This window comes from Abrus precatorius, unplaced genomic scaffold (assembly GCF_003935025.1).
Source record: "Abrus precatorius isolate BTA unplaced genomic scaffold, Abrus_2018 Scaffold6, whole genome shotgun sequence".
NCBI classification, from domain to species: Eukaryota; Viridiplantae; Streptophyta; class Magnoliopsida; order Fabales; family Fabaceae; genus Abrus; species Abrus precatorius.
Window position 1 is genome coordinate 24,817,564 of NW_020874406.1, and position 144,179 is coordinate 24,961,742.

General features: G+C 30.2%; 13 protein-coding genes and 1 pseudogene across 17 annotated transcripts; 7 read left to right on the forward strand and 7 right to left on the reverse strand.

Annotated features, from left to right (window-relative positions):
* The first annotated feature begins 5,051 nt into the window (after positions 1–5,051).
* Positions 5,052–7,424, forward strand: LOC113869086 (uncharacterized protein At3g50808). 2 transcript variants are annotated; one of them, XM_027505227.1, is made up of 4 exons: positions 5,052–5,323; positions 5,505–5,702; positions 6,104–6,319; positions 6,726–7,424. In XM_027505227.1, exons 1-4 carry the CDS (start codon positions 5,261–5,263, stop codon positions 6,957–6,959), a joined length of 711 nt encoding a protein of 236 aa, XP_027361028.1. In that variant the 5' UTR covers positions 5,052–5,260; the 3' UTR covers positions 6,960–7,424. The 2 variants fall into 2 exon arrangements, with proteins under 2 accessions (XP_027361028.1, XP_027361029.1); XM_027505228.1 differs by having other exon boundaries at positions 5,087–5,323; positions 5,423–5,702.
* Positions 7,425–21,322: 13,898 nt separating this feature from the next.
* LOC113869084 (protein TORNADO 2-like) lies at positions 21,323–22,670 on the reverse strand. The gene is made up of 2 exons (XM_027505226.1): positions 22,173–22,670; positions 21,323–21,634 (listed from the first exon to the last, which is right to left on the reverse strand). Exons 1-2 carry the CDS (start codon positions 22,668–22,670, stop codon positions 21,323–21,325), a joined length of 810 nt encoding a protein of 269 aa, XP_027361027.1.
* Positions 22,671–24,576: 1,906 nt separating this feature from the next.
* LOC113870458 lies at positions 24,577–25,726 on the reverse strand (annotated as a pseudogene).
* Positions 25,727–29,920: 4,194 nt separating this feature from the next.
* LOC113869083 (29 kDa ribonucleoprotein A, chloroplastic) lies at positions 29,921–33,939 on the forward strand. Its single transcript, XM_027505225.1, has 4 exons — positions 29,921–30,318; positions 30,657–30,755; positions 31,867–32,160; positions 33,365–33,939. The coding sequence occupies exons 1-4, from the start codon at positions 29,992–29,994 to the stop codon at positions 33,521–33,523; spliced, it is 879 nt and encodes a 292-aa protein (XP_027361026.1). The 5' UTR covers positions 29,921–29,991; the 3' UTR covers positions 33,524–33,939.
* A 3,679-nt stretch (positions 33,940–37,618) lies between these two features.
* Positions 37,619–38,707, forward strand: LOC113869082 (E3 ubiquitin-protein ligase Os04g0590900-like). Its single transcript, XM_027505224.1, has one exon. The coding sequence runs from the start codon at positions 37,619–37,621 to the stop codon at positions 38,705–38,707; it is 1,089 nt and encodes a 362-aa protein (XP_027361025.1).
* Positions 38,708–42,301: 3,594 nt separating this feature from the next.
* On the reverse strand, positions 42,302–43,834 carry LOC113870459 (RING-H2 finger protein ATL29-like). The gene has a single exon (XM_027507050.1). It carries the CDS (start codon positions 43,301–43,303, stop codon positions 42,302–42,304), a length of 1,002 nt encoding a protein of 333 aa, XP_027362851.1. The 5' UTR covers positions 43,304–43,834.
* An 8,156-nt stretch (positions 43,835–51,990) lies between these two features.
* LOC113869422 (cinnamoyl-CoA reductase-like SNL6) lies at positions 51,991–54,929 on the reverse strand. Its single transcript, XM_027505740.1, has 5 exons — positions 54,563–54,929; positions 54,315–54,472; positions 52,863–53,054; positions 52,343–52,680; positions 51,991–52,253 (listed from the first exon to the last, which is right to left on the reverse strand). Exons 1-5 carry the CDS (start codon positions 54,690–54,692, stop codon positions 52,172–52,174), a joined length of 900 nt encoding a protein of 299 aa, XP_027361541.1. The 5' UTR covers positions 54,693–54,929; the 3' UTR covers positions 51,991–52,171.
* Positions 54,930–64,871: 9,942 nt separating this feature from the next.
* LOC113869688 lies at positions 64,872–66,322 on the forward strand. Its single transcript, XM_027506138.1, has 3 exons — positions 64,872–65,492; positions 65,587–65,759; positions 65,859–66,322. Exons 1-3 carry the CDS (start codon positions 64,935–64,937, stop codon positions 65,986–65,988), a joined length of 861 nt encoding a protein of 286 aa, XP_027361939.1. The 5' UTR covers positions 64,872–64,934; the 3' UTR covers positions 65,989–66,322.
* Positions 66,323–69,267: 2,945 nt separating this feature from the next.
* Positions 69,268–73,303, forward strand: LOC113868666 (RNA-binding protein 34). 3 transcript variants are annotated; one of them, XR_003505408.1, is made up of 7 exons: positions 69,268–70,122; positions 70,218–70,276; positions 70,621–70,690; positions 70,806–70,931; positions 71,021–71,149; positions 72,023–72,777; positions 72,873–73,227. XR_003505408.1 is itself a non-coding variant. In XM_027504466.1 (7 exons), exons 1-7 carry the CDS (start codon positions 69,400–69,402, stop codon positions 72,527–72,529), a joined length of 1,536 nt encoding a protein of 511 aa, XP_027360267.1. In that variant the 5' UTR covers positions 69,268–69,399; the 3' UTR covers positions 72,530–72,981. The 3 variants fall into 3 exon arrangements, 2 of the variants coding, with proteins under 2 accessions (XP_027360267.1, XP_027360266.1); XM_027504466.1 differs by having other exon boundaries at positions 72,023–72,120; positions 72,199–72,981; XM_027504465.1 differs by having other exon boundaries at positions 72,023–73,303.
* Positions 73,304–74,896: 1,593 nt separating this feature from the next.
* Positions 74,897–77,392, reverse strand: LOC113868667 (uncharacterized membrane protein At4g09580-like). Its single transcript, XM_027504467.1, has 4 exons — positions 77,002–77,392; positions 75,601–75,871; positions 75,357–75,527; positions 74,897–75,123 (listed from the first exon to the last, which is right to left on the reverse strand). Exons 1-4 carry the CDS (start codon positions 77,205–77,207, stop codon positions 74,998–75,000), a joined length of 774 nt encoding a protein of 257 aa, XP_027360268.1. The 5' UTR covers positions 77,208–77,392; the 3' UTR covers positions 74,897–74,997.
* Positions 77,393–85,091: 7,699 nt separating this feature from the next.
* On the forward strand, positions 85,092–86,615 carry LOC113869558 (inositol-tetrakisphosphate 1-kinase 1-like). The gene is given in 2 exon segments (XM_027505938.1): positions 85,092–86,222; positions 86,225–86,615. Coding segments are annotated over 2 exon segments (1,113 nt in total). The 5' UTR covers positions 85,092–85,244; the 3' UTR covers positions 86,360–86,615.
* Positions 86,616–93,785: 7,170 nt separating this feature from the next.
* LOC113869061 (transcription factor MYB41-like) lies at positions 93,786–95,750 on the reverse strand. The gene is made up of 3 exons (XM_027505188.1): positions 95,438–95,750; positions 94,352–95,086; positions 93,786–93,880 (listed from the first exon to the last, which is right to left on the reverse strand). The coding sequence occupies exons 1-3, from the start codon at positions 95,698–95,700 to the stop codon at positions 93,844–93,846; spliced, it is 1,035 nt and encodes a 344-aa protein (XP_027360989.1). The 5' UTR covers positions 95,701–95,750; the 3' UTR covers positions 93,786–93,843.
* Positions 95,751–103,949: 8,199 nt separating this feature from the next.
* Positions 103,950–112,472, reverse strand: LOC113868562 (ABC transporter B family member 2-like). 2 transcript variants are annotated; one of them, XM_027504246.1, is made up of 13 exons: positions 112,385–112,472; positions 111,788–112,057; positions 111,551–111,605; positions 111,272–111,447; positions 109,644–109,844; positions 109,012–109,271; positions 107,914–108,454; positions 107,106–107,485; positions 106,364–106,782; positions 105,735–105,976; positions 105,402–105,649; positions 104,886–105,298; positions 103,950–104,647 (listed from the first exon to the last, which is right to left on the reverse strand). In XM_027504246.1, the coding sequence occupies exons 2-13, from the start codon at positions 112,049–112,051 to the stop codon at positions 104,103–104,105; spliced, it is 3,744 nt and encodes a 1,247-aa protein (XP_027360047.1). In that variant the 5' UTR covers positions 112,052–112,057; positions 112,385–112,472; the 3' UTR covers positions 103,950–104,102. The 2 variants fall into 2 exon arrangements, with proteins under 2 accessions (XP_027360047.1, XP_027360046.1); XM_027504245.1 differs by having other exon boundaries at positions 111,788–112,080; positions 112,385–112,460.
* A 21,320-nt stretch (positions 112,473–133,792) lies between these two features.
* Positions 133,793–134,827, forward strand: LOC113870460. The gene has a single exon (XM_027507051.1). The coding sequence runs from the start codon at positions 133,793–133,795 to the stop codon at positions 134,825–134,827; it is 1,035 nt and encodes a 344-aa protein (XP_027362852.1).
* Positions 134,828–144,179: the final 9,352 nt, after the last annotated feature.

Here is a 144,179-nt window from a genome sequence, read left to right on the forward strand (position 1 = left end):
GATTAATAGTATCAAAGATACGGTTCACAAAACAAAATATTAAAGAAAAGAAAAGATATGGTCAGAGTTTCATCAGATGTACCAAATTGATTAGCTCTAAATGGTTGGAGGAATGATCTATCTGCTAGATGAGAAGGGGGAAGGGAATAACATCCCTTGTTGGGATTTATTTTCCAATTGTTTGAGGTTTCTTAGAGAGAAATATAAATTGGTTCATTTTGTTGACGATATTGAAAGTTTCCCTGCAATTATTGTTGAAGTTTGATATCTGATTGGCGAAATCAGGAGCTTTGTTAGACTTGCCATCAGTTTTTTTAGCAATTTGAGATGGGTCCCCTTCCTGATGAATTCTCTTGCGACCGATGCTAAAAGTTAGGGAAATTATTTGTAACTTGTTACTTGTGACATCCAAGCATTTATTATTTTTAATTCTTTTATTAAGTTTTATTGTATCTAAATGTATTTTTTTATACGCAAAACCTCTCTTACAATGGATAATAATAATACTTTAATTGAGGATTCATTACATTTTTTTCTTCGTGTCCCTTTCTAACTTTCCTATCTTTCACTTTTATGTAAATGTTATTATTTATGGAGTAGAAGACTAACATATCCATCGCGAATGAATAAAAAAAGGGTTCGTTGTCAACACCTTAATGGCTAGTGTTTAATATATATAACCGAAATTGACTTTAACAGAAGAAAATTTATAACCAATGCATCAGCACAAATAATTTCATCTAGATTGCGTTGAATTTATCTCATTATTTTATTTAGATTAAATGAAGCTACCCTAAATCCTATGCTAATTATAAATATTATCGTATTATTCTATAAAAAAAATTATTACAATCTTCATGTAACAATTTAAACTTTAAAAATAGTTAATGATTAAAAACTTGACTGAAAACCAAAATTCGATCGAGGCTAGTTCCTTAGATAGAATTTGATCTTTATATGCAAAACACACTTGAATTGCTTTTCATCAATTGCTTATGAATATTGTGGAACATGGGAACACTTTAGGTAGGTATCTTTAACTAATCACCCAGTACACCAAAAATTAAAACTATGGACATATACTAGTTATTTAAAAAGAATGCCTAAAATTACACGAGTTACAATATTTTCTAAAATCAAATTATAGTCCCTAAAAATGTGAATTTGTTATTATATACATCAAAAAGTTTTCCCTCACACATTAGCTAACACAAATGAGAGCCACTACTGAGTGTGACCAAGGTGCCACTCTACCATTGTGTATCATGGCCTCCTGGACCAACTAATGGTAAGTTCTATTATGTCTTAAAGCCTCTCTCACCAAGTTGCCATTCATTGCCACGTGTAACAAAACTAGCTCATCCCATTTTAACCAAACTTGCCTCATTATTATGCCAACTAGACTGATTTGCAAAGCGGGAAAATAGATAAGCCTCTTAGCTCATTGAAGGGGATGTAATTGAAGATGGTGACTCGCTGAAGTGCACTTGATTGATCTAAACAAAAGTTTGGAGAAATCTTGCATGGTTGGAGCTTCCATGTCCTAATTGGTGTTCCTAATGTGAAGGTTCTTCACCCCTTTTGGATCTTACCTTCGTTGGTGTTGGTGATATGATGCAAAATCTAATAGAGGAGATTTCGTGCTAGTCATGGCTAGGTATGAGGGCCCGGAGACACACATCTTAGTCGTTTTTTATACTTCGTTGTTTCGGTTCGCGACTCTGTGTCTTTGTTATTGTTTAAATAATAACTCAATTAAGTAATTGTTTAATAATTTTTTATTATATAAAAGATTTATTTCATAAATTAAATTATTAATTTTATTGATACTAATTAAAAATAATTTTAATAAATCATATGAAAGAATGTACTAAAGTAAATTTAAAACTTATACTTTATAAGTTTTGTGTAAATTCTTTCAAGCATGTTAAAAAGGATCAGAAGAAGGATGGTGAGGTTTTTTGGTTTGGGATTGCTGAGGAATTAGAATAAAGATCTCACGGCCACAAATACTCAAAGCAGGCCAGCGCTGTATTGACTGAATTTTGTTTACATTTGGACTTCTTAGCAATTGTTAATTCGTGATGGACAAAATAGCAAAGAAAAATAAAAGAACATTTAAACATAAATATTTCTTGTCCTCTGGTAAAAAATAAAATCTCATACCCACCGTGCACAGCATAAATGTTTGTAAAAAATTTCAGTCTTTTTTTTTTTCCTTTTATGTTTATTTTTTTATATTCTGTATTATTATTACTATTATATGTTGTTGTATGATACAAATTGATTAAGGGGTTAAAAATAATATACAAAGACTAAAAATAAGAGGAGTAAAAAAGTAAGTAATAAGGAAATAGAATGAGGCTAAAAAAAAAGAAATAGAGAAAGATTAAAAATAACAAAAATAGAGAGTAAGAATTGAATAAATGAAGTATTATATTTATTAAAAGCTAAAAAAGAATGAACTTTGAGAGGTTGACAATTCCCAAAGTGTAAATTAAAGGGGAAAAAGTTAGTTATAATTTAAAATTAAGAAATGAAAGTACGTGAATTGAATTTTATATTGTATTCCATTCTCTTCAATCTTCTTCTGAGGCCTCTTATAAAAGACAATGACAACGTTTTTTTTTTCTTGAACTTTGTCTTTGATCATAGTAGGAGAATTCAAATTTTGCAACATATTTCATTCTTTTGTGGTGTGTGGTCTTTTGTGAGTTTCCTTATAGTTCATTCAGTTGAATGATGAGCCTTTTCTTGTGTTTAAAAAGAACTTTATTTATTTATTTTATCCTTAATCATTATATATTTTCAAACATATAACAACTAAGAAAACTTTTCAAATAATTATCCTTTTTCGAATTTGAACTTTAATATTTTTCTGGAAGTATAAATTGCTTATAACCACTAAAAATTTAACGATGACCGCCTTTGCCCTTAAGTTTTGATTAGAATTGAAAAGATACGTATTTTTTAAGCTGAAAATGAAATTATAAGATTTAGTAAGAATGAACAAATAAATATATGTGAGTTTTACTAAAAACCAATTTTACAGTAAGTACATTTTATTAAAGTTAAATATAACAAACAAAATGCTTACAACTCAATATATATTTAGTGGATATTTGATTCACTTTATTATTTTTTAAAAGTTTTATAAAAACTCAATTATTATTTGTAAAATGAAAAAATATGTCCTAAACATGCACTTATTGGACATTGATCTGCATCTTTAAATTTATATGTGACACTGATATTCTTTCTTTTTATAAAATCCCTGTTTAATTTTTTCAAATGATATGAGGATAAATTATAAAAATAAAATAATTTTATATTATATATATATATATATATATTCACATCATTTATCGTACTTTTACATCTTTATTTTCACACCAAAAAAATGTTAAATAATTTTTTATAACAAAAAAACAGGTCGTCACTTTTTCAGAAATGGAGTTGAAATATATAATACAACATCAAAATTTTTATATTTTATTTTTTAAAATTGAATTTATGTATTTGAAATTAATAATTTTTATTTAAAATATCAATCATATTAAAAATATAATACATATTTTTAATGAAAATATTATTTATATTAATTATTTAAATTTAATAAAGCCGAACTTTTCTAACATTTTCCTCTAAATATATATATATATATTTTGATGGTACTGCAATGGCGGTAGTACCCATGAGTAAATGACATATGGTCTTCCATTCAGTCATTGATTGTTGATGGGAATTCTTTATGCCTCAGTGGAATTTTATCTAATCTACGGAAAAGAATATTTATTACGATGCGACTTTTTTGTTCTCCAAATATTTCTGAGATTTCTCCAACAAATGCTCTACAAATCTATGCCATCCCCAAATTCCAACACCCCTCTTCCGTATAAAAATTAAACATAAATCATCGTTGGATAGGGTATTGGATACGTGACTCTCATCCCCATTTTAGTTTAAAACCATGTAAACTAAGCTCGAACAGATATTGAACATTCATAGGTTCGCTTGGTGTAACTTATTTCTCTCAAAAATTAATTTTATTCATTTCAAATTAATAAGATTGCGAAACACGTCAAGACATTATAAGATTTTGTTTTTTTTTTTCAGCACAAAGATACCTATACATTTGTGCAAAGAAGATATATATATATATATATATATATATACTTACCTCGTTAATCATATACAAGAATAACTAAAAACATTAATTGAAAGAAAATCTCTCTTTAACCAAAACACAAAGGGACAACCCATTTCCATTTAATTTGTTGAAACAAGAATTGTTTCTAGAAATCGTAATGCCCGTCATATAATGGAATGGTTAGACTCTAATTAAGGATGGCCAACCAAGACCTAACCCACATGATTAGGGCCAACCTGATGCTTACACTTCCTAGTATTTATTAGGTTTTACATATTGATTTACAGAGTTACTTCAAACACCAGAAAACTTCTTATCTTAGTTATCTCTACAAAGTGCCTTTTAATGAAAGATCCTATTTCCGAGTTTATTAATTTACTGACATTTTTCATAGACAAAAGAAGAATTTTGACGGGAATAGCCAAGGCTCTAGCTTTGTATGCTTATAATAGGGACAAGACCCAATATAGCTAGTACATTTGGGTCAACATTTCAAAGATATTTTTCATATTAATAACCAATACAAGTTGGATTAGGACAGGTGCTGAGCAGCCCTTAAAAAACATAAGATGTTTTACCATATATATTGAAAAGCGTGCTAATCTAGTTTATTACTAATACAAAAGGACGAATTAAGCGTGCCCAAAAGAACACTGGGTGGGAAAAATGCTTTAATCGCGACCTATGAAATAAAAATAAAAAGAAGCTGAGAGATTAAATAAAGTGATAAGATCAGAGAGACAATGTGAAAATGAAATGTTAAATATTTAATGAAGATTAAAAAGGAAAGAAGGAGGTGGGTTCCTTACGCCCAACGCATCTGGTTGGTTCGGCTTCGGAGCTAGGTTCGGTTGAAGACTTTGTGCGGATAAGAACGACTCCAACCCTCTCACTCATCTTTCTCTCTCTAAAACGCCATCTACCGCTTCCAAGTTCTACAAGAACCCATTCCCTCCCTCATAGCCCCCACTCTTCTCTACTTCCCAAACTTCAAAACATACTCTTCTCTGTTTCTCCTCACTCTCTCTCTTAAAAAAATAAATTCTCCCTACCCTCTTTCTCACATTAATTCCAAACTCACAAACTCTATCTCCAATCACTTTGTTCAGGATGGCAATTGAAAATCAAGACACCACTGTCCGAGAAATCAAGCCTAAGAACAGGAGAATCATGGTATATGATATGCATATACTAGATTGTTTCATTCAACTTCCTCTCATTATGTTTTAATGGTCCAGCTAATGTATATGGTCTTTGTTTTCTTTTCTCAAGGTGGAGAGGCATTGGGGTTTTATTGTATTGTGTTCTTTTTCTCTTTCTGATTCAAGTTTTGGCTTTGATTGTGTTTGAATAGGGTGCTGGAGGGCCTGATGATGAAGACAACAGGTGGCCACCATGGTTGAAGCCTTTGCTGAAAGAGAGCTTCTTTGTTCAATGCAAGTTACATGCTGATTCTCACAAGAGCGAATGTAACATGTATTGCTTGGACTGTATGAATGGACCTCTATGCTCTCTCTGCCTTGCCCATCACAAGGATCACCGTGCCATCCAGGTTGGTTGCCTCATTTTGATGAATTTGTCAAAGTTTTGCACAGAAGCTTTGAATCTGACACATTTTTGGTTCAGCTCTCACACAGTCATTGTTTATCAAAATGACTACTTTTCCTTTTATGGGGTTGCTTAGATTCCTTCTTTTTCTGGATTTTTTGGTTAAAAGTCCCACCTTTCCTTCCTTGCACAGATTGGAACTGTCACTAATTGGTTTCTATTTTCAATTTTTGTGCCCAATTGTCCCTTGTCCAACTGCTTCCTGCATTTATCATCTCCTAGAATGGTGTGAAAGTAACCACACAATGAGAGAAAAAATGTCAGCTTTGGGGATATTGTGTTGTTTTCAATGCATGTATCGTGTGTCTAATGTTAATTAATGTTTTGTTTTTGTGGTGTTAACAGATTAGGAGATCCTCATACCATGATGTAATCAGGGTCTCCGAGATTCAGAAGGTGTTGGACATCACTGGTGTCCAAACCTACATTATCAACAGCGCAAGGGTGGTGTTTTTGAACGAAAGGCCTCAACCAAGGCCTGGGAAAGGGGTCACAAACACTTGTGAAGTCTGCGAGCGTAGCCTTCTTGACTCTTACCGGTTCTGTTCTCTGGGTTGCAAGGTACTGCTTTACCAATTACCACCAATGTCTTTGGTTCATTTGCTTAAGCTTTTCTGACCAAGGATTTTGAAGAAGAAAAAATTGGAAAAATGGGACTTTCATTTGCTTTGTTTCGAAGCAAGCAGAGAAAAGTTTTTAGTTTAACTGAGTTGACTTTTTCTCACAGCCATGAAAATGGGTATACCCTTTGATTCACGGGACTCTTGAATCCTTCAATTTATTGAATTCTTTTGCCTTAATTTCCTCAGAGCATTAAACAACCACCCATGTTTGAAACTTTGGGATTTGAATATTGACTTTTTAATCTTTAATTTGTCCTCAACAACCTTACGTTTAATTGTAGTACTCCTATTCAATTTTGATTGTCTTTTGGGTTCATTAATCAATGTGATACTATGATATGCAGATTGTTGGAACATCTAACAACTTCCAGAAGAAGAAGCAGCAATCAGCGGCAATGGCATCAGATTCTGAGGATTCATACAGTAGCAACAGCAGCCATGGGCGGCACAAAAACTGCAAAGTTCACAGCTTCACACCATCTACGCCACCCCCAACTTCAGTTAATTACAGAACGGCCAAAAGAAGAAAGGGAATACCACACCGAGCCCCAATGGGGGGACTAATCATAGAATATTAGATACTTGGTATTTTTAGGTTATTTGCTATAATGCGCCTGATATATTATACTAATGCCAGTGTTTCGCGTCGTTTCATCATTTCCAATACACAAGCTCTTCTAAGGCCTGTATCGGAAGTGTCACCGTCCGTTCTTTATGCTATGCGTAGTAGTTTCTAGCGTTTTGTATATATAGAAAGTCCAATAGAAGTGGAAAAGGTTGAGCAAGTAGAAAAATAAGACACCTGTGAAATAGTTGATGGTGCAGTGATAAAAAAGAATGGCGTGTAGCAAAATAAGTAAGGCTCTTTTCAACCTAGTTAAGATGATGATAAGGACTTATAGGTTTGGTTTCTAGAGTAATTATACCTAAGTTTTGGGGTTGAGCATGTAAATAGTGGCCTAGTGAGGTGGGGAAAGAAGACAAACGACAATGTACTTCTTGGACAATAGGTGGTATGTCTATATTATATCAAAATAGCAAAATAAAAGAGATATTATTACATTTTCTTTCTACATGCTACATGCACTTCAATTATTTTATATGTATATATTTTCACTTTCTTTATTTCGAAAGAGAAATTTCCCAATGTAAGTTGTGCTGAGTGGCGGTGAATGCTAGTGGAGGCGAGGCCAATATAAGCTTCCAATACGGTGGGGTCCACTTTAGCCGGTTTATTTGGGGGCGGGGTCGTCAGCGTGTGCACGTGTCGCATTCTGACTGGTGCCCGTGAAAGCGTTCTATTGGTTCTCGAAAATGGAGAATAGGTCAGCCGCCTCAACGAGAAGAAAAGTACGATTATTCTAGGGGCGGTTCCCTCTACGCTGTGGGGTCCCTACTCATTTTGATCAGACGGCTGCAGTTCAGCATCATTAGACGGCTGTGATCTCTTGATCCACCCTCAATTATGGGGGTATCGCAGGGCTCAGAATGCTTGATGTCAACTTTTCATTAGTGGCCGTATAAATATAACGCATTAGCTAAAGCCTACATGGGTTTGTCGTAAACTTAACTGGTTAGTGCCACTTATTGGGAACTTTCTTAGCTTGGCAATTTGTTGATGGGTCTCATCATAATGGTGATAAAGTTAAAGTGATTAATGGGGTCATTATAAACGTGATTTTTTCTCCCAGAATTGGGTTCGAGTCTGATTGAAGTTATGCATTTGTGTTAAACTTCCTCAATTAGAAAGAAATTTGTCACCCCCTTCGAAGAGAAATAACCTAATCACGGTCAAAGTTTTGATTGGTGTAACGTGATATGTTTCCTTATGAAGAATGTCTGAGATTTTAAGGAAAATGTTCCGACTTGTTTAATTAGTTAATGTTTCTTAGGAGTGTAAGATTTTAGATTGTCATCGTTTTTTATTAAAGAAAGAAAAAAGATTCCCGAGTTTTATTCTTAGGCGGGTGCTTTCATAAAATTTAAAGAAACACTCATCGTTAGTTACAATTAGCACACTCACTCACATAGATCTCAATTAGTAAAACTCGAGCATACAATACAACTATTTTGTAAGATCGTTATATTTTATTTACGTAACAATATACTTTTTGTCTTTTTCTTCTTTATAAAAACTTCTAATTTAATGTAGTTCCTGATTTCAATGTTAGTTTATAAAGAAACTAATAAGAGTACATGAAAATTGATTCTATAGCCTTTTTGGAAATGAAAAATATAACTATATAATTATATAAATAATGTTAGGATTTTTTGTATCAGTGCATAAAAATAATTATTATAAGTACGTGATGTATGCTGATAAATATTTTAAATTAATTTAAAATTTTTATGATAAATATAATAAATATTTTTATTACCTTTTATATTTAAATCTAACGTTCTAAAGTCACTGTCAGTATTTTCTTCTTGGTTCATAACATCTTTATTTATGCCATTAATAATTATTAATTACATACACGACGTTTCTATCTTTGACCCCGTTCCATAAAAATAATAATATTAACATTCTAAATTTCCCATTCTATCCCAGCAGGTAAAGGCCGTTATGCGTCTTGTCATCCTGTCATCCATTCGCTTTTCTTTTCTTTACTGTCCTTTCTTTTTTTTTAAATAAAAAAGATTATTATCTATTATTTTGTTAACTGTATTTTAACACAACATGAAGTTAAATTTACATGATAAATATTTAATTTTATAAAATTTAACTGTATCTTAAAATTCAATACACTAAAAATATTTCATTATATAATTTAATAATTTGTTTATTATTACATATCCTTAAATACACGTATAGAAAAACTGTTTTACTAATTTAATTTTAAATAAATATCTATTTTAGTCTTTCACATTATAAATTTCATTTTTTATTTTTGAACTTGATGACAAAAAATTTACTTAATTTTAAAAAACCATTTCATTGTAATTAATTTTCTTACTGTTGTTTTATATAAAAAAATTAAAATTATTTATTAAAAGTAATAATTAAAGTAAGATTTTTGTGCAGTGAAAGAATCAACGACCTGTTTAGAGTAGTTGCAAGTTTTAAGCATTTTAGATTCAAACAAAATTTTTAAAAACAAAATATGTTTGATTAAAATTATTTCTAATTCTATTTTAAAACAAAAACAAGTAATTCTGTTTTAAAATTATTAATTTAAAAGTAAAAGCATTTAACTCTTATTTTATTTTTAAGAAGCAAATATATTTTCATATTATCGTTAATTAATGTTATCACTCAACTATTATTACAATCGTTATTAATTAATCATTATTATTATCATTACTTTTACAATAAGTCAATTTTATTATCATTATTATTTAGTCATTGCCACCGTAGATATTATACTTAACATTTCCTACTGCAATGACAGTTACCATTGTTTCTTTTTACCAGCAGATCTACTGTTATTGCCATCACATCCCCCTCTCTTATCTGCCCTCACGGTAAAAATATCATTTAACAAGCTTAGTATAAAAAATAAAAAATTATTTCGTGATTTAAGTTTAAATTTTTTAATATTTCAAAATTTAAAATTAACAATAATTTCAAATAAGAATTAAAATAATAAATATTTATAATTTATAAAACTAAGATAGATATTTACTTTTTGTCAGCGAATTCTTTATTGCCTAAGACCGACTTTGATATGCTTTACCGCTCACGTGCCACCGTCACACGTTTAACGTGGAGAAATGCCTGTTCAACACGTTACTTTTTACTTCTTTCGTGTTTCCTGTTTCATATTTTCTTTCGAAATTCTCTCAGCGCGAAAATTATCTCCAGGCATTAAAGTACGCCCTGCTTCCTATTCTGGCATCACATAATGATTTTTATTTTGAAACAAATTTTCTGGTGAACAATTTGAACCCATTTTAACTCCAGCTCTATAAAGGTGTATGTTTGATTAAATGATTTGAATAATCGAACGAAAGCACAGCATAATTAAAACGCTTGATTCACACAAAAATATAATTAAAGGGATAATAAAGAGGTGAAGAAAAGAAAGTAAGAAAGAAAGGAGCTTTAATTTTAGGTAATGTGGCATACCCAAGAAGGTGATACATGTGTTGATTCTTCCAGGGTACATTGTCGACACGTGGAATGGTCCTTCTACTTTTGCAGTAACAAGACCAATGTTTTAGTTGTTTGTGGTAAGGTAATGATTTTGAAGTTTGAGAAGGGTGGTGGTGGATGACGCGTGGCTTGACGTGTACGGGGGCAATAGTGTGAAGGTAGACTTGTAGTTGTGGGGTGACAGAGGGTGACACGCGGCAAAGAATCTTCCAGGTAATTTACCGAGAACCGTCCAACGCATCACTGCCTACGTAGTACGCTAGAACATTCCCTTTAGCCTTGTTAAGGAAAGGGTTATATTCTCCTACAGATTTGAATGCCATCCATTCCGTGCACCCCAGCCACATTTGCCTACTCTCTCCTAAAGCTCTACCATGGTATTCAGTGGACACAAGAAAAGCTAAAAGTTTCAATCTTGCACTTAATTTCAACAGGTTGGCTTTTTATTTGACTTGGGGGAAAAAAGGGCAAAAGGAAAACTATAATTTACACACCGAGTCTGACTATATTGCAAGATTATTTACTCCTAAAAACTAAAATCACCCCACATCATTGTTTCTTCATCTGATTTTGGATGAGCATTTGTGAAATAAATTGGTACGTGTGAAGCTGAATTAAAGAAATCAAAGGAGAAAATCAAACGCGATTAGGTGAGACGGAAGGCAACAAAGCCATGTTGACAAGGCAAAAATCCTAACTAAAAAACCGTTTTGGGGGTTACATCACTTGTCAGTTCACACTTGTCACCCCACTAATTAAGTTAATACGAGACAAAGCTTACTAATAGGGTTCCCCACATCAATAATAGAAAAAGGATCACATCTTAGATTAGGTGACCCTATTTACAAAAGTTTCATCCGTGCACATGTGATTTAAGCCTTCATCTTTCATTTTAAGTCGTCACTGACGTTGGCTAAGTGGTAAATTAATTAAATGGCTAGCTTGTAATGGAAATGCTGTTCACATTACTGGCAATTCAACAAGCTTGAGCTTTAAATATATCTCCACATGCCAAACTTTCCTATATTACCCTCTTCGTTATAAGAACTTTTCCGCTACATTTGTGCAAAATTTATCTAATATACCTATATTGGGAAAACATTCAGTTACTTCTGAACTCAACAGTGTTGTCTGTAGATCTTTCTTCCTTAAATAGCTAATTTATTTCGAAGAACTCTGTATCCAGTTGGTTGGTTTCGAGTTTTGCTGTGTGATTTATGCCGTCCATTTTAATATTTTAAAAAGAAAGGGAAAGTAAATGATTATAGAAATTTAAGGTAAAAAAAATCCTCATGCACAAAAAATTGAGACTACTGTATATTAGGCTAATACATCAGCATGCAATCATTCTTGGCACCAATTTCGTTACCTCGTAAGAAAATGACCAATGATATGCAGCTTAATATGGTTACAACCTACAAGAGCAAGATTTTTCAGATCAGAACTCGAGTTCCCTCTGAAAATAGCTATCGTAGAAGAGAAATTCCATACCAATTATTGAGTCAATTACCGACTAAAGAAAATTTCTTAGTACAATATCACAGGAAAAGTTTACTCATTGAAAGAAATACTCATCCATATTGCGCCACAAAACATACAGCCACAAATTATTAAAAGCATTATTTTTTCACATTATCGGTGCGTTTAAAGTAGTTTATACATAGATATAGTCATATAGACTCATACAACTTTTTTTTTCCTATCATGGTGGCTGCCATGTAAGAGCACATTATTAGACAGTGCGAAAGTAGTGGTTATATATATCACTCACCCTTCTACAAATTTCCCTAGGGTAGATTAGCTTCTTTCTTTTGATGACTGGCTTTATAACACCACCCTTTCTCACAAAAGGTTCCCCAACTATACATAACTTATTTTATAATAACTTCCTTTAAAGTGTAAACTCCGCTTTTGTTTTTCTTTCCTTGTTTTCTTTGAAAGAAAAAGACATTACAAATATATTATGGGAACAGGAATTGCATTTCTCCATCATTGAATGACCATCAAATGTGCACCCTTCACTAAAAGAGAGAGTCATAAAAACTTGGTTTTCCGTAGCATCAGGTGATGATGGTCCCACATAAACAAGTTGCTTAAGCCATGATGTCATTGATTTACCAACTCTTAAAAATAGGATGATGATATTGATAGCTAAAGCAAAAGGAAGCCTCTTTCATGCCTACACTCCCATCCACACCAGAGTGTTTATCCAATTTCCCAACAATAGTTTTTTCTCGGTTAGAAAATTAAATCTTATATTTTTAATAAAAAAAGTAATAATTTAAAAAAATTACTCATGTTTTAATTACGTTTAATTTATCAAAATTAATTTACCAAATTAAAAAAAAACACTGACCTTCTTTAAATGAGGATGTACGCTAACCATGATTACTGCTATTCTTATTTAGCTACGTTCCCAACAATACATATAGATACACAGACTGTCCAGATACCCTATTCTTGAGAATCCTGTGTTTAGTTAGTCATTTTCCACAACATTGTCTCGCTCGTAACAAATAATATAAAAGACCAGTGGTTCTGTATCCTTTCATCGAAAATTCATGTAACCTTCACCTCAAATTGATTATGGTGAAAAGAAACGAAAACGAGATGACTTATTGTTCTATATCCACTCATAAAAAAATTTGTGACTTTTTCCACTAATAATTTAGGGTGAAAAGAAAAGAAACTGCACTGGGAAATTTAGGATATGGTTTTTATTTAAGATATTTTTCTATTTACTATTAGTAATTATAAAATTGTTACATTACATTTATTTTAAAATCAATTAGTTTGGAGAAGAGTAAAAGGAAAACCCTTCTTATTATATTTTAATTGAATTGAAGAGTTTAAATTTTTTTTTAAAAACTAACTTACTTTTAGAGGACACAAATTATAATATTTTTTTTCAAGTTCTTGGTTCCAAAATAAGAACTGAAAGCAAAATACTTTTAAATAAGTGCTAAATTGTAGAAAATTTTTCAATATGAAAGTAATATCTTATTTGTGAGTGGTTCAAATAATAAAAAATAATTTTTTTATATAAAAATATTTAAATTAATTTTCTCTCTCATTTTTTCAAATATACATTTCCCATTCATGGGAGGTGAATTTTAGTTATACTTTATTCTTTATCTTTTCCAAGATAAATGAATATCTTAACCATGGTAAATAGATATGAATGTATTCTCCTAATAATATTTTGTCTTTTACTATAACTTTTAATGTCATCAAAAATTAGGTTTAAATATCGTAATAATTATTTTTAAATTTTATTTTAAATTATTTATTTAATTTTCATAATCACAAAATTGATGTGATAAATATGCAAAATTAATTATTAATCTTGTTGAAAATTACTACAAAATATTTTTTTTAAACAAGAAAAAACTCATTTGCATAAAATAAACTTAAATATAACATGCATACACATATGCAAGATAACATATATTTTAAAACAAAAAAGACGTAATATAAGCAAACCTGAAAAAAGAAAAATATGAATTACTCAGTAATAAATTTAAAAGATAAAGATGAACCAGTATTCGACAAAAATTGAAGCTTGAGCTTGCGTAAAATTTTTTTCTCAATTTCTATCATTTACTTTTCGTATTATTTAGCAATTTTCTTACTTCAGTAATTTTGGACTTTGATTTTCGATAATTCCGCTTCATCTGAGGCATGGTTATACCCTAGATATTTATGGGCTTAAATCTGAAAACTTAATTACTGTAACACACACATAAACCGTACATAGTAGACTATATATTCAATAATGAAGATGATGATTAAAAAAACACAAACAAAGACATGTCATATTTGAATGCAAAATTAATTAATTACACAAATTCGTTACTTGTGACTTGTTAAGCTGTAAGACTTAGAAGGCTTCCTTGTCTTTTCTAAATTCTCTACCCCACGCTAACGATATTACTTTGCGGGATAGGGTTGCAATTCAGAAATTTCACTCTGCACAGAACAAAATATCTCTTGGTGAAGACCAAGTGAGAAAGACCTGCTCCATGATAATATCGTTTAAGCTGTATTGATAATTTTTTTCATGTTTTCTCCGAGGGCATACTGATAATTGGTCGGGTTTTTTCTATGTTGCTACTGACAATACCTAACAAACATTAATAATATCGCAATCTGATCCAATTGGTTGATCATTTTATTTGATTTAATGAAAATGGTATGTTCACACCTTTAAAATGGGGCGCGGTTTGGGGGGATAAAGAGAAATAAGAAAAAGACTAAAGAAAAAAGAAAATATATGATAAATGATGTGACAGAAAAGAAAAAGAAAGATAAAAAAAATAAAAGAAAGTGAGTAAAAATATATAATTACTCTTGATTTAATAGGATTAATTAATAAAATTAATAAAAATATATCATGGAGTTATTTTTTCTTGCATGATAACAGGGAGTTATTACTTTAGAGCATTTTTTTTTATTATTATATAAGAGAAGGTTAGGTCAAGAAGAGATTGTTTGTTTTTGAGTTGATTTGTAAGACTTAGTAATACTTATAAATTTGGGTTAAGCACCCCTAATGCTTAATTAATGAAACTCTTGTGCTTATAAAAAAAAATTATTTATCAATAATCTCCAATAAAAATATGGGAACTACCGTATCAGTAACTGTTTTTGGCTGGGTAATGAATACACAGGAGGTAAGCAAAATTACATAATGTAAAACAAAATCCATTCAATATCATATTTTTAGTAGACTTCAATTATCTCGATCTGTAATCTCTCTCTCTGCACACACACACACATAACATACATACATTTAATACATGAAAAATCGAAGAAACCTACATATTGAAATTCGGTCGATCATTATCCTCACTGTCACAACTGCATTGCGTTTGATTGGGAGGGTTAGGGAAAGAAAAGAGGAGACAGATGATGACATCGCCTCCATTATTTGCTTTGGAGACAATTGATAGCAACCACGTTATTTTCCAGTATAGGGACTATTCTATTTCTCTATCTAAAATTGCTCCATTTGTACTAATAAAACGTAACACTTTGGAAAATAATGTGTCATATTTTGGTAGTATCTGGAGCTGAAGCTTTTATCAACAAGGGAAAAACATTGTTGGTAAGTACTGCCTATGCAGGTTACATCTTTTGTTGATGCGGTTCGTAAAGCACATACATAGCCTGAATATTGTGCAATTATGGAAGCAAATATGTCACTCTCTTTCAATATCTACATTGTCAAGGCACTCCTTCAACTTAACCTTAATATATGGATGAAATCGAAAAATATCCTTTATTTCTGCAGAAAATGTTTGTAGCCCAAGATATTAATATCTTGCATAGTGAACGTAGAAACGTTTGCCTGTTCTAGAAATGAGAGGGTGGTTAAGTTTGTCGAGGATGCCTTCTGAGGTTACTACAGAGTCGCTTCTTCATAGTATTATCAATTAACAAGTAGCACAAAGTCAGAGCCACAATTAATTATTCTGAGTTAACGTAACATTCAACAGTTTTTTTTAATATCTACACTTTTACACGCAATAAAAAAATTTATATAATAATTTTTATTAAATTATAAAACATCATAAAATCTAATGTATTAATAATATCTAGCTCGTGTCCTCAGAAATATGCTTATGGGAAAAACGAACGTACAATAGAAGAAGGGAAGTAGGGGTACGCTAGAGTCAACCCCTGATTGAATGAACGATATTTTGCATTGATACTTTACTAGTTTCCATGGTACTCAGATTCCAATCATGACATTTTGCGGGTCACTCACTGAATCACACTTCAAAATCAACCTAGTTGACTTTAAATGAAGTTGATTCCGTGTGGTAATGTGGTTTATAAGATAATAATTGATTGGCCCAACTTGGCGTGCAATTTCACAAGCTCTTTTTAAGCCTAAAACCAGCAAAAGAGGTTTCCCAGGTTTTTCTCTTGTGAGAGTGACGTGCCAAAACTCCCAGTTAATTTTCACTTTTCGGACTGTTTATTTGAAAGTTATAAAAATATGTTTCAATCAAAATTTTACTTAAATTATTTCGAAATATATTTTAATTTTATTTAATAATTTTTAATTATTTTTAATAAAAGTTAACACTATCTTTTTTCTGTCATGAACTCTGTCTAACTTTAAAAATAAAAAAGGGACACTGTGGTTGACGAACGAAGTCTGGGCGTGAAATTCAGGGCTGGGGTAGTAAGAGTCCTGACTAGGTTGTGGGTCTGGAAACCCAGTTTTTGCAGAGCCACAAATGGACACATTTACGTGTAAACCGGGGGTGCTCAAGAGAGGGGTGTCTACTATTTCAATTTTAAATATTTTTATATAAAGTACTTTTATTATTGATTTAATTATAAAAAAACAGTATTTTAAATAAAAATCACTTTAAAAAAGTGATAATAAACATACCTGCCAAAAACTACAAGATTAATATTGCTATTTAAAACCACGAAAGGAAAATTGCTAATTTCATACACATCGGAGTAAATTTTAATCACCGCAATGGATATGTCATGTGTCTGAAATTATTACTTGGATCGATCTCGTAATTTCATCCGGTACAGTGTAATTTACGTTGCATCTTTCCCATTAAACAGTAATATAATGTTCAATAAAAAGTTTCTATTTGTTAATTTTAATTTTTTTGTGGGTCAAATGTTTATTTAAATTTGACCGTTCCGTTTTGACTATTGCACTTATTGAACCGCCCCCAAGCCCAACAACAGGGGTTACTATCTTTGCTGGATAATATTGGGCTAAGCAGTCCGAAATGCAATAACGCTAAGGTGTTGGGTCATTATCCGATATCTGTTCCCTACATAATGATCTCATGGTTCGTTCACTCGAACAGTAAAGCAAACAGAGGAATCATGCAGAAAAGAGTTAGCTTACGGCTCCTGGACTTTTTTAACGAAAAAAAGTCAAATTCTTAAATCAATGAGTTAAGCATTGACTACAATATTTGACTCATCCAAAGGTTCTTATTTTCCTGACTCACAAATCATATATTTACATATTATATAAGATATTTATCATATAATTAATTGTAGGTTAAAATTTATTTTTTAACTCAAAACTCTAGTATTTTATTTGCATTTCTTCACTCAATACGCCATCATAAATGCAATATGTTGGACCACCTAAGCTACGAGCTAGGCTAGTCATTTTGTACAAGGCACTAACGCCCAACCACTTAAGGAGACACACTTGAATTCTGGAAAGGTCCCATGATGGAAGTGTTTTCAAATATGAAAATTGTCTTTGTCTTGCAATTATCGTCATATGCCTAACATCTATAGAATTTTGAAGCTTGTTTACAATCTGTCTAAGAAGCTAAATAGTAGTAATTGAATTTGTAATGGCAAGTGGTATGGCATGGGAATGAAATGGTAGGGGCAGTGTGGTGTTGGAAAGTGATGACGATGATGATATTGTTGGTGTATATGGGAACCAATGGCCAAGCGGTGACTCTGTCTGACACGCGCAAATCTCACGCTTGTTTGTCAGAATCAGTGTGTATCTGGGTCGTACATATTACACATATGCTTCGCTCTCTAATTTTCCCTATTCATTTTGTATGCTTTTGCCCGTCTTCAATTATGGATTTAACACACACACAAGATTTTAGTCCTGTGAAATTGTAACCCACATATAGTGATGCCGGACATAACTACTGCACATTGTTCTCACTTGTACAATGTTTATTATCCTGTTGCAAATCATATACTAGTATCCTAGGGTGGAATAATTTAAACTTTAGTTTTTGCAATATATGTTTAAAGTCATCAAATAAGACTAGAGATAGCATATAATAAATTTTTAATAAAAAATTGAAGAATTAATATATTAAGTATGTTGAATGCTATAATTTTAATATAAGTTTATTTTTATTTTATAGTTCGACATATTTTGAATTTTATGAAATATTAAAACTTCTGGTAGTATGAAAAGTTGTTTTTTTTTTCTAATAAAGCCTTGTGTGTTTCAGAGTTGGGAAAAAAGAAAACAGATTCTCTTTATTGTAAATTGTTTTATATGGTACAGTGTTGAAATTTAACGTCTAATTATTAATAAATTAATTATTGTAATGGAAAATTAAAGTTTTAAATAGATAAAATGATTATTTCAATCGTGAAGATCTTATTCAATAATAATAATGCCTTTGATTCCTGCAAAAGGTAGTGCGGTGTAGGGCTTTCGAAATTGTAGCCCGCCAATAGTGATGGCTGACTCGTACGAAGCTTGAACAGGCCTAAGAGTTTGTAATAGGCATTGTAGCCCACCAATCATGCTGCTCACACAACTACCCATTGCTATGTCTATAATCGTGTTTAAAATGATATATCTCAGGGTAGCAAATTTTCTTACCTTTTAAAACGATCAACGTTGTTAGATGCTACTCATGATCGTGTTCAACTTTTTGGTCTTTTTCATAATCTATTTTTACATTTTTTTAATAGTTTTTATTAATTTTTTGCATGCTCTTAAAAAAATATAATGAAATTATATTCAATGATATTAAATATAGATAAAAACTATTATATTATAATATTTGAATCAGTTTATTTTTATTAATTTATGAAATCTAATTAAAAGTGTGTTAGAAAAAAAATTAGAGAAAGTTTTTTGTTTTTGGAACATGTATTCTTTATAAAATATAATCGACTTTGCAAAAGAGTCAAAAATTAAATATGAATATCTCTCAAATAGGATTTTAATTTTTGGTCAAAAGTATCTCTCAATATGATAGTCCAGTCCTTTTTCTTGGGTCAACAATCCCATTGGGTAGGTTGCCATTTACTGAAGCCTATGATTTTGGAAGTGGAAGCCCAATAGGCCATATTTCAACTGATTTATCATCTAAAAGCCTAAAGGGATCCTCCTGAAGCAGGATCCACATCTGAGTTGAGCCCAATGTTCAATGAGAAAGATTGGAGGTAACTTGCTTTCTTTAAGCACCCCATCTCCCTCCAAAAAGAATAAAAAGATGACCCCCATTCTATCCTTGGGTCAAGTTCTTTGGGCCTCTCTTCAATTGACCATTAGATCAGATAGTAGTGGGCATGCCTACAAATTTATTTACCTACCGCTTGTATAACCTAATAACATACACTCTCAAATACATTCCTCTTCTATACAAGTAGAGAAGCGAGTAGAGTTGTCAAAGTGATCTTGTTAGTTCTCTATATAGTTTTATTTTTTTAAAATTCTATAATTAGTGGATTTACATTGATTTTAAGCTCCAAAATAAATAAAATAGTGGACTAAGATCAGATTAGGAGTGTAGCCCACTTATTTTACAAAATAAGTAATAATTATAGTATTTTTTTATAATATTTATTAAATTATTTTATTTAAATGAATTAAAAATTATATTTAACATATAAAAAATAAATTAAAAAATAAAAAAAATCATTTAATATATTAAAATTTTATCATAAAAAATAATATCAAATATAATTATATTATAAAATTAAATTAAATTTAGCTTTTACATTTGTTATTAAGTTGATTTAACAAATTTTGTTAATGTTATTTTTTGTTGTCAATTTTATATGTTTATTGTGACTTTATTTATTAAATATAAGATGTTTTTATACAAATGAAGTATGATCCTAAAAAAAAAATTAAAATATATAATATTTTTAATAATTTTATAAAAATAAATCAAGAAAAATAAGAATATAAAAATATTTATAGTTAATGCTTAAATAATATTTTAAAATTTATTTATAAAATTAAATAAAAAAATTATTAAAATTATATAGTAATCGTTTATTTTATTAATTTTATTTAATAAAAATAATTATTATAAATATTTAATATTAAATAAATTTTTTCTCTTTTTTTAAACAATTTTATTGGAATACAAGTTTATAATAAAAAAATGTTATATAAATAAATATTTTTACTAGATATTCTAATAATTATTATAATCTATATCAAATTTTTTCAAATCTAAATTTTCTAAAAATATATAAACTTTTTTAGTCCACAAAATCCTAATCTTAAGCTCAGTGCTGTGAATTTTTTGGCCCTGTAAGGTTATGATTTGATGAATGTTTTGGTCCATAAAACTTTTTGATTCTGACCCACATAAAATAAAGTTTGATTTGGCCAAGTGAACTTTTTGGCAGCTCTAGAAGCCAGTGCTTTCCCAACATTTTTTATGTGATCCATCTTTGTAAACAGTTTGCTGTGTCCTGATAAAAAGAAAATATAATTTAATCGAATTAGGAATCCGATTTGGGTTTCTAATGGCGTGTTCCTCACAAAACAAGTTAAAATCATAAATTAATAACGAGTTTAAATTTATGTCAAATTTGCTCGTGTATAAATTTATTTTAATGTTATAACTCATAACTTTTTATGTTAAATTGTAAATTAATATTTTTTATTTTTTTAATTTCTGAGCACGCGCTAAAATTTTGGATGCATCCCTGTCAAATGCTACTTTTCTTGAAGCGCCAAATTATTTTGAAACGAGAGAAAGCACAGACAAATAAGAACCCAAAAACCCTCCATTAAAGCAACACTGTACTTCCAATCCATACAAGTCGCGTTGGTGCCTCGAGAGCCGAGACATTAGCTTTCGGTGGCCTCCGCAAATCACGCTGAACCTTTACACCAAGTTTCAACACTTCCATAAAAAACCAAGCATCTTTTCTTCTAAAAAAAGTGCAAGAGAGACAAGTTCATACATTGTTTTTCTAAACACGGATATATTTTTTGAGGGTCTAAACAAATATTGTAATAATTAAGTTAAACAAAACGACCCAATTTCATGACAACTAATACTGTTCAGTACCAAACTTGGTACAGTAACATCGAAGCCAAATTGAATCTTCTCAAGTATAGCCTTGTTTGTATTTGCGAAAGAGATCCTCAGTTTTGGCATTCCTGAAGGCACAGCACCCTATCAAATAAACTGCTATTAAAACAATGACTGTGATGATTAATATCACATTAGCCCTTCTCCACTCCTTCCTAAGATTTGCCAATAAACCAGCCTTGCATGAGTCACAGTTGTAACAAAGTTGTGTTTGGTCGTTGCTCCACTGCAGGCAATCCATATCCGCAGCCGTGTTGATGGGGCTTATCCAATAGGTTGGGTTCACAAACGTGTATGCACATTGCGTTGGTGGCTTGCAGCACCCTGACTGCAAATGTTAAGGAATCAAACTGAAAGGATTAACACGTGCTTGTGGAGAAAAAATGGTTTAAGAGTCTTGGTTAATTAGCTATTTAAGAATCTTAGAATCATTTGCATATTAAACAAGAATGGTGTCTGTAGGAAAAATTAAATCAAGGCAGGCAAATGCTAAAAAATTAAAAAAATAAAACTTTTTATTAAAAATGATATTTATGTTCTTGTACCATAATTTTCCATGCATACCCTCAATGCAAACTTCCAAACTCTTCAGTCTCGTGTTTTTGTATAGAATGTTTGAAAATGAGTGTAAAATATAAGAAGACAAAGGCGTGTGGGAATTTAAAAAAGCGAGTCAATATGATTCCATTTCTTCAACTTTCACACATATACTCCGCATCTCATAAAAGAAACAAAGAGACTAAAATCATGCAACTCAATTCATCATAGAAGATGTTGAACTAGCTAGAGCAATATTAGAGTAACATAGTTGATATAAAAGGTATCGTTTAGAGAACAACTTCAGAAGAAATGAAGATGAGTTATACCTGCATGGGTGTTAAATGTGCATTAAAAAAGTCCTGAGCCATTCGGTAACTTTGGTTCAAGTCAGCACACATGTTTGTTTGGCTTAGACAACTTCTGATGCGATCCCACTTGAACGAACTTCTTACCCTTCGACGAAGGAAACCAGAAAAATCATCCATACGATATTCTAAGTAAGCCCTGTTGGGTTCAATGTTGCCATGACCTCGAAGAGTGACCATATAAATGCAAACCACCAAACAAACTAAAAGTATTGTCAACACAAGCATGGCAATGAGGTAGAATATAAGGAGCCATGAAATTCTAAAAAAGGCTCCAATGAAGCCTGAAAGAGCCACCACCAAGATCAGAACACCAAGAATGATAACTGGCCATTGCAGAAACTTAACACAGGAATTGGCTGGCTCGTTTAGTAGCCATATTCCAGCACCAATGATTGGGATTGAGAGGAGCACTGCTATGAAGTTAATGGCTCCTATCACATTGTTGCTCATTGCCATCTTAATAGGAGAAAATTAAGATGGCTTGGTTTAGCGAGGTGTTTATGGATTTTGTTGTTTCTTGGAGAGACTAATTGTAATTGATGAAGAACGACAAGGGACGAGGCTTAGACAATCCATAAAAAGGTGTGAAGTTTTGGATACAAAGAAGGAGGGGTCTTTATTATCGTACCCCACATACTAATTTCTTCCTTACCTGGGATGCCTGAAAGTTGTAACAGTAATAAAAGTATTTTTTTTTTAATTTTAATCTTTCGGTTATACTTTTATATCATTCTTGTATTAATATTTTTTTTTTCAGATTTTAAAGTTCTTATTTTAATACAATTTTTCCCTTCTTTAAAATTGAAATTTTGACGTTAAAACAATTAACTATGTCTCTCTTTTTTTTAACAATTAACAATGTGTTTGTATTCATATTTACATAATAATTTTGTATTTACTTTAACATTATTGATTATAGTTTTTACATTAAATCAATGTTATAAATTTTTCAACATACTTTTAAATATAAACTAGGTAATCATTTAAATTAAAGTTGAGATAAAACTAATTTTCAGTTATTAAATGTGATCCAAGTACATATATAAAATAACTTAAACTATATATTTTTTTATTAAAAATATAAGAATTGATTTTATAACTTTAAAGTAAATAAATCCTAAATCCTCAACTTAAATTAATGGAATGTTTATATAATATATGAATATAAATAGTCCCTAATAAAAAGAAATAATTAAATCCCTTCAAACATATGATAACATCACATTACCTTTAAATAATGTTTATTTCTTTATCGTGTGATTAAAATATAACTAGTTGATTGATATAGAGATAAGATTAGAGGTATGAGTATGACAAAATGCTGGGGTAGCATAACTTTTTGAAAAGTAGTACCTTGTACAGTGCACACTGAGAGAAGAAAGGAAAAAGGAGGAAAAGAAGATGCATGCCAGCAATATGTTACAGTACAGGTCATGGAGTCTGGAGTCATAGACATAATAACAAAGCATCCGAACGTCAATGACTCCTGACGCCTTTTCTGCATCAAAGTTGACTTTTTTTCACATATCTAAAAAACTTGCAGATCTGCTTGTTCGCGTTCTTTCACAAAACTCAGATATACAATATTTACAGTGTTGTTAATAATTTATATAATAAAAATTAATATTAAAAATTATAACTGAAAATAGTATTAACAATACTTGTGTTATTGTAACTGCGTTTTATTTTCTTATACGAGTTCTTATAACTTTAACAGTGTTATTCATATATTTTTATGTTTTCACTTATATATTTAAAGTTCATAATTCCATTTATCCACAATTGGAATTAACTAGAATGCAATAGAATGAAAGGAAATAACATTAAGTGATATCTTATTTCATTGTTGAAATATTAAAATGAAGATGAAATTGAATGAGATTTATTATATTTGCATACTTGTTTTTTTCCTTTCAATTTGAGAGAGATGGAACCACAAATACAATTTTTTATACAATTTTAAATTACTATTTTATCTTTATCAAATTTTTATTATTGTATTTCTATGTTATATTTAAATATACACATCATTATTACATTTTTATCCACAGTTATCGTTGACCCTTTTCGCACCCAAAGAATTTTTACTGTCAAATTTTTATATACATGGATATTTTAAGTATAGCCTTGTTTGAATTTGAGAAACCGATCGTCAGTTTTGGCATTCCTAAAGGCACATAACCCTATCGAATAAACTGTCACTAAAACAATTACTGTGATTATTAATATCACATTAGCCCTTCTCCACTCCTTCCTAAGATTTGCCAATAAAGCAGCCTTGCATGAGTCACAGTTGAAGCAAAGTTGTGTTTGGTTGTTGCTCCACTGTTGGCAATCCATATCCGCTGATGTGTTGATCGGGTTAATCCAATAGGTTGGGTTCACATACGTGTATGCACATTGAGTTGGTGGCTTGCAGCACCCTGACTGCAAATCATCAAACCAAGAATAATAGTAAATATTAAGGAAAAAAGGTGAAAGAATTAACACATGCTGGTGGTGGAAAAACAGTTTAAAGAATAATCTTGGTTAGTTAGCTATTGAATTTGTCTCTCTATCTTTCGATAAGAAATGAAATCCTAGTTCTGATATCGTTGCATATATTAAACAAGAATGCGGTGTCTATAGGAAAAGTTAAATCAGTACCCTACAAAATCAGACAAATGTTAAATAATTAACACTCTAAATATACTTATTAAAGATTAAAAAGTGTAAATTTTATATTAATTAAATATATTATTTATAAATTTGCACCACAATTTTCAGTACATTCTAATTAACTAATATCTTTAAGAGACAATCAATAGAACATAATGCAAACTTCCAAGAGCTTCAATCTCATGTTTTCTAAGAAGTTGAAAAATGAGTAAAATATAAGAAAAGGAGGACGTGTGGGAATTTAAGAAAGCAAGTCAACACGATACGATTACTTCAACATGCATATATGTGCTCTTAATAGAAGATGTTGAGCGAGCTAGAGCATTAGAGTAACAAAGTTGATAAAAGGTAGGGTTTAGAAAACAATTTCTCATGAGCATGGGTGTTAACTGTATATTAAAAAAGTCCTGAGCAATTCGGTAACGTTAGTTCAAGTCAGAACACATGATTGTTTGTCTAAGACAATTTCTCATGCGATCCCCCTTGAATGAACTTCGTACCATTCGACGAAGGTAGCCAGAAAAGTCATCTAAATGATATTCTAAGGAACCCCTGTTGGGTTCAATGTTGCCCTGACCTTGAAGAGTAACCATATAAATGAAAACCACCAAAGAAACTAGTAGTATTGTTACCACAAGCATGGCAATGAGGTAGAATATAAGGACCCGTGAAAGTTTAAAAAAGGCTCCAATGCAACCTGAGAAAGCCACAACCAAGCTCAGAGCTCCAAGACTGATAACTTGCCACTGTAGAAACTTGACACAGGAATTGGCTGGCTCGTTTGTTATCCAGATTCCAGCACCAATGATTGGGATTGAGACGATCACTGCAACAAAGTTTACGACTCTGATCATATTTTTTTATCTTTGCCGTCTTGGTAGGAGGAAATTAAGATGTTGATGTGTTAATGGATTTTGTTGTTTCTTGGAAAAACTAATTGATGAATAATGGGATTGAGTGAGGCTTGGACAATCCATAAAAAGGTGTGAACTTTTCCAAGGAGGAATGTGCTTTATATATTATCCTACCCAACTAATGATTATAATATTAATAAATTTCTATATAATTTAATTTATATATGTTGGTTTTTACACTGTAAAGTATCATATCATCTTTTTTTTATTTATATTTTAGTTAGTTTGCCGTATAAATATCGGCAAATTTATTATAATATTGTAAATTAAAAAATAATTTTTTATTTTATAGTAAATCTGAAATAATTTTTTAATTTGAAATTTTTTTGACACGTGGATCAAATTTTCGTTAAACGGCTGGCGAAAGTAATTAATTTTTGAATTTTTACGAAATATGACTTCTTAGAGCGGTTAATTTAAAACCGCTCTCATAAGTCTATTTAAGAGAGCGGTTCAAAAGGAACCGCTCTCGGTAGTCTATTTTAGAGAGCAGTTCATATATGAACCGCTCTGAAATTTCATTATTAGAGAGTGGTTCCATTTGAACCGCTCTCAGAAGTACATATTAGAGAGCGGTCCTGCCGGAACCGCTCTCTTAGATTTAAAATGAACGGCTGGGGAGATTTTGATACACGTGGCAACATCTGAAATGATTCGCGCTGCTACTGGCGAAAGTTTATTTCGCCCTGCAGTTAGCGAAACCGATCTTTGATACATGTTTTGCCTTGTTAAGAAGATAGGTTAAATTAAGATTTATAAAATTTGTTTACAGGAATTATTATAGATATTTATTAAAATACAGAATAATAAAAATTGAGTTAAATAAAATAATTATATAAAACTAAATATAATAATTTATACTTAGTTTGATTGTAATAAATAATTTTTACACTTATATTGAAGTAAAATTTTAAAATTGTAAAATTTTAAATGCAGTAATCATAATTTATATGAAATGTATGTATAAAATTTGTATGTAAATAATAAAAAATTTTACTTTTAAAAACGTAATATAATTTATATGATTATAAACTAAATGTAATATATGTAAATTTAAATTAGAAAAATGAAAAAATAAAAATATAATTTAATTTTATGCTAGTAATTAGAGTTTTGTATTTATATAAAATTTATGTAGATTTAAATTAGAAATATAAAAAAATAAAAATGTAATTTAATTTTATGCAGTAAGTAGAGTTTTGTATTTAAATAAAATTTGTATGTAAATAATAATATTTTTTACTTTAAAAAATGTAATAGTTTTTATATAATTATAAATTAAATGTAATTTATGTAGATTTGAATTGGAAATATGAAAAAATTAAAATGTTTTTTAATTTTATGCTAGTAATTAGAGTTTTATATTTATATAAAATTTGTATGGCTGTATATACCTAAGAGAGCGGTTTCGTTAGAACCGCTCTCTAAAATAGAGTTATGAGAGTGGTTCCTTTTGAACTGTCTCTAAAACGGACTTTTGAGAGCGGTTCACTTCGAACCGCTCTCTAAGATAGACTATTGATAGTGGTTCCTTTTGAATCGCTCTCTAAAATAGGCTTATGAGAGCGGTTTTAAATTAACCGCTCTAAGAAGTCATATTTCGTATTAAAAAATTCAAAAATTAATTACTTTCGCCAGTCGTTTGGCGAAAATTTGATCCACGTAGCAAAAAAACCCCAGATTGAGAAATTGTTTCAAATTTGCTATAAAATAATAAATTATTTTTTAATTTACAATATTATAATAAATTTGCCAGAAACATCTGTACACTGATAATATATTAAAATTAAATTTTTTTCCATAGTTAAGATAAACAACACTTTTACAGTTAATGACAATAAAATCAATATATTTCTTTGACATCTATATAGGGGTGTATAACAAAAATTTATTATAATAAATTCTTATTTTAAATTATAAATTTTAATACATTTATAATATTAATAATATATTTTTAATAAAATTTTATTTATAAATTTCTTAGAATATATCCTTACGTCCATGTTGATAAAATTGAATATTAATTTTTAAATTTTGATCTTCCAATTATGGTCGTTTCAGCTTTTAAAAATATGTTTTAGTATGTGAAATAATAAAAAATTATTAACAAATAAATTATTTACTATATTTTATAATATTAGATATGATAAAATTTAATTTTATGTAAAATTTATTTAAAAATACTTCAACTTAATCCTAATTATTAAAATTAATAAGATCGTTGATCTTTTAGTTATCGTTATATCGTTCTTATATGATTTTTTTTTACATTGTAAAATTATTGTTTTACTACAATTTCCCTATTCTTAAAAATAAAAATTCGATAATAAAACAATTGACAATGTGTTTGCATTTCAAGTTTAAAGGTGTATTTACGTAATAATTTAATTAATTATTGAATTAGTAAAATTTTATTACGTAAAATTTATTATAGCATAAATTGAACTATAAATTTTATTAACACAAACTGAAAATATATAATTTTTCTATAAATATAAATATATATTTATATCTGCTTTAACTTGATGTTTATCAAATTTTTAATGTATTTCTCTCGACTTAAATTAATATATATATATATATATATATATAATTAATGTATAACATTTATAATTATTAATTAAAATTTATTTAAAGAAATTTAATATATAACGTATGGATACTAACGGTACTAACAAAATAATTAAACCTCTTCAAGCATATGATATGGTAGTATCAGATTACTTATAAATAATACTTATTTCTTCTTCTTCTTCTTTTTTTTTGCTAATAATAATACTTATTTCTTTATCATATATATGATTGAAATATGTAATTATGTATAACTAATAAGATTCATTAATCTTAACTTAAAATTTAAACATTTAAAAGTGTAGCTTTTATTAAAAATATATTTATTATATTACTTATTTAAAATAAAATAAATATTTTTATATAATTTTATTATTTATAATTTCTTAAATTCAACTTAATAATAATAGAAAAAAATCAACTTAATAATGGAAGTTAATGTTTTTTTAGAATTAATTAATATGAAGAAAAGATTAAAGGTATGAAAAAAAATGGTCAGTGGCTGAGTTAGATTCACACAAATTTACATGATAAAACTTAGACTTTAAATTTTATTATTTCAATCCAATCAAAATGAATGCAGATTCAGCCCATGAAAAATTATATTTTAACTAAATTTTTATACTATTTTTATGAGCTTGGATTATATGTAGACTTTTTCGACCGGATTTACTAAAACCTATTAGGGTAGCTTAAATGTGATGTCTAACCTGCTTTGCGAGCTCTACCCTGTCCACTCCCCACACACACAAAGAAAATTAATGCTATCAATCTTTTTAGTACCATTAATTGCAATGGTTTTATTATCATAATTTTATATTAAATATTAATTACGTTGCTAAAATTTGATATAAAATAAATTAATTAGACATAACTTTTCAGATAATTATTACAAAAAATAATAATTCTCACTGATATATTAATCAGTTTAATCTGTGATTAAATAAAAAAATTAAAAAATTTATATCATCGATGTATTTTAAATAAATTCATGCTTTATCTGTTAAAGATATATTCTTTAAAAAAATTATCAATAAAATTTATTATTTATAACAATTCATTTTATTAATTATTATAAATAAAATTCATTTTATCAAGAAAATAAAACTAGTATTTTGTCAACCCAAACCAACTAGGTGCTATCACAGAGTTGTGCTATGCGCTAAAATAGTTCATAATGTGACTTATTTTGATTAGCAATGCCATTTAAAGTAGAGTGAAATTTATGTTATTTTTTAAGTTTATTAGCATTATTTATTATTTTAAATTAAATTTTATTTTAATAAAATATTTATGTTTACTCTTATATAATATTATGATAATAAAATTTACATTTTAATTAATAAATAACGTTAAAAGCACATTAAAAAATTATACATAATTTTTTCTTTAGAAGTAAATGAAAATACATTGAAATATAAGCATTTTTGTCATATAGAGAAAATAAAATCAAGATTAGGCTTTTATGCAGATTATTATGAAGGTAATATTGAAGTGAATCCGTATGAAGATTGGTTGAAAGAACAGATATTTTTGATTCCTAAATCATAAATCTTTGCACTAAAAAAAAGAAAATAAAATCCTGCACGCTGCTCCTAATCCCCTTATCCACACTGACACTGGTGTTGTGTCGAATGGCAACTTTAGAATTAGCTCTCACAGTGTTCGCACCTCAACGACTTTCCCATAACTATGGTTTCCATGCAAAGGCACCACAGTCAATTAAGCTCAACACTTCCATTCCTTTCTCTTCCCTTGTCTTCTCCTCCAAAACCCCAACACTCTGCTTCCACTTATGCTCTGCTTTGCAAGAGGTAGCAGCAACAGAGGAAACACAAGACCAAACCCAACTAACAAACAACGTCAAGAAGAAACTCTACGTTGTTAACTTACCTTGGTCTATGTCCGCCTCAGACATCAAAGATCTCTTTGCCCAATGCGGAAATGTAACCGACGTCGAGGTTTTTTCAATCTCTGTCGCCCTTGCTTTTCCCTTTTCTTTTTCTAATATGCTACATTTAATTTAATTTTTTTGCCACTATTTATCATTAAAAAAATTAGAATATAGTTATATGGTTTGTCTGTTTAATTATTTTGAGTTTATTTATACATGTATTATGGGTGTAAATGGTCCAACCATCAACTTTTCACATGATAAAAAGTTGTATACAAGACATAAATTTTCAATAAAAACCTAGTGTATGTAATTTTTTTGTCATGTGTAATGTTATATGGGTTTGAAAAATCGATTTTTATGTATCCTTGTATGATTGGGAGAAATGGGTTTTGATTATAGTAGATAATAAAGAACAAAGATGGGAGGAGCAGAGGCTATGCTTTCGTTACCATGGCTTCCGGTGAAGAAGCTTTGGCTGCTGTTGATAAATTTGACTCTCAGGTAAATCGCTTTGATTTTGTTCAATACATATGATATGGGCCACATCCACATATTCTGTTTGTATAAACTGGGGGTTCGCTGCTTCAGTGTCTTGTTATTTGGTCCTTGTTGTGGTGAGTTACTCACATAATTATCTTCTGAATGCTGGCTCCAAGATTAGTTTTCTTAATGGTAGATAAGCCCTGTGTAGGTGAACTTATGGATAAGTTATCGGAAGAGAAGAAAAATAATATAAAAAATAAATCATTTAAGTTGAAAATACTTTATCTCTTCAAATTGTAGAGAAAAATAAGTTAATTTTAACTTATGAAAGGAGTTTTATTGATTTTTTATATTGTTTTTTTTTATCTTTTACAAACTTATCCATCCATAAGTTTACTCGAACGGGATCATAATATCAAACAATCCTTTAGTGCAGTAAACCAGGGAATCACATCATTTTGGATCAGTGCAAAAATATGCAAATATAAACGAGTGTATTATTATTTATTTATTTATTAGTCTCAATAAAATGCAGATGAAATACATAATTACTCTCTCTACACCAGCAATCCCCAGTTCCCTTTATCCTCAATCTTGTGATGCCACTTCTACCACTTACTCTCAATGTTTGTTTGTTGCATGGTCTAGTACTTACAACTGACTATGAAGGTCAGTTATTTTTGGTCCAATGGAACTTGATAAGCAAAAACTTATCTTAATTTAGTTAGGTCGCTGCAGATGTTTTTACCGAAGGCTTGGTTAGAGTTTGAATTATCATATCTTCTATACCTTTATGCCCTCACAGAAATGTGATGTAATAAAATGTTTCTTATGCCCATGCAGTAGAGTATTAAACTAAAATTAGCATCTTTACCTGGAAAGGAATTTGCAGTGGTTCATACCACATAGTAGGATCTCATAAATATGATACCATTTTAATGATCTTTCCATATGTTTTACCTCTGGCAATGCGCATCCGACAACCTAAGAGGGTAAAATTTAGGGATGATGCTTAGAAATACTTTAACTAGTGTCTCAAGTAAATTAAAAAAAGAAGTTACGAATATTGCTTTGAACATTCAACTTCTGTATTGTGATAATTTTGCTGACTTAAAATTGTGTGATTTAGGAAATATCAGGACGGATAATAAGGGTAGAACTTGCGAAGAGATTCAAGAAACCTCCTTCACCACGTCCACCAGGTCCTCGTCCTGGAGAGGCACGACATGTACTTTATGCATCCAACCTTGCATGGAAAGCAAGATCTATCCATCTCAAACAAGTCTTCACTGAAAATTTCAAAACACCAGTTTCAGCTAGGGTTGTCTTTGACAGCCCATCTGGAAGATCTGCTGGGTATGGATTTGTTTCTTTTCTTACAAGGGAGGAAGCAGAGGCTGCTATTTCTGCTTTGGATGGGAAGGTAATTATCATCTTATTGTTAGTTACTTGCTTTGCTATTGAATCACTGGGAGCTGTTATGCTTGTAGAAAAAATAATCAAATTTTTTTTACATAGCACTTTAGTTGCGCACGTTGAAGTTCAAAGAGAATTATAGCTTTCTTGGTATACAAAACACAAACTACATAAAGGAGACTCAATAGTACTGGTTGGATTTGAATGGTTAAACTATGTTAGTGTCTGGGTTATAATCTTTTTTTTGGTTGTTGAAAGATTTTGAGCGGCTGGATATATGGTTGTAGGAATATAAGCTGAGGATACTAGAAATGGCCTTGTTTCTTATTGCCATTGTCAAGATTGCAAGGCTATATTCGGTTGCTTCTACTGATATATGATACTGCTCTATGATTTTTCACTTGCTTTTTACCGCCCTTGCTTTTCTTGATTTATTTGATTCTTGAATCTTTTCTGTTGGCGGTTGAACTCATTCTTTGCCATAAGCTAATTCTGACAGTATGTTATTGCTCAAATTAGCTTTTTGCCAATAGTTTTGCGTTGCTGAAGTTGCTTCACTTGCATCTACTAACATTTTCTGTGCCAACATGCTTTTACTAAGACCAGAGAGTATTATATCACTTGCCAACAGCCAAGTGTTGGATTCTGGTTGCGATTCCTAACGGTGCTTCTGTTTTAAACTTGGCGATGTTTGAATCATTGTCAGGTTCAAGTATGTAGGTGCCTTCGAAAATGCTACATCACATTTAACCTTTTGGTTGGGTTAATGTATGTAGCGCTGCCAACCAGAACAATTCATCATGTGGAATAACATGACTAACAGAGACAACTAATGACAACTCGTGTATGTCAACCAAAAAAAAAAGAATTCATATATATGCCTAGGCGAATGAACAGTGATTTAGTTATTAAACCCTTGCAGCTGTTTATAAGTTCTATAAAATAAAAGCTGTAGAATTGCCTGAATTTCATGTCATGAATTAGAAGGAGCACTCTGGTTGTTGGTTTTCGGGTGAGACCGCTTATCTTATTTAGCTCTTCCATGTTTGGTTACTTACAACCTAAATTATGTCCATTGTACTATATGGCTGTTTCCTCTTCCTTGTCTGTCTATAGTCACTAACTTCAACTGTATTGTGTAGACAAAGTTAGTGCATAATTTTAGTTCCTGCTGAAGGGTAATTATTTATCTTTTGCCTATCCTTTTGCAGGACTTAATGGGACGACCATTACGTCTAAAATTTAGTGAAAAGAAAGTTGAAGAAGCTGGAAGTGAAAAAGATGAAGACCAAGGTTCTGAAGATCAAATTGAAGAAGCTGAAAGTGATGAAGATGAAGACCAAGGTCATGATGACGCTCAACTGGAATAATCATAAATCCTAATTATTCATTTACTGATCTTTGGTCGTGGTACGTGGATTGAGAGGAAACCTCTAAAGCTGGAATTTTAGTGTGTATACAGAACTATGATGGATGAGTTTTTGCATGCACAATCTTCTTCACTGAAGTCAAGTTTACTATACCTTTAAAATGTAGGTGACAATTTAATAAACTTAACATAATTTTTCCTATAAATTTCATCTCTGGAATTTTTTTTTCCACTCCCATTTTAAACTTTGTACTTATGGTATGATAAAACTATAAGATCTTGTGAATTAATTAAACTGTAAAACCATGTACATCGAGACTAATAAGTGCAATTCATTATCTTGGATCCATATTCCATAGATCTCCATCTTGTATGCTATTATTCCAATGTCTGAATATACCCTTGGAATTTCTTGCCTATATCGAGGTTCTAGCTCCCACGGCCACTTCACTGCGATACAGGGATTGCACATATCAAGCATAAAAAATGCATGAATCACTAGCAAAGGAAACAAAATACTTTGTGTAAGCTTATCGTGACCTGCATCCAAACTATCTACGGTTTAACAAACCAAAGTCAATACTAACATGAATGTAAGTGATATGATATTTCACACTAGTTGGATATATGATTAAAATACTCGATATAATAATTAGACAATCTTCGTATTACGGGTTAGTTTTTTAAAGTAATTAAGTTTTTTTCTTTTTCAAAAAAAGAAAATAGATAATTCGTTTGTGTATGAGTTTTACTCAAAAAAAATTAATTCGCAAATATATGTGGAACTCGTGTGGGAATACTTGAATTTCACGCATACTTAACAGTGTATAGTGTCCATGCAAAGATTTCCACACCTTAAACCCCAGAAAGCGAAATTCAAGGAGGAATATAATTTGACTATGATGATGTTATCTGCTGTGTCTCCCATGTTCAACACTTGAACTCTGTTTTTCAGTTTCCTTTTTACCAAATTTGAAAATTGATAATATTAATTGTATTAGATTCTTTTTTGAAAGTTATATGAAACCAAATTAAAACTTCCGTGAGTAAATTCATATATAAGTTGACAACTAGTTTTTTGTTAAAGTATATCTAAAGACAAGTAATATACTATACATTTATTAAAAAATAAAATATCGTAAAATATAATACATTTCTTGTCACGTGTTAAAAAAAATATTTTACAGTTACTTTAAAAATTCACACTTTACTGGTTCTGTTTATTCTTTATGAATACGAAAATTAAAATTATCCAGAAAAAAATGAAGGAAAAAGAGACTCAGTGACGTCAGAAAAAAAAATCAAAAGCGATTTTGTGTTGAAGGTTAAAAAACGAGGGTCCTCTCCTCTTTAGTCTTGCTGTTGTTAAAAGACTCAAAAGGATATCTTGATTTTTGTGCATATCATTATGTCTCTGCACAAGTTCAAAAAGGACCCGAGCCCTAGTTAGGCATTGTGACGGCACATTATTCAAAGTGAATAATTTCAGCAATTTCACTCAGCAGGAAAAAAACATTAGAAAATGAGTATTTTTATTTTAAGCACTACAAACGGTATGATTCTATTTTAAAATAATTGTTTATATTAAAAAAATAAAATTTTATTTTATATATTTAAAATTATTCCAAAAATTAATATTAACAAAGAAAATTTTTCAATGCGTCATAATAGTCTGTTTAGTTAGAAGAAAAAAATTAAAAAGAAAGAAAATATGGATTAATATTTTTCTTGTTTAGTTGAAAGAAGAATAAAAAGACAAAAAAACACTCCTAAAAGGAAATTCAAAATTTTCTTGCTTTAATCTTTTTCTTCTTCACCTTTCTTAAACGTATCCCACAATGTAGGTTTGGGTCATGTAGAAAGTTGGACGGTGAACTGACTGATAATTTAGCAACCCATGTTTTTCTTGGAGAGTCCACAATTGTTTATTGGGAGAAGCTTAGAGAACAAACTTCATTCATTTTTAAACTAAGGTAGATGGATCAAAAGCATGTCAAACATCTATATTTATATTAATTTTCATTATCTTACGAAATATTCTTCCACTTATCATAATATATATCATTTATCCTAATAAAAGCATAATCTTCATCTGGGTGTTTGGACAAGTCCTACGCGATCTGAACCACTTGATGTTAATGAATCTTGAATATTTTGAAGTCCATTACAAGGGAAGAGAAATAAAATAAGTTCACATCTATTTGCTGACTAGGTATGCAAACCTAGGGCGTTATTTGATTTATTTATTTTTTTTAGTTACAAGGGTGTTATTTGATTCAGAATTTTGTAGCTCAGCACAAATATAACAATAGTTATTTATTTATTTTTTATTTAGATTATACATTTTTTATTAAAAATAATTTTCTTTATCAGATAAATCGACTGACGATAACAAAATTGTCCTTTTGTGTATTTAATATAATTATAGTTAAGTTAATAACATTTATGTTATTTGAATGAGTATAAATTGATAGAGTATATCACTATTTATATTACTTATTTAGTTTTATTTATATATACATATATTTCTAAAACATATTTATAGTAATATATCAAACATTTTCTTATAACAAAATTGAGTGCCTTCTTGAAGAAAGAAGCCCGTACGTCCAGGAAGAGAAGCTGAATAGCCCAAGGGGAGAGCAAATGGTTAGTTAGGTGTTGGGTGAAAAGTGACAACTATATTTGACTGTAACTTGCTTTAAAACACAAACTTCGTTTTTTTCTAAGGCACCTTTATTCCCTCACGAATATATTCTCATAATCAAGTTGACTAGCAAAATAATTTACGTTATCATATGAATTAAGATTATGCTTGTGTGTAACTTGGGATTTAATTTATGATTACCTTATAATTTTAAAGGACTATAGTTCCCATTATTGAGTTAAGTTTAATTATTGGAATATGCTAAGATAAAATATAAACATATGATAGGTTATATTTCTGTACAAAGGACCACACTTGACCTCTTAAGTTGCAGGGAGAAAGATACTTACTGTTGGGATCATGGGGAGAATATATGCAAAGTAGAATAGAATGGTCACATGTTTAAGTCCCACAAAGGGGATATGATGCATAGAGGAAAGAACTGAGTGAGCACAATATTTAAACAACAGAAGTGATAGTGTTCCAACACATCGCTGCTACTCTGATTGTTGGACCCTTTTTTGTCAATACTCAATACTAAAGAATTTTGTTATGTCTCTACATGACACAAGTTATTAGGATAATTTTTTGTTGCCAATAGGCAATAACATCATAGTGATACACACTCACTAACCTGGTATAGGTGACATTGAAAGCAAAAAAGCCTGAAATTTCCAACATATATCCACTTCTGTGTGTCAGATACAGCTAGCTTACGACACACATAGGTAGGCACACATTAATGAAGTTCTTGAGCTAATTTTTATGTCACTTTACAAGGACTAAATCGTCCTGCTACTTGAATAGTGAACAAGTTAAAATAACTAAAAGATAAAAAAAGAAAAAGCATTCCTATTTTATAAATTCTCAACCAACATCACCAGATCACCTCCACCTCCTTAGTCAACAAATCATGGTAACCAAGAAAGATAAACAAGAAGGAAAAGAAAGCCATCCACAAGAAAAAGAAAAAGTTAAAGTACGCTCATCAGCACCCCATTTTCCTTGTCTTTGCCCTGCTTTCCATCTAAGCCATTTGGCCCCTTTTCCATGCTATCTTTACCATTGATAGAAACTTATGTTCTAGCAAGTCTCTCTGTCTTCTTGCCCTTTCTCTTGCACCGATAATCTCTAAGACGGTCACCCTTTCTTGCTTGCTTGTTACTCATCATTGTTATGATATAAAGCTTCTCAAATTCCTGTATGCTTGCATGCAGCAGAAGCTCCAATTCCAACTATGGTTTTGTAAATTTTCTGCTTGTTTCTACGTTTTTCTGAAAGTTCAATTCTTCTGTTATAGATGGTAATTTTTTATTAGTCAGAGCCTATTTCTATTACGTAAAAATTCACTTGCCATAGAATGAGAAAATAGAAACCATATTTGTTTATAAAATTGTTCATGTGTTAGTACTATATATTATTGCGCCTACATCCTAAGTTTCTTGCACCATGGCATCTCTAGGCAACCCAAGAAGTTGGGTTCCATACATGAACAACAAAGATTGTTCTCAAGGATTTTGTAGCCTGTATTGTCCACAGTGGTGTTATGCAATCTATTCTCCTCCTCCTCCTCCCTTTGAATTCCCTTATGATGATTCGAGTCCAAATTTATCCCCTCTAGTCATTGCAGTCATTGGAGTCTTGGCAAGCGCTTTTCTCCTTGTGAGTTACTATACCATAATATCCAAGTACTGTGGGAGCAGGGAGTTTTCACAAAGCGAAAACCTTGAAGTAAATGTTGAATTTGAAGAGGATCACAATCCCTCACTCCATGAACCATGGCAAGCTTCAACCATTGGCTTAGATGAGGCTTTGATTAAGTCCATAACTGTTTGCAAGTACAAGAAAGGTGATGGGCTGGTTGAAGTGACAGATTGCCCTGTTTGTCTCAGTGAGTTTCAAGATGATGAAAGTGTTAGACTCTTGCCAAAGTGCAGCCATGCTTTTCATCTTCCTTGCATTGACACGTGGCTCAAATCTCACTCTAGTTGCCCTCTATGTCGTGCTAGCATATTCACCTTTAATGCTACAAATGCAACACTTCATGTGCCAGCCACACTAATGGAACTCCCTTCAAGGAATGAAACTTCTTCAGAAAACCAACATGCAGATGAAAACATAGCTGATGCAAGAGAATTAGATGCTGTGGAAGAAGAAATTGCACCCGGTAGAGCAGTTCCAAAGACTGCATTTGCATTGCGTGCTTTAAGTGATCTAGGAAATTTGCGTGGGAGAAATAGCATAATTGAGATCAGAGATGACGACTATGATTCTGTTAGAAGGTCAGTTTCTATGGATCATTCGTTTCAAAATGTTCTGTCAGTTTCTGATGTTTTGCATATGAATCATGAACAAGAAGGATCCTCAACTGGGGTTGGTACATCAAAGGGATCAAGAGGTGAAAGTAGTAAGTCTAGCTATAAAAGACGGGTGTTGCATTGTGTTTTGAGTCCAATTGCTATGAAGAGATCATTTTCCAGTGGAAGATTCTCCCTTAGCGGAAATGGTAGAGGAAGGCATGGGATTTTGCCTGTCTAAGAAGTACCTTAAATTTTTATCCTCTTTCTTATGGCAATGAAGAAGGATTTTGCCTGTCTAAGAAGTACCTTAAATTTTTATCCTTTTTCTTATGGCAATGAAGATGAAGAGGTTGACCAAATTTTAGTTGAAGATCTTATATTAAATATGATTGAATTTTTATATGGTTTATTAACCAGTGTGATATCAGTAGTAGCCGAAGAACAGAACTTTTCATGTATATTTTTTTTGGGTTTTTATTTTGATTAGTGAGTTAACATGTCAGTAAAGATTAAATGCTATGTTTCCTTTGTGTTAATAACAGGAAACGCTTTATGAGCAACTCAAACTCCTTTCTTTGTATGTATCTCTGCTCTAAACTCTGCATCAAACTTCACCCTGTCATGGATTACACACACTTTCTTTATGACAATACTTTCACGTGATTACTCCACTCAAATGCAATTATAATCATTAAATATTTCCTTAATTTATCAATTCTGTAACCAAACGGATCAATGGTTCATACGTACAATTAAAAGGTCTAATACTATTTGTGTGCCCAAGCTTGTACACTGCCTGTATGTAATGTTAACCTTTTGTATTGATATTTTTATAAACGTTTAGTAATATGCTTTATGATTGTGCAAACCATATTTATCGTTTTCATTATTTGCTTCAGCTAAGGTAGTACCCAGTTAGCAATTACTGGACCATAACTGTGTATGTTGTTGTACTGATTTTTGATGCACACATATGGTGTCAAATCAGTGGTGACAGAATTGCTATCAAGGACTGTAGCCCTCTCAATAATTAGGAATTAGGATTTAAACTTCAATGCAGGTAAAAAAGTTACTATTTGTTTTGTAGAATGTAAAGTACTATACTTACGTTTTAACTTATATATAATTTGTATAAATTATAAAGTATCGATATTTTATATTTAACTGTATCAACATTCAACAGCACCTTTTTTTTAATTATACTGAATTTGAATTCCATTATTAGCGGATTAGAAGGATCTGTAAGCTTTGGTAATTAGAATTTTAATTTTTATATCTATTTTTTTCATCACAGCACTTCAAAAAATTGTACAACTCTCTTTTTTTGGGGGGTCGTGTGTACAATTCTCTTTATCCAAATAATTGTGTCCGGTTGTGACAGTAATTGAGCCTGGGGTTGAATATTCACATTCCATTGAACCATTTACATTGTTGCTCTACTGAAATATGTGCGTTGATAAAGCGGCGATTTGATATAAAATCTTACACTTTATTGAGTAAATGACCCTTTCAAACATGTCATATGATATGAAAAGACTTTGATTATCTATGTTCATCCTCTGTCACTGGATTTCAAATTCACATATTCAACGAATTATGAACCTTGGTTGGACAATGTCCTATTTCTACATGTGGAGCTTGTGGGACAGGTTATCTATCTCTTGCAAAACTTCCAGCTCAATTTGTGAGCAAAAAAAAGAAAAGAACTCGTAACTCATTTTTTATTAATAAAAAATAATTATAATTACACTGACGTTTATTTTTGGCAGCATATTTGAAAATGGAAAAATGATTTTTGTAGGGCAAAGTCTATGGATCGTTGCATCACACGTTATCAACACTTTTTAATAGAACGAGACAAAATCATGATGGTTATTTTTGAACCCATTGTCCAATTCCCAGCTACCAGGAGTGAAAGAAAGCTCTCACTCTGACCAAACAAGATCTTTTAAAATATCTTAGTAATACCCTTATTGTGGCCATTCTTTGATACGCAATATGTTAAAGAGTTTGACGGTGCTGTTCAATGACATTGGAGCTTCATTCTCTCTATTTTGGACCCAAACAACATAACTAACTAATACACGTTTTGTATTGGTATTTTCAGCAGACAAGAATTAATTAAAGAAAACCAATTTAAACGTCTACCACATTCACATTTCACCCACAGATGCCTTTAAGAAGAAAAATATACTGGGTTTCATAAGTAGGTCATGGACTAAGAATTTGGAAGAGATTATTTTAAATATCTTTTTTCATTTACTCTTTTGGTTATTTGGAGCAGATTATTTAAATAGCAGTATTAAATGCTTGTTTGTTAGCCTTGCGTTTTTCTTACCTACTACTGGAGTTGTAAAGAAATAATTTAATCTTGCTGTTCGGTATGAAGATAAATTTCCCTCAAATGCCAAGCAAATTGTTTTTGCAAAATAAACATATGACATTGTTACTCCATCTGCATTGCATAAAAAATTCCAGGCTTACACATTGATGGGGGATTGGCATGATCGATATATACATGGACTAAAAGCTTATTCTCTTAAGATGTTACGTAGAAGAATCAAAGTTGGATTAACTTTCAAGCTTCAAAACAGATAGATGAGCATTGAGTAGCCTAGTAAAAAGCTTAATAGTTTATGAGACGGGATGTTTGAAATGCATGCTGGAAATAACACAATCTTTGTTTCCACAGATTGTTTGAAATGCATGCTGTGATATTGAAATTAAAATTAATGTTACTAGTTCACCCTCTGGCCATGAAGAGTATACCTTAAAGATATATACCAAAGAACCAAAACAGAACCAAAAAAGACAAGGGGTCAATAAATCACCGGGAAGAAAAATTACATACGAAGGTTGCGGGTTCGATTACTGAAGCAGGAAATTGGGATTTCAATGAATTTGGAGCTTACCTTCTTAAGGATAATCAATTATATTAGTGGTGTTCCCCCATATGATCATGTACGTATCATGGATAATGGGTTGATCATGCATGTGGGCCGGGGCTGAAATGTCATTGCGTTTTTTCATAATAAATCCAACCCATGCACTGTGTTGGATGGCGATCCTGATTGTATGAGATTGGTTGAAATGCCTGGCCCCACCTTACATGTTCATGGAGATGAAATTGCTAAATCATAGATGCATTGATCTTTTAAAGCAATTTAAGTGAAAATACAAAAAGATTTCACTGTATCAGTTATAAATTACACTCTTAATTAAGTGTCTATTAGAAGTGTAAAATATTTTTTTTCTCTTTTATAATCATGTTAATAGTAAAAATATTTTAAAGAAAAGTCCAATGACACTTCTGTTACTTCGTACTTTTTATTTTGTGTTTTCCCCTCCCTCTGACCATTGGTTATTAGGCATTTACAACAGTTTTTCATACTCACCCAAAATAATAATAATAATAATAATAATAATAATAATTTTCGGACAAAAACTTTTATATTAGTACATCCTGTGGTGTTGTCCTTATATGGAGTTTGGATTCGTCTCATTGTTTCGACCAAAATAGTTTCCTCCCTAATAGCTGAGCTATGGGAATTAGTTTCAGAGTTTGTTGTCTCCTTTGACCTTTGGCGCCCATATATAAAAAAACAAAGAAAACCTTTCAAGTCATATCAATTCCAGTGCCGATAACCATTTCGAAGTCCATTTATAACACTTCTAATACCAACTTTTAGAAACTAATTAAATCTATGGTATCTAATTATGTACGAACTACTGAGAATAAATTTACTTCTATCTTTCAGCCCATACGAGATTTCAAACAGAAAAAAGATTAGAAGGAAAAGCAACCACAACAGAGAATGAAGAATATAGTTAATTAAACATTTTCATTACCACTACAGGAAGAGCATCCAAATAGAATTTGAACATGACCAGAATCACTATTACAAGGCGCAGCAAGCTTTGCCATATCCTTATGATTAGAACAACTCTTGGAGTAGTTGTGCCCTCTCCTTTCAATTTTCAACTCTACATTTTCCGGCAATCTCAACGTATATTTATCATCATTATCTCTATCTTCATCTTCTCTAATCATAACTATAGAATGCCCAGTCGTGTGTGACCTTACAAACTTCTCTTCCCCACGTTGTTGCATGCTCCCACTCACCGAAACTGCCACATTAGCATCATCATGACGTCTCTCATCTCCATCGCCTTCTTTTACACCAGCGCACACGTGATTCCTTCTCTCTTCTTCCACGTTAAGATTCTCCTCAACTTGTTCCACGGGTTTTTGCGTTTCTTCGGTCGGTGAATCAAGATCCGTGCGACAAACGGGGCATGTCTTGTTGGATCGAAGCCAAAGGTCGATGCATTCTTGATGAAAAACATGGTAACAAATGGTTAAGAGTCGTAGCATGCTATCATCTTCGAACTCGACCAAGCAAATGGCACATTCAAGGGAATACTTCTTTTCCTTGCGAAGATTCTTCACTGTGGCATAGAGGAAGGTGGGGAATGTTTGAAGAAGAGAAGGGTCAAGGCCTGTGTAAGGAGAAGCAGCATTGGGAGAAAGACGAATAAGGGTTCCTGAAGCTGAGCGTTGAAAGGCCCAAGCGTTTACCATGTTCACAAAACAACATCTGCAGAAGTAGACAATGGTGAAACCTATGAAGCAAACGAGAACAACAGCGAGTGTACATGCTATTAGCGCTGGTGGGGAAGTGTATGATGTGGGTGGTACTAGTGCTTGTTGTGGCGGTGATGAGGTTTCAGAATTTTCTGCTTTTGTCAAAGACATGGTTGGTTCTTTGCATGGATGAGAGAAGTTTAAGCAGAAGCAAGGTGTAGGGGGAAAATCATGCAGAGGAAAAATCATGCAGAGGAAAGTGGTGTACGTAGTGTCGCAAATTTCTTCTTTTTTTTATTTTTTAAAGCTGGGTTTCTCAGAATAGATGTTGGGCTATTATTATTATGGGGTGGTGATGTGGAAAGTTGGTTTAGTTTAGCCCTTGCTTGGTTCCGGGGTCATTGGTATTGAACGAGTCCTTATGAGAAGGGCGAGGGCTTGTGTCCGAACACTGGCTACGATGAATCTGAATCAGTGAAGGTGTAGACCATTGTGTGTATATTAAGCTCTTAAATTGCATATCAATTATGTCATAAAAAAATTCGATGTAACCATGCCTAAATCAAGAAATAATTAGTTGAGCAAAAAATAAGTTAAATGAGAATTATGTAAGCCAAAAAAAGAGTGAATCTGCGGGAGTAGATACCTGCACTATACTCTTCTAATTAAGTTCATTGGACACTGTGTGTGTGGTCCAAATCTTTTGCTTAGTTTGATTAGGACAATCTGGCGCGTTAGAAAAAATATATATACAGTAGTTGTCCCATTAAGTTGGCTCAGATGGTCCGCAAAAAAAAAAAAAAAAAAAAACTCACGTTGTTTGGTTCTCAGCGATAAATTATGACCACTCAGGTATAATCCTCCACATTATATATATTTTTTATTCCCTTGTCCCCTGTCTCCCTTCCCTTGTGAAACCTATTATAATCACCCATAGACTCTAAAAAAAATCATACCCAAACTACATATCTTTTGTATATATTTTGAAAACACCCTAAAATGCATATATTTTAGTAATGACATCATCAATCATTTTTATTGTAGAAGTATAAAAACTGTAGTTATTAAAAAAAATTTGAATCACTAAATCAATCCAAAAATATTCTAAACTAAAAAAAGTTAGCTAAATAACTAAAAATAAAAATTTTATGCAATCTAGTTTATTTTTTATTTTTTATATTCAAAAGTTAATCAAACTGCAAGACATAATAAATTTATACTTTTTTCTATTCTACACTCAAATAAACCCTAACCTAAATGTATTGTGTGCTATACCGATACAATATCTTATACGACCTCAAATTATATTTTTCTTTAAATATTCTATGATACCAATATCAACTAAAACAGTCTACTCTAAATTAAAGTATATCGAGTAGCACTTTTTACTAATAACTCTACTCTAATTAATTACATTTCATTTATTTATTTAACTGAACAATTAAAACATTATCTCAAAAATTAAAAAAAATTAAAATAATTAATTCAATTTAAAATTAAAATACAAAAAAACTACTTTAAATTTACTATTATTTTTAAATGAATTCAAATAAAAATACAATCAAAGTAAATGACTTTTGTTTAATTGTACTTTTTTTCATGCCATAGATTTTTTTTTGTTTGACTATTCTTTTAACTTGAGTTTTAAATTTTCTTTATTAGATCTACGTTTTGATATTATATTAGATTTTCATTCTTGGCTCAATCCATGAGTGAGGAAAAGAGAATGAGTTACAAGTTTGAGTTGCATAATTATCTAAAATATTTTAAATAATTTAAAAATTAAATGCTTTTCGTTGTATAGTTTAAAATTTATTGCCAACAAAACAACCTAGAATTTGATATCTCAATAACTCCTTCTCAAACTAAGCACGTGTCTGGTTACATGTTTTGAATGTCTAAAACGTGTCTATAAGCTACTTTGCAGTGTTGAATATACGTACATTCAGAAGGTGATCGATAGAGGCAAAAACAAATACACGCCGAGTATTTTTCTTGTTTGCTAGTCCCTCCATTGTTGTGCAAGAAGAAGAAAGCCATTGTTATGCCAATGACAACACAGTAAGGGAAACTTTTGAAGCAACGATGGGGAGGTTCGAGTAGAAAGGAGAGATATGACATCGAAATAGGGATACTTTATTTATTTGGGTTCAATCGATGGATCTCCCAATGATAGTGCCAGCTTATTTAGCCTGCACTATGCAACTTTTTTATTTTCTTTCTGTTGCAACTTGCAATGTGCACCTCCTTATCGTTTGGTACATAGATAGATGCACCTTCTAAATTCACCTTCTATTGCAGCTATTTTTTCTTTAATCAACTTTTATTTTATTAAAATGTATTTTTTTCTTTTACCAAAAATAATTATATATAATTTTTCTTTTTTATACATATACTGGTTATTGTTTTCATACATTTACAATTTTTTAAAACAATTTTAGCGACACGAAGTTGCATATACATATTAAATCTTTTAACTCAAAACAATCATAATGCACAATTCCAAACAGATCTTTAATCATTTTCAAAAATAATAAAATATTTAAATGGTACAAAATGATTTTACATATATAATTTTATTATAATAATAAGTATTCTTTCACATATTATTATATATCTTTTTTTCAACAAGAATAAAAAAAATTTACTCTTTATATTGATAATGTTAGCCATGAAAAAATAATTTTTTTATGAATTATACAAATATGTTAAATTAAATTAATTAATAAAAATATTAACAATATATTTTATGATTATTTTTCAATTTAAATAAATTTTTAAAAATAATATAATTATTATTAATAATTAAATTTTACAAATTTAATATTTTTTATTGCGTTCAATATTCCGAGTATCTTCACATGCAAAAAAAATTATTAAATCTAAAATTTAAAATTAACTTTCATTGAAGAAACAGAAGTTTATTTAAATAAATTTTAATATGTGTTTTGTTAAAATGTTAAGAATAAAAAAATTGAATAAATAGCATAGCATTCTTTACTTTAGAAAATAATAATAAAATATTTAACAAATTTTATAATAAAATATTTAACAAATTTTATAATATAAAATTTCTAAAACAAGAATGTAAATTTATTTGTATTATCTCATTTAATTTAATAAAAGTATTTATGAATAAGAATAAAATATCAAATTTTTTATCCAGAATTGTAAAATTTTAATATATAATTATCAAATTCTAATTTATAGTTTAATAATTAAATGTGTTAATTATTTTATCATTTAATATTTATCAATTAGTTGAATAACCCTTTTTTTTTTTCAATACGTTCAATTCAATCAATTATCTTTATCAACTTTCATTTAACTTTTCAACTTCTAACCACTTTTATAACTTTCAATTTTCTTATCTATTACTTTTTTCAAATACACTTTAAGGAAGCCGTCAATTTATCTGACGGAGTGAAGAACTGAAGATGGCTTTGTGGAAGAAAGTAAACCCTAGTCCAACGACTCTGCGTCTTTTGACAAGGGATAAACCTTAGATTAATTAACTAAATAAATTAGGTTAAATTTTTAAAATCCAGTTAGTTAAGATGTCAGATTATAGTCCATTTAAAAAACTGTTTAAATTTAATAAACTACCTTATTTTAATATAATGATATATTAAACTTTTACTATAAGATTTTGAAATTATATATCTTCTGAGCATCTATTTAGAAAACTGGAGAAAATCAAATGACCTATAGATAAGTTTACAGGCATAAATCTATTTACATTTAACTTTTTGTTGTTTATTTAAAAGCTTAATTACTACAACATAAGTTTTTTACTAAGCTTTTAAGATAGATTAAATTTAAGTTAACTATATTTGTAGTCTTATAAAGTTATAAAATTAATTTTTTTAATTAAAATTTATTTACTTTCAGTCTTTATATATACTAAAAGTAGAATCGTAAAAAAACTAAAAGCACGTAACTTTTATATGTTTATAAAAATAATAATAAAATTTAATTGGACTAAAATTAAACTTTAACAATTTTACAGAGTTAAAATGTATTTAATCCATTAACCTTTAAAAAAGGTTAAATCATACCTTAAAAATCAATCTATATTAATAAAATAAAATAAATTTAAAAATAATATTAATCTTAAACATTTGTTTAGATGAAAGTAAAAAACAAATTAAATAAAAATAAAAAGATTACAATATCAAATATGTAAGGGATGAGACTCAATTTTAAAACTACAGACTTCTTAATTTAACTAAAAAATTTACATATATATTTTTTTACACTAAATGTTTTTAATTATAACTTGTCAATATTTTCTTAATCAGTTTTTTATATTCTAAATAAAATATACATACTTGTAGAAAGATAAAAATAATTCTCATCACAAAATTTATGTCTTTCATTGCATCAAAATAATACAAGAAATATTAAATATTTATATTAAGTTGTTTTTAACAATTAATCTCAAATTTTATAAAACCTAGACTATCTCGACACATTTTCATCCCTAATCAATATGCCACTATTTCAAGTGTTTTATGTACCACACATGTCACCATCAAATATAGCGTGTGACCGGACCACTTTAGGTGTAGTCGTATGGGTAGGCAAATTAAACAACATAGTATAGGCCAAACATATTTTTTGCCAACCCAATACATATCTTAAGGTCGATGAGCCGTAGATTAGAAGAAAAAACATAAACAGACCTATAATTTTTTTAAAATATATTATAAAATTATTTCTAAAAAATAAATTATTAGGAATTAAGATTTTAAGATATTTAATTCTCGACCAAAAAATAGAGAATTAACCTATTTATCAACAGTGCTTTAATTTTTTAAATAAATAACAATAACAAACTTATAAATGAAAATCTATAAAATAAACAAATGGATGGAATATTTGACCTAATTAACTTGAGTCAGCCTAACTTCAAAATAAGCCAAGTTAAAAGAAAAGGAAGAATTTGTTTTCTTAATCCATATATCTTATCAGACTGTTTGAATTCAAGTTCTACACTCAAATTTTGTTTGCAAATACTGATAATAAATTCCTTTCTCGAAACATTTTTATCTGCTGTTTAAAAGTTTTAGTCAACAAATCAAAACTGTATAATTAATATGCCATAATTATTTTGAATTTTCAAATATATTTTGAATTTATTAATTTATCTATTTTTTTCATAATAATCTTTTTTATTAATTAAAAATAAAAATTACTGTTATTTCTTTCAAGGTAAGAGTATAGTTAAAAATTAATTAATGTTATTTTTTAATTTTAAAATAATAAATCAATTAAAATATTTTTGAAAAACAGTTAAAAGAAATGGGCTTTTTTATTTAAATAATACTTATTTAAAAACAAATTCTTAAAATAAGATTTATTCTAAACTATTTCCTTGTCTGGGGCTTTTTTTTGCCAAATCAACAGCAGTATCGCACATGCATAGACGATAGTAAATTTTTATTATTATTTTAATAGAGTATCGTTCCAATATTACCGATACTACACCAAAAATTGACACCTGTCAAAATCGCATGAGTATCGGATAAAATGAAACGATAACATATTTTTATTATTATTTTAATATATTATCGTCGTCCAGCATTCGAAATTCATGTTTTTTTAATCAATTTTAATACTATCGTTGCAGATTAACCGATACTCATTTTTTATTATTATTTTAATATTTTGCCAAAAAAATAGGAAATATGACTTCTTAGAGCGGTTCCTTATGAACCGCTCTCATAACTCTATTTCAGAGAGCAGTTCATAAGGAACCGCTCTCAAAAGTCATGTTTTTTTATTAGAAACAATCAATGAAGTAAATTATTATGGACGACAAATTTATCTTCTTCTTTTTTTCAAAATGAAACTATTTTACATGAAAAAAATTTGTAGCAAATATTGTGTTGCTAACTTAAAAATATGGTGATACACACTTTTATAAATAATTTAGAACTTACAAAATGAGAGTATTTTTATGAATTTTTTTTTTGTTAAGCTGCATAGGTTCTTTTTTGAGGTTAGACAACAAGTATTTTTTTTGTTATTTGATTCAATCGTATTAATTTTGTTGTTTCGTCTAATTGGTATAATTGTAAATTCAAATTCAGTATCATCCAATTATCTACAAAATTAGAACATATTATCATATATAATAAATATAATACAAGCTAATTCAAAATACCAAATATCTTATCATATAAATCAGCTGTTGCAAGTTTAATATATATATATATATATATATATATATATATATATATATATTCAATGAATAATTTAAAATTAAAATAAATTACAAAAGTTATATTGTAATATTGTGTGAAATTTCAAACTTTAAAAATTAATTTTAAATTAAGATTAAAATAATTTTTAATTTGATGTTGTGTATTTAAATTTTAAAATTAAACAAAATTAAATTTAAATAAAAATAAACAAATGATATTGTAAAAAAAAATAGATTATTAGAATCTATACAACTTAAAGTTTGAATCTGATTAATTCAATTATAATAAATACTTAAAAAGATAATTTTATCGTCTATAATAATTTACTTAACTGATTGTTTCCAATAAAAAAACATGACTTTTGAGAACGGTTCCTTATGAACCCCTCTCTGAAATAGAGTTATGAGAGCGGTTCCTAATGAACCGCTCTCTAAAGTAGAGTTATGAGAGCGGTTCCTAATGAACCGCTCTCTAAAGTAGAGTTATGAGAGCGGTTTATAAGGAACCGCTCTAAGAAGTCATATTTCCTATTTTTTGGTGAAATATTAAAATAATAATAAAAAATGAGTATCGGTTAATCTGCAACGATAATATTAAAATTGATTAAAAAAACATGAATTTCGAATGCTGGACGACGATAATATATTAAAATAATAATAAAAATATGTTATCGTTTCATTTTGTCCGATACTCATGCGATTTTGACAGATGTCAATTTTTGGTATAGTATCGGTAATATTGGAACGATGCTCTATTAAAATAATAATAAAAATTTACTATCGTCTATGCATGTGCGATACTGCTGCTGATTTGGCAAAAAAAAAGCCCCAGACAAGGAAATAGTTTAGAATAAATCTTATTTTAAGAATTTATTTTTAAATAAGTATTATTTAAATAAAAAAGCCAAAGAAATGTAGTATTATTGATTTTTTAAAATTAAAAAAGAGAAAATATATTTTATTACCGGATGCCCACGCGTCCTACTCCAATATTTGGATATCTTAACTTTCAACTTTTAATGATGGAGCCAAAGAAGCAAGAGTTCATTATTTTGGTATATCCTGTATTCATTTTTCTATAAGGCAGAGTTAGAAATAACTTGAGTTGTCAAGCATTTATTGTTTATTGATGATATTTAATGAATTATCAAATTCTATGACATAGCTAACAATTACCATGTATAAACAACTCATTTTGGGCAACCCCTAAAGGTGCGATAGCCACTCTGGAATTGAAATATTAAATGATGATAGGTTGATGTTTGGAAACCCTTCGTAGCCAAGGAAATTGCTACTGTTAAGTTTTAAAAGTTTATTCTTATTCTCACTCTTTATGTTTTCCTGATCTAGTCGTTTTTCTATCTGAATCTATCATAATATAATTGCATGAAATCAATTTTGGAAATTAATGGGCAAATCATTCAAGTCATTCAACTCATGTAGACTGGTTATGTTTGAGGGGGGAAGAACCGGAAGAGAAAAATAGTCAAGAGAATCGTTTCCAATACGTTTCTCTAGCATGTCGTATCCGAATTCTTTTCAAAGCATGACTGAGAAAGAGAACCGAAACTCATTCATCTGTAAGTTCCTCCACAAGATCAAGAGCACAATCTTACGTGTTTTCTGTTTATTATCCATCACCATTTTAAGAATAACCCGTTCAAATCAGAATATCGATCGGGATTTAACATGATGTATTGGGAAATTCCAATCCACAATATTCTCATATCAAGACGTGTGCCTCATGTACATAGGTTGATTTTTTTCATCGCGAGTGAAAATAAAACAATTATATATACATAGGTTGATTGATGATAAGTATAACAACTTAATTTTCTCACTAATTAAATAACAAAAAAATATGTCACCTTTAGTCTTTAAAACTGAAGAAAAATATTTTAAATAATAATGCTTTTTATAAAAAAAAAGTATTCATTACTTAAAAAAAATATACTAGTGTAATGAATATTATATTTTTTAAAAAATTAAGCCAAAACATGAATGGTCATCACAGTTGTAAGATGGAAAAGAAAGCATATTATGGAACATTTCACAAACCAGCTTTGAAAAGAATAAAGAGCATGAAATAACAGTATGGATAGGCTATCAACAATAGAGCGGTTGAGGGAGCTTAATTCAAAGAAAGGACATAAGGTACTTAGAAAAATGGACAAGACAATGTGAAGTACTAGCGCAGTGTTCCCAATGCCATATCTTCATCGCCCTCAAGAGAAAAAGTTATTGAATGAATTTGAAAAGGTTTATTAGTTTTTATTGAGTATGCGGCATCGCATTTATGGAGCCAGTGGTTTAGTTTTCTTATAACTTGCTATCTTAATTCTAGCCGTGTCCACCGACCTCATTTTATAATCCAGCTAAGCTTTTGTTGGTCCACTCCACACTCTCCACTTAACTAATCCTTAGGCACATTTATGCTCCCATATGATTTCATTAATTATTCTATTATACGATTACTGTGACGTGTAATTTAAGTGTCTGTTATCATTTTTATTTAAATTAATTTTTATTTTTATAATTATTATTTATTAACAATAACTACTCCATGTGTGTGGGTCATAAGCCACCACCGAGGACATACTCTATCACAAACACAGACTTGAACTGCTACCTACCTTTTTTCTGTGTGGTGGGGGGAGGGGGCATACGGCACGTAAACTATGTTCCATTTTCGATGCTAATAAGATAATCGAAAATAGACACTTATGTTGCATTATCTAATTTATAAATAAATAAAGAAATTATTATTTGATTAAAAATACAATCATTTGTAATAAATAATAATATGGGGCATAGGTACATATTTTCGCAACATTTTACACACGAATACCCTCTCGCAGAAAACAGCCAAGGTGATTGCTCTATCACCGTCCAAAATATCACCGCCGAAGTCAAGCCTCGAAATCCACCATCAATTTGTTCAACTTCTTGTTGCTTATTCTCTGTTCGATAAAACTCTTACCATGGTCATCGCTGCAGTGGATAAAAAAATTTCAGTCAATTTTCAAGAGTCAACTGCCAACGGTAAGCAAAAGTTAAAATGACCAAAAACGCCCTCTGACCTTTGAGGTAAGGATGAAGAAGCAGAAGGCGTCAACTTGCGGGCGAGCTGAACGGCGTCGTCGTGGGTGTTGATGATGTGGTTGAAGCACAAATAACGACCGTAGGATGAGACATCCTCGTACACGCAAATGTGAGCATCCACCAAGAAGTCCAAATCAACGGTCACGAAGACACCATCCTCGTACATCTCAGCGGCTCCTCTCAAGTAAGGACTTTTAATTGATAGATCGTGGGCCATCAACAAGCCTGCGTTTACGGACACCATGTTCACTCCTCTGTCCATTGCCAAGGCCCATGCTGTCTTCTCTGCCATTGTCTTTGACACCCCATGCCATAACTGTTGGTACACCCAAATCAATTATTCATTTTGGACGTTTTCTATAGGACAACAGTGACACTTATGTTCAATTCCGGGTCATTTATGTATATTTATTTATCAATTTTGCGACGCACCCAGGTGTGAAAATTGAAAATGTGATGGTTAATTGTATAATAGTATAGTTAATTATTATACAGTACCTTGAATTTTCGACAGAAATTGACATCACTCCAATGTCTCTCGTCTAAATCCAATTCCATGGTCTTACGATCCTCCCTCCAAACAACTGCGGTAGCTGAGGATGTGAAAACCACTTTATCTATTGTTTCTGTCTGAGCACAAGCTTCGAGCACGTTGTGTGCAGCTCTTACTTCCACGTCTGCCATGTATTCCTGTATGTTTCCAAGACCAGTGATCAATTTTGCCCACTAATTTTCAACACTTATAGGCACGTGGTAAAAAATTAAAATTTAATTTCTATAACTTTAATCATTAAATTTTCAAATATTAAAGAGTGATATGCAGTTTATTTTAAAAAAATAAAAAAAGATCAAATATTATTATTTAATTAGTTTACGTATGATAAAAATATAATAACGTATAAATCTTTTAAAAAAAGAGTTCCAACGTATTTTTGTCAACTCTGGTAAAAATTTAACTGTAATAACTCTCCACCAAACTTTTTGCTTTTGGTCAAAAAGTTTGTCCGAAAATGCTAGCCACAAATTAAACATCATGGAATTGAATTTTTGGGTCAGGTTTTGCAACAGATATCCTTGTCCTACAAAAATATATTTACATTTTATTTTATAATAAACCATATACAAAAAGCTTCTGATACGGCAATGCAAGTCTACACAATAAAATATTCTTTATAGAATAACAAAATACAACATTTGATTGCAAGTCTACAGAATAAAGTAATCAGAACACTGTTATGAGAGACAAAAATTAAATCTATATTATCAATTTGTTTTAATAAATTTGAATCATTTTTATGCTAGTGTCACATTGCGTGTTAATCTATCCAATATTTTCATCATGAGTGCTAATATTTTATCAAATAATATATTGATGTGATCGTACAAGTAATGATATAGGAGTAGGCAAATAAGCACATGGTTTGATAATGAACCAGCTCAAATGATTATGACATATATGAATGTACTATTAATTGAAATGGAAAATTAACCAGCACAAACTACAAGTACACTATTTCCTTCGCTGTCATGGTCTTCCCGAACGCAAAAGCACACCAGAAGTTGGGAAATTTGGGTAACCACTAATTATGCCAACCACATACTCCAATATCTGGGGGTAAACAAACTCTGCTACTTCACCCACATAAAGTTCACGGATTAACTCTTCAAACTTTTGTATTGAAACGCTAGGTGGTATAAAGAGGAATATTTTCAAATCATCATGAATTTGATATTCCATGTGCTATGTTCCACCAATCCAGCGAGCTTGAAAGCATAAACAATTGATATAATTATTGGTTTTAATAATTATGTTGAAGAACTACTCCTACAACATATTTCAATTAATTAAACCATGTTTACGATGATAGAACTGGTTTCGAACATTGTATTCCAAACTAGTAGGAGAAAGAGGGCAGCAAAAAAATAGAAGAAATATCGTGGCACGCTTACATCATAATCGGGTTGATCAAGGGGAGGTTCAAATGTGTAGAACAAGCCAGAACAGCCTCTGAGTGCGTCAACTATGCTATGGTAATCAAATGGATCAGATCGGAAAATCTTGAGCTTATCGGAATCAGTAGAAATCCCATTGAAAAGGTCTTTTTCCCCTGAGGAAGAATCCAAAAGCAAAGCATGTAAATAAAAGGAAAAGAACAAAGAGAGCGGCACGAAAAAGAAAGAATAAAAAAGAAAAAAACCATATTTTTGAAGGGAAGCGTGGACGGCGTAGCCCCTTTGGAGTAGTCTCTGGACTAGGCTGAAGCCGAACTGGCTGGAAGCATCCATAACGCATACTGTTTGAGTACTTGTGTCGAAAGAAGGGGCCATGGTGAGACTACAGAGATACGAGAAATGAGAAAAAATTGTGACTGGGGTGAAGAGGGTGTTGCGTGCGTTTGTAGGAAAATGAAGAAAGCAAGAGTTAGATTTATAAAAATAAAAAAGGAAAGGGGCGAAGGGCGGCTAGCATTCAAAGAGTGTGGGGGGTAGATAGGTAGGAAGGAGGTAGTTGCAGACTTGTTGTTTGATAGGTGGACACGCGCACACACCCCATATCAAGCCACATCCATACATACATTACTCAATTTTCACAAACCACATTTTTTACAACAACATTTCAAATCCCAAAATATACAGAGTTGACTTTTAAATATTTAAATCTAATGTATTTTCTACTCATAAAATATTTTTAAATATTATATCTAATTAAAAATATAATATAATAAATGTGTTTTATTGGTATACGTAGGAGTAGAATAGGATTTATACCCAGAGTCTTCTAATGATTATTCACACCTTGATTTAGATTTATTTGACCGACGAGTATCTAATTTTTGAATATTTATTATGAGTCATAGTATTAGCACTATTTCTGGAAAATATTTTACTTTATTTGGTTTGATTAATGTCTTTAAAATACTTATTACTAGTATTCTTCTTACCTTAATTGATTGGAAAAGAAGTTTGTCTTTAAAAGTCTTTCAACTTTCAGGAACGATAAATGCAGTTTGGTGGGAATATGCGTGACTGGGCACGGATCTAACAACTCCAAAACCCAAACTGGCTTTAAATAAGGGATTTAAATTGAACATGCAGTGTTGTATGCATAAAAACTAAAATTTGTATGCATACGGCACCCTCTCGTTATCTTTCTCATCATTTAACTGCTTAATGATATATGCAGGAGTAACTTATGGGAATATGCTGTGAAACCCCATCTTTACTTAGCTGTAGTTAAAGCTCTCAAAGTGTGTTGATCCCATAAGAATAACGAATACTCTTATTGATTAAAAATATATATATATATATTTTATTTTTTTTTATTTTTTGCATGTTTAAATTTAATTTTAAAAATTAATTTTAATAAAAAGTTGATTAAATTGTAGGGGTTTTTTGTTTAAATTAATTTTTTTATTTAGCATAACAAAGTTTAAATTTTAAAACCCAGTGTGAGCTTAATATCTTATTTGTCACTTCTAACAATGTTATTTTATTATTGAAATAATTTTTCCTTCTTTCACAGAGAAAAGCATCAAATAAAAAGTAAAAGTTAGCTTTCATCAAAAGTAATGGTTATTAAAATAATTTTTTTCTGAATGGAATCATAATAACATTTTTTTTTTCAATAACTAAGCGTATTTTTCAATTTCACTCAATTTATTATTTAAAAAATTCCTCTTTCGCTCTTGAGCTGCTTGTCACTCACTCTATTCCATGCTTAAACTTAAAGTTTTGTTAGAAAATTAAATTTGTTAATTTTAAAAGAAAAAAATATTGAATAAAAAGTATTAAATCATTCTACTCTCTTTCTTTCATTCTCTTCACTCGAACTTCAAAATATTTTTTTTACTTTATTTTTCCCTTTAAATTATAAACAAGGCTTAATGAATCATAACTCTTTTTATGAATAACTAAGTAAATATTAAATGCTTTTTATCTTTGCATGTTCTCAATAATCAAGGATAAAATTTTAAGACTTTCTCCACCTTTTTATTTCGTATGCATTTGGTATTATAAAGACAAAATAGACTACAGTGTCCCATAAAATGTGAAGGGACTCCAAACATCCTTAAGATGCTTTTCTATCTTGGATATCAATGAATGTGTTTTAAGTCAAGATTCTCCATGACAAAAAATGCTTATGTTTAAAAAAAATCAAAATACCATCAAAAGTGAAAAGGTTTCAAAACAATTGATTTAAACACACATTAATTTATTTAAAAGATAGCCAAACATAAAACACTTTAATTTTTTGAATTTTTTATTAATAGCATCTATATGAAGTTCAGTGATGTGATTTGAACGTTATTTTTTCATTAAATCATTTTAATTATTTAAGATTACTATAATTTTTTAATTTAATTTTTATTGAATGACTTTTCATCATTGAATACTTTATCTGGATGTGATTGAAATGTTTGATTATCTTTATGTTTAATTTCAAACTAATATTATTTTGATCCATTTAATTATGTACTTGGGGAGAAAATATGTGAACTTAATGAAAAATCAATATTAATTAAAAAATTGCGAACTTAATCGCTACCCACGATTAAGTTAGATCTGTTTGAATTAATAGAAAAAACTTATTTTAATTCGATGAAATTCAACTTAATCAAAATTATTTCCGAAAATACCATAACTTAACTCACATAATGAATAGGGCCTGTTTATTTATTTAAGACTTAGAACGTGAACTATGACTTTTACTTGAATCACGCGTACCTGTTTAAAATAGGATTTAATTTTAATATACTAATAATATGAAATATATATATATATATATATATATATATATATGTGTGTGTATATATATATCGTCAATTAATTGAAAAATATCATACACGTGATTTCTAGAGTAATTATTACGTGTTAATGATTTTGATAATTCATGATTAAAAACAATATAGAAATATTTAACTAAACTCTTTAAGAAAATAATGTGTTTTAACTGCATGCCCCTTTTTTTTTCTCATTTACAAAACTTTAATTGAATAATTTGTCAAGAGAAATCAAACTTTTTATCACTTAAAATAATAGAAATCAGTATATTATTTTTATAGGATATAATTGAAATGTTTCAAGATAATTTTGAAGAAAACTTGAACTGCGTCTCTTGTTCATTATATCATGTTGAAATATAATTAAAATATCTAAATAAATCGAGTAAACCATTTTTTACCTTAGACTTTTTCAAGAGAGAAGAAATGACTAAACTGTTGAAGAGATAAATAACTAAACAAAACGATTAAAATATTATTGAAGTTAAACATTTTTAGTGATAAAAAAACAGACACAATTGGTGAATAAGATCAGATAAAGTTAAAAAAAACCAATGAATAAAATAAATAAATAAACCTAAAAGACCAAGTCCAAATAAAAAACTCAAATGACCAAATTACTATTTTTTGTCATTACATATTATATTAACATTTGATGTATTACTAATATATTTTTTTTCAATAAAATTACATGTTAATGTAACATATTATACTATTAGTACAGACTCACATATTTGCATCAATGAATTAATTTTAAAAAAAACATTAATAAAGAATAATTTAATACCAATATGTTAATTTATGATAAATTTTTTATAAGAATTAGCTAATTTACAATATATATAACCCTTATTTAACATAAATAGCGCAAATTAAGAATTTTATTATTATTATTGAGTCATATAAAAGATTATTTTTACACGATCCATCTAAGTTAATTGTTTGTCTGATTTTTTAACATACATCATAAGTTAATATAGGTGGCATAATTTAATTAAACATTTGTTAATTAAGTCAATAAAATAACAGTCAGGACTAAAAAGCAAAAACTTTAAAAAGTTAAAAATATATTAAAAGATTTTCCAGAACTTAAAAATAGGATTTATTTTATTTGCATATACTGAAAACAAAACTAATCAAAAAAAGAAAGAAAGAACTAGAGATTTTTGCTGGGGCCAATGCAGATGAACTGTTCCGCACGCAAAATTGAATGCCAAACGTTGTGATTATGATGAATAAAACGATTGAAATCGTTTACCCGTTCCCCCTCCCTCTTGCTCTTTTAATTAAAAATAATACGTGATTAAAAACATTTTTATTTCTCTTATTTATTAATATTTTTGTTGGCATAAGTTTTTACTCAAAGAAGAAGCAACTAACATATAACATTTATAAGATAAATAAAATTATTTTAAAGTTATAGGACTAACTTAACTTATTTGATCAAATAGTTATTTCATATTTCAATAAATTCTAGCACCTTTTAAAGTGTTGCTTTTTATTTTTACCCTCACAATTTAATTAAAATTCTTCATTTACTTATTTTTATTTTTTTTATGTTTAGAAGTTGCTAGCATTCTTTGTCACACACACGCGTCTTGTTATCAATGTCGTTCAATAATATCCATTATCCAAACACACTATTCATCAATAAATTATAGGACACTTAACTTGACTGACTCTTCTTCCATTTCAACTCCGCATCTTGTTTAGTCTCTACTACGACAACCCGCATACAACACAAAGCCCTTCATTATAGTATAGAAAACTAGATTTTTGTTTGTTCAAAAACGGTGTTCCGTGGGATATATATATATATATATATATATATATATATATATATATATATTTGTGTGTTAGGTAACGACCAATAGTTACGGTGTGAACTACAGAAAATACCATGCCACCAGTGGCTGGAAATATTATGTATTAAGCAGGTTTTGTTTATTTACTATTTTGACACGAAGCCACTTCTATTATTCTATTGTGATGGTAAACGTTTCTTAAGAGGTGATGCAAAAGGGAATTGACTTGGAAAAAATAATAGCTGCTGAAGTGATGTGGCCATCGTGGAAAATTTCCCCTTTTCTCGTAATCTTAATTGAAAGCTCGTAAAAATGAGCGAACTATGTATTTAGTCCAATGTGGGGTCTCAATCCTAAGTTACATCTTTCAATTGCGATGGCTCGTTGCTTTGCAACTGTCAAGGACTACCCTGCCAACTTCCCGTGATCTGCTCGTTACAGTGTTTTTTATTCAATGAAAAAAAAAATGGAGAAATAATTATCTTATTTAATTTTTAAGGAGAGGATAATAATAATAAGAAGAAAAATTTATTTCTAATTACAGATCAAATTATTTTCTTTAATGACTTTTTTAAAACATTGAATTTTATTAATATAATTGTGGAATAAAATAGTATATTCATGAAATTTAACATATTAAAAAAATTATTAAACAGGATAGCTAATATTTAAGCTTTTTTTAAAGTGACTTGATATCCACTTGTAATAATAATAAGGAAATAAACTAAAATTTTAGAGCAATTTGTATAATCTAAAAAGGTATAAATATTTTTTATTTCATTCAAAACCTTAACTATCGGAGGAAAGCCTGAAATAAGTAAACCGAATTTAACTTGCACTTATCATTTCTTTCCGTCTAAATTTATAAATTGCACGAGATAAAATTTTAAAATTCTTCCTTTCTCCTTTTTTTTTTTTTACTATTATTTTCCTCCAATCAAACCAGGATACTAGTTGATTAATAGGACAATGAAAAGTTATTAATACATGATATTATTCAGTCTACCCTTATAAGACCATGTTTAATTTTCATTAATTTATATTAATTTCATACACTTTTTATCTTAATTTAAAATTTTAATACACTGTATTAATAAAAATAATAAAAATAAATTTAAATTTAAATCTCTATTTTTATTTTAAAAATCTGATCTCTTTAATTTTAATTTATTTAATGTAAAAAAATTCATTATGATTAATAAAAATATTTAATTGTTAATTCATAAAATTGATGGAATTTTAAAAAAATATATAATATATCTTTAATTCTTATCTTATTTTGTTAATTTAATAATATCTGCGTAATATTAAAAAAAAAAACTAATTATCTATGAACAAAAGATTGCACCTTTAGGTAAGGAGATTAATGCATCTTTCATCTAGATGGTATGCACAAAAATACAATTATACAAAAAGTAATATCCGAAAACTTTCATTGTGTTTTTTCGTTAAAAAAAATTATCATCCAAACCTAACTCTTTTCAAAGCCCAGATAAATGGGCTTTTTGAGCCCAACTTCGTCGCCACTATCGATCACAGTTACAATAACCTAAATGCTGCCTTAGCCCCAAAAATAAGAATTTAAGAAATAAAAACCCAAATCCTAATACAACGACACAACAATTACTAGATAGCCTAATCGTAGAGCATCGACCCAAACAAATTTCGTAGAGCATTGTTGTTTTTCTTTTCATCAACAAAAATATCATTCATTCGCTGAATACACATGAAAAGTTTTCATAGACTAAAGCTTTATTTAATTTACGTTGTTAAAGGGAAAAAAAATAAGAAAATGTTTTTAAGAGACTCTTAAAAATATATAAAAAGAATCTAATCTTCGTCTTCTCACATGCATTTTCTTCTTTCTTTTCTTTTCTTTTCTGGTCTTCTTATCTTCATCTATTTCTAAAAAGGAGCTCAAAATTGTAGCATAACTCATTAATAGATTTTCATTCACGCTAAGAAATCGGGCATTCACAAGTCCATTGAAACCCTTTTCTTTTCTCAGCAGATCAACTGGAGGCATCCTTTTGAAATGCCCAAACAAGTTGAGAGCTTGGAAAAATCCGTTTCCATAAACTAAGGTTTGAAACCTTGGGTCCATGGACAAGTACAGATATCTCCTGGAGTAGAATATCAACAAAGATCCACAAGTAAGAGCTCTTGCAAATACATAACATTAAACGGTAAACTTAAAACATACCATTAATCCAAAAACCAAAATAAAGGCATTTTATTTTTCCTTTTAGCCTGACTGCAGTTTGCACCGATTCAAGCATTCTATGTGTAGTGCAAGTGATGGTCGAATTACCAAAAAATACACTTTTTTTTTAAATTTAATTTAAAAAAAAAAATACAAACAAACATGCTCTCAACCTTTAAATTAATTATAAACTTTTTTTTTTTCGCTCAATCCATCACGCTTTTCCTTTAATTTAATTGGATCGACCTAACTTATTCAAGTGTATATTAATAATTCAAATTAAACTTTGAACATTAGAAAAATAATAGAAGCTTAAACTTTTATTTAAAAACACAAATAAAAAGGAAGCTTTTTTATGCATCTGATGAAGTTTAAAATGAGTTGAGCCGATTAAGCTTTTATTTTAACCCATTAATTTTTTATATTTTAATTTTCAAACGTTGATCATATAAATTATTTTTCACTAAATATATTTAATTAAATTTTATCAAATAGGTTATGGAAGAAGAAAGGACGATGATAGTAAAAATTTAAAAATTATTGACTGTTGTTTAAAAATTTATAAACAAACATAAAAGGAGTGAATTAAAATTAAACGAGACACAAATAAAATAGAAGATCAACGTAAAACAAAAAATTAAAAAAGTAAATAACTAAAGCACTAAATTATCTATTTTTTAAGTGGTAAATCGGATGCATTTACTTGCTATTTTAAGATTAATAATATTTTTATAGGAGTTGTGAAATCAACGTAAAAGGAAGAGATGAAAACAAATAAATTAACATTAAAATATAATAAAAAAGTTCAAATAGAATATTAAAAAAAAAGAGAGAGATCACGTGAGATCACGTGCGGGAGGGAATACACGTGTTACCCAAATAGAGAGATCACATGGAATGGATGGGCCTTGGGGGTTCGTTTTCCAAAGCAAGCTAGATGCACTGCATGTTTATTGCAAAAAGGGTCGGTGACTAATCAATTTTTTAGTGTACTCTTTTTGTCAGTGTATTTTAAATAAGAAATTTAAAATAAAAATTTTATTTAAATTGTAAAAATTATATCAGATTTGTACATTCATTATGGCTTTTTAAAAAAGGTGTTATTTTAAGTTTTTTAACTGAGAGTCGCAAGTAAGTATAGATAACTAGTTTCTAACTTATTAAAAACTAAAAATAAAAATTTAATTTATACATTAAAATAAATCAAATTTTAAATTTAAATTTATCTTAATTATTTTTTAAAATTAAATTTGATTTGTTTATATATTCTTTTTTACAATTTATTATTTATTTAATATTTAGTAAATATTTTTGTACTAAAAATTCAAACAAAATAACAATAAATTATAGTTTATCTACATAATGTAACTTAAGGTTAAATATAAAATTTTTATTATAAAAAATATTATTTTAAAATCATAACCACTTATTTAAAATATAATTTTAAAAAATAAAAATTATTTAAATATGTATATACATGCAAATTATTCATAAATTATTAATTTTAAGTTTATAAAACTTAAATTTGACTCATTTAAATAACTGAGCCAGATCTCAATTAATTTATTTATTTAAATAAATAAAAATATAGTCAAACATTTAGTAATTTATATATAACTCAATTTATTTATATTATTGTTCTTAAAATATTAATTAATATTTATTTTAAATTTAATTTAAAAGTTATTTTGGCTTAAAAAGTTCATTTTACCTCTTAAGATTATTAGCGAGGTATTTTAATTATTTTATCTTTTGAAATTAATATTTTTTAGACTAACTTAAATTAATAATAACAACTTTACAGTGAGTTGAACTCAATCTCTAGTTTAGTAGGTTAGCTTATTAGACAAGAATTAAAAAAATTATGAAACTATTATTATTATTACTCATAAAATATTTAAAATATAAACCATTAAATAATAAAATACTTATTAGCTGGATTTTTCATTAATTATTACGAATAATCACTTAAACTCGGGCCCAAATTAATTTTACAGATAAATATTTTATCAGTTACGAATGTTAAAAAATAAATAAAAAATCTAATTCCAATTATGATCCCTTGCTCAAAATCAGCGTGACAAAGGAGATCAACCTTCTCCTCTCAAGTGTGTTTAGTGTTTCATAAGGAAATTAACCTTTTCCTTCTAAGTTGACCTTTTCAACTCAATTTGTCTCCATATGATAAAAGAATTCATGTCCTCTCAAGTGGGTGACTTTCATTGCACAAGGCTACAGTTTTAAATTCAATCATTGATGTATGTTAAAATATATTATGTAATAAAATTTAATATTATATTTATAACATTTTAATAGATAAGATTTAATTCAGTGAAAATGTTACCGCAAAATATCTGTTTCCAAAGACAAAACCATCTTAGCTAGAAAACCATTGGAGAACGTTGGAAAGCAATCCTATTCGTACCATTTCTGGGTTACTGTCTCTGGGCTCCGGGATTTATTTAACCCAAAAAAGGAGGAAGAAAATACCTTTTTACCCACAAATACAACAACCACACCATGAATCTCCCACTTTTCTGTCATTTTCTATATTTATTGCAAGTTTCTTCACTCCTCTGTCCGCGCAAATTCTATGTTCATGTTCAGGAGGAGGAATTCAATCTTTTAACGGCTGCTTCATTGATTATATTAAGGTTTAATTATACTTTTCTTTCTTTAGTTTTATTTATTTATAATTTTATTTTTTAGGTTAATTAAGTCTAATTTTTTTAAATTTGTGTAATTTAGTCATTTTTATTAATTTTCTATTTAAATTCTTTAAATTATTATTTTTTGTCTAAATATTTGATAAATCTATTATATAAAATAAAATTTCTATATGTGAGATAAAAATTTAAAGGAAAAGGTTGAATTTTATTTGTATTTTGAATGAAATTTGATGTTTGGCTTAGTGTGGTTTGAGAGAAAAGAAGTTCAATTAGGTGGAAGAAACCAGCATTTTATATCAGCGATTAAAGATTCGAAAAAACAATTCACAAACACAAAATAAAAAGAACAAACTCTTAGCATTTGTTCAAAGTTAGAAGCACATTGACAATTCAACACGTCAGTCTCCTTCACATGATCAAAAAGTGAATAAAGCTTGTAATACGCACTTTGCAAATCGTAAAGTGCATAGTCTCACTTCACCTGATCACGCCATTATCTACGTGGCGTAATATCTACACTTAATCACAGTTCAGCCACTTCCCGTGAATCCATTTTTCAGCGACTCCCTCCCACAGAAAGGTATCTTGTCTAAACCTTAGAACCCTCTACCACCTGTAATTTTAATCAATTTATTAATCACTATATCAATTATAAAACACTATCATCTTACTTTATTAACACTCTTCCGATGATAAAATTTAAGCCAGAAATAGAATAAAACGGATTTTTTTTTTCATAATCAACTTATGTCACAAAGCTCTTTTATATGAATGATTGAACTAATAACAATGATATCGAAACTTCATATGAAACATTCATTATTTCTTTAATCTTAAATTAATAAATTAATAAAAGGACATTAGTGAAAAATAGTACTAAACAGCACCTCCTCCTCCGGGAGTGCATGTGCACCCAGGACGCGTGTCGTAATCCAGTGGCCACTTAGGTCAACCCTTTCAGCGCATCCAACGGCCGAGATTCGACTATAAATTACATACTCTTTACCCATCACCACCCCAAACATAAAGGGTCTCTTTGAACATTTCTTTAGAAGTGAGGTGGTGATCGCTCTTTACGCACTCAACCTTCTCAGTCATAAAAGGCTACGACTATGAGAGCTTCTCTCATACGAACCGGTTCGGTTCCGGTCCTGAATCCGGTCCTTCCCGGTTCACCACGCGTCTCCCTCACGCGCCAAGCCTCCTTCGCCGGCGACAGGAACCACGTTCAATCGCCTAGGCTTTCAATGCATTTCCACTCCAACCACCGCAAGGACACGCCGCCGAACGGGATAAACAGAGCGTCAACGGGAGGCGCGATGATTCGGTCCGCGAGCGAGGATTTCGGCGTTCGCCAGAATCCGAATCGAAGCCAATCCCGCTCTTTTCCGCGGATCATACCCGACGAAGAGGAATTCCTTTCCGACGGCGAAGGTAGAACCGCTCTACGCAAGCCACTCCACGTCAGAGTCCAGCCGGAGAGCCGAATTCCGGTGGAAGAACTAGGATTCGGGAACGGATCCAGCGAAGGCGGCGATCACGGCACCGCAACCGTAACCGGCGGGAACGGCGGTGAGAGGATTAAAATCGGCGCGTACTACGCGGAAATGTTGAAGTCAAACCCGACGGACTCGCTTCTGCTGAGAAATTACGCCAAATTTCTTCACGAGGTGTGTCGACTGTCAAATAGTTTCACAAACGACAATCGTTCAATTAATCTCTCAGAAAAAATAAAATCATTGATTTGAATTTGGACGGATGCAGGTGGAAAAAGACACGGCGAAAGCAGAGGAATATTACGGAAGAGCAATTCTAGCAAATCCAAGCGATGGCGAGCTTCTTTCGCTGTACGGGAAATTGATATGGGAAACGGAGAGAGACGGAAAGAGAGCCAAATCTTATTTCGATCAAGCAATTCATGTTGCTCCTGATGATTGGTATATATTAATCTTAATTTAACGTTTTTTCTGCAACCGAACAGGAAATAAGTAATAACAATAATAAATTAATAATTGTTTGTTTCTTTTTATGTGTAGTACGGTACTGGGATCCTATGCCCATTTCACGTGGGAAGCGGAGGAGGAGGAAGAAGAAGAAGAAGAAGAAGAAGCTGATGACGGAGAAATGAAGATGAATACGGCGACGGGGATGATCGCTGCTTTTTAATAGAAATGTAGTTCATGGGGTTTGTGAAGGCCACCTGTGTGTTTATAGTTCTAACTGGCATTGAATGTGAAGGTTACACTACACGATAACAATAAATGGTCTCTTCTCTTTTGTTTGATGTGTCTAACTGTGAGCTCCTAAAAGAGGCCCTACCTTAGAAGATGAGAGAATGAAAGCGAAACCTTTGTGTCTTTTACTTTCCTTCTTGTTCCTTCAACTTGCTGTACCATGTAACTTTCTTTGTACATGTAACTCTTTGCAGTATTTAGTTAAGGATACGAAGTTGTAACATTTTGTTAAATAATGCACTGCCAATTTTCGTTACGCTGCTATTTAATTACATCGATTCAATGTAGATAGACAGACAGTTACGCTGGGTTCATGTTCATGTTTCTCTTGATTTTGTAAATCAGCTATCGTATGGTAACACAAAATAACTATCTTTATCTTTTTCTGTAGCTTAAATCCATTGTTTAAGGTTAATTTGTCTGAACTCTAACTACTCTATTGAATCTGGTAAAACTGCTACTTTGATGTGGTGAAATTAATGTTTTTGTTAGAAATTGAAAGGAAGTTTTGTGCTATTAATTTTTTCATTTTATACATTCTTATTTTTAGAAGAGAAAAATACTATCATACAACTCAATGATTTGAGGGAAAGCATGGTTTTCTACTTTTAGCAGAAAGTTGCTACAGTTAACTTCTTTGTGCGTGGGTGTGCGCATGTTAAAACTACTGTTTTGTTAATCACTCAGCGCTGTTTTGAGCATAATGAGCGTGAGTAACCACGACTCCCTAGCTGAAGTACAAATTCAAATTAATTTTGGATTGGGTAGGATAGCAACATGCCTATCAAACATCGATTAATTACGATTAAATCATGGCCCATCTTTTCCACAATAGAACAGAAAATATCTAATCACAACTACAATGGATTAATATAAGACCATAGCATCCTTTTTGAAAAATATCTGCCTTTAGGTTTATCAATTCAGCTCTCCTTTCATTACATACAAAAATAAAGTGCAGCCATAACGAAAATTATTATGGTTTTCCGATCTTTTAATTTGTCGCGTATCATTTCCTGTGGGCAAGGGGAATGATATATATCCAATATAATGGATGACAATCCACGCACACTGGTTTATTTCTCACTCGCATCTCTGACGCTATTTGATAATAACGTGCATAATTTTTTTCAATAATTGAAGGAAAATATCATATAGTTAATTGTGATATATTTCTTCGTCACATCTTAAAAAAAAACGTCTTTACTATGATATTTAATTTGTTTCAGAAATTACAATTTTCTATCTGCGAAACAAACACTTAAACAATCTTTTTTACACCAACTTACAGTGGGTGTGCTGTGCTGTATTCTGAGTATCTTTGGTACTCTCATTCAGTGTTTTTTGCTGTTTCAACAAAAAATAATCTGAGTTTTAATTTTTTTAAGACATTTATCTAATTATTATAACTTTTTAAACGTGTTTTCAATTGAAAATTTCGTACAAAACACAGACGATGAGCCCTCCCTTTTTTTTCAGGGGTCTATCCTACTTACACGGATTACCTGGAAATTTTTTTATTAAGAATAAATGACCCTTAAGTAAGATACTGTTGCAGTTTCGTATTTAGCCACTAATAAACTAGCTTGCTTTCTTTTCTTTGTGCTCTTCATTTGCCTTACATACTGTAATAGGATAATGGGATTAATAACTCAACAGATAATTAGCACTTGGTTACGAATTAAATCTCTCAGCCAATAATATGTAATTTATGACCAATATAAGTTAATACTTATCAAATAGATTCATTTTTATATAAAACGCTACCCTATGTAATGTGTTTAAGGTTAACTAGAAACTGGAAACTTTTACAACCACCATGCGTAACATTGGAGGAATTTTAAGTTCGACATGTGCACAAATTTTTATGCTAATTGACCAAAATTTTAAGTCTGATACGTAGGCATATCTAAAAACTAATACTCCTAAATAAAATGCAAGTTATTTTTATTAAATATAACTTAATTGAAAAGTTATTCTACCACAAAACAGAAAAAAAAAATAGTAATTAGGAACCCTAAACCTTAAATCCTAAAAGAATTATTAATATAAAACGACATTTTAGAAATTAGAAAGAAAACAAAAGAAAAAAATTATCAGCCTGCAATAATATATTAACAATTAAATTATTTTAAACTTTCTTTTAGTTAAAATATAGTAATTTAAACATTAAATTTAAGTTAAAATATGAGGAAATAAAAAATTTTATTCTCAAACTCTAATTCAACATCTTAAAACTTTCTCTAAATTTAGATAATTTTTTTTTAATTTTACTCATTTAAAACTATTTCACATAACAGTTTTATCACTTTTTTTTCAAATAGAAAATTTAATTAAATTAAAATCACACACAAATTAAAATAAGTTAACTAAAAATATAATTAAACTTAAAAAACTAACTAGATGATGAAATTATTTTCGATCCCTTTATGATATTTAAAATTTAAACTAATTTAAAAACATGATAGTTAAAATTTTCCTTACCAACTGACAGTTCCTTATTTCATTAATTTGTTCACATTTATAAATATTAATTTTTATTTTTAATCCGTACACTTTAATATATCCATTATTTAAATTTCTTCAATTTTAATGACTCATTTAAAATTTTTAATTATTTAAATTAATTTCTTACCTCAAAATTTAATAAAATATATAAAAAAACACGATGCACATATAATATCTTATTAGTTTATACAATTTTATAAAGTAAAAATACATAAAATAATTAATAAAAATAAAACTACTATATTTTCTATATTATTTTTATTTAAATATTTTATATATTTATATTTTGTTAATTTATATAAAATAATAATATGTTATACTTGTGTGTCTTTATTAATTATCAAATGATATTTTAAAATGAAAGACTCAATTTGAAGAATTTTTGTAAAAATTAAATATGATTAATTGAAATTGAAAAAAGTACATATATATATATATATATATGTTTCTATGAATTTGTATGAACTAATATTATATAATATTTTTATTAATTATTAAATGTGAATAATTAAAATAAAAAATTTAATATAAATAATCAATATTAATATAAATTAAAATTAAAAACAGTATAATTAAACTTCCATTTTATTAATAAATAACCAGGACATTTGGTAGAAAAATAAAGGAAATGGTTTTCATAATAAGATGGTAATATTTGTGTTTTAAAAGGTTTTATTTCTATTTATGTGAAAATAGTTTTGAAGTTTCCTACGTGTCAATTGCATGCCCTTCCCTCCTTCCTTAAACCGATTCTAGGGTTTCTGCCAAATTCTCTCTCTCTCTCTCTCCGAACAATTCTTTCATTGATTTCCGATTCCTCCCATTCAACTCACTAATGGGCAAGAAGAAACCCAAGGATCCGCAACAAACTACCCAAACCGACGACGTTTCATCCCCTTCCAGCATTTTCAACAAGCTCTTCGGCAACGCGCCGGAACAGTCCACCGCAACCCCCGCCGCTTCTCTATTTTCCGATGACAACCCCTTTCGTAGAAAGCCTCCACAACCTGCTCCGGCTTCCAACTCAACCAATCACACTCTGAGCCCTAACAACGTTGTCTCTGGGAACCGCGATTCCAGCGACGAGAAAAAGAGGAAAAGGAAAAAGGAGAAAAACCCCATCTTCGATTCCGATTCCGTTGTCGACGTGTCGGAGAAGAAGAGGAAACAAGGTTTCGATGAAAGGGTAGGGGAAGGGGAAAAAAAGCTTAATGTGGGTGCGGGAGAAATTGAGAAGGGCAAGGAGGGGAAGAAAAAGAGGAAAAGGGATGAACTTGAGAAAGAGTGGGAGGAAAGGAAGTATGGGCCAGTGGAGGGAGGGGAGGAATTTGAAAAGGAAAAAATTGGGAGTAAAACTGTTGGGAGCAAGAGGAAGACTTTGGATAATCCAGCTGATATGTTGGTGTCAAAAGAGGGTTTTGATGATGAGGATAAGCTTTTGAGGACTATTTTTGTTGGGAATTTGCCTCTCAAGGTGAAAAAGAAGACTCTATTGAAGGAGTTTAAGAAATTTGGTGAGGTTGATTCTGTGAGGATCCGTTCTGTTCCAATACAAGATGTAGGTGTTCCCTTTGTTGTGTTTTGTACTATTTAGGTTTCAATATTTTTTGTCGGATGCTAACTTCATGCTTGTTTATTTTGGTGATGAGCCAGACCAAGAAACCTAGAAAGGGGGCAATCCTTGCGAAGAAAATAAATGATGCTGCTGATAGGTAATGTTTCTGAACTGAATAATTACCGAGCTATAACTTCTCAGGAATATTGTTAATTGTTTGTGGAGAATGCACTTATTTGTACATATCTTTTGATTCCATGAATTCATTGCAAAGTAGAGCCTTGCTTGATTTGGGCAAAATAGTCATTATGCTTTTTATTTAATGCTTTTTAAGGAGAGCTATACAAATTCCTTCCATGTATTTCATTTTGCACATAGATTTTGTTTTTTCTTCCTGTGATCAAGTGACTTGTGGACAGTCTCACATGAATACATTTTTTTGTGTGTTTGTAAAGGAACCTTTTTCAGGCATTTCTAATTGACATAAACTGTGTTTTGCAGTGTTCATGCTTACATTGTTTTCAAAACCGAGCAATCTGCTCAGGCTTCTTTGTCCCACAACATGACGATGGTATGCCCTTGTTACTCTAAGTTTGGTTGAATCTAATAATATGTGTTTGCCTTGTAGTTTTGGTGAAGGGTTGCAGTTGACAGTTTTATGATATTGTTTAATAATCTGGCTGTAGGTTGAAGGAAATCACATTCGTGTTGATAGGGCATGCCCACCCCGCAAAAAGCATAAAGGGGAGAGTGCTCCACTTTATGATAGTAAGAGAACTGTTTTTGTGGGCAACCTTCCATTTGATGTGAAGGTGTGTTTTCCGTAAATAGTTTTTTGATTGAGGTCATAAAATTGCATCAATGTTGTCTAATGGATCTAACATGTGATCCTTTTCTGTAGGATGAAGAGCTTTATCAGTTATTTTGTGGTATATCCAATCTGGAATCAAGTATAGAAGCTGTTAGAGTTGTTCGAGATCCTCATCTTAATGTTGGGAAGGGCATTGCCTATGTGCTGTTTAAAACAAGGGTATGCTGTTTTGTCCCTGAATAGTTACATTTAGATTTAAGTTCTTACTATAGGCTCTTTTACATATTTAGCTCAAACATGTTACAATTTATGTTGTTGTGTGCATCTCTTTGGGTGGTGAAACTACTGGGTCTATTTGTGGTTGATAAGACCATAAAGGCCTCATATTTCACGAAGAAACCATTTTATTTGAATGATATGTAACTACGTATGAGACTGAACTGAAGTGCCCTAACAGTTAGGCTGCATTTTGTACTTTTTAAGTCCTCATGATTTGAAATTTTGATTTAGGCCCTCTGTAAACCCATGTCTGATTACTTAAGTGGAGAAAGCAAAAAATTGATTTTTCAATTAGGAGGATGCAAAAATTGCATGAGAAAAACTGGTTGCTTATTGCTAAATTAGCATAATTTAAATGGCATGTATCATTTTATAATTGAATCCAGGTGGTGGCTTTTAATTGGCTTACATAGCTTAAGTCAGATAACTCGGTTGAAGATTGTTGACCTTGAGTTTGGCTTGGACGTTTAAATGCTTATTTATTTGTGGATACTGTTTGATGTTTAAACATTTCATCTTAATGGTTCTTTTTTTTGTCCAACTCTGGGAGATGTCCTACAAAAGGAGCATTTTGGGTTAGGATATGTTGATGGCTTTTTTTAATGCAACTTCTGAAGGTATTGCATAATATCAGTGTTGGTGTTCAAAATAGTGTTTGACTGGATAAGTTTGAGACATGTTGTTAGGTTGTTATTAAAGGAAATGTTATCACATGCAAAAAATGGTATAAAGAATGTTAAAACTTCTTTCCATGTCTTATCCTCTGGAACTCTGCCTATAAATATTTATTAAAGCTGTGTCGTGTGAATGCAGGAAGCCGCTAAATTTCTTGTTAAGAAACGGAACTTGAAGCTTCGAGACCGAGAATTGAGGCTTTGTCATGCCAAAGCTGATGCTACCCCATCTAAGAGGCCCAGTCATGCCAAAGCTGATGCTACCCAATCTAAGAGGCCCAGTCATGCCAAAGCTGATGCTACCCAATCTAAGAGGCCCAACTCATTGCCAACGGAAACTCCACCTGCAAAGAAGTTGTCTGTGGATCCTAGGTCTCCTTCAAGCAGTAAGAACAACTCAAACAGAAAAACTAATGCTTCTTATCAGGGTCTGCGTGCAAGTAAATCCAACGTCCCCAAGAAAATTCCTGGAGGAGAAAAACCAAAAGAGCGCAATATGAAAAGACCAGCAGTAGCTGCCAGAAAGGTTAAAGCAAAGTCGGTGAAGGAGAGTGGTCTACCAAAACAAGCAGGGGTAAAACGCAAGCTTGATAATCGTACTCCCAATAGCTCCTTACGAAATAAGAAAGCCAGAAAGAACAGGTAGCATGTTTCTTATGGTATAAGGGATTAATAAGCCCTGGTTACTGGTTAGAATTTGCTAGTTGTAATGGCTGATGAGAGGATGTGTGCACATGGAGAAAAAAATTGCTGATACTGGCATGGTTTTATAGCAAATGGGACATTTCAGTGTTCTCAGTTAATTGCTTCTAAGGGGACTTAAAAAATTAGTCACATTTGGTGGCGAACGAAGAGAGTTTAGAAATCAGTGGAGAAAGGGATCCATATTCACTCGTACGTTTAAATTCTTTTTACATTATCGTCTCACTTTATTTTATTTTCAATTTGATTTGTAATACTATTAGTTTATAGTATGATTTTGTTGGTAGGTTATATGTAAGTTCCACTATAAGGCCTTGTCAAGGCTTGTGGCATTTTCTCCCTTGGAATGGAGCATCATCGTCAATTCTTTCTCCCGAACTTTTGGTTCTCAAGAATGTTGACTAGTTTAGCTGCTCGATTGAGGCTTCAATTTATCCATTACTATTTCCTCTTTTATGTACTTAGTAAAGCGTCCTGTAATTCGTTTTTATTTTGGTTGGAAGGTTTCGTTTTGGGAGTTCGAAGTTGAGGGTTTTTAGGGGTAATCGTTTTCTTTGCATTACGATGTTATGTTTTTCTTCTTTTTTTGTACAATTTAATATGACGATGAATTCAGATGAATTTAATCCTACTCATCAGTTTATTACTTCTAGGTAATAGAGATGGACCGTAAAAAAAATTAGAAAATCTCATCTTCGAAACCTAAAGTAGTAGTGTTACGTTACTTCTATCTTTTAGTCACTTACCAATCCAAAGAGAGGAATAAGTAGAGTTAAGCCCCTTTCCTTTCCCTTCCTTTCCTTTTTTCCGATACACGCCAGGAATCCGTGTCACACCTGCGACTCTTGTGCATGAAGCGTAGGTTTCATTACTTGGATAGACATGACATTGTAAAACGAAACACTCGGCGGGACTTTGTTCAGAGAAAATGAAAGTATAACTAATGTGAACCTAAATGAGGGAGAAGATCCTGTTTAAATTTTCAGTGCAGGGTATTGTGAGATGACGGGAGGATCGTGGGTGTTACTGTGCTAACAGCTGCTTAGCTTTATGAGTGAGTGGTTGAAGGGAAAATACAGTAATAATTGATGTTAGCTTACCCTATTATTCGCTTCTACAAACTCATCTTCCCAGTCAAAGACAACTCAAGTGGCCTACTGTTCCTTTCATGATTTTGGGATAGGAAAATGTTTCTTGTCCATCTAAAGTGGGACATCTTTTGCTATCCCCTTTGGTTTTGAAGAGTATTGTTTTTAGATGTGTGTTTATGAAAAGGACAAAAAAGAGAGAGTAATAATCACATACGGTATTAATTTTCAAATTGTTGGATTGTTTCTTCAATCCAGTAACCGGAGATGATTAAATCACTTTTTAATATAAGTAACAGTAGCTTATTTAGACTTATTTATTGAAGAGATGATTTGTCATGTCATTTTAAATATAGAATCGTTCCTTGTCCAAGCAATTGTTGCTTCAAAACTACAAATCAGCAAAAAGTTGGGGGGGGGGGGTGTTCTCGGTAGTTGGTGACTTGTGACAAGATTAGACCATAAATTTGCTTAAATAATTGAAGGTAGAAAGAAGTGACGCGTTATTGAAGAATTCACGTAAAAGATAATAAATTGTAATTTAAATAACTTCTAATAGTTCCACTAGTTAGAGAAAGCGTACTTTTTGAAAGCAATACAAAATGCTTAGTGATCTTGTGCTTCACGAAGCCCTTCGAGCTGCTGCTCAAATCTGGGGATTTTCCAAAAGGTATGTATTGTGAGAATAAAATGTTTCACAATTTCATATTTGCGAGGATGTCTATATAAGATCAATTTAGAAGCGAAATCTGCATTGGACTTGGGTTTCCCTTGTTATGATCTCTTATTCTTGATGAAAGAAAGAGGACAGTGATGGTGATGAGTTGCTGTTGATGATGGTTCAATAACTCGGCCTGAGTAGAAAGAAACGCTGTCATTCTTGTTATTATGCCAGAATATGCTGTCGGCAGGAGCTATTTCTCTTAGTGGGTATAACATTGTAAAACGAAACAAATGAAAATGAAAGTAAAGTTGATGTGCACCCAAATGATCGGAAAAATCAGGAACACATTTTGATTAAATCATTGTGTATGTTAAAAAACATGAACAAGCAACTACTATTTAATAAGCATATGTTTTACACATCAACTTATGAATCATGTACATAACTAATTCAGCCAAACGTCATTTTTGGCCACTGGCATAGAACCATCAATCATATGATTGCTTTGAATTACTGCAGCACTTCACAATAAATCCATTAGCAGAGAACCACAATGCAATTTTTTCTTCCTTTTTTTTGGAGATATGTACAAATACTGAATTGGTATTAGGTGTCACTAGAACAAGGGCCTCGTTTCCAAGATTCTTGGCTTCTGAAATGCTATGATTCGTTCTTGCTCATTAGTGTGGGTGTTACTGAAACAACACCAATGAGAAACAAAGTAGCAATTGAGTTAAAATCATAGAGATCCCCCACGGATTGTAAGTCTCCAAGAGCTAATCCAGCCTGCATAAGAAAAAGAGAAACTCAAACACACGCAAAGTGGCATTTGAAATTCTTATGATTCCTTATTAAGTTGTTTAATGATTAAAAAGATTAAATGCATATCGAGAGTATTACTTTGATGTTATCATAGGATAACGCTGAAAGTCGTTGACTAAGATTTCCAGTATTCTGTGAAAAACTCACTACATGCAGAAACTCGTGCCAAAAGAAAAAGTATATTGTTAGCTACATACCCTGACAGTGACATATGCAGCAGGTATGAGTCCAATGACAGTTCCCATGAAGAAAATATGATAAGGAACATCCACAATTGGTGAAGCAAAATTAATAAATGTGTTGGGCAGCGTCGGAGTCAGTCTCAGAAAGAGCATGTAGTTCAACAAACTCTTTCTTCTTTTCGCCACCTGGAGGTTAAAAGTACAAATTGATTTCTCTATTTTTTAATTAAATCCAATATGGTGGGAAGTTGAAATAAACCTGGGTTTGAAAGAATTTCAACTTTTCAGGCCAGAGAGAAGAAAGAAGAGGTCTTCCAATCAGTTTTGACAGGAAATAACATGAAGAAGCTCCTGCTGTGGCAGTAAATACAACCAAAGCCACACCTTTAAAGACTCCAAAGAGTGCTCCCGCAAGCAATGACATGAATACAGTCCCTGGAATCATGAAAGTCTGCATGAAAATATAAACCACGCAGTATCCCACCAAGACTTGTGCAGTGTAGTCACTTGTATAGCTCTCAAGGTTATCTCTACAAAAATAAAGAAAAGATAGATAAAGCATTGGACAATTTATATTGCCAACATTGTGTTCTGCATTCATATAATCCACTACATTTCCCTTTCTACAAAAGCACAAATTGACACAAAATAAGAGAGATTATGTAAACATATTGAAATGAAAAGCAAAGCCAGTAGACTGTCTTAAACATAATAAATCTCATCATTTAATGGCTCCCACTGTAGATTAAATTATTGGGGAATCGTATCTGGGTTTTGTTAAATGTGGTCAAAATTTTGAAGACTTGGCATCAGATAGTCTCTTTTCGGCTCCATTTAACCACCTCAATTGGTATTTAAGTATCAGGCCAAATATATAATCATATGAGCAGTGGTCTAGCAAGGGGGAAGCCATGGTGAGTAACATTGACAATGAACTCCTCTTTTGAAGCCTACATCCTTGATGCAAAACGCAATGGAATCATAAAAAACATAGCACTTGGTTCTATGCACAACGGGTTAAGACTTGGTTGGTGATGCAATTATTTTTTCAATTGCATGGATGGTATAATAGTTTGAACCTAGGACCACCTGCAAGCCACACACAAAGCTGACACTAATGGATGCCCTACCATTATAGGCCGTGGGCCTTCAACTAACATACACTTGCAAGTAAAGACGCCATCTTTTTTACTCAAAGCATACCCTTCAACTAACAACAACAGCAGAATAACCCTAAAATAACTCTCACTTCAACTTGCCCTTTTCCTTTTACACTGTGGGATCTCTTTCCCAACCAGTTACCTTTTCAGATCTGTTGTTCCAAGTCATATTTTATCCCTCTGCACAACATTCCCAAAAGTTGGTTTTGTGCAATTATCATTATTTCACAGAAATTACGGTTCTGGGTCAGATTCATTCCAAGGAACAAACCAAACTGATAATAACCAGGACGTTTATTTAAAGAGTAATCACATTTGCAACAAATTAACCATCACAAAATTGATAAATCAGCTTGTACCAAAAGTACAATAATAAAACAACAGAAAATAGAGGGAAAAAAAAGTTGATGGTTTTCATCACAACAAGCAATAACGAGGTAAAGGTGGTTTTTTTTTTTTTTTGTTATTCACGAAAAAGAGGTTTGGTCGTTGAACATTACCGTAGGAGTTGAAGGTCTTGGAGGGTGCGCGGAAGCTTGAGGAAGCTGTAATCCGAATCGGGCATGGTGAGGTACACACAGAGAAGACCCACCACAAAAAGCATGGCCACCATTGAAGCCACCGTGGCTTCCCAAAAGCTCAACGGGAACTTTGATGGCGGTGGCAAAGGTTGCTCCACCACTTTGGTTTCACCCTCCTTCCCCATCTCTCCTTCGTTGAGGGAACAAGGGTCCTTCCTTGCTTCTCTTCTCCGCTTTACCTTCAGGAGAGAAACCAAATACACAAAGGGTTTCTACACAGACAAAGAATATTGGTGGTTGGAGTATATATCTCGGACTAAAAAGCAACCAATCAACAAACTCATCTTTTTGTATTAAATTGAAAAAACACACAATCACATGATTTTTTAATATTTCTTCTAAGGCGTTATAAATTGTTATTGTTATTTAATCTTGAGTGCAAAATTATTTAGTATAATTCCCATCAAAACATATTATATATTTTTTATAATTAATTAATTATACTGAAAGTATATTTTTACCACTAATTATCATGTAAATTAATAGTTATTGACAATTCATGACAATATAAGAAAATTACAATGTCAATATATTTAAATCAATTCTTATTTTATTTATAAAAAAACTTTAATAATATTTTTTAGAATTTGAAATATCAAATACACAATTTTTTAAAAGCGACGCAGGAATATTTAATTGAATATTCGTAGGATAAAAAGGTTACAAAAAATGGGGATTTATATTTATATTGTGCAGGTGAATGGCGTGGGTCCCATAACCACTGGCCAGCGTATTAATTGATTTATGCGGTTTTTGATTAAAATTGTAACGACGTAGATGATGGGACGCATTAGGCACGTGGGAGTGTGAACATTGATTATTGCCAAACATCCAGTGCGCCCTCGGTAATGTGCTTTTCTGGCTGTTCCACGCAAAACCTCAACTCTTGTCTCTTTGCTCCAACATTTTTCTATTTCCTTTTAAGATATAATTTTTTAAGTTCAAAATCAAATGCTTTTTTAATTGTTTCCAAATTTTCAAAAAATTTGTTCTTAAAAAAAATTTAAAGAATAATTTATTAAACCGTACAAGCGTTTGGTGGGACGTATTATAACCATTAAAACGTAAGACATTAATTAATAAATAATAATTTTACATTAATATATAATAAATTAAGCATTTATCATAAAAAGTTATTTGAGTCACGTAATGTTCTTAAAAGAAAATATATACAAAGCACAGTTGAAATTTTGAAAAATACAAAAAGGAATGCAAAATTATAAAATAAAAGAAAAACAAAATGAAAAGGTATATTCTGGATTTTATTCGACATGCTCAATCCCATTGATTTTGTTTGAAGTCCTTATTTCTCCGTCAAAGATTCTTTGTTGAAGAATCCTAACATTTTAGTTAGAGCAGAGACCATAATTTACAGTAAAACAAAATAGAAAAGACTTCAACAACGTTGCCGAATCGAGGGATCCTTTTGTAATTTTATGTGTGTTAATTTAGAAGGAGAGACAAAAAGAAAGAAAATCTTTTTAATCTTCTTAGGGTTCTCTCAAATTATTTTTTTTATAAGGAGGTAGTGATTTTATGGGTTTTTTTTTTATATATTTGAGGACATTAGCATTGCAATTTTAAATTTATTCTTTTTAATTGTTATATACTGTTGTAATATTATTGTGATTTATTATTTTTGATGATATATACTATTTTTCACAACTTTTTATCGTTTAATATTTTTTAAATTATAAAAGTGTGAATAAAAACTGTTAAATTAATGGTGAAATTTATAAATTTTTATAATTTGTAATAAATTTTATTCAATAACAAAGTGTGTTTATAAGAATATATTAAATAATTTGTTTTTAATAATTTTTATTATATAAATAATGTTGGGCATTTTTTTTTTATGAATGACGTTGAACATTTTAATCAATGATATTTAGAAAAAATAATAATCTTAACATTGTTTTTATTTATCTATTACTCACTCTTTAACATTTGTATGTTAGATGACTCTGTCATGTACGTATTCTTTGATTCATTTATATAATATTAAAAAAATAACTTAAGTTTATATGTACATAATACATACATAATTGGGTTTAATTGTTTATTATCATGTAATGTCTTAGTTGGAAGTTAGTATGATCAAATCAATTTTCAACAAGGATACGATATATCATAAAGTATTTTTTTTATTTCTTTAACATCTGTATGTATTAATTTGACTATTAACATAAAAATAAATATTAAAGCGGTCCGGTTGAATCCATATTTGTGTTTAACTTGTTGAGAGTTGTTTCACAAAATTGTCTATGGTATAAGTTTATTTAATCGTTTCTTCCATTAATGATTAAAAAATAAAAATAAAACATTTTAATGTGATAGCATGAAAGTTTATCCCATAGTACATTAAAATTAAATCCTATCCATCTTGTACTTTTAATATAGAAAAAAAAAATGCTGCTTTCAAGTTTCAATCATGATTGGGGTCCTTCCACTTGGACAATAATTCAAACATATAGAATAAGATCCGGTCGATGAAATCGACTCTTTCAAGATTTAGCGGTTAAAACGAAGCAACGATAGCAACCGCGAATTTTCGTTATCTTTGTGGCTTTTTTATACGTAGATAGACCCTAGACGTTTCCACTAAGGTCACTTAATTTACGCGTGTCGTGTCCCTACTCACAAAAATATTTACGAGATTTTATAACGTACACTTTACTTTACTCGTCTTTCAGAAACATTGTGGCAAAAATATACTCTTTATATTTTAAAATTAATTTTTTTTATTTAACTTATTTATTTATTCAGTTTAATATTCTAATTTTATTTTAGTTTTTAAATATTTTTCATTTGCTTTAATCTTTTATTTTTTTTAATTTGTTCTAATACTATTTCTATCTAAATTTAATAATAATAATAAAAAATCCGAATAACAATGCTTTGGGCTATATATATAACTATTACAACATTTTAAATTATTATTGAAAATGTTTTTAATTGCATGCAAATCATTTCTAATTAACTATCCATTCTTACTTTATTTTACATTTTAAACACTTCACAAATATTGGAATTTTATTATTATTGGCCAAGTATCATACCTTGATCTTTGTTGTTGTTAATTATCTTTATTATAAACTCATGTTTATATCAAATATCAAAACATCCATCCTATGAAACAAAAATTGAAGCACAGTTAAAACAAACTGGCAAACAAGCTAGTGTAGCAGACATGATTAAATAAAAATATTAAAAACTGAAATAAAATTTAAAATTGATTTGGATGATCAATTTGCATATAACGAAAAAGTAAAAACCAAAACAAAACCTAAATAAAAATAAATGATAAAAATTATAATTTTACCAAAAAAATATTTTAACTAATTACATCTTTAAACATATCTCAATTGTGAGTGTTAATATGTAGTAACTTTTTTTTAAGTAATACATTAATAAACTATGCCTTTAATAATTTTTAAGAAGATTCAAATTATAATTTATTAACATATATATTTTTTTAAAAAGTAAATATATATCAAGGAATCCTAATATTTAGATACCATGCTGTACTGGGATGCAAACTATCAGCAGTGAAAAAATAAAAGGCAAATTCATATAAAAAAAAAAAACTACAGACATTAAGGCTCTAGAAGAAAACTTATAGACTATAGTAAGCCCTTGTCCATTGTGATTGTTAAAAATAAAATAAAAAAATTACCCAGCCTAATTTGCAGTGTTGGGCTTAGGTTCTCAGTTATAGAAGAAAAAGTTTGTATTTTTACCATTTCTGCATGAGATTTTTTGCCAGCTCTACTGTTTTATATCACTGGGTCTGAAATTAGCATAGCCATGACAGATGACAAGTTTGGTTATATATTCTTTTTAGTTTCGTAATTATTATTTAAATTTCTATCAAACTTCTAAACACTCTTATCCCATATCACAAATTAAGTCATTTCTTAAAAATTTACTTTCTTTTTATTTATTTGGTCAAAATATTTTATTTTATTTTTATTGTGCATAGAGTGGAATGCGATATATATATTTTTTCATTGAATATGATTGTCAAAATTGTTATTTGCAGAACCCTGCTATCATGGGCTAGGTTGGCTAACTTGCCCATTCCCACTTCTGGCCTATCCTATAGTCCGGTTTACGTGGTTGACAAGGTGTGTTATATAGCTACCTTACAAAAATCAAATGATATAATGATTATTTGAATTGACACCTTGAAGTAAAATGACATCTTAATGCATGCTTGATTTCGATTATTTTTTGAAATGTCTTTTATTTTAAACTTTCAATAAAATTTCAACTATAAAAATTCAAAATATAAATAGAACTATTCTCTTCGAGTCCAAAAACATACTGTCCCTCTTTTACTATAAAATACAAATACCAATTTTTTTTGCGTCGTAACAAATAATATATATATTTTGGGTCTGATAGCAAGTAACAATTCAAACAGGCACTGAAATTAGCCTCCCACTGCGTCATGGGACCATAGTCTTAGGCCAGGGCTAGCCCATTGATCTTAATTATTTTTTGTTTTTTACATCTACAGGCCCGAATATTAAAGTCAACAGCAGAATGCACCATGGCACTTACCCCGCCAACATCAATGGCTGTGGCTGGCATTGAATTTCAACGAACTAAAAGATGTTGACCTTTGATTGCATAAAAGTCAACCACTCAACTTGTGTACCAATATTTGCTGCGTCAGCAACAAACCTCTCAATGTTTTATAAACTTTTCGAACACCGCTTGAGTTTTGACATTACTTCAACCAACATAAAACAAGTTGTATAACACTATGCTTCTCTGTTACACCTCCTTTATTGAATGTCCCTGTTCCAATAGTAAACTAATCCCTTTCTATTGTCAAATGACGAATAAAATTGGAATACCACATTTTCAACTACGTACGACTATTGAGTATGATATACTACATAAATATAAATAGTTTTAAAAATAAGTTACGGATATGACGATGTATATTAACTAAAATATACTTATATTTATGCATGTACAGTAAAGTTTTACGTCAACATTGATATAATCTTACTTAAATAACAATTCTATAAAAAACCTTAAAATTTAAAAAATTTCTATAAATATAAAAGTAGAGTTCACTTATTCTACATCTCAATTTACTTTCTCTTACCCTCTTTTGATCATAAAGGAGTAGGTGAATGTTGGGTAATTGTTGGTACAAAACATTTAAAATATTCTAATTAAGTTTCGGGAATTGATTTTGATTATAGGTAGAAAAAGAAGCTACTATAGATCAACAGGACAAAAAATATTTTGCTTTAGATTGGTCAAAAGGGATGATCGATTTGAATTTTGAAAATCAGTCATATACATGTTTTGAAATGGTTCAAGCTTTTAATTTGGATGGATTGGTTCAAAATGATTCTATTTTAAGAAGTGGTCCAAGTTTTACAAAAATTTAATTTGAATATGTTTTTTGAAGTTGTTCGAAGACAAGTGTCTCATAGGCTAATCAAAGAAATGATTCAAAAACTTAATTAAAGTTTTAGGTTTTATATGTTTTTTTGTTGCTTATTTATTCTTCAGTTATTTAAAGCTATTAGTTCAAATAAATATTTGACATGCATTAAGAATCCTAGGAGTTTAGCAGTTACACAGATTGTTTGCTCTTTTGTTAACTTTGTTTCAGGAACTGACATGTCTTTTTTAGTCCACACTCCTTGTTAAGGGTAACTCTGGTACAAATTTGATGACTAAAATTAGTGCTTCCATATTACAGAAGATTTTTTTTTTTTTTATTATTATTTTTTTATCAATCACCTCCCTTATGCTTCCATCGCTATGGGGGTTTCTCATTTGAGATTGTAATTTTATTGTGTTCTATTTCTTTACACTGTCAGTAAAAAAGGTTACACAATTTGTTTATAAATGTGTAATAATGATGAAATAACTATTGTTTCATTTACTTATAATGATTCAACATATATATATATATATATTGTCTTTTTTTTTCTTTATAAATGTATTGTGTTCCGTTAAACTTAAAGCCTATTTAATTTAACGTTACAAAACCAAACTTTTATACTTGTTGAGACCTTTCTTTTAAAAGAGAAAATAACTTTGATTCAACAAAGTTCGGCAACAAAAAAAAATGAAAAGAAAAGCTTTTGATCTCTTAAAATTAGAATTATAGTTTTTGACACAGTTAAGAAAATCTTTCATAAACAGCAGTATAAAAATTAAGGAACATTAAAATGTTAGGCGCGCGAGCACATAAATATAAAATATCAATATATAATACTCGAGTTTTATTGCTTTCATGGTATTTACTTTTCTCTCATATTTTGTCAGCAAAATTTGGTTTGAAGATATAGTTTTTGAGTGTAGTATAGAATCTGCGGTTACTTTCAGCTTTCAAGTGATCGGGAGACAAAGATTGGTCCAAGCGATCGTGACCTTAATGGTAGCCAGAATAGAGGGTTTAAGCTTTTGGTTATAAATAATAGAAGGATCAACCTCATTACACTCTTAGTAGACTCCTTCACATCACAGGACCAGTTATATTGGAACTTGCAACTTGTTCATGCACCTCTTATATTCTCATATGCAAATGTATGATTTAAAAGTCATTCATATTTCATATTTGGTCCTTTCGACGCTTTAAGAGTCATCATCTTCCGCATCTGCTTATATTTTCCATTTTTCAATGCCCACTACACCTTAGCATTGTTTTCCACATTTTGAAATGATATTTACACAAAAACTTACATTATTTGTACATTTGTTAAAATAAAACAAAAAAAAATAGTATAATAACGATCAAATTTAATAGATTTTTTTTAAAATTAATAGAGTTGATAACGTGAGTTCAATTCGCTAAATTAACCTTTTATTTTGAAAGACAAGTAAGAGATTTCAAACTCACAAATCCATTTAACTCATTCCACTTAACTCGTATTCGAAAATAAATTTAATAAGAGTAGAGTAAATTGACTAATCATATCAAATATGTTTTGAAAAGATGATAATTTTTTTTTTAATATTCCTTAATTTTTTATATAAATTTAATAAATATTAATTTTTTAATTATAATATTTATACATTTAGTAAGTTATATTTTAATTATATATATATATATATATATATATATATAATTTATATTACTTTGCAGTTTTTAATTCTTTAAATGAGTCAATTTATTTGCTTGTTAACTAATATCAAAAGTAGGTTAGACTGGTATATTCAGCCCATTTGAAAAGTATGGCAAGTTAAACCAAACTTTATCTTTAAGTAACTTTTTTGCTGTTCTTTTTAAGTATTTTTAAAAATAATATCTTTAAAGTACTAAAATTAAAATACTAAAATAAATTTTTTATTAAAATCTTAAATACTAATTTATGGTAACAGTTTTAATAAGTATGTTAAATTGCAAGTACATTATTTAAAATTAATAAATTATATTTTATTATTTATCTTGAATCATCCTAACTATTTTTAACTTGTATCGATAATGTGTTTATTTTAATTTTTTAAAGTATTTTTTTTCTATTTTAAGTACATATGCATAATAAATTTTTTAATTCCGATGCGTAACACATTATTTTTAGTTTTTGATTCTTATAATTTAAAAAGTTTAAACTTTTTTTTTTATATGAAGACTGGACTAAAAAAGCGTTATACATGCAGACTATAATAAAAAAAAAAGGTTAGATATAAAAATAAAAATATAAAATAATAATTTTATATAAACGACAATATTAAAATTTGTTTTAAAAATAATTTTTTCGTTTAAAGCCTTGTTTATCATTTTTTTATATAAAAACTAAATATAATATTTTTTATGCAGAGAACAAAATACTGTTTAAATCTTTATTTTGCTTTTGACTTATGGAGATTTTAACATTCTGATGAAATCAACGGTTTATACGAAAGCGGTAGAGAGAGATAGACGCTGACTCGCTGGAGGGGATCCTTTTCCCACTAACCCTAGTCTAAGCTATATATATCCCCCCACCTCTCTTTATATCCTTTCCCTCTCTTCTCCCATTCTTCTTAGCTCTGCAAATTTCGATTTCATCAAAAGGACGTTCAGTCCGCGAACAAAACCCTAATTCCACCAAATCCTCGCACTTCTCATTCCCTCGCTAATGCGATTCGTTCGCCACCTTGCATGAGCGTTCTGCATTCGCCATTTTGAAGAGAGAAAAACAATGGCGGAGGAGAAGAGGTTCCGCGTAGGCTACGCGTTGGCGCCGAAGAAGCAAAACAGCTTCATCAGAGATTCGCTGGTGAGTCTCGCGAGATCTCGCGGGATTGACCTGGTTCGGGTCGACCCGGACCTGCTACTGGCGGATCAAGGTCCCTTCGATTGCGTCCTCCACAAACTCTACGGCGACGATTGGAAGCGGCAATTGAACGAGTTTACGGAGAAGTACCCGAATGCCGTGGTCCTTGACTCGCCGGAATCTATCGAGAGGCTCCACAACCGGATTTCCATGCTGCAAGTGGTGTCGGAGCTGAAAATCGAGGACGGGAATGAGACCTTTGGGATTCCGAACCAAATTGTGATATACGACACGGAAACGCTGTTCGATCGCCGGAGTTGGGAGACGCTGAAGTTTCCGGTGATTGCGAAGCCGTTGGTGGCCGACGGCAGCGCCAAGTCGCACAAAATGGCGCTTGTTTTCAACCACGACGGTTTGAACGAGCTGAAGCCGCCGATAGTGCTGCAAGAATTTGTGAACCACGGTGGCGTCATCTTTAAGGTGTACGTGGTTGGAGAGCACGTGAAGTGCGTGAAGAGGAAATCCTTGCCGGATGTTGAGGAGGACGAGTTGGTGGGGGTTTCGGAGGACTTGTTGTCGTTTTCACAGGTGTCGAATTTGGCGACTGATGAGAGAATTGATGATAAGTATTACAAGATGATGCATTTGGATGATGCTGAGATGCCTCCCTTGAGTTTCCTTACTCAAATAGCTCGGGGTTTGAGGCGTGTGTTGAAGCTGAATCTGTTTAACTTTGATGTTATTCGAGATTCTAGGCGTGGAAATCGATACCTTATCATTGATATCAATTACTTTCCTGGTTATGCTAAAATGCCAGGTTATGAGACTGTTTTGACAGACTTTTTCTGTGATGTGTTGTGCGAGAAAGAACAAGGGGGTGAGGAGTGTTCTGAGAATGCTGATTTCGTATGATGGTGCAAGATTATGATAAAGATACAAGAAAGATTCTGAGCAATACTTGTTGTGGTGATGGGGAGGAGGGTAACCTACAAGTTTTGCCTTTTGGCATGGAAGAGAAAGAAAGTTCTGTTCAAGTATGAAAATTTTGTGTTCTAATAATGTGTATCTCATTCTATTACATTATCATTAGTTGGTGCTTTTTAGGGTAACCAGAATTTGCTCAATGGACCCGTTAGCCAATTAGTGGGTAGGGATGAGTTGCACATTCTATTTAGGTAGCAGTTGAGACAGTGCTGAAATTAGTAGGTTGTTTGTGACTAGTTTAACCTCTTAACATGTATATTCCTTATACCATTGCTTTTGGAGATAGGTGCTTCTCAGATACCCTGAAGGTTTAGGAAAGTTGTATTTTGAGGTTTAAGTTTTTGCTTGAACTGTTTTACTTTATGGTTTTGCCTTTTAATTCAATGATGCCTTAATTCTTGATTTTTGTTAATATTCTCATTTTGGATTTCATGCTTTGTATATGCTTTTCTTATTCATCAGTATAACTTACACGTTACACTAGATTGACAGTTTTGTGTATCTATCCCAAGGTTCCTTAATTGGCATTATTTTAAATTGCTGATGATTTTTTTTTTGGCTAAATAAAAAAATTTGCTAATGAATATTCCTTAAAGATTATTAGAATAAGGGAAAAAGCATGTTGACTATTTTTGCCACGCACTCATCAGCTATCTGAAGTCTGACTAACAGAGGAGACAGCTTAAAGATTTAGCACAATATGGTGAAACCTTTAAAATATATTTGCCAGCTCAGATTCAACGTTTGTAAGATACTGGATATTCATAGTTGATTTCTGCTTTCATGCATGATGGTGCAATTCTTTGTTTATCTATTTCCTCTCTTTTTTTCCCTTTTAAATACTGATGGGAGTTAATGCACATCTTCTTGGGAAGGAATTAGGACTATGGCTTATTACATGTGTTTCCATGTGAAACTTCTATGATGAATTGTCTCCAGCTCTGGGATGAAATGTCTCCAGCTTAGTACTTTACTCTATTAAGAGCAATAATTTTAAGAAATACTTTTAAATAACCTTTTTCCATACAGGGATTTGTTTTTGGGCGTTTAATTGATGAGTATGCCTATTAGTTGCTTGATTTTTGGAGCTGCAAGATAATCCCTGGCTTGTTTGCCTTGTACAAAACCTTGTACATTTTGGTTTTGATAAAAGAAATTCATAAAAATGAAGAGGAAAAAATTATAAATTGGGGTGGGGGGGGGGGGTTAAAGAAATAGTTAGCCTTTGGACACATCCTCATTTATTTATACCTATGATTGTTTTGTCTCAGATCACCATTCCAGACTTCCCTATGGATGTCTGACATGTGGTTCTAACCATATGACCAACATATTTGGACTAAAACGTAATCCTGCTACGTTTTAATTGCTATATTCTGTTGTCTGATGATGACAGCTGTTTGTTTGACCAATGGAGATGAATAATCTTTTCTCATGCTTATTTGTATTGTCTAAGGTTCTAGCACAATTAAATGTGTTGTATGTTATGTTCAATAGCAGTGTGATAATGCCATTATGTTGTGTAGCAGGGGGGTAGCTGATATGGTAGCTCTTTTGGTTCATGGCATTGTGCCCAAAATCAATGTCATTATGGCAGGAAAATGCAGCCACTGTTGTTGTGAATTAAGTAGAGGCTAAAAACCTGCATTTGCTCTTGATTTGAATTTCCAATCCAATTACTTTTGGTTAATCTTGTGAATTGTTGTGCATTTGTTGCTTCAGAAACATCATAGGGTTGAAATCCATCTTCCTTAATCATTCATGTGAAAAACTTGACCTCCCTCTGTTTCAAATTCTGTTGTTTGACGGTCTGCCCTAATGACCCACTCATCTCTAGTGTTGTTTTTGGCCAAACCTGATGTTTTCCAGCTACTGACCCACATCTCACAGATTCCTCTCCATTCATGCTTCACAATTCACAGGTCTCTGTTTCAGACATATTCTTTCTTCTTCCTTAACAGTTCACATGCTCCTAATATGTATCTAATGCGTTCAGTTTTTTCCCCAATTAATTCCACTATCGTCCCCATTCTTTCTTTTTCTTACTTCATTCCTATGTTCTCATTGCTGTTTGCATCCATAGTGATTATGCCTTACATTGGTGGTGACTATGTGTTTGGACTATGAATTTTGATTATTAATTAGGAATATGACCTTATCTTGTATTCATCATCTTTTGTATAGTAGCCATCCCATTATCCGCCTTACTGCCATAGTGTATTTAGGGTCAGTTGCTCCTCGGCATGATCCAGGATTTGGAACATTCCTATCTGCTGTGCATTTTAAAAAGATGTCTAGTAATGTGAAATTTTTAACATGTATGCTTGGTCAGATTGAATGTGATACTTTTCTGGAAGCCTTAATTTATGCCCATGTTTTTTTTTTAAATGCAAATTCACTGCTTCTTTATGGAACTTTCATCTTACGGTCAAAGAAGGAAATGTGCGTAGCGTCAGTGCCTGGGATATTGCTAACAGACTACATTGGAATTATATGTGTTAGGGGTCATTTATTTGGTTTAGAAAACATTTCTGTTTTTATTGTTTTTTGGACAAATATTTGAAACACAGGAAACAAAATGAAAATAAGGTGACACTTTTTTAGTTAAAAGTAAAAACAGAAAATGAAAAAAGTTTTTTGAAATTGAACAGCTGTGTTGTTTCCGTTCCTGGATTGAGACGGGTTTGATGTTATTACAAACAGGTGAAAGCCAGATGTTTTATTTACGTTGTTTTTGTTTTGACCAAACCGATTTTAGTTGCCCTTTTTAGATGCCATGGATGGACCTTGTCCTACTGCTGGCAAGAGACAATGCGTGGTGCCTTGTCATAAGTTGTACATAGATGCTTATCTTTGATGAATTTGTTGGTATTCTTTAAGAGGATATTTTAAAAGCAGTTATTTTATTTTATTTTTATGATTGGTGGTTTTCATTTTATTTTCTAGTAACTATTTGCATATGCCTCGCTTAAGTATTCTTGTGTCCATGTATCAGACCCTATTATGAAGATTAAAAAATAGCAGCATTACATTTTGGGTCAGTGCATTGTGCTGTACTCAATTAAGTCAGTGCAAATGTTATTGAAAGAATTTTACGCCCTTATTTTCTATTTCTTCAAGGTTGTGATATTTACTACCTATAATAAAAAATCTATTAATTAACTTGTGAAATTTTATCTACTTAATTATTTATTTCATCCAAGAGACAGGTAAAAATGCACTCCTATAATGATACATCCCTGTTGAGTTTTTTTTTTTTATAGAGGAGTTAAAATTCTTGTACATTCACATGGGATTATGAATTAAAAGAAATCCAAAGTCTTTAAAAAGTATGGCTTTGCTGTCCTTAATTTCCTTGTGAAATGAGATTCCTTGATTCTTCTTAATTCCTTACTTTATTACTTTTTTCAATCATAGACATATTGTTTATTTCACTTCGGTGGCTGTCGGATTCTTTTATGTTGCAGCAACTGAATTGGAATTTTACCAGTGTGAAATTTCTTTGAATGATATTGTTCGTGTCTTTTTATCTTTTTTAGCAACTATTTTCCTCATTGACTCTGAATTTTAATATTATTTGTATTGAAACCATTCTTATTGTATTTTCTAAAAAGGAGGGAAAAATGGCGGTGGGCTTAGTGGAGTCTAGGGTCATGATTATGAATATAAGTTCATGTTTAAAATGGGTAATGCTCTGTTGTGCATTGGCTTGTAGCTTTTTTTAAAAAGGCAAACAGTAGAATTGGATGAAAGAAGCTCCAGGGCAAATTGTAAATTTTAGGAATGACATGGATGCAGATTTTTATCAATGTCCAGGTGGAAGAAGCATAAACAGAAAGTAATGGTCATTTATCGTAATGTTAAGTCATGCTCGTAATATTACGTCGTGGCATTGTCACCCCAAACACTTTAGTAGAGATCATAAGCTTGAATTGTATAATTTATTCTAGTTCTTGCAGTGCAACGATTAGTTGTTTCTGTTCAGATTGATACCCTATGATTTATTCCCTTATTAAGATGTTTGTTTCTGTCCACGTTGATAGCTAACGACTTTATTGTTCAAATGTTTTTGTTATTTTAACCTTGATTTGTCAGGATGCAAACACTGGCTGGGCATGATAGGGGTGGATAATAACTGACATAAACATATACCCGATCTGTATTATGATGGATAACGTTGTATTATTTTTTGTTTCACTTCAATGATGAGGCATGATCACTGTGTTGGGCACGCAAATGAGCGTCAACCCGATGTAGTGTTCATTTCATTCTTCTATTGTCTGTGTTTGTTCTTTTCCTTTTGATATGGTATTCTCAATGAATCGGACAAAACTTTTGGTCAGGCTGATTGAGATGGGAGTAGTGCTCTAAGGAAATTCATCTCGTACTTGTTCTCATGAAATAATACGGCATACAACTGAGGCCAACTAATTGCAGGTCTCGTCTTCTATTGGACTTGGTTCTTAAGAGCACGAGAATGACCAGAGTTGTGTGTAGGTGTTTGCATGGACTTGTGGGTTATATGTATTATTTGATCGATGCATCTCTCATAGTGGCATCGCAAAAATATTCACCTGGACTTGAGTAAGTGCGGAAGTTGGGTTTTTGTTGTCGGTGTAGGTAGTTTTTTGGGGGGCGGTGGGGGCGGGGGCGGTGGTTGGCAGAGGTGCATGTATTGGATTTAGATTGAGGTTCTATTTAGTGCTTATGGCAAGATATTATTTCGGTTTCTAGGTCGATAGGTGACTTGGATTGAGATTGAGGTTCTATTTAGTGCTTATGACAGGATATTATTTCGGTTTCTAGGTCGATGGGGTCGGAACATCCGATAGAGGACAATGGACTAGGAAGGGATGGTCTTGGTATGTAGAGAAGCATCAAAGCCCAAGTACAAATCTTTTACTTCATGTTTTAAGTCGTAAGGAAATTTTAAACCCACGTATGTGTCATGGGGCCATTAGTTTTTCTAAAAAACATACCGAATGTGTGTAATCATTATTAATAAATTAATTAAAAGAGAGATATAGTTTTGAAAATGATTAGGAAAACATAGATATAACTAATGCAAATTTCATGAGAAGTATAACCTTTAGCTATAAATGAACGATATATATACTTCTTATGTGCATTATAAATAATATTTATAATTGTTTCGGGAGTTTTTTTGGTATAATTCTTGATCATGAGGTTAGTTCTATGTGGAAATGCTTTCATGAAATAATTTAGTCAAATGCAAAAGAATACCCCAGTGATATAAGTAATATTGGACGACATTAGCATGCGTATTTATTTATTTTGATTTAGCAAAATTATTATTGTTTTGAACTAAAATAAATAACGATTTTGTTCAATGTAAGTTTTTAAAGTCATTTTAAGCATTCAAAAATATTTATTTTTATTAAAAAATTAATATTTAATATATTTATTTTATATTCTAGATGTAATAAAATATAATTTTTCAGTAAAAAATCATGATTTTTTTTTAATTTCTTAATCTCAACTTTAAGCTGAGATTAACAATTTTTTTAATAAATAAAACTTGAACAATAATTTTAGGGGTAGACTATGAGATGATTAGCTTGTTTTGAATAGCTTTCGAAACCGAGTGAATGCTTTCATAATAAAGTTTGCAGTTAGACTAATCTAAATAATTTTTATAACAGTTTTTAAATTGTGTCTTAAATTATATATAAAAATTAATAAATATTTTTTATTAAAATTATAAAATTTAATATTATCAATGTATTAGATCATGTGATTTTTAATAAAAAATTAGTTTTACAAATGTATTTTATGTTTTCTTTTATTTTTATAACATATAAATGTCACTGATGTTAATGTGTAATTTCTTAAAAGAATGTTTTGTTTTTCTTTTACTCGGCCTTATTATTTTTTGACTGAAGACAGGCAACCCTAGACAACTACATATCATACGAGATATACAATTCCCCATATTACATCCATATTAGGGTCACTCTGACAGCTTCACTGAGAACAAGAAAATCGGTGAAGAACATGTGGAAGGATTGAATTCTTTATTTATCATTAAGTAATAAGTAGTGAAAAGGAGAAATTCAAATTATTCATACCAACGATCAATTAATATATGCCTTACGTATGATTTTGTACTGAAGCAAAATTTTAAAATCTGAAAAATGATTCCGCTAAATAATTAACTGTTTTAGATATGATTATAGCACAAGTTTCACAACAGGAAAAATAAAACTTCAGATTAAAATTAATAAAAATATGTTTTGATTCCATGTACGAGTATCACTAAGCACTGCTTAGAAAGAACATTTCTATATCCTCACTCATATGGTGCTGAAGTAAACCAACCATTTGAAAAAAAAAAAAATCAGAAGTATACGTGCCCTGATTGCTCTAGTATTAATGAACCATATGTTTTGAAATTATGATAAATAAAATATAATGGAATGGTTAATTAATATCTGAGGTAGCTTAATTTTTGTTTGATTAAGAAAGGTGATTTTTTTTTACATATAATTATTGCATACAGTAGCATATCAAAATATTTATTCTCAACTTAATCTGCATTAGTTATCTACTTATTTTAATCTCACCATCAAATACTATTCATATACCTTATCTTTTGCTTTTAAATGAATATGACAGAAAGCTTTCTTGTTAGAATTAACAAGCTGCACCATAATGTACAAAGTCACGATTAGAAATATTAAAGCTTTTGAAAGGTGGCTATCTTATCTTGTTGTGTCCTGATTAACCACAGGTTGCATCATATCGCCTACCTAAAACATTATCTCAAAGGAGGCGATTTCTTTAGTGAACTTGGATCCAAATGGGTGGTTGCATTCGATGAGGCCTTTTGGAGCATTTTTTTAATCTTGTTCCAGACGTAAACAATCAATCTGACCTAACAGTTGGTTTGGAATATGGACATATTTAGTATTTCAGAAGAAAAATGGTTATTTTTGTCATGGATTAGCTTATTGTATCTTCTATCATCATTTGATGTGATACTTAACAGGGCAAAATTTCTTTAGCCGGCGAGAATTTGTAGCGACAAGGTTGACTTATACATTATGCCAAAAGTCAAAAGCTTAACTTCATGGATTAAATTAGACCATCTCACTGTAGAAAGCATCTAGATGATTTCGGATTTGTCACATTTCAATAGAAGGAAAGCGAAAATACTTAACTCGAATATTGTCCTGTGAGAAGATGAGAGGAGATATATGGAAATAAATTCTTAGAATTTTGCACTGTAACTACAAAAGATATTTTATTTAGAAAAACGATACAAATAGCCAAATCTTGGGAAATTCAAGTCTGTCTATAGAACATAAAAACGAAATGTATAATTTGCAAGTCTCATACAAATATGCGTGTGTATCTTTTTGTTTTGTACAGAAACTCCAGTTATTAACCGCCCACGTTTAAATTTGGAAATGAATCTAAACAATGAAAAAAACCAGGAATGAATTAAACTATGTATGTATCTCTTGGTATGTGATCCACAATTTGATGGGATTATCCTGAGAGAGAATCAGTGATTCCTCTACCACAAAATTGGTGACGCAGAAGTGGATGTCAGACTGCAAAATGAAAAGGAAATTTCAGGTTAGCTGAAAAAATTCTACAAACAAAATTCAAATACTAATAAAAAATTGTTTAGTGTGTTTATTACTTTTGCAAGTCTTTATTTCAATCATGAAAATTAAAATGTTAATATAGAAATAGTGTGATATACATGTATTAATAATACAGATAAACTTTTATATTGACGAAATTATTTTTTAATACAAAATATTATATCATAAGTGTATATTAGTAGTGTTAATATTATCAGTCAAAGTGTTATTTTAATAAACATTATAAAAAAAAGAATAATTAACATATGAGATTTTTTTTATAATGAAACGAAGGTAAAATTAAAGAATCATGAAAGACGTGTATATTAATTTTGGTAAAGCAGTATTCTTTTTGTGATTATAAGCATCATGCATGCACTTAGAAACTAGAGTTACCGAGCAAGCGACACAAAGCAGATGAGAATAGGGCCTTACTCTAGAATCTCTTTCCAATAGGAGCCGCTTGTTTCATCATCAAGGAACTTATCCCAATCATCAAAGATTGTGTTGGAAGGTGACTGAGTGGATGTTTGAGCTGTGTTACACCCACTGTCCATTTGGTTGAAGGTTCCCATCCTTGGAGAGGATGCAACTAATGCAGGCAATGGGTTTTCAGCTTGATTTTCACATGAAGCATTGTTGCTAATTTTGTTGTGATATTCAAGATCTTGTGGATTAGATCCACCATCTACATCTGCCCATGATTTTGAAACATCCTGCTGAGAGCATTCACTTTGTGCTTGAGAATATAGACCAGGATTTGCATATTCTTCACCGCTCAACGCCACTGGCTCCTTAGTTTTGAGAGGATTTGTCATACTGAGAAATGGGTTGAGGTTGGGATTTCCTTGGAGGTAAGGGTTTCCCATGTTAACAAATGAATTACTGTTCATAATTTGCAACAGGTTTTGCAGCATTTGTATTTTGGCTAACCGAGTGATATCAGCTTGTAAACCGAGAGGGTTGCCCCAGTTAGTATTCATAGCATTGCCCAAGTTTGACATCCCAAGCAACTGTGAAAGATTCATGAGATGAGTGAAATCTGTCCTTGGCTTGTGAGTTTCAGGATCAATACCCATCTTGAGAAGCCTTTTCCTTATGCTTGTGTTCCAATAATTCTTGATTTCATTATCAGTTCGTCCTGGTAGATGGGCTGCAATCTTCGACCACCTACAAGAAAAAAATAAAGGAAAATATTACTCATATATCATTCAATTAATCAAAGGCGTTTTTGGTTTGAAACAATATTTTTTGTTTTAATTTCCTATTTTGATAAATAATTGTATCTTTCAACTGTTACTGCATGTAGATATCAAAATACTTTGTCATATTTTCATTTTGTTTATTTTAAAGGATTTGTTTTCATTATTTTCTGTATAAAAAATTTGAAAATAGAAAAATAAGTAAAAATGAGGTAATATTTTTAAAATTATTTATAACAATGAGAAAAAAAAAATTGTTTTTGACCAAACAGACCTAATTCTACAATAATCTAGAGTACAAGTAAGCAAACATATATACTTGTTTCCCAGAACTGAATGAAGATTGATGATAATTCGCTCCTCTTCTTCAGTGAATTTGCCTCTCTTGATATCAGGCCTCAAATAGTTTGTCCATCTTAGCCTGCAACTCTTCCCACACCTATTCAAACCTGCACGCTTTGGAAGTGTTCTCCAACTGCCATGGCCGTGTTTGCTGATATGATGAATCAGCTTTTCGTCTTCTTCTGGAGTCCATGGCCCTTTCTTTACACCACTCTCGTCACAACATGGCGACCTACCCATAATGGAGAGACAAAGCACAACGAATATATGTTCCAAAGACAGAGAATAGATAGCACTTGACAGCTGTTCGCCCTCAAAGAAATGCCAAGTTAATTAGGACCATATAGCATAGATATGTTGCTCGTAATATGTGGTTTTATAGGTGCAAAGGGGATGTTCAAATTCAACAAATGATGTCATCATTATTTGTAATTTTTTAATTACATTTAATTGAGAATCCGAAGGGGAAACACGTACCTGCATATGACTAAATGAGGCAATGTGAAAGAAACTACCTAGAGCTTACTTTCGCATATTTCAGCCAAGGATAGAAACTTTATTGGCAGATAAATGTTAAAATGAAAATCAGGATTAGGTAGGGCAAGTGTCGCTTAAGCATAAGGTAAGTTCATTGAATTTCCTAAAGTGCCTACATATGGTATGAACCCATTTCTTTAATATTATTATGGAATTGACCGACTAGTTCAACATTTGAAGATTTTCGATACAATCGAGACATCAGAACAGCAAAGTTTTCCCTCTTCTTTGTGATGCAACAGAATGCTTGCCCATGAACGTACATGGGCTTGATGGGATAGAAATAAAATTTTTACCATGTGAAAGAGTGTGCTAGCGCCATGGAACACACTATAAAAGTAGCTTGGGTAAAATTTATCTAATTCATTACTTGTTAAAACTAACGAATAGCAAAAATCTATCCTATTCATATAGCAAGTTGCATGCATAAAATGTCTCAATTTCTATATTGTTCGTATTAATGGAAAAGATCTTTTTGTGCTCTGTAATAAACTGAACTGTTGTTGTTTAATTAGCTTATGATTAAATGACTCATGATTAGCATGCCATAGCCATACCCATATATTCTTAGCAAGGTTTAGAAGTTTGACAATGTTTTCTTTCTGTGGTAGATGTTTCTGTCCAACTTTAAATTTAATGGCATTGTAGCTATTTGCACGAGTTGCATGTATCCGGGAATAAATAATAGTTTGTAAAAACTAAAAAGGAATAAAAAAAAAAAGAATGTTGGGGAAACAAAAGAGTGCATACTATGACATAGAAAATGGCTATGTCTTAGGGTGCAAAAGGCCCTAGCAAGGTCTCATGGTGGGGTCCACCCCGGCCGGAATCGTAGTGCAAGATCGTTGCCCTTAGGATGTTTTCTCCTCAGTGTGGTAATCAACTTTGTCAGTATCTTGTTATATTTGCATGCCTCAAATGTGTCTGCGTGATTAATAATTCTCAAGCAAGAAACAGTCTCCACCTGCTCCTCCATCATTCATTGTCCTCATTTTAGGGTTAATCGCCTTTTTCTTTCAAATTTCTCAGACGCCAAAACAGTGTTTCCTCCATGGTTGATTTCTACACGATTAAATATTCATTTGAAAATGGAGGGAGGGGAGGGTGCATGTGAGAGATTGTACTTGAAGGTAAATTTATTATTTAAAATAAAAAATTTAAATTAGTATATACAATTTCTTTATATAAACTTTGTAAAACATGCAGCCACGAAAAGAGTCGAGGAAATGTGAGATAAGAAGATCAATCTCGTGATAATAAGAAAGAGTAAAAAAATGGTGTGTTGAAAAATATTGTATAAAAAGTATAACTGTAAAACTAAGGGAAAGAAAAGAATGTACAAATAACATTCTCGAATTTCCAAAAATCACATTAAGAAATTTCATAGAAAAACTATCAGGTAAAATTATTATTATTTAATTCTTGAAAATTTTTCCATATTGATACTTTATTTACAGTTTATTATTTAAAAAAGTATCGAATAATATTTAAAAATTAAATGACACAATTTTTTGTTGTCTCATTTTTTATGTGCAAAAATACTATTAATATGGTTTTTGCTGATGAGAGATCTTCTCACTGTCGATATTAAATAAATTTAGTTTTTATTTTCCAAAAACATATTTTTACATTATCTTTTTATGAATCTTTTTATCTTTATCACATTTCATATTTTATCTCATACTTTTTTTTATTTAAAAAATCATTAAAAAAATGTAAGAATACAATTTTTCCTCAAAAGTTATTAGCACCCAAATTGTTTGCCAGAAAGCACAGCAAATAAAGAGCAATTACGAGAACGTAGATTTTCAGGAAACATTGTCCAGATGGTATTAAATTAAAGTTGTCTTTTTAATTTAGCTCAAAAGTCACAAAGATAGAACTTATTTGCCAACCAAATGCATTCTATTATCATTACCACTTAAATAGTTGAATTCTCATGCATTGAATGTGATTTTTTTAATGCAAGAAAAACAGTTTAATTTATTTTTAAGATATTTCATAAATAAAAATATATTAAAATCTGTGAATGTTTATGATGAAAGGAATGAATTTAAAATTTCTACACGATATAACGTTGCAAAAAACATACTTAAAGTTTCGGAAGCAGTTTACTTTTTTTTATATAAATTATTTTTAGCTTATAATATTTTAGATTTTTTAAATAAGTTTCTTTTCAAATTATTTAAATAAAATGAATAATTGAGATTAATAATAAAATTATTATTTTTTGGTGTAGTTAGTTTTTAATTATAGATAATTATAAATTTATTTTTACCTTAACAATAGCAATAATAATAATAATAATAATAATGATATTATTATTTATAGAAATAAATGTTAAATGATATTAGAGTGAAAGTGCTGATGAGAAAAAAATATGAAATAATAATTAATAAAATAATTTTGAGAAGAAATTACTGATGATATTAAATATATGGATTCAGTAATAGAATATTATATATTATTGAAGACAAAAAAAAGTGTTGTATTATAAATAATTTTGATGTTATTTTTTGATAACACAATATGTGTATGATACAGCTATTACCTGTGTAAGATTTTTATTAATGAATTGTTGTACTTTTTGTGTTTTTCATTACAAAATCAATGCTAGCAAAACTTATAGAATACCGTCTAACTTGTCCTATTATTAATTACTACTACTATTAGATAAACTAGAATAATTAATGATGATACGGTGAAAGCGTTGATAAGAAAAAAATTAAATAAAAATAATACCATGAACAAACTACGATTGCTTTTCAACTTCATATTTATTTATATGTAATATTTTTTGTTTAAAATATATATATATATATATATATATATATATATTATCAATAAACCATATAAACCAATAATTAACTATACGTTTATAAAAAATAGGATTATTAAGTAAAATTAATAACATATGGTAAATTGAAATTTATTTTAATTGTATATTTAATTTTTATATTTTGAATATATTAAATGAAATTATCTTATTCAAAATAATAATTAAAAAAATTAAGGGCAGTGGTTTTAAATGTGTATATAAATGTTTAAATTTCATAAAAAAAAAATTTAAGAGTTTTTACATGATTATATATAAAGGCATATTTAAAATTTGAGTTGTATACATTTAACATAAATATGAACGATAAATTTTATTAATTTAATTCGGTGATAACTAGGTGAAAAAAATTGATATGCAGTGCCGTCTAAGGACTTTATTATTATGCATTTTGGTGTTTGGAATTCCATTTCTTCAAAGGAAAAAAGAATTGCATCTATCTAACTTAATTTTAACGTTATTATTAGGATATCTATAACTTTGTTTTGGAATATAAACAAACATTCGCTAAATAAATAAAGGGTGCAACGGAGGAACTGCCCATGTTTGGAACGGGGTTAATTAAATTTACAGGAAGGTTAATTTAATTAATATAATAAAGAATAATTTTCACATTATAAACATGCCTTTAGAATTTTTCACTGTAGAACCACACATGGACTTAATTAGTTCCATTTTGTAATTTGTAATTATGTTTTGCCCCTTTCATTCTCTACACGGCTATGAAAAGATAAAATAACAATCTTCTGCCCAACTTAGTTGATTAAACTATGAAATATGAATATGTATAAGTTTAATATCTATAACACGTAATTTTTTTTTCACGTTCTTATCTCTTCTATTTTCTTTATAAGACTTTATAGGATCTCTTCTTAATACCAAAAATAAATTAAGAATAAAAGAAGGTAAAACATTAAAATAACATTTTTTAACATATTTTTTGAATTCATTAAAACATATTTATGTTATATTCTTAATTTAATGAGCTTTAGTTATAATTTTATTTTTTATTAATAAATTTTAATTAATAATTAAGTGCATTAAAGAATGTGTTTTTAGCATTTTTAGGTGAGTGTAAATGCTTAAAAAGATATATTAGAATATGATTATCTCTAGACTTCAGTTGTTTTAATTTTTTTCTTTAAATTTTTCATTAATAAAAAAGGAAAGAAATTTATTATTTTTACTTTGTTCCTTTTTCCTAACGAGTGTGGCTAGAAAGGAAAACATTTCCGCATATACTTTTCAGAAGAGAAGGATACTTTGCACTACAACCAAATTGCCAACATTAAAATGTCATTTAAACCAATGATTGGCTGTTAGGCATGAACTCTATTAAAACCAAATGCATCAACATTTGTGTATGTGGAGCTTCATTTACTGCAAAAATGCAAAACACGTATCCATGCAGGCACACCTAAGGTAGGAAAAAGGTAGAAAATTAAAAAGTGAAATGATAAAATGTTGTAGTGGGTTACGGATACAAGAATGGAGGGACACGTACATGTTTTTAAACTGAAAAATCAAATGTTTGACATTTATAGGATCACAGTTTGATTCTGACCTCTCAAAAGTAATACAGGTCGAGGTTTTATATGTTCTTCAAAGAGGGTGTGACATCATAAGGAAGATTTGTCAATCGGAAAATATGAACTTGGTGAGATATGCTGGCAAATCTTCAACTTCTTATCTCATTAATTTGCTTTTATTAAATTTTTTTACACTTATTTGGATAACCAACCATGTAGTACTCAACAAAACATGTAGAAGTCAAAAGGCATGGTAATATTGAAATAAAGCACAGAAGCTATAGACTCTACCAAACATTTTAAGGACGTTAAATGTATCGTTTTACTTATCAAACTTGGTTTCCTCGAATAAGATATGCCATATATATGTTCATGTTCTGTTTGTCTCTTTCGACGATAACAAGAACTTGAAGAGCACTTAGAAACATGGAAAATTACGTAGGTAACGTGTTTCCTCACGCATGAACGGAAACTTCCTCAAAAAGTTGCACTGCTCAAAACGAAGGTTTGGTAAAGCTATGTCTTAATTTAAGTAATTAATAGTATATACAAAAAAATGTATAACGGTATATACCTAATTTAAAGATAGTGTCAATTTCTTATACGTTGAGTAACTCTTCGGCATATCCCTTCTTCTCTATAACTTGTTACCTTATTAGGGTTGTGAGACTCGGGGCCTTAAAGTCAAGCACACATTAACTGCGAATTTATGAAGCTTCATGAACTCCAATGTGTCTTCCAAAAATGCTAATAATATAATATTTACTTTTTTAATACTCTTTTAGTTATTAGATAAAACCTCATGCACACCCCACTGATAAAATGATAGTCATATTAATTGAGGTTACATAAACTTTCATCTAAAATGAAAGATCACTTAGAAAGATTAAGATTTAAAAGATTGTGTTGTTAATATTTTCATATATTTATCTTAAGGACATGTTACATACAATGGGCCACTCGAAATCTTGGACCAACCGATCAGTTACACTAGTTGTAATTTTTTAAAAATAAAGTAACTTATGCTTGAGCGAATTATAATAACAATATCTTATAATTTTCTGAGCAGAGCCGCCGTATAGTTGGACGACCTAGCTATTGGCAAGACAACCATCTTCAGTGCTATAATTTTTAGGTGATTATAATTACTTAATAGGCATCTGACCATAGGCTACAAAGTCGCACAAAAACTTGTTATAATATAATAAGCAGTTATTGTAATTCATCCACTCATATGAAGTCAAATATTTCATATATCATTTATCTGGTAAAAGTAACTAGAGCCTATGGTTTTTCATTTTTCCATGTCTAGGTAACTGTAGATTTTTATCTAATTTTTTTAAATTTTATTTTAGTGCTAATTTATTTTTCTTTTAGTTATGTCTATTTTAATGTATCTTAAATATTGAATCTTACAAATTACTTTTTCTGATCCTTTTTATAAAAAATAAATGACTAAATCATTATATAAAAAAAGTAATTAAATCTATTATATTTTTTTATAAATATAAATTTTATTTTAAAAATATTTATTATATTAAATAGTATAGTTAGTAATTTGTATATGTACTGATACTAATAAAAGAAAAATATAAAAAAAATTAACAATTAATATATCTTAAATTTATTATTTATTTTTTATAATAAAAATAAAAAAATACTTTATTTTATTTCTTATAAAAAAAATAGAAAGAAGTATGTTTCAGTTATGTGTAAAGAAATGAGTTAAAACGTGAAGTGGACTTTTAAAGTGAATTAAGTACAATTTATTTAAAAACATATTAACATGTTCTATTCTATTTTAATTACGGTTAAGATAGCTACAAATGTTTAGTAATGTAAATTTTATGTAATAAATATTTAAATTTTAAGATTAAGGAGTGTGTCAAAATATCTTACATTGATTAAGAATATAAATAATTTTTTATATAGTTTGAGAAAAATTCCTTTTTAATTAGATTTTAAAAATAAATATCAAAGATGTACTCTTAAATTATCTAAGAAATTTTGTCCATAAAAATACAAGTTTGTGTAAGTGTAAAAAAATTGTTTCACTCGATTTGATGCTTATACCATTCACATAGATCTATGATATTTATATTTATAATTTCATTTTCATTAGATAAAATATATATCGATGAGATAAGTGTAGCAGCTAACCGTTAATATATTATTTTTTAGTGACAATATATAATTTTTAGACCTGAAGCTTTTGGTGAGAGTTTCTTTCTTTTTTTTTTATTTAAAAAAACTGAATTAGAAAAAGGAAAAATCAGACAAATTATAGAAGTATAGAATGTTTTTGTACATGCAAATTTAAAACTGGCCATTGATTGTTGTTAGCCTATATATGAATAAGTAAGGCATTTTTTTTGTTAAGTATATTTTTAACTCTCATATTTTAATTTATGAATAATTACAATTTCTTATTTTAATTGTTTGTCTCATTTTTTAATTATTAAAATAAAACCCCTCACTCATATTCTTTTAAAAATCAATAGAAATATAATATTGTAGCATATCATTGGTTTATATAGATTAATGAAGAAAAAATATGTAAAATACTTAAATAAAAATAAAAAATATATAAAATGTAAAGAAAACCATTCTATTTGTTTTTATTTAAAAAAAACTAAAATTTAACATTTTAAAATTTTGAAAAATAATTTTTAACAATTAGAATGAAAGAAACAAAACTATATGTAAGTTAAAAAATAATAACTAAGAGTATAATTACATTTTTCTTTAAATATAAGACAGCAACTTTATACATCCAAATTCGTACGATGTACATGGGTGGTTAACAAGGTTCATGGGAATTTAGATAGAAATAGTAGGTTTGATGTACCAAAAGAAGTTTAATTATTCACTATTCAACTCTAAAATATACTTGAACATTATATATAATTTAATTTCTTGACCTTTTAAAGTTTTTTCTTTATCTTTGTTGGTGTTCCAAATTTACCAAATGCAATACCAAAAGTGAAGACTAAACTGTACCAAATTTGTTCCACGTATACCGACCACCCTAATTGCAAAATTTTAGGCTAAGAAACTACCATTTAACATATCCATAACTTGTTTATTAAATTATATTCGACAAGAAGAAATAAATTGGAGTTGAAGTAAACCAAGGGAGCACTTGAAAGTAAGAGAGGATAACCTAAGTGTGGATCATTCTATTGAGGAGAGCACTTATATTCTCTAAAATTTTGTAAAGGTGCCAATGTACATTAGGCTTCAAAAACTAACGTTTTCAACCAGTAAAGTCAGAATTAATTGGGCACATAAATTTGTGAAAAGAAAATCCTACAATTCATTCGTTTGCGAGACAATGAAAATATAGACTCTAAGTTACGGTGGACTTTATCTGTGGTAATAAATTTATTATTAAATTTTAGAATGTTCATATTTGCAATTTTAAATATTTTGAACGGTGGATATGATATCATATTCGTGCTTGGAGTAAAAAATATTAATTTATAATTTTTTGTTAGTTTAAGTGCTAATTAGGCAATGCACTTAATAAAGGTTTAATCAACCTCAGGTGATGCCTAATAAATACAAGAAGCCATTTTACATTTTTAGAACACTTATAACCGCATATATATGTTGTATGAAATTATTCTGATCCGACATTAGCTTCCCAATCCACATCATTCTCTATAAATGTGGGGAAAAAAAATACAAAATTATAGTATTAAAATTCCATGTTCATTTTTGTTATGCTTTCCATTGTGCTATAATTGTTGTTGTTGTTGAAGATTGACTAATTTAAAGTATGCTCCATTTTTATTCTCTATGAGACTTGAATGAGTCCCTTGCTCAATTATCTTCCCATCCTGTAAAACTGAGATTTGGTCTGCATTTCTTATAGTGGATAACCTATGTGCAACCATAACTGTTGTTCTGTTTTGCATTAATCTGTCCAGTGCTTGTTGTACCACACGCTCAGACTCCACATCTAGTGCACTTGTGGCTTCATCCAATAGCAAGATTTCAGGGTTTTTTAAAACAGCTCTTGCAATGGCCACCCTTTGTCTTTGGCCGCCAGATAGTTGCACTCCTCTTTCACCTACTTTGGTGGAGTAGCCCTCTGGAAGACCACTTATAAAGTTATGAGCATTAGCAAGCTTAGCTGCTTCAATCACTTCTGAATCAGAGGCACCTTCCTTCCCATAAAGAATATTTTCATAAATTGATGTTGCAAAAAGAGCTGGTTCTTGTTGCACAAGACCAATATGTTTCCTAAGAGATTTCAGATTAAGTCTTATGATGTCTTTCCCTGTAAGAATTTGACTCGTCATTGTTAGAAAATTATTGTATGTATGATGACTATAGTACATTGCTACTTGATGTTACATGCATGTGCAGTCAATGAGTCATCTCTAGATGGATTGACTTATGCATGCAAATACTTGTTGAGTCTTAGTCATTTTTACTTTGATGAACAACTCTCATAGCACTCTTTTGCACTAGTAATGGATTGAATGGATAAAATATTCATAGTTTAGACATCTTACCATCAATTAACACCCTCCCTGATGTTGGATCATAAAATCTGAGTATAAGGGAGATCACAGAGCTTTTACCAGAACCACTTTGCCCCACTAAGGCAACACTCTTTCCTGAAGGAACTCTTAGATTGAAATCCTTGAAAATAATTACATCTGGTCTTGAAGGATAGCTAAAATGGATTCTTTTGAGCTCAATTGTTCCCTCTACTGTCTTCAACTCTTCTCCACTATCACCGACTATTCCTGACTTTCTATCCATCACTTCAAAAACTGATGCAACCATTTGATTCCCTTTCAAAAGGTCTGGGGCTAGTGCCAAAGTCTCTCCCATAGCCAGTGCTGTTACAATTAAAACCATAAATGACTTCATTATCGATTTAAAGCTAGCAAGCTCCTTTTCCATCAAAACAGATCCATACCTGCAAAAAGCATACATGTTTCAACACAAAGGTAACCAAAATTTGTTTAGACAATTATCATGTAAGTAACCTATTTAAGATTGAAGGAAGTTACAGTATATACCACAAGGCAAGGCCATAAGATGAGAAAATAAAGAACTGAGAGATGCCATAGAATATGCCAGCAATTTGACCCCTTTGAAATGAACGTTTGGAGGGACCAACAAGCTCATTAGCGTAAAGATCAAGGACCTTTTCTTCAGAACAAAATGCAGCAACAGTGCGTATATTGCTGACAGCTTCCCCGGCCAACATGTTAGCTTTTAGATATGCTTTGCTCAAGTTGCCACCATAGCCTTTCATGAAAAGTTTCTGAAATGATCATAGGAAAGAATTAAAATGCAAATAGATATTCTAGTTCTTTAATGTTGAAATGTGGTACAAGAAAGAAAGTTACCTCACTGATGTGACCACTAATGATCAAAGGATATGTGGCTATGACGACAAGTGTTATTCTCCAATTCAAGATGAAGGCAATAATAAATGAAGCAACAACCAAACCAATATTTTGCAACAGAATCGTAGAACGGTCAACAACTATAGTTCGCAATAACGTTGCATCAGTTTCTAAACGCGATGAAAGCATAGAACTTGTGTTGTTTGTATCATCAAACCAGCCAATTTCATTCTTCAAAATAGCTGCAGCCACATGAACAAGAGAAGTCAAGTGTGAGTGAGAGATCATCAAATTTTGAGCCTTGATGGCTACAAGTTATTTATTAGCTTTATATATATTAGAAGTAAAAATAAAAAAAAACAATAGATTGAAATACTAAAATGCAAGCACACCTTATAATTGAATTTATCAAAATATGAATTGATCAATAATATTGACCATGAACATACAAAATCCTAAAAACATGAAGCATAACACGGGTGTGAGTAACCATTTATAATGAATCAAGGAATATTTTTTATGCATTCACAGGCTATATAAAGTCAATGAGTAAGAAGCTTGAAAGGAAATATTTTATTGCAAGACAAAAGGATGCGATAGTGAAAGTATAAATAATTGATCAAAATTACCAGAAAACATCATTTCTCTCACTCGAAGGGTGAGTCGCTCGCCCATGATTCCAAAAGAAAGATGTTCAATGGCATGGACAATGACAGTTATAATTGCTGCTCCACAGAAAAGGAAAGCAATTTTTTTAATTTCATGACGTGTTGTATCCCAGTCCATGTAGTATGATACAAGAGCATGAGAAATTCCAAGTGCAAAAAGTGGCATCTGTGCTCCAGCAACAAATGCACACAAGGTCCCGAAAACCCCATAAAACCAATCAGGACCAACCATAGAATACAATCTTGATGCTGAAACATGCTTTTTCTTGCTTCCATTTTCTGCTTCATCGGCACAAACTCGTCCAATAGATTCTTTATCTGATCGAAAACTACCACCAATGCTTGTTGTTGTACGGGATAATTCTCTTGAGTAGCTAATGCTACAATCACAAGAAATATATAATCATAAGCCTCACGCTAATGGATTTGGTGTTATATTAGCTCATGTAAAATATATCATGTACTTAAATTTTGAGCTTTAATAAGTATAGAAGAGAAAAGCTTAAATTTTCTTGATCAAATTTCTCCATTGAAGTCACATCACTCAACGCCGAAGCAATGATTATCATATTTTTTGAACAATATTATCAATGGATGCATATGAATGCCTCGTATATTAGGACAAAATAATTTCATTTCAGATAATTGCACAATTGAGTAATGAAATTGCATATGAACTAAATGTCTTAATGAGATAAAGTACCTTGATTGCCGTCCCATGCTAGGACCAACTGATGGAAGGCGATGCAAAGAACTTGCCTCTTGGAGTTGAACAAGAGATGCATATACACTAGTTGGCCTGGAGATGAGCTCTTCATGGTTACCAGTTTCCACAATCCTCCCTCCCTGAACAACAGCAATCACATCTGCATTTCTAATGGTAGAAAGCCTGTGTGCTACTATAACAGTTGTTCTACCGACCATAACACGATCAAGAGCCTCTTGTACACTCTTCTCAGACTCAGCATCCAAAGCACTAGTTGCTTCATCCAACAAAAGGATTGATGGATTCTTCACTATAGCACGAGATATTGCAATCCTTTGTTTTTGCCCTCCTGAGAGTTGTATCCCTCTCTCTCCAACCTGAAAAAACACTTTGTCGCGTTATATTTTACTTTGCCACCAGCCATTTTGTACCATTGTTTTACAAATTATGCACTTGACACACTTATCACATACCATACAGCGTTCAAATGCTATTTCTACATTCTAATATGCACCCCTGAAATTTCTTTCAAAGAAGTTAAATCTTTACTATAGTTGAATTTTCTTCAAACAAATGAATTATAAAATACTGATCTTCAACTGCTTGCAAACCATTGTTGCAATCATTGCTATGGGAATTTCAACCATTTATAAACCAGTATGATTATCATTTTTTATTCTACTTAGTTATCCCTTCCTTCCTTGTCACATGCTTAAGGAGAAAAAAGTTATAGAATGTATCACCGCTGTTTAAGAAATTTAGGTGTTTTATATTAGAGGAAAAGATGCATGATCAAATATCATACCTGAGTCTCTAATCTATCCGGAAGATTGTTAATGAAAGATTGAGCATCTGAAAGCTTCACAGCTCGTTTTAGTTCCTCAAGAGTGGCATCATCTTTTCCATACAGTATGTTCTCCTTGATGCTTGTAGCAAAAAGGGCAGGCTCTTGATTCACCAATCCAATTTGCTGCCTAAGCCATTTGAGATCAAGCTCTTTGATATCATTCCTATCTAATAGTATCTGACCAGAAAGGGGTTCATAAAATCGTTCAATCAATGATATGACAGTGCTCTTTCCAGAACCACTTCCTCCCACAAGGGCTACTATTTTTCCTGAAGGAATGTCAAGACATAGGTTGTTGAAGATTACTACATCTGGACGAGAAGGGTAACTAAAACAGACATTCTTAAACTGGATATGACCCTCCAATTTGCTTAACTTGCGACCAGTTTTTGAGCTACTTTTGCTTATCGTGTCCCTCTCTATCATCTCAAAAATGGGATAAGCTGCTGCCTTTGCTCTAATGAATGCAGTAATATCTGGTGCTGCCTGCCCAAGTGACCTGAGAAACAAAACATCACCTTCATGCATACCTTAATTTATAAAAAAGAAATCTCAAGACGAGAAATATAACGTAAACCAGTTGGATAAAATCTTGAAGTGCGTCGATCTGATTTACCTTAGCCTCTTATATGCCACAACTAATACAATATGTAATGTCGAAATAAATTGAAGAAGAAAATATGATTAAATCCTTTAGTATAACAACAATTTACTAGTATATGTAATTTGGACTGGTGAAGTTCAACAGTCAAATTTCAAAGTATCCACATAATCTACCCTTGCATTTCATGTGTGAGAATATAAAATTTTGAATATTTTTTTCTTTTCTCTCCGGTTATTTTTATTAGATTTTACATTTTCAAAAACATTGCAAAGTCACCAAAGAAAAAAGTAATTTTACATCTTGGATGACGTTAATTTGTGTATGATTTTTTAAAAAAAGGTAAAACAACGTACTTTCTATTATGCACACGTATTATCAACTCTTATAGTATGCATTTGCAAACACAAAGTAAATGCTTGGACCCCATATGACAAAAGTTAACAAGGGCTTACAGGCCGGCGATCACAACATTGAGCATGGTAGTGAAAGATTCGCCTCCATTGGCAATATTCTTGTGAACAACAATGCTGGTGAACCAAACAAGCAAAGCCCACGATAGAAAAAGGACACAATGCATTGAGCCCAGTCCCAAACCCTTTGCTAAACCTGTTTTTCGACCATTCGTGTAAGTTTTCATGAGAGCTGCTTTATATGATCTCACTGCTCTTTCTTCTCCTGCAAATGCTTGTACTGTTCTAACATTGCCTATGACCTGAAACCCACAAAGAGTACAACATAGTCACTGAATGAGATCAAGTAAATGGGTCATGTATAAAGGAACTTGAAAAATATTAACAATACATTTTTTATAATTAGTTGAAATTTATATAAAATCTACTAAATGAGGCAGGTTTCATTCTTAAATCTTACTTGCAATTTAATGAGCTCCATATGATATTTTAATTAATAGTACAAAAATGTGTCAAATAATATAAAATATATAGTGTGTTGTAAACGTTTTCTAATGAATTTTGACAAAACACAAAAATAATTCAAACCAATCATGCAGTAAGATTCACTTAATGTACAAGTACAACAAAATAGAAGACACTAAATTTTATTCATCATTTTAAAATTTGAGTACCTCTTCAGCAATTTCACCGGCCCTCACGTAGGCCTTTCGAACTTTTGCAAGAAGTCCAATTGTAACGTATGCATAAAGACCTCCAGCAAGGGCAATCAAGGGGACAATTGAAAGTGTCACTAAACTGATCTGCCACACTCTTACAAAACCAATGATAAAGCCCGCAATAAATCTGCTTATGTAGTGCATGAAATTTCCTACCTGTAAATCCCAACCTTCAACTATGAACTATCTTTATAGGGAAGTTAAAAACATGCTCAAAAGATAAAAAGGAAAAACATATGTTTTTTGATCAATTAAATTATTGTCATTGCTCAACAATAACTACCACAAGTCAAGATGGTTTAATAGTCTCTTAGTAAGCTATTGAATTAAAATGTACAAGTCACTGAGGGGTAGATATAGATTTTATTCCCACTATTTAAAATGAATTAAAAAAAGAAAAAGCTAAAATAAAACCACTGAAAGGGCTTTAAAGATTAAGTTGAGGTTGTGGGTACGTGTTTGGAAAGTGGTGACACAGGTTGTGTTGGTAGATGCTTACTCATAATTGCGTCCACGTACGAGTGCATTTCATCAGGCACATGCAGCTCAGCTCGTCAACTAAAAAATGCAAAACCTTAAAAACAAGGAAACCACGTCTACCCGACGCATAAATGCTATGAAATGCATTAAATCCACACTGTTCGGGTCTCACATAATGAGAGTGTCAGAAACAAACCGCTGCGTTTCAAGCCAAAAGCTAGAAAGAACATAACCATAAAAAATGTCAACAGCTAGTAATTATTTTACCGCTTCTAGTAAGGAGGGTCCCCCAACGTACGCGTGTCAGTGAGAGAGCATTTAATATATGTAACTGGGTATATTATTATTTTTATTGTATTTATAAATATTAAATAATTGTTTGTATTTTTATCCAGTAAATATTTTTATTTTTAATTAAAATTTCAAAGAGAATGGTTATATTTAACAAAATATTAATTATAACCCTGTATAGGTGAACCGGTAGGCAAGTCATTATAAGATTAAAAAAATAATATAAAAATAAATAAAATTTATTTCATAAGTTAAAATTAACTTTATTTTTTTTATAAATTATTTTTAGCTTATAAAAGTAGTTTTATATTAATTTTTTTCTCTTACTAGAATCTATTTCCTTAAGTGATTATTTTTATAATAATTATTTTAATATTTTAAAAGGGTGATATTAAATTAACAAGTTGTATATATTTAATATTTTAAAACTTTAAAATACATTTAATTTTTGTCGTTTCATTCATTTGCAGCAGGGTGATTTATGTATTTTACAAAAAAAAAAAAAGTTCCATGATGTAATGTAAAGAAAAATTGTGCGAAAAAATAAATTTTTTTATTTTGTTGTTTCGGGAGAAGTTGGGAAATGGGAAGCGACCATAAATGGAGCAAAAGCGATGGGGCAGTTAATGGAAACCATTTATTAAGAAAGATTGAAGGGGCAAAAGAGGGAAAGCCAAGGTGAAAGTTTGAAATTGACCAGGGAAGGACATGCTTGTCTTTGCACTATGTTATTATGATGAATTAATGATGATAGAAAATATGTCAAGAAATGCATCAAAGTGTGAAATATAGCTTAAAATGCAAGTGCATACCTTCTCGGATAGTGCATCTTGAACAATGATAATGTCACTTGTAATGGCAGAAATGACTTCTCCGGTTGATGCCTCGGTATCAAATAGGCTTATATCTTGATTCAGCATTGACTTTAAATAAGCCATTCTCATCTTTGCCGCTTGACGCTCCCCAGTGTACATCCAACATGCCACCTCTATGTAATCAATCCAACAATATATACTTTAGTAAATAATATATTCAATTAACAAATCAACTGAAATTAACATGATGATTTTTTTACTTGGTTATTCTCATACCTGTCCAAGATGAAAATAATATTGCTACACTTAGATACACAAAATCCAACGAGTACTGCAAAATAGCAAACAACTACTACATTAAAACTTGAAGATAAGAGAATAGAATTTCTTGATTCCAATTTACCGGTACCCTTCAGTCATGACTATAACTAGGCACCTTCTTAATTACAAGTTTACAATAGAAGCATGGGAAGAAGACAAGAGAAGAAGTTGTTGTTATTACAAAATACAGACCTTGGCAACTTTGTGAGAAGCTTCCTTGGGGAAAAGATAAGCCAAGCCAATGACATTGATCAACTTTCCAAAGAAGATAAAGAAAACAGGAACAGAAGCACCATGAACACATGCCCCAAGAGATCCAATAGCCATTAAGACATAGTCATAAAAGTCGGCAAAAGAGAACAGCTTCAACAAAGGAACTTTGTGTTCCTTTTTTCTCTTGTGTCCTTCCTTAGCATCCACGGCCGAGTCGCCGGAGAAGGGACCCCGGTCTGACATATTGGCCTGAAAAAAGGAACAATCCTTGGCTGAAAAGTGTTAGTAGCTAGCACTACACAGTGCCCTTCAAAACCAATGTACGTTGCAAAGGCAAAAAGTGATTATGTGAAAGGAAAAGAAGGAGATGGGCACGTTGCGATTGTGATTGTATTGAACAAACTAGCGTGGTGAGGGTAGGAATGGGGTAGGAGGTGGTGGATATGTCATAATATACTGGGTAGAAAAGAAGATGGAATATTTATTATATCAACAAGGATAGAGGATAGATAGATAGATATATAGAATGCAAGGTTCAGATGCACGTATAACAAGAAAAAACCTTAAAGCACTTACCCAAAAAAAAAAAAAAAAAACACAATAGTAACGAGCTTTTAAGTTGGCTTCTCGGTTCAATTGTCTTACGGTTATGGATTTTTCTCTTTGGTTTATTGCGTGGCTAGTTCATACACTGAACCACTTTGCAGCTAGCACAGGGAAACATTCACACAGACACACACTCTCTCTCTGCATTAAATAGCATTTTGAGAGAGTTGTTGGAATTCGCCGTATATACGTAGACGTAGGCTCCAGTAAGTTTAACAGTTGTATTATCTGGAGTTCAAAAAATTTGATATCATATGTGAAATTGACTGCACTTATTTTTTATCTGTTGAATACATACATGTACATCTTTAAAATATACCTCAACCAAAAAGGATAACTTTTATTGCCTTCATGTTTAGAGAACATTCTCCTTAGTTGAATTGAGTTTGGCTGAGTCGGTCACTTCTACTTCTACCTCAGTTGTTATATCTAAACGTGAGGAAAATAACATACGGGAGGACATTGAAAATAAAGAATGCATGCATGGGATGCTGAGTAAATATATATTTTAAGAGTCTCTTATTTTAATTTTTTGTTTTATAAATTTTGTTTTAACCTTTAATTAAAAAACATCTATTTTTTTGTATAAAAATATTAAAACAATTTTAATGATTAAAATGAAATTTTTTAAAAATTTCATGACTAACATATTGTTATTTATGATTTAAGAGATTGAAATAGATGCTTATTAATAGAGTATGCTATATTTTCTCTTTCTGTACTTTTTTATAAATATCTGGTAGACCTGAACTTCATTTGGAACAGTATATCTATTATTATTATTATACAATGAGTAGTATTAAAAGACATTAGTTAATTAATCATAATGAGAATACTTTAAAAAAATTATAAAAGTAATACTTGACAAGAAAATAACTAGCATATCCCTAATTTAATACGTTCACCTGTCGTATTTATACCGTCGTATCCATTGGGGAAGGGGGTGAAAACTGTTTATGTAAAAAGAACACAACAATAAATGCTTTTTTTTCGCCTTTATCAGTGGAATTTGAGAATATTTTAGTATATCAATTGGCATGTTCCTTATACCACCGTAGCTGTATCACCATGAGATTTTTTGTATGATGATACGGATCCAATCAAATCAGAGCCCCTTCAAAATTACGTAAAATGAGAATCTTTGAGGATGGAAGATTTTTGAGAATTTGAATAATTATTTCATTTTTATGATTTTTTATTGTTATATATAATAAATATAATTTTGATACACGATCCGTATAAAAAAAATTACATTATTGATAATAAAATAAAATATTTTTTACTATTATAATAATTAAATTAAATTCTATCATAAAACATTTTTGAAAAGAAATTAGTTAATTTCTTTGTAGCCACGAAGTGTGCTTAGTTAATCAACTCAATCGACCCCTCAAAGGGAAATTAGTTCCATACATATTAAAAGGTGATGTAACTTCTTACTTGAAAAATATCATATCTCACTTAGATCCGCAAGCTAGACGATGAATAAAACAAAAATAACAGAAACACGCCATATCTGTAGTAGTCCCTTTAACAAGGAGTGTACTGAAAGCGTAGGTAAAACTATGTATAAACAATCATTCATCTACATTTATTTTAATATTACTAGTTATAATTTTTGCATTAAATATTATTTATAAAAATTTTAACTTATTTTCACCATCTCAACTCAAAAATTAGTCCCGTAACTACGTAAAAAAAAAATAAAAATACTTATTTAGACGAGACACACGCGTATGCAACAGAAACTGTCATGGCATACTTAAAAAATGTAAAGCCATCGAATAATTGGATGTTCAAATTTGATAACATCATTTATATGTACATTTTCACGTACCCTGCCCATACCAATTACTTTTCTTTTTGGACTGCACACACACACTTCACCACCCATCTGCGAGAGATATAATCATCAGTCAACGATGCAGATATGCAGAACTTCAATGTCAACATGCTCAAAAATTACTTATTCTATTTCATGTTATCCTCTGCTTTGTATTTTTCTGCCTCATACGAAAGAGGATATTTCCACAAATTAAAAGAAAAAACTTCGTCTGGGTCCGGCTTGAATTGTCTAAACGCAACTTTAATTAATTGCCTCCACCCAACCGCTTACCTATATTTTTTATGCATTAATTAGTTTACTTTGTCCTTCTTTTCCATCTCCATCCAATTCTTGTGACAATAGAGGCTTACACATGACCTGATTGACCTCCAAACTATATACAATATCTTTTTCGCTTTTATAAAATTAATTATGTATGTACTTGAGCACCCCATCAATATAAATTATACTTAACATGTATTTAGATAAGTAGCTTAATCATCAAGCTCTTATTATACAAAAATTATAATATAAATTCATCATAAAAATAAATTTAAAAAAATGTTTTCAAGCATTAACTCTAATCACTTTACTTCAGTGCTATTATGATGACTTTTGAAACATGAGTATTTTTAACACAATTTTTAATTATTAATTAAATTCTATTAAAATTAGAAAAATGTTAAATCAAAAACAAAAATTAATAAATTAAGAGTTGAAAATTTAAATAATAATTAAAATTGTACTACCATTTTTCTCTAAAATATACTACAGTCTCTCCTCTGTATCATAAGAAGAAAACAAACGGCATGCATTATATAAACTATCCAATTGTGAGATAGCATAATTGTTTAACAACCAGAATATCTAATAATATCGAGAACATTGTCCGCAAATGTGTCGACTAATTTTCCCCTAGCTGGTACTATAGTGGGCCTTAAATCATCAAATAGAATTTAATATTTGGTAATTGAAATGCTGACAAGACTCGTTGGGAAGTAGAATATTGATGTCCTTAGTGCTTTTAGGAGACTAAAAACTAAGTGTATGGATCATCATGATGAACGAACATAAAGTGAAGATAATAGTAGTAATAATGAACATACATAAATAGTTGAGCGATTGAAAGTTGGGCTAGCAATAGTGGTTGGCAAACTTTAATAGCCGAGAGGCAACCGATAAATTGATACTAATTAATGCAGTGGTGGAAACTGATTGCAACGACCTGTCGCGCTTTCAAAAATGTATGACTAACACTAATCGAATTTTATTACTATATTTTCTATTGATTTTTTCATTATTCATACTATTAATTTTAATTTTCAGAGCTGAATTCAAGTACTAGTAAATTTGTATTAAAAATATATTATTTATTACATAATAAATATATTTTTTAAAATATTTTAATTGTTTATTTTTTGTTTTATAAATCGATATTAGTATTCTTTATTATTTTGTAAAATAAGTATTAAAAAAAGGTTATTTTGAAAATATAAAATATATTTAATATTTTCTCTAAATAATTAAAAAATATAAACATAAAAGATATGGAAATTTAAATTTATTCATATTAAATAAGAAACAAGATTATGTTACCCAATTGTAATTGGCAAGATTTTTCGTTAGTTTGACAACGTCATGTGTATATGGGCGTTAATGGGGACTTGACGTGATTCTGGCATACACTATATTTTTACCAGACAGGATTGGTGTTGGATTTGCTTTGCCTTTATGGAGTTTACAGGCTATGGCATATGCAAAAGATGGATATTTGCTTGGTAACGCTCATTACTAAAAGGATGGTTCGTTCAACAACGACAAGATGGATGCAAATTTCTATATTTGTTTCTTTAAATTTTTTACTTAATTACATTTTTATTTTTTATTATATATGTACGATTTTCATCATTCAAATTCTTTAAAATTATTTGAATTGCTATATTTTTAAAATTAAATAAATTTAACTATACTGTCAAGTTTTAGATTTTTTATATGAAAAAATTATTAAAATATAGTATTTTAAAAAATTACAAAATATATAAAATTTTTGAAAATCTTAAATGACATTTTTGAGACACTTTAAATTTTTTATTTATTTTTTAAAAAATTTCATCGACAAATTTTATTTTTTAGAATTTTTAATATTTTTAAAAAATTATCAAAATTTTTTAAACTTATAAATATTTTTTGTTTTATCATACCTATGCTAAAATTTTCCTGACAATTTTCAAAATTTATATTTTTATAAATTTTTTCAAAAATATCATATTTATGTATTTATATTTTTTAAATCTCATATTCTCAAGTATTTTTAATTTTTTTTATTTGATTAAAATCTTCATAGTTGAGTTAGTTAAATTATTCGATTCTTTATTCTACTAAAAAAACAACTCACCAATTAAAACATTATTATTATTCCTCCAAACCCTCGTCACACATCTTACAAAATATTTTAAATCTATCAAAGTTTTATTGAATTTTAAAGTTTTAACTTTTAAATTTACTTTGTCCCATAAATTCTTCATAAATTTTCAAATATTTAAATAAAACTAATAATTTGGGAATTTTAAATAAAAAATTAAGGTAAAATCAAATTTATTTAAGTTTAAAATTAAAAAACAATTGATTAAAAAAATTATACAACAAAATCACACATAATAATCAGAAGGAAAGGATAATTAAGCCTGAAAATTTTCTTTATATTCTGAGTCTTTCTTGAAAATGAAAAGGAAAACGTTTTCCATCAGTTTAAAAAGTGCATTGCCGGTTTCATGAAATGGCTAGGGAATAACATGTGCATATACTGAGTAATGACAGGCAATTCAGTCAAATCCAAACATTAAAAGTAAAAAAGGAAAACTGTTCAAACACACTTCAGGTTGGTAAGCATTACTCTTATTTACTCATCGTTCGATGTAAAAGTTTCGTAATTCGTATCATTCGTTAGTTCCCATAAAAAGAAATTGCAAGTTTTTAACTCTGATAAATAGAACATTGAAGTTTAAACATTTCTTATATAGCTCTACACAATTACTAAATAAATTATGTACATTTATCTAAACATTTCACTTTACTTGCTATTAAATATCTAAACATAATCTTAGATTTTCCGATGCATGTAAGTGGATGTTAATGTATTTAAATTTTACAGATTTATTAAAACTATTTTAATTTACTAACCATTATTCTTAGTGTAATCATGGTTGAAGTATTAATAAATAAAATGTTTTCATTTAAAATTACAATAGAGTTATAATAATATTGTTATTAAATGTTATATTTTTAATTAATATTTATATTTCTTAAACAGGGACAATAATAGTTAGCAAAATCATTATGAAAAAATAATGATCTTAAAATATAATGATAGCAATATTTCTAGATTAAATTTGAATTGATTCTTAAAAATATCAATATGCAAACTTAAATTGTTAAACAGAGTATATATATATATGCCAAAGGAGTTGATTCATATCTGAAGTAAGATTTTAAGTTTGATTTTTTTTAACCAAAAAATAATTTTGTTAATATAAAATCTTAAGGTCAAATTTAAATATTTAAAAGTAGTAGATTTATTAAAAAATATTCAATATATTTTGTATCTCTACTATAATAAATATATATTTAAAATATGAAAAATACGTGTTTGTGCATCCAAAGGCTTTGAACAATCCTTGTTAAAAGAAACAAAAGGAAAACATAAAGCATCCTTTTTGAGGTGAAGGAAGCTAAGAATAAAAATCCCGATAGATAGAGTCCCCTTCTATACTCTACTGGCCATTATTAATTTCCATGTGCGAATTTTATTGGTGGCAAATGGCAATGTGTATTATTTTGCTTTGGTATCGCTATCATTTATTTACATGCTTGGCCTTTTCCATGCAATGAAGATAACAATTATGATTTGAAGGCATTGCTTTGCTGCTAATCGAGGCCTCATGTCAAGTAGCACTGTGTCCCTTCTCGTCCCTTTCATATAAACCTTTTTTTAAGAAAATAATATGTTTTTATAAAAATTTTAAATTATTATTAATTTTTATATTTATTTATCATAAATATTGAATTTTTTAACTTTTTATTGAATAATATGACAATAAAATTAACTTTACATAAATATAAATTAATTTAAATTATTATACTTTAAAACACAAAAATATTAACTATTTTAATGACTTTTTTAATATTTAATTTAATTAAAAATAATTTATAAATAAGTTCAAAGAGAATATCAAATGTATACAATAACATCTATATAGGTTTTACCGTTTGATCACATACAAAACCCATTTATATTTTAATTATACTGCCTTTACAATCTAGAGAATTTTGAGAATGAAAGTGATTATTATTTCAGTCTTATTTTAAATGTTATACATATTTAAAAAATATATATTTTCTGATAATAAATAATTTTATTAAAATTATAATTTAAAATATTATTAATTGTAATAAATAAATATATCAATAAAAAATCATTAATATATTTTTCATATTTTAAAATACAAATAATTTAAAATAAATAAAATACTAAAATAACATCTAAAATACATAGATAAAGTGATAATTAGCATTTTTCTTTTAGTGTAGAAAAATGTTGAGCCGCTCCCAAGTCAAAGCCTAGTTGTATCAGTGAAGTCCCCTAGGTGATTAGACTCCAGCTATGAATTTAAGATAAAGTTTAGTGATGACCCAAAAAAACAAAGATAAAGTTGAGTGGGTCATATACTTATTTCGATCTTATTTATAAGATTTTTTCATTAGATTATATAAATTCAAAAAATAGTTAAAAATTATTTTTTTTGAAAAATAATTTTTATTATCATATTAATAGTTAAAAAAATTAAATATTTATAAAAAACATTTTTTACAATTTGTAATGTAAGTCCATAAAAAAATTTAAAAATTATAAGAGAGACCGAAAAGAATATATTGATTCCGTTATCATTTTCTTAATTATTCATCTAATATCAGAAGGCGCGTGAAGATGTTTACAGTTAAAATTTTGAGAGAAAACAGAGCTGTCTATTTAGAATATACATATATATAATTTAATATATAATAATTTATGGATTTTTTAATATGTATTTTAAAATATAGAGTAAGATTGATATATAATAATTTTGTATAAAAAATTTAAGTATTTAATAGAATTTTATTGTATAAAAATTATTGCTGTATGTTTTTAAATTCACGTTAAAAAATAATTTTTAAATATATTTTATTGTGATTAAAATCTAGTAAAAATTAGAAAAATATTTAAGTTTCAATTTTAATTTAATATTTTTATTCATATTTTTATACTTTTTAATATTTTTAGCTAAAAACAAAGTGTAATGGAAAATATCTTTCTAACCCTCTTATTTTCCCCAAAGTAAAATTGTTTTTCTTAGACAAATTTAGCTTGTTTCATTTTTAGATTAATTATTCTTAAAGAAATGAAACTCGTGTTGAAATTAGATAATTGATGAGAATTTACGGTTAAATATGAATATGATATAGATAAAAAGAATAGGTTTAAAATCATATATATTCTATCAAAATCAAATATTTTCATCGATGAAGAAAAAGGACAAAAATTATGTATCAAGATAAAGTCATGCTATATGAATAGAATATATAAATATAATTTTATTTTAAATTAATTTTTTAAATAATAGTAGTCATGTATCTTAATCATTTACTTATTTAAATTGTTTTATTAGTTTTTTACATATTAGTTATGTATTTAAATCTCACATGTTAAGTAATAGTTAAAAAACATAATTTTCTAAAGTAAAAGAAGACCAACTAAAGCTCATAGCTAGTTTGTGGGTGTTTCATTCACAGTAAATACGAGTAAGCACATGCGTTCAATACATGGTAAGAAGTTCAAAGAGAATGACAGAATAGTGAAGCTGAGTCGACTTTGAGGAGAGAACTAGAGAAAGTGAGATATATAGTAAAAACTTTTAAGGACATCAACTACCAACCTTGAGCAGTATGGCTTCGAAACGAGGAGAAGAGAGATAGTGGACAATTGAGGTGTGAAATAACTTCAGTTTAATTTAATTAACTTGTAAAAGTCATAAATGCATCACAAATTTACATGTAAAAGACTATTAGATAATTTAAACAAATAAAGTACTAATAATACATCATTATCATCTAATAGATTAATATAAAGATTTATTCACTCTTATTTTTATAAATAATTTTTTAATATGTATCTTAAAATACATAATAAACTTTATATATAATCATTTTTATTAAAAAATACATGATATTACAAAAATTTAATATATTAATAATATTAAATATTATAAATTTTAACAAAGCATTATTATTTATTAATTTTTTATTATGTGCAGAACTCACATGTTATAAAAATCATTTTTTAAAATTAATGAGGGGCTTTCATTAGTCATTGTAACTACATTTTGCCATTGTTTTCAATTAACAATAATAGATGTAAGTCAACTATTTTAATAAATGTTAGTACCTTCGATTTTTTTTATAAAAAATAAAATGGATTATTTCCTTGATCTTTTTTATAAGAAACAAGTGATAGATTTAAAAAGCATTATTTATTAAAAAAAATTATATTTTTTTATTAGTATCATTAATTGTATAAATTATTAATTATAATATTTAATATTATAGATATTTTAGAATAAAATTTATATTTATGAAAAAAATAAGTAACTTAATTCTTTTTCTTGGTCTTAAAAATTTAATCTTTTATTTCTTATAAAAAAAAAAGACTAAAGGTAGTATTGAAGATGTCATTTACAAAGGACTTTTGCAGCAATAGATTGAAAAATTGCGGTCCATAACCGCCATTCATTTGCGCACATTTTTTTTCGTAATTTTAATTATCAGAACTGTAAGTCTGTAACCATAACTTTAATAGTAAATTAAATCCTACACCTGGTTAAAAGAGGCATGAAAACTGTTGAGAAACCACGCAAAAAAAGTACTAATCACGAAAATGAAGAATAAACTGTAGAGTTTCAGGAAAACAAGAATATGAACAAATAAAAGGAGTAGTTTTTCGTGTCCTATAATCTCAGTTAATGACTCTTTTGATTATTGTTGGAAATTGTTTACTAACGTGGATAAATAAGTTCAAAACCGTGTTGATGTAGATGTATAAGCTGAAACAACTACAAATAATATATCTTGCGAGTTGCGATGGAAGTGGATTATATACCACTTGGTTAACTTTTTTTCTGTTTCAAGTTAATACCTAATATCAAATAGACAAGTATAACCCTGCCGCCAAAAAATTGATAAAATTCAACTAAATTTATTAAATTTTAAGAACGGATGTTGAATTTTTTTTAAAAAAATAATATATCAACTCAGGCTTACGAATATCCGGTCACATAATTCAGGATATGTAGGTGATAACAACAAAAGCAGATCGAATAATTAAGTGATACTACGACAAAGAAGAAAGTCTTTTCAGACATTAATAGTTAGTAGTTAGCCACAAAAAGCTTTCACATCCCACAAATTAGTATGCATTCCATCTCTATCCAAATAATCTTAGCGTGTGCTTAGGTAAGTGTTTATAAACTTAAGTTTAAATAAATTTAATTTTATAAAAATTTTACTTAAACATAAGTTTAAAGTTATATGATTTGTGTTTATTTTTAAAAAAATAAGTTTATAATAAAATTTAGTGTAAATTCTCCAATTCAATGGAAAAGTTATAATTTTCATGTAAGTTTAAATACAAAAAATATTGTATGAAAGAGTATAAAAACATCAATTTTTTTTATAGAATTGTGTTATAATGAACTAAATGTAATTATGTGAGATGCTGATATGAAATCAAATATACCATAATCTTCTTATCTTCCATTGTTTTTTAGAAAAACAAAAAATAACAATCATTTAGAGAATGTTTAATTTTCTTTTTAAAAATAATTTTTTATTTTTAAAAAGAAAATCAAATATGCTTTTAATCTATAGAAACACTGGGCAAAAGTAAAGAAAACCTAAATATAGTGCATGTTTGCTTCATTTTATTTTTAAAAATAAGTGTTTATTTATATTAAATCTGTGAGAAGGTTTATAAAAATAAACGATTATATATAAAATGATTTAGTTGCTTCTAAACATGTTAATTTTCAGTTTAACAGTGAACCTCTAAGTACAGCAACCAAAGATGCAAAATAGTCATTTATTTACCATGAAACCAAACATAGAATGTCACTCCAATAATGATGCATTTTTTATTTATAGTTAACATTATCTGGCATTACATTATTTTTTAAGCATGATAATACCTAATTTTTACTCTTAATATAATATTTAGATGTTATTACATTTTGCAAATGATGTGGCAATAATAATTATTCATGTTTTGAAATAATATGTACAAATTCAATATTTATAAAATAAGCGTATACATGATAACTACTATCACAAGTTATTAAAATTATGCTTTAAAACACTAAAATCTTGTAAATGTAAAGCTCTTGAAACTAAAGCATTTGAACAATACTTTTTTCTAAGATCACTTATTTGATTAATTATTGTTTTGTTTAAAATTTACATAATTATCTTCACGCAAAAAGTAACATTTTTTATCATAAATTATTTTTAAAATACACAGTAATAGGTATAGGTACTTAGGTATTTAGAAATAATGGAGGATAACATTTTTCAAAATATGTCTAATACCTCACTTTCATCGCCCAATAAAAGTGTGCGCATAGTATTTGGAGAAGTAAAGAAGTAACTACTGCTAAAAGGAAAAAAAACAATGTATGTATGGTATGTCCACGTAAACTAAGGATTACATCATGCCTACATTCATATTTGTGACATTGTAGCATTGAAGCTTAACAAAGAAGGTTAAGAAAATCAAGTTTCATGAAGAGTGCTTCCCTTGGAGCTCATGTTACGTCGAGAGGCCGAGTAATGCTGCACTTGAAAGTTAGATTCATTAAGACAATGAACATATTCTAAGTAATGGACTGAGAACCCATTTATAATATTTTGCTGGGATGAATATAGATACACCTCCACATATGTGTATCTTTGATGATACATGTGAATAATAAATTTGTTCAAATTTTTTATATTTATTTTTTAAAAATTTGAATTTAATTTTGTTTTACTAAAGGATAAAGAAAATAATTTTATTTTCAAGAAAATAAGAAATAGTCTTAACAAAAGGGGCAAACAAATATTTGACTTCAAGAATGAAAAATAAAATTAAAATGATTAAACCTATAAATCCATGTTTGCTTTACACATAAAAAATGAAATTTTCAAAATTTTGGCCTTTAATAAAAAATCTTAAAAGCAAAAACCATAACAACATAGAAGGGGAAGAGATAACCATTGAGAGGAGGCATCAAACCAAGGCTAAAAGAGAGGGCATTTTGAACATAGAGAAAAAAAAAAGAGTCAAAGAAGTCCAAGAACTCCAAGCAAGTCTCGTGTGTTCTATGAATTTTTCAAACATATCCAAGCATATTCACACAATGAATATAAGTTTCATACAATAAAACCAATCTCAAAACGTTCACATATAAAAAAAAAATTAAAATCACAAATCGCTGCTGAAGCTAGTTGTTGTCCATTGCATTGCCACAACTTTATTGTAACTGTCACATCTTTTTTTTTTTTTAGCTACCTCTACCACTTTCTTCCTCTCCACCTTTTTCTCTCTCCTTCAACTTACCATCCCCACCTTCACTTATCCACTTCTCAATTTTTTGTTCTCTCTCTTTCATACATACTATCATCTATCAACACAAACTATGCCCTACGCCAACTTTACATCTACCCTTCTATGATCTCCTCTTCTTAAAAAAACCTACTTTATATCTTAACACTCCAAAACCTTAAATCTATTTTTTTTGGAGTATTTTTGCTTTTTTTTTTGTTTTTGTTTTTTGGTTTGATTTTTTTTGAGTTCTAGCCTAGTATTTATTTTTTATTTGTTTCACCCCCCCTTTTTTTTTATTTCAATCCAATCTTTTTTTTCTCTGTTCTAGCCCAATTTTTGTTTTGTTTGTTTCAGCCTATTTTTTTTTCAAATTTTTTTAGCCCAATATTTTTTTATCTAAAAAAATGGAGGTTCTTATTTTTTATTTATATTATTTTTATCTCATATTTTATTTTATTTTATTTATGTTAGTCTATCTTAAATAAAATATTTTACTCATTATTTTTATTTATAAATTTAGTTCTACACTGTTTAATTTGCTTATCGCTACATTTATAATTACTTTATTGTAAGTAACGATTTGGAGTTGTGTCTAATTGAGTTTTTATTTATAAAATATTGTTTAGGGGTTAATTTTTTTTAAATTAAAATAATTTACACAATTAATTTAAAGTAATTCCTTACTTAAACGAACGTTGCAAGTTACTAATATTGTCACGATCCTTTTTTATAAGGAATCGAGAATATTATTTCTACATTACTTATTTATTTAAGATAGATAAATAATGGAGAATATAAGTATAAAATTAACTTCTCATTCAAAATAAAACAAAGTTCCTTACAACAAATATCCAACAGAACAACATAATATTACATTTAGTTCATAATATTCAAAATACACAAAATTATGTTACATAACTCCCTCTATATGAGGTCTCAAAATATAAGAAAAATGACTTTAATACAAAATTACTCAACTCCAGCCTTCTAACACTTCTCCATTGGCCTCTCATGTGAAATAGATGCAACACTTGCTACATCTGCTCATGTATCACTTTACGATCATCGCAGTACACACGCACACAACAATAAAGACAAAAATGCAAGGGTGAGCTTACAAAAATAAAATAAAATCATATATATAGAGAGCAAAATATTACACACAGCAACAGTTCCATTCATTCCCAGCTCATCTAATGCACAATATGAAAACGGTTTTCAACTGGTTTCACAGTCTAAGTAATTCAGAAGAAACTGAGCCGGTTCGGAAGCGACCCATTCCGGTATCTGGATCCAGAGAGTACAGCTCAACATGCTCTATCGTTACACGCCTACCTACCTAAACGTGTAACTCAGTTCTATAATTATTTAAGACATATATCTCAGCATGATGCATCACGACTAAAATCATTTCAACAGCTCAGTTAAGACAAATTTATAATAAATAACCCAAATCTCAGTGTTATTAAATCAGTTATCAACAGTTACAACATAGAAAAATAACTTTCAAGTATTAAACCCTTTATATCTAAGCTTTTATCAAAGAGATCTAACAAAACCAACTCAAACCTTTCTTTAATAGCATATTTTCAAAACATAGTTCATTGGCTAAAGTAAGCTCCCCTTATCTTAGAACGGTGATTCACACTAGATCTACCGAATATTACTTTTTGTAACACAATATTCACTAAAGATTTAGCTTTAGAACGGAATTTCTCCTAAGAACACCATGAACTTCTATGAGAAAAAGAAGAAGAAGAGAAACAAACGGTGAATCTAACTTCAAACTTAGAGAAACTTACTTCAAATCTCTTAGAACAGATACAGAATCACAGATCTGGAGAGAAATATAAGTTTAAGAGAGTTTAGTATGAAAGAAAATGGTGGTATATGGCCTTGAAACCTTTGAGAAGTGTGAAAATGGTGTGTTCAGAACCAAAATGGGGATAAGAGGAGAAAAGAATTGAAGGAAGAAGGGAGAATTTGCGAATCAGAGGAGAGAAAGGAAGCAGTTGGAGAAAGAAAAGGGAAAATATTTCTTAATCATTTTTTGTTACTCAGAATATTCTTTACAACGCATATATAGATGTTAGCATAACTAACTTTTGAGAATTGAGAAAAGACAAAAGAAAATAATAACAATGTAACAATATTCTCCTAGTATTTCACTTTCTTGCCCTTGCCCTTGCATTTAATATTAGGCACCAAGTAGTCACTCATTCAAAGTGGATTATGCCTATTCCTCTTGGGCTTGGCAGCATCTAGCCCATCTGCTAATGCCACCTCCTCATCCATGAAGTCTTCGTCTTTTGCATTATCTTCTCCTGGCACAACCTCTGCGTCTTGGATCATATCATCCCTCCCTAGATGAATAAACACCTTGTCCTCAAGGTGCAATTCTGAAAACTTTTGTAACAACTCATCTAAAGGCTCCCAACTAGCATCTTCGGGAAATAACCCTTATCATTGAACAAGTACCAGCTTTTGAGGAGGATTGCCATCAAAACACTCACCCAGCACTGCAAGAGGAACAATGCATGACTGATTGTCCACAGAAAAAGGAGGCAGTTGTAATTCTTAATGTGGTTCATCATCCAAAAACGGTTTCAATTTAAATGCATGGAATATGGGGTGAATCTTGGAGCCCTGCGGTAATTCCAATTCAAAAGTTACAAAATTAATGCACTTAATGATATGGAAAGGACCGTAAAAGCGCTTTGCCAATTTTTGAATTCTCTGTCTCGCTACAGAAACTTGTTGGTAGGGTCGTAATTTAACCCAAACCAGATCTCCTAGCTTGAAAGGGTGGTCCTTGCGGTGTTGATCCGCATATATCTTCATCTGTTCTTAAGACTTAAACAGAGTGGACCTCAATTTTGCCAAAATCTGTCCACAGTTCTGTAATTCATGATCCACGGCTTCCAAGGAAATAGAACTAGCCAGATACTGAGGCAAATTAGGAGGTGGTTTGCCATACACAGCTTAGTATGGTGTCATTCCTGCTGAAGATTGATAAGTCGAGTTATAATGCCACTTAGCCCAATGCAAGTACTTGCCCCATTGTGATGGCTGCTGATGCACAAATGCTCTGAGGTATTACTGCAGAAAATGATTAATCACCTCTGTTTGTCCATCGCCCTGTGGATGGTAAGCAGTAGTTATTCGTAACTTGGTACCACTCAACTTAAAAAGCTCACGCCAAAAATTGCTCATAAAGATGGGATCACGATCAAAGATGATACTCCTTGGCATACCATGTAACTTGCACACCATAACAACAAACAAGTGTGCTACCTGAGCTGTTGTAAATGAAGTTCGTAAAGTACCAAAATGCACTGCCTTTGACAAGCGATTAACAACCACCAAGATTACAGTGTATGCTTGAAATGAAGGGAGACCTACTATAAAATCAGCTGACACATCTTCCCAAACCCCAACAAGTATCGGTAACGGCTGTAACAACCCATATGGACTATGCGTATGATTTTTTACTTGTTGACAGATCAAACACTCGTTAACATAAGTGGTAACATCAGACTTTATGCCCTTCCAGTAAAAATTCTCAGAGAGACGGCCCATGGTTTTTAATATAGCTGCGTGCCCACCAATTGACGTTGAATGAAATTCAACAATGAATAATTTGCGCAACTCAGATTTAGAAGATAGATAAATCCTCCCCTTATAGAACAATATCCCATCAATCACTTTATAATCACAGTTGACCCTAAGTTCTTCACTGATAGATTTTAGCTTTTAATGAACCTCCTCATCACACCTATTTGATTCTCAGATCAGAGGAAAAATCTCAAGGTGTGGTATAGTAATTCCCATGAATTGTCCTTCTACCTCTGGAATTCTGGATAGTGCATCGGCTACTCGATTGGAGGCTCCTGTTTTGTAACGTATCTCATAATCATATCCAATCAACTTGGAGAGATAATACTGTTGCTCAGGAGTTTGGATTATCTAAGTCATAAGTTCCCTCAAACTGCACTGGTCAGTGTATATAATAAATCGTCGCCCCAATAGATAAGTGCGCCACTTCTTAACTGCCTCAATAATGGCATGCAGCTCAAGCACATAAGTAGAAGAATTGAGTAAATTCGGACAAAAATTTTTGCTGAAAAAACTAATGGGGCGTCCGCCTTGTTGAAGCACAACTCCTATTCCCAACCCGGAAGCGTCTGTCTTAATCACAAACTCCTTTTAAAAATTTGATAATTTAAGTACTAGAGCTGACACCATAGTTTTGCTTCAGATTGTTAAAAGCTTCTTGAGCTCTCTCACCCCATTGAAAGGCATCTTTCTTCATTAGCTCAGTAAGAGGATGAGCAATTATGGCATAACCACGGACAAATTTTCAGTAGAAACTGGTTAAACCAAGGAAGCCATAGAGTTGCTTGATGCTCCTCAGCACAGGCCACTCAACCATGACCTTAATCTTCTCCGGATCTACCTTCACTCCTCGAAACAATATGGCCCAAATACTCAATCGTCTCTTGGGTAAAAGCACATTTAGAGCGTTTCAGGAAGAATTTATTTGTCAGCAAACAATAAAACACAATCTATAAGTGAGAAACATGTTCTTCCAAAGTCTTACTGTAGACAAGTATGTCATCAAAGAAAACAATGACAAACCTGCGGAGGTAAGGCTGGAACAATTCATTCATCGTGGCTTGGAAGGTAGCCGGCGTGTTACAGAGTCCGAATGGCATGACAAGGAACTCCTAATGGCCATCGTGTGTACGAAAAGTCGTCTTGTGGACATCACCTGCGTTCATGCATATCTAGTGGTACCCAGAGCGCAAATCCAGTTTGCTGAACCAATTCGTGCCATGGAGCTCGTCAAGTAATTCATCAATAGAAGGAATTGGGAATCTATCTTTGTTGGTGATCTCATTCAGGGCTCAGTAGTCGGCGCAAAACCGCCAACTGCCATCCTTCTTGCGAACTAGCAACACCAGTGAAGAATAGGCACTGCAACTTTGACGAATCAACCCTACTTCTAGCATTTCACAAATGAGTCTCTCCATTTCTAGCTTCTGAAAATATGGGTAGCGATACGGGGCGCACGTTAACTGGATTAGCGTTGTGCAAGATGGGGATTTGATGATCCGTGTTGCGAAGCGGAGGGAGTATTGTCGATTGAACGAAGGGACTAGCATAATGATCCAATAGCTTCTCCGCGTCAGCTGGACATGACAGCTTCGAGGATTTTGAAATAGGCGAAGATGTGATTTGAAGATGAAAATCTCAAGAATTGCCCCAAAGGAAGCCATTATGTGGAACTGAGCTGCAGTAGCCTCTGTGGGTTTGGGCTTGGGTTGTCTCACTAATTGCACCACTCGACCATCCTTCACAAACTTCATGGTAAGAGTATCATAATCCATAAAAACAGGCCCAAGAGATTTGAGCCATTGTATACCCAAAACCAAATTCACCCCACTTAATAGTAAAGCAAATAAGTCTACCAAAAATTGATGGTTGTCAATCTTCAGGTCCACTTGTGGACAAAAAGCCTCACACAGAATTGCTTCGCCATTACCGACCATCACAGAAAACGGTTGGGCCATATGAAACTCCAATCCCAAAAAATGTGCCACTCGCTCCTGAATGAAATTGTGGGTACTCCCACTATCCACTAGAATACTCACTTGGGATCTACCAATAATCCCTTTGATTCGCAAAGTTTGCAGGGTGGTGTATCTTGTCATGTGTGGATACTAATTTGTGCATCTGAAGGTTCTGCTTCCGGTTCCGGTTCTGGATCTGAAGGTTCTGTCATGTGTGAATTGACGTTTACATCGGTGCCCACGCACATAACGTCCGTCGCAGTAATAACTCAAGCCTTTTTCTCTCCTCACTTGTAAATCTGCTGGCGTCATTCTAACGGTTTAAGTCACCGCTTTAGAATTTCAATTTGTTGATGAAGAGGAAGCCGTAAGTAACGGCTTGACGTTCGTTGATGTTGGAAGGATTCCCGCAAACGTGGTGTTTGTCGCCTTGAAAGACGAAGTACCGCCCGCTACTGTGGCGCTGTAGCGCGTTTTGGAGCCATTAATCTTTTCCTCTTGGAGTTTGGCCAATCTTATAGCCTCAGAGATCGTTGCCGGACGAAACGACACCACTTCCAGTTGGATTTCAATGAAGCAACTAAGGTAGAATGGCGCCAACAATCCAGTCACTAGATTGGCTAATGTCTCAAACTGAGATTGGTACTCTCACCGTAGTGGTTTGCGTCAGCTTCACAGCGCTCCTTGAGGGTCATCAAACTCGGAAGTGGCAAAACGCTGCTCCAAAGCTCGTATGAACGCAGCCCACGTTGTGAACTATTCGTTATCATGCAACCATTGGTACCACACTAATGCTTCACCTTCCATATAGAACGACACGATTCGTAGCCTGATCTTCTGGGGTACCGTGAAAATCGAAGAACTGGTTCGCCTTAAAGATCCAACCCAGGGGGTTTTCACCATCGAACTTAGGGACGTCCAGCTTGATGCTGGTAGGCATTTTTAAAGGGTGACCAGAGCTATCAATCATTAACTCAACTCCAGGTTTCTTCTCCTCGTTCTTCTTTTCGAGCGCTTCAACCTTGGTAGCGAGTGTTTTGAGGGTAGAAATCAACGTTTCCATAGTAGCAGAATCGATGGAGGAACCTGCCATGCTCTCAATGAAAGCACCAAAATGGTGTGTTCAGAACCAGAATGGGGATAAGAGGAGAAAAGAATTGAAGGAAGAAGGAAGAATTTGCAAATTAGAGGAGAGAAAGGAAGCAGTTGGAGAGAGAGAAGGGAAAATCTTTCTTAATTATTTTTTGTTACCCAGAATATTCTTTATAACGCATATATAGATGTTAGCATAACTAACTTTTGAGAATTGAGAAAAGACAAAAGAAAATAATAACAATGTAACAATATTCTCCTAGTATTTTCCTTTCTTGCCCTTACATTTGATATTAGGCACCAAGTAGTCACGCATCCAAAGTGGTTTCTGCCTATTCCTCTTGGGCTTGGTAACATCTAGCCCATCTGCTAATGCCACCTCCTCATCCATGAAGTCCTCATCTTCTGCATTATCTTTCTTCTCCTAGCACAATCTCTGAGTCTTGGATCATATTAGAAGAATGGAAAATTTCGTATAAGGACCCCTATTTATAGGCAAAAAAATTTTTAAATTTTTTTGGCACTGTTCACGCTGAAGTTACTGTTCACACTGTCTTACTGTTCACGCTGAAGTTACTGTTCACACTGCCTTACTGTTCATACCAGAGTTACTGTTCACGTTGGAATCACCGTTCTCCGACATTGTTCACACGGTTTGCACTGTTCATAAATACTGTTCACTTTTTTTTTTCTTTCAAAACTCCATTTAAATCTATTTCAATACCAAATAATCATTCAATTAACATCTAATGAATATAAAATATTACAGATTTTCTCAATAATATATTACAGGCCTGATAAATACTTTCATTACACATAATTTACTCTCTAACATATCTATGATTTCAAAGGTCATAATATTTTAAAAAAAATTCTAAAGTTTTTTACATAAACTTTGGTGACAACTGCCTTAATTTCTAAAAAACATTTTTCTTAATACAATTTATAGTCCGCTTACGACCCTCATTATCACACTATAATAGTAAGTGAAGTTCAATTTCAGAACAAAATAAATTAAGATACTCGCTACCAAGTTGCCATTTAAAGCCATGAACGCGTAACTTCACCGATAATTAATCAGCTTGTCACTAATGATTATAAATTTGCATGATCCAAAGTATGCAAAGGGGCGAAAATACAAGAACGATGAAGGTGGACGCTAAATTCTCAGGTGAGGGAAAGGTTAGATTAGTGGCAGCTAAAGGGATCCTAACTCAGTATATGGATGATAAGCTCCCATTTTCCCTGATGTATTGAGGTGAAGCGGTCTTGCATGTCGAAGTGAGCATTTCCTCAACGATAATGGTTTTGAGCACACAAGAAGAACATGTCCTATCGGTAGAGAGGTTAAAAATTATGAAATTAATTTGTTCATTTAAGTTTTACTAGAAGCAAATTATTTTTATAAAATTATAATATTTAGGATATAAGATAATGTGACTATATATATATATATATATATATATATATATATATATATAATAAATAATACACAAAGTAAAAGAAAATCATACACTAGGTTATAAATCATTAGAAAAATTAATAATAAAAATAAAGTGTTTGAATTTAAAATATTTGAGAATTTAAAATATTTGAATGAGTATTTTAATTAAAAAAACTCATTATAAAAAATTTAAGAAAGCATAAATTATACTTATTTGACAATTGAAAATAATATAAATCATACATCAATATCATAAAATATTGTACAAAATGTAATATTATCAAAATAATTTAATTTTAATTAATAATTAATTAACAGATAATTAAAGTCAAAAGATTTAATAAAATAAATACTTAATTAATTAAAAATAAAATATAAGAAATTTATATCACATAAAATTAAGTTAATATTAATACACGTATATTTTAATAATCTATAACATATATCGGTAAAGAAAATATACGTGAACATTATAAATTAATAAAAAGATTTAATTTATTATTCTAATATTTTGATACAATTTAAAAATTATATAATTTATTAATTATAAAATAAAAATAAATTTAAATGATAATATATCCATTTTTTTTTACTAAAATAATGATACATATAAATTTTTAAAACAACGAAATTAAATAATAGACAACTTACAACAAGTAATTTAATTTGATTCAACATCACAAGAATTTAATTATGAATATAACAACATAATATCAATAATCAATTATAAAATAATACAAAAAATATTAATTTTTTCTCAAAATACATCTTTAATTAAAAATTAAAAATTAAATTTATAACATACTAACTTATTTATTTTAAAATATTAGTTAATATATTCTAAAAATATCCTAATTATAATTTATTGAAATATTTTAATATTTTTTATTTAAGTAAGTTTTGATATTTGTATTAAATATATGCTTAATATAAATAAAAAAATATTTTTTTATTATCAACACTATAATATAGATAATTAATAATAAGAAAAATATAAATATATATTTTTAAAAATTGAATTAATATAAATTAATTTATTAAATACAAAAAATATAATTTTATACAAACATATGATTAATATAAATTGATATTTATATTTGAATATTTAATTTTGATAAATCATAATAAAAAAATAACCTTTAATATATAATATTCTTGCTCATATGGTTTATTTAAAGTAATTTTACAAATAATAAAAAAATTATAACTTTAATTTTTTATTTTAATAAAATTAAAATTTTATTACCCTTTCTTATATGTGAAATAATCATTAATTTTAAATTAATAAATAATAGAATTAGTGATTTAGTTAAAAAAAACATTAATATCCTTTTATCTTTAAGATATTAAGGAAATCACAATTTTTAATCTAAATAATTTTTTTAATTGACGTCAAGGAGACACAATAAAATTTTGTACATAACAATTTTTTAATAAAAATAGAAAGATATCATAGAATTATAATTTTAAATAAAAAAATTGTACGTATTAATTTCTTAACCTAAATGAATTTAAAATATTTGTAAAAGAATCTAAATAGTTAATGATAATACAAATCAATTAATTACTCAGTATTTAAATGAATAAAGATTGAACTTGAATGTTTACTCAGCAGATACGTGAATTATATCTTAATTGATATTTTTATTCCTTGAAAAGTTTTGTGGTGTGTGTTTGAAGGGCTATTCTATATATATGTATAGATCAATACTATCACAAACCCAAAGTAAAACATTGATAGCTGATTTTAGATAAGTCCAACTTTAGAGTTTGCGAGATGAGTAACGATGATCTTTGGGCGAACCTTCACTCTGATTTGTTGAATCAAATTGTTAAGTACATACCTTCTTGCGAGGATTACGCTCGACTTCGTCTTGTTTGTAAACCGTGGACTCTGACGCTTGCAAAGACTCCGGAGCACAAATATCCATTGTTAGTGACTTTACCTCCAGTTGAAGATTTTATTGAAACTCATGGTCTAAGAGAAAAAGAGATTAATCAAATGAGATTGCCGCTGCAGAACCACTTGTTTCGAGGGTCATGTTGTGGATTCCTAGTCATCCTTGGGGTATCTGATGGATCATTGCATTTATTGAATCCATTTACAAAGGTTAGCTTTGATCTTCCCCCAATCTCAACTTTCCCAGATATAGTTGATTATTTGCCTGAAAATATTGGGAATGAATATATTATGCGGGATATGGTGGATGGCTCAACTGGAACTATAGGGCGAAATCATATGAATAAAACAGCGGTCTATAAGATAATTATTTCTTCCCCTCCCGATTGTGACACACATGATTTCATGGCTGTAATTATATACAGTCATTATTGTAGATTGGGTTTCTATAGAACTGGTGATGGTGGTTGGACAGATATACCAACAACGAGAGAATATAGGTGTGAATTTTATGATGTTATTTTTTACGAAGGAAAGATATATGCATTGGATTGGAACGGTCAACTCTATGAATTTGATATGCATACGAAACCTATACCCCTGGGAGGAGTCACTAAAGCCAAACCTCCATGCGGAGTTCAACGATCTTACGGCCCTGATGATTGGAATTTGAAGTATCTTACTGCACATGGTAATGGCAGGTTGTTAATGGTGGTGAGGCATTATGTCTTTACAGATGAATATCCTGGTTCATATCAGACTAATAATTTCAATATATATATGTTGACCAAAAATGAACTTGTGTGGTCCAGATTGTATAATCTAGGGAACTATACCTTGGTGTTTGGATTAAATTCATCTGTTTCTATGATGCCTCACGCTTCTTCTTACACCAAACCAAATCATATTTAGTATACCGACAATTTATTCGAACATCATTGCATAAAAGACTACGAAGATATTAATTCATCGCTTATTGGTGGTCAAGATATCGGTGTGTTTGGTTTGGAAGGGGGCGACAATAATCAACTTTTTCCCGCTGCACGATTCCTTCTCCCTCCTCCAGTTTGGTTGTGCTAATGATCTTTATTTTTATTTTAAGTTATATTAGTTTGTATGATTAAAGCATGGTTGTAAATTATTTGCGATGCTATCTATTTGTTAAATATCTATTTCTATTATGTTTATTGAATAAATAATTGTTTGTTTATCCTATGATCAACATGATGGGCTTGGTGAATGAAAATGCCTTTAGTGGTTTCTTATTTCACCGTTTATTTATTTATTTATTTGTCGTTTGCAAGCTTTGGAAACCACCAATTAGACATGTATTGATGTTTATTATTTTACAAAGAAAAAACAATTTGATAACAGAGTATATCATTAAATTTAATTAGAAAAAATAATGATCGTGAACTTTAGCACCTTAAGAGGTTACTAGGACAAAAAAAATGGACACATACACTTCCTTCCGCAATTGTTTTCCCATATGTTATGGTAATTTCCGTTCAAGTTTAATTTTGTATACAGTAAGAGTATTTAGTAATGCAATTACTGTGATTCATGATTTTTCTCTCAATTATTTTTCACATCTAATTGATTTTATATTGCTTCTTTACGTTCTTCTTTGGAGTTTCTCCTATTTGAACTAATAAGTAGCCCTAAATTAACTATTATATTTTCTAAAACTATGAAAGGTAGGGCATGTTTGGTAAAGCTTTTCAATAGCTTTTTGAGATAAAAAAAGCTGTAAAAAGCTGTTGAAAAGAGAAAAGTTGTTGGGTTAAAAGTTGAAAATTAAGCATTTTTTTGGAAAGCTGTTGGGATAAAATAAAAATTTTTAATAATCACTTTTCAGCAAACATGCCCAAACAAAAACAAATTCTACACATTCAATTATATATATAATTGATTCTACACATAATCGATTTTTCAAATAATCTAATTTTTACAGCTATTTCAAACACACTCTAAGTCTACTGTGTAGTTTTGGAGCCAAAATTATAATGCATTCTATTGTTTATTCTTCCTGAACTTATACATGTTACAGACTAAAGCAGAAATAAAATGCACAACAAACAGTAAGAGGAAGAAGCCGTGAGAATAATTGGAGGAAGTCTGCAGCGGTTTGTTTTTATTAACCTGAAAGCCCAATAAATAGGCAATATACACATGATTGGATAAGCATCACTACTTCAAACGTGCAACAACAGAAAGATAAAAACTGACTTTGCAAACTACCCACTCCCATACTTACTTGGTCAACTTAGAAACTGACTAACAAAGGCTCAACAATATTGCAACATACACATAGTAATATCCAACTAAAATAATAAATAAATAAATAAATATTTTATTTTTAACACTCCCTTAATTTGAAAGTTTGCAAACTATCAGGTTAATGAGATTCAACAAGAATGCAAACTCCAAGCAAATTTCTTATTTTTTGAAATGCAGACAACTTTAATGATTTGGTCATGATCTCAACCATTTGTTCTTCATTCCTGCAATAGTGAAGATCAATAATTCCTTCATTTGATAGGTCCCTTAGAAAAAAATCTCACATCTATGTGCTTCTTCTTCCATGCATGACAAGATTTTTAGACAGCTTTATAATTGAGCTATTATCACAATAGATGAGAGTTGGATCTTGTTGCTTGAAATGAACTTCTTCAAGAATATTCCTTAGCCAAATTGCTTGGCAAGCACATGCTGCTACAAACTTTGCTTCTGTTGTGGACAAAGTAACGATGGGCTGCTTTCGTGATGACCAAGAGATAGTTGTCGACCCCATCATAAAAACATGACCAGATGTGCTTTTTCTGTCATTTAGATCCCCTACATAGTCACTATCACTGAATCTCAATAGGTTCATCTTTTTTCCATTCTCATAAAACAATCCAAAATCTTTCGTTTCTTGCAAGTAACAATGGATTCTCTTAGCAGTTAACAAATGCATCTCTTTTGGCTTTTTCATGTATCTGCTAATGAGACTCACAGAATACATTATATCTGGTCTTGTAGCAGTTAAGTACATCAAACTGCCCACAATTTGCTTGAAGAATGTGCTATCCACTTGCTTTCCTTCATGGTCTTTATTGAGTTTCATACCAATCTTAGTTGGAGTGCTAATAGGATTGCAATCCTTCATATGAATAGCACATACTTCTTTTGTGAAACAAAAATTCCATTAGCTGATTGCACTATTTCTAAGTCAAGAAAATAATGCAATTTGCCAAGATCAAACATATCAAATTCTTTCATCGTAGACTTCTTGAATTTTTCAAACATTGCATTATCATTACCAGTAAAAATATAAGATCATCCACATATAAGCATACAATGAGTATTTTTCCATCATCACCAATTTTGACAAATAAAGTATGCTTATATGGACATTTCTTAAAACCTTCCTTTGAAAAATATGCATTTACACGACTATACCAAGCTCGTGGTGCTTGTTTTAGTCCATATAATGCCTTTTTTTAGTTTATACATCTTATATTCATTCCCTTGTTTCACATAACTATGGGATTGATCAATAAATACATGTTCTTCCATATCACCATGTAAAAATGCTGATTTCACATCTAGTTGAAAGATAGGCCATGAGTTTTGAGCTGCCAATGCAATCACTATCCTTATTGTGTCATGCCGTGCAATAGGAGCAAAGATTTCTTTATAGTCCACGCTAAAATCTTGATTATAGCCTTTAGCAATTAGGCATGCTTTGTATTTGTCAACCTTCCCATTTGCATTCAGCTTGGTCTTATATACCCACTTAACACCAATTGTCTTATGTCCTTCTGGAAGATCACTAAGCTCCCAAGTATTGTTTCTTTCAATTGCACCAATACATCCATAGCTTCTCTCCACTTTGAGTCTTGGACAACATCCTCGAAAAATTCAGGATCACAATCTGCAAAAAGAGCAAAATGCACCAATTGATCATCATTTTGATCAATTCCTGGGACATGATAATCACCCATCCAAGCAGGTCTCTTTCTACTTCTTGGTGATCTCAACTCTCTAGCAGGAACATCCAAGTCTTGAGCTGCAACTTGCTCATCTTGAGTAATAGTCGGTGGCTGATGTTCTGCATTATCCTTATCATTAAAATCTAGAAAAATAATTTGTTGGCCTGCATCTTCATTACAATTCCAAAAGCTTTCCTCATCAAATACAACATCTCGGCTTATGACAATTTTCTTAGTGTTAAGATTATACAATTTATAAGCTTTAAAATTATCACTAACACCAAGAAAAATACACTTATCTCTTTTGTTGTCTAATTTGCTCCTCTACTGATCTAGAATGTGAGCATTTGCAATGCACCCAAAAATTTTGAAGTGGCTAACATCTGGTCTCCTATCACTCTATGCTTCTTCTGGTGTTTTATTTTTTACTATCAATGTTGGACTTCTATTCAAAATGTGAGTACTCTAATTGACTGCTTCGGGCCAAAAACTTTTAAAGATGTTGCTCATTGTCAAAATGATTAAAAGATTTTTTTTTTAAGTATTGTACCTAAAAAATTTTAACTAATAATATTTAAAAACATACTTAAATAATAAAATTATTTTATAATAAATATTATATTTTTTTATTTTATTTTATTTATCAATTAGTCTTTTTTCTCAATAATTTTTGTTAATTAAAAATAAAATTTAAGTTTATATTTTAATTTTGTCATGTGTTTTATTCTTTAGTAAAAAATTACAAATTTTTGTTAACTTTAGCATTATTTTATTAACTCCTAAGTCATGTGGAGTAAACCTTATTGTTTCGAGAATTCTTAATTCATGAGTTGTAGGGAGGGATTTATGTCACCACAAACAGAGACTAAAGCAATTGTTGGGTTCAAAACTGGTGTTAAAGATTATAAATTAAATTATTATACTCATGACTATGAAACCAAATATACTGATATCTTGGCAGCATTCTGAGTAACTCCTCAACCTGGAGTTTTTCCTGAAAAAGCAGGTGCCGCGTAGCTGCCGAATCTTCTACAGGTACATGGACAACTGTGTGGAATGAGCGTTTACTTAAGTTTACTTAATAATAAAAGAACTTTATTTTATTTTATTTTTGCCTATAAAATAATTGTAACTTCGGAGAAGAAAATAAGGTTTCTTTTCGTACATGGAATCTATATATGTAGATAACATATGCATTTTTTCCATAGATACATTGGAAATGTTTGATTCATGCTCAAGCCGGTACGAGACAATTTTTGTAACGGAACTAGAAAGGAAGTTTCCTTCAATTTTTCAGGAGTTGGGGCGAGGAGAAATGGTTCGGTGGTTCATTAATCCTCTTTCAAGTTAAGGGAAGGGATGGCTGGTTGGAAAGGTTAGGACGAAATGAGCCGATAAGAATAACATTTCAGATGCAAGAGAGTCTTCAACTTTCGGTTCTGAGGATCTAATTTTTGAACGCCGAGAATACACACGACCAACTTCCACAAAAGACTAGCAGCAACTAGAAGATGACGGGACTAGAGTTCGTAGAAGTTGGACTTATATTAAAAATTTTAAATTTTAAATATATATAAAGATTAAATAGTAAATAATATAATTTTAAATAAATTTTTTATAATAATATTTTTTTTATAAATTGTGATGTATTTTTTTTATTAATATAAATTTTTTGGATACAGTATTTATATAAAAATTTAAATATACATCTTTTATATTGATATATTTTATATTTCTATTTTGTCCCATACACCTTTTATATTGACACATTTTATATCTCTTTTTGGTTTCTTTAAAAATATTAGTTTCGCCTCCATTAAAACTAATGATGAATAATTAGGATCTGGATCCAGTGTAGTTAATCATAGAAATTGGACGTGTAGTTTTATTTTTGTTTAAGTAAAAATAAACTCGCAAAAGATTGTAATTGAATATTATTGATGTTAAGGTAAAAAGGTACAATGTATAAGAGGTTTATATATAAAGAACAATATAACTAACTAAGGGTAAAAAGATAATTTTAAGTTCCCTTTATACCTCCTCAAACTCATGGGTTCATTATAGTGTACCTTGAGTTTGTTTATATATTTTGAAAAAGAAGAATAAGCCAAAGGCTTCTGTTCTGTAGCAGGGATGTGATGAACTCTAGTTTCACGTTTACCTTGTCTCGAACAAAAAATAAGTCTAACTCAAAATGCTTAGTTTTAGAGTGAAGGATAAGATTGGCAGTAATAAGAACAATACTCAAATTATCACAGTATATTGTTGGTATAGGTGGAACAAAGATATGAAGTTCAGCAAGAAGAGACTACAACCAAGTAATTTCTGTAGTAATAGCAACTATGCTACGGTATTCAGCTTCATTAGTCAAACATGAGACAAAGTATTGCTTTCGAGATGTCCATGAGATTGGATTACAACCCAAGTACATACAAAATTCAGTAGGGACTTCCTATCATCCAGATCTTGACCTCAATCAGCATCGCAGAATGCAGTGATTCAAAAATCCTCTTATTTGTTGAATTCAATTCCATAAGCTAATGTGCTATAAAGATATCGTAATATACTTTTAACAGTCTGCCAATCGTGCATCTTTAGGGGCATGCATAAACTGACAAACTTGTTCAGTGCAAAACAAATCTCTGATCTCGTAATAGTGAGATATTGTAAGCTTCCTACAATAGACCTGTACAGGGTTAAATTTTCAAAATCTGTACAGTTATTTGAGCTGAGTTTCAAATTGGCTACCATTGGTGTTTTGGTAGGTTTAGCAGTGAGCATATTGGCTTTCTTTAGGATATCTGTAATGTATTTGGTTTGTGTCAATATGATGGAGCTATTTGGAGTTTTATTGACTTGAATGTCTAGGAAAAATCAGAAAATGACAAAAAAAATTTATGAAAAATTAACTTAAGCGAGTTCATTTTAGCTTAAGCGAATTTTGCATGTTTTCTCTCAATCTTCTCTTCTCGTCCTCCTCATGCCCAACCCTCTCTCTTCAATGTCCATATTCAATTTTCTTTAATCTCCATATTCAACCTTCTTATTTCTCTCATATGCAACTCCTCTATTTCTCTCCCAACTCTCTCTTCCCTCCACTCCATGTTCAACTCTTCTCTTCTTCTTCCCACTCTCATCCTATCTCATACCCATATCTCTTTCTTTCCTCTATCCCCAACTCTCTACCCTCTTTTCCCTCCACCACCACTCCTATATCACTGCTCTCTTTATCTCCATCTATCTTCAGTCTTCTCTTTCTCTCACACCAAGCTTTTATATCCTCAAATGCACAAAATTAACTTAAACTAACATAATTCACTTAAGCAATCTACAAAATTCGCTTAAGCGAGTCTACATACAAAATTCGCTTAAGCTACAATAGACTCGCTTAAGCTAATTTTGCATGAAATTTTTTTTGTTGTTTTCTGCATTAATTTTGTGATTAATTTTGTATCTCTATTGTGACTTTAAAAATATTTATTCAACATGTGATATCCTTAAGATAATTTTATAAAAAAAATAAAATATAATAGTATAAAAAGATAAAAACATGACAAATTTTATGATTAATACTCAAATAAAATTATAAAATAAGATGTTAAGAAATTTTATAATTAATTTTTTTAAAATTAGTTAGCCCTAGCCCACTTAATTCCATAGACTTTTGAACCCTATCGGCTTTTTCATATTGTGGGCTTTTTGGCCCAATGGACCTTTTGGCTCTGGCCCATGTGTGTTAAGGCTAAATTAATTAGGGCTGACTCATTTGACACCTCTAATTTTTGCTTAAACGAGTCCATCTTTGCTTAAACAAAAATTAAACTGGACGTAGTGTTGACTGCACAGTATCCATATCCGAATAATTATTATGCTTTTATATTTAGCTTTTACTATTTTTATATTATATAATTTATTTATTATCTTTTTCTTTCTTATACTTAAATTACACTTTTTAACAAAGTGACAAATTTTCTCTATAAGTATATAGGTTAGGACTATATTCTATCTACATTATTACTATCCTGTTCGAGAAATAAAAATAAAAGGCACAAGATTTGCTTTATATGGCATTCTTGGAGCAGGCAGAGCGCCTAACTTACATTGAAGAAAATCAGAGACTACGGACACTGAAGTAATGCAGCAAATAGCATGTACCTGAAGGAACCATCTACGAAGGAAACTGTTCATTACCCATGAATAAGACCCAAAAGGTTTTAGGCATTGTGTACAACGCAGCAACTGTACATGCCCGTCAACGGATGCTGCAATGCTGCGTAACAAGGGAAAGGAGCGGCTATCAACTTTGTAGCGTACATCATCTCAACTTTTCGCTCCTACAATTACAAACCACAAGTGGCAATACGGAGTTAACACGCTGGGAACTAGAAACCATTGTATGTGCTTGATTAAGTTTACAAACTCAGAACTCTTAATAGTTCTATATTTTCACTCTTTCCGAAACAATGAGTAGTGTGCTTCTAAAGTCTAAGAACTTAGTTTCTCATTGGATTATTGTTCCTGTAATTCTCTTTGAAAAAGTCTACTGAAACATTTGGCGACTCTAATGGAGAAGTAAATAAAATGGAAAAATATCAAGTACAATTACCCACAATGACGCTAAGGAAGTTGTTCAAACATGAAGTGAGACCAGGGAAAGAGTGTCAAACAAATGACCAGAATTAAACTTTATTACTGTGTATATGTTTAGAGACGTTAGCAGCGAAGTTCAACACACTGCTTGAAGAATTGCTGGAAAGTACCCTCGTATCTAACTATTAGTCGTTCTTAACTCCTTTACCACCTGACAACAAAGCTTATTAGAAGTTATAACAAGGTTGCAAGTGCAAGCATTTAGGCCAAAACAGAGTGACATTCTGGGCCATTAAACAACGAAACACACTTACTGTTATTTAACACTTCATTCGGTCTTTTTTATAAGAAATAAAATGTAATATTTTTTTCTCCTTATTATAAAAAACAAATAATAGATTTAAGGTACATTAATTATTAAATTCTTTTTATACCTTTCTTTTATTAATATCATTAAATATACAAATTACTAATTATACCATTTAATGTTATGGATATTTTTAAAATAAAATTTATATTTATAAAAAACATAACATAATTAATTACTTTTTTCGATCTGGTGATTTAGTCTTTTGTTTCTTATAAAAATGATTGAAATGAATATAATACAATAATATTTCTAATAATAAAAGTACATATTAATTTATTTATAAATTTATATATTACAAAAATATTTGTACCATAATAAAAAATATATAAATTTTAAAATAATTTTTAACACGTGTCAAGGAGATACAACAAAATTTTACACATAAACAATTTTTAATAAAAATCACAAAATATCACAGAATTGATAACTTTGGGTGAAAAAAAATTGTATTTATTAATTTTTTAACATAATTTTGCAATAATATAGCTGATTTTTTTTTGCTTTATTATACTATAGAGACTATAGTTGAGGACAAATGCTAGATATATAATATCTTTCTTGTAAATTACATAAATTATTAACTAGTTTAATTTTGTACGATTAGTTTTTTAATATATTTTTAATATTATTTTAATATATATATATATATATATTGATTTTTTAGAAGCAATTTCACAAATTACATATTTATTTATATTTAAAAAATAAATTTATAACATATTATCTTAACTCTTTTAAAATAACAGTGAATATATTTTTAAAATAACATAATTATAATTTATTAAAATAATTTAATCTTTTTTGTATAATTAAGTTTTTAATATTTTATTAAATATATGCTTAATATAAATAAAAAAATTATATTATTAGCAATTTAATATAGATAATTAATAATAAGAAATTATTTTTTAGAAGTATTTTCATAAATTACATCTTTAGTTATATTTTAAAATATTAAACTTATAACATACCAACTTATTTCTTTTAAAATATCAATCATTATGTTTAAATATCATAAATATAATTTATTAAAATCATTTAATATTTTTAATTTAAGTAAGTTTTAATGTTTTTATTAAATATATGTTTAATACAAATAAAAAAAAGATTTTATATTATCAACACTACAATATAGATAATTAATAACATGAAAATTCTAAATATATATTATTAAATATTTTTGTACTGAAATTTTCACATTAAAATTTTATTTTTTTACTTTTAAATTTGAAAATTTAATTATTGTTGTTAAATAGTTGATAGTACTTTTAAAATTAAATTATTATAAATTAATTTATTAAATACAAAAAATATTATTTTTATGTAA

Excerpts from the sequence above, each read along its gene's own strand:
- LOC113869086 (XM_027505227.1), top strand. The coding sequence starts at position 5,261 with ATGGCAATTGAAAATCAAGACACCACTGTCCGAGAAATCAAGCCTAAG. Across the intron at positions 5,324-5,504 it reads CTAAGAACAGGAGAATCATG|GGTGCTGGAGGGCCTGATGA; the intron begins GTATATGATATG and ends GTGTTTGAATAG. Across the intron at positions 6,320-6,725 it reads TCTGTTCTCTGGGTTGCAAG|ATTGTTGGAACATCTAACAA; the intron begins GTACTGCTTTAC and ends TATGATATGCAG.
- LOC113869084 (XM_027505226.1), bottom strand. The coding sequence starts at position 22,670 with ATGGCAATGAGCAACAATGTGATAGGAGCCATTAACTTCATAGCAGTG. Across the intron at positions 21,635-22,172 it reads CACATTTAACACCCATGCAG|TCAGGGTGCTGCAAGCCACC; the intron begins GTATAACTCATC and ends TAACATTTGCAG.
- LOC113869083 (XM_027505225.1), top strand. The coding sequence starts at position 29,992 with ATGGCAACTTTAGAATTAGCTCTCACAGTGTTCGCACCTCAACGACTT. Across the intron at positions 30,319-30,656 it reads GAAATGTAACCGACGTCGAG|ATAATAAAGAACAAAGATGG; the intron begins GTTTTTTCAATC and ends TGATTATAGTAG. Across the intron at positions 30,756-31,866 it reads TTGATAAATTTGACTCTCAG|GAAATATCAGGACGGATAAT; the intron begins GTAAATCGCTTT and ends TGTGTGATTTAG.
- LOC113869082 (XM_027505224.1), top strand. The coding sequence starts at position 37,619 with ATGGCATCTCTAGGCAACCCAAGAAGTTGGGTTCCATACATGAACAAC.
- LOC113870459 (XM_027507050.1), bottom strand. The coding sequence starts at position 43,303 with ATGATTTTTCCTCTGCATGATTTTCCCCCTACACCTTGCTTCTGCTTA.
- LOC113869422 (XM_027505740.1), bottom strand. The coding sequence starts at position 54,692 with ATGGCCCCTTCTTTCGACACAAGTACTCAAACAGTATGCGTTATGGAT. Across the intron at positions 53,055-54,314 it reads TTGATCAACCCGATTATGAT|GAATACATGGCAGACGTGGA; the intron begins GTAAGCGTGCCA and ends GGAAACATACAG. Across the intron at positions 52,681-52,862 it reads ATTTCTGTCGAAAATTCAAG|TTATGGCATGGGGTGTCAAA; the intron begins GTACTGTATAAT and ends GTGTACCAACAG.
- LOC113869688 (XM_027506138.1), top strand. The coding sequence starts at position 64,935 with ATGAGAGCTTCTCTCATACGAACCGGTTCGGTTCCGGTCCTGAATCCG. Across the intron at positions 65,493-65,586 it reads ACGCCAAATTTCTTCACGAG|GTGGAAAAAGACACGGCGAA; the intron begins GTGTGTCGACTG and ends GGACGGATGCAG. Across the intron at positions 65,760-65,858 it reads CATGTTGCTCCTGATGATTG|TACGGTACTGGGATCCTATG; the intron begins GTATATATTAAT and ends TTTTATGTGTAG.
- LOC113868666 (XM_027504465.1), top strand. The coding sequence starts at position 69,400 with ATGGGCAAGAAGAAACCCAAGGATCCGCAACAAACTACCCAAACCGAC. Across the intron at positions 70,277-70,620 it reads ATAAATGATGCTGCTGATAG|TGTTCATGCTTACATTGTTT; the intron begins GTAATGTTTCTG and ends TGTGTTTTGCAG. Across the intron at positions 71,150-72,022 it reads ATGTGCTGTTTAAAACAAGG|GAAGCCGCTAAATTTCTTGT; the intron begins GTATGCTGTTTT and ends GTGTGAATGCAG.
- LOC113868667 (XM_027504467.1), bottom strand. The coding sequence starts at position 77,207 with ATGGGGAAGGAGGGTGAAACCAAAGTGGTGGAGCAACCTTTGCCACCG. Across the intron at positions 75,528-75,600 it reads TGAAATTCTTTCAAACCCAG|GTGGCGAAAAGAAGAAAGAG; the intron begins GTTTATTTCAAC and ends TTTAACCTCCAG. Across the intron at positions 75,124-75,356 it reads CTGCATATGTCACTGTCAGG|GCTGGATTAGCTCTTGGAGA; the intron begins GTATGTAGCTAA and ends TTTCTTATGCAG.
- LOC113869061 (XM_027505188.1), bottom strand. The coding sequence starts at position 95,700 with ATGGGTAGGTCGCCATGTTGTGACGAGAGTGGTGTAAAGAAAGGGCCA. Across the intron at positions 95,087-95,437 it reads CATTCAGTTCTGGGAAACAA|GTGGTCGAAGATTGCAGCCC; the intron begins GTATATATGTTT and ends TTTTTCTTGTAG. Across the intron at positions 93,881-94,351 it reads TATTGGAAAGAGATTCTAGA|TCTGACATCCACTTCTGCGT; the intron begins GTAAGGCCCTAT and ends TTCATTTTGCAG.
- LOC113868562 (XM_027504246.1), bottom strand. The coding sequence starts at position 112,051 with ATGTCAGACCGGGGTCCCTTCTCCGGCGACTCGGCCGTGGATGCTAAG. Across the intron at positions 109,845-111,271 it reads AAGATGCACTATCCGAGAAG|GTAGGAAATTTCATGCACTA; the intron begins GTATGCACTTGC and ends TGGGATTTACAG. Across the intron at positions 104,648-104,885 it reads AGGGAGGGTGTTAATTGATG|GGAAAGACATCATAAGACTT; the intron begins GTAAGATGTCTA and ends AAATTCTTACAG.
- LOC113870460 (XM_027507051.1), top strand. The coding sequence starts at position 133,793 with ATGAGTAACGATGATCTTTGGGCGAACCTTCACTCTGATTTGTTGAAT.